This window comes from Coffea arabica, chromosome 2c (assembly GCF_036785885.1).
Source record: "Coffea arabica cultivar ET-39 chromosome 2c, Coffea Arabica ET-39 HiFi, whole genome shotgun sequence".
In the NCBI taxonomy this organism is placed as follows: Eukaryota; Viridiplantae; Streptophyta; class Magnoliopsida; order Gentianales; family Rubiaceae; genus Coffea; species Coffea arabica.
The window spans coordinates 5317687-5437432 of record NC_092312.1 but is presented as its reverse complement, the minus strand read 5'-3'; the positions used below and the strand labels follow the sequence as shown (position 1 = coordinate 5437432).

The 119746-nt window shown below is 38.1% G+C and overlaps 15 protein-coding genes and 1 long non-coding RNA gene across 29 annotated transcripts; 10 read left to right on the top strand and 6 right to left on the bottom strand.

Annotated features, from left to right (window-relative positions):
- Positions 1-8803: 8803 nt before the first annotated feature.
- On the top strand, positions 8804-15437 carry LOC113725394 (3beta,22alpha-dihydroxysteroid 3-dehydrogenase-like). Its single transcript, XM_027248538.2, has 8 exons — positions 8804-9751; positions 10465-10614; positions 10756-11010; positions 14275-14361; positions 14463-14541; positions 14767-14873; positions 14965-15104; positions 15205-15437. Exons 1-8 carry the CDS (start codon positions 9218-9220, stop codon positions 15317-15319), a joined length of 1467 nt encoding a protein of 488 aa, XP_027104339.1. The 5' UTR covers positions 8804-9217; the 3' UTR covers positions 15320-15437.
- Positions 15438-16415: 978 nt separating this feature from the next.
- LOC113725393 (nuclear pore complex protein NUP88-like) lies at positions 16416-25863 on the bottom strand. Of its 4 annotated transcripts, none has more exons than XR_003457324.2 (10): positions 25252-25862; positions 24464-24615; positions 23997-24119; positions 22819-22963; positions 22019-22080; positions 21435-21651; positions 19627-20541; positions 18230-18479; positions 17581-17992; positions 16416-16962 (listed from the first exon to the last, which is right to left on the bottom strand). XR_003457324.2 is itself a non-coding variant. In XM_072073829.1 (10 exons), the coding sequence occupies exons 3-10, from the start codon at positions 24544-24546 to the stop codon at positions 17721-17723; spliced, it is 2067 nt and encodes a 688-aa protein (XP_071929930.1). In that variant the 5' UTR covers positions 24547-24615; positions 24692-24723; positions 25252-25376; the 3' UTR covers positions 17326-17720. The 4 variants fall into 4 exon arrangements, 2 of the variants coding, with proteins under 2 accessions (XP_071929930.1, XP_027104338.2); XM_072073829.1 differs by lacking the exon at positions 16416-16962 and adding an exon at positions 24692-24723 and having other exon boundaries at positions 17326-17992; positions 25252-25376; XM_027248537.2 differs by lacking the exon at positions 16416-16962 and having other exon boundaries at positions 17326-17992.
- Positions 25864-28001: 2138 nt separating this feature from the next.
- On the top strand, positions 28002-28840 carry LOC140034940 (uncharacterized). Its single transcript, XR_011838837.1, has 2 exons — positions 28002-28162; positions 28407-28840. It is a non-coding gene; the product is annotated as an uncharacterized lncRNA (long non-coding RNA).
- LOC113725392 (uncharacterized) lies at positions 28763-31706 on the bottom strand. 2 transcript variants are annotated; one of them, XM_027248536.2, is made up of 4 exons: positions 31199-31697; positions 30802-31076; positions 29354-29493; positions 28763-29052 (listed from the first exon to the last, which is right to left on the bottom strand). In XM_027248536.2, the coding sequence occupies exons 1-3, from the start codon at positions 31473-31475 to the stop codon at positions 29422-29424; spliced, it is 624 nt and encodes a 207-aa protein (XP_027104337.1). In that variant the 5' UTR covers positions 31476-31697; the 3' UTR covers positions 28763-29052; positions 29354-29421. The 2 variants fall into 2 exon arrangements, with proteins under 2 accessions (XP_027104337.1, XP_071929928.1); XM_072073827.1 differs by lacking the exon at positions 28763-29052 and having other exon boundaries at positions 29439-31076; positions 31199-31706.
- Positions 31707-38859: 7153 nt separating this feature from the next.
- Positions 38860-47297, top strand: LOC113725391 (putative ABC1 protein At2g40090). Of its 4 annotated transcripts, XR_003457323.2 has the most exons (13): positions 38860-39154; positions 39976-40130; positions 40250-40375; positions 40524-40619; positions 40707-40807; positions 41100-41136; positions 42301-42519; positions 43064-43175; positions 44347-44438; positions 44528-44701; positions 45396-45509; positions 46723-46978; positions 47096-47297. XR_003457323.2 is itself a non-coding variant. In XM_072073826.1 (12 exons), the coding sequence occupies exons 1-12, from the start codon at positions 38971-38973 to the stop codon at positions 46655-46657; spliced, it is 1413 nt and encodes a 470-aa protein (XP_071929927.1). In that variant the 5' UTR covers positions 38860-38970; the 3' UTR covers positions 46658-46805. The 4 variants fall into 4 exon arrangements, 3 of the variants coding, with proteins under 3 accessions (XP_071929927.1, XP_071929926.1, XP_027104336.1); XM_072073826.1 differs by lacking the exon at positions 47096-47297 and having other exon boundaries at positions 46655-46805; XM_027248535.2 differs by having other exon boundaries at positions 38861-39154; positions 46723-47297.
- Positions 47298-50283: 2986 nt separating this feature from the next.
- LOC113725389 (GDSL esterase/lipase CPRD49-like) lies at positions 50284-53800 on the top strand. Its single transcript, XM_027248533.2, has 6 exons — positions 50284-50721; positions 51311-51388; positions 51793-51933; positions 52757-52833; positions 52932-53081; positions 53325-53800. Exons 1-6 carry the CDS (start codon positions 50611-50613, stop codon positions 53533-53535), a joined length of 768 nt encoding a protein of 255 aa, XP_027104334.1. The 5' UTR covers positions 50284-50610; the 3' UTR covers positions 53536-53800.
- Positions 53801-55787: 1987 nt separating this feature from the next.
- LOC113725388 (cytochrome P450 89A2) lies at positions 55788-58010 on the top strand. The gene has a single exon (XM_027248532.2). It carries the CDS (start codon positions 56034-56036, stop codon positions 57693-57695), a length of 1662 nt encoding a protein of 553 aa, XP_027104333.1. The 5' UTR covers positions 55788-56033; the 3' UTR covers positions 57696-58010.
- Positions 58011-59380: 1370 nt separating this feature from the next.
- Positions 59381-60160, top strand: LOC113721321 (protein EARLY FLOWERING 4). Its single transcript, XM_027245540.2, has one exon. The coding sequence runs from the start codon at positions 59552-59554 to the stop codon at positions 59999-60001; it is 450 nt and encodes a 149-aa protein (XP_027101341.1). The 5' UTR covers positions 59381-59551; the 3' UTR covers positions 60002-60160.
- Positions 60161-61479: 1319 nt separating this feature from the next.
- LOC113725385 (peptidyl-prolyl cis-trans isomerase CYP19-4-like) lies at positions 61480-64837 on the bottom strand. Its single transcript, XM_027248530.2, has 8 exons — positions 64686-64837; positions 64521-64592; positions 64295-64370; positions 63167-63214; positions 63040-63063; positions 62519-62701; positions 62296-62371; positions 61480-61989 (listed from the first exon to the last, which is right to left on the bottom strand). The coding sequence occupies exons 1-8, from the start codon at positions 64749-64751 to the stop codon at positions 61851-61853; spliced, it is 684 nt and encodes a 227-aa protein (XP_027104331.1). The 5' UTR covers positions 64752-64837; the 3' UTR covers positions 61480-61850.
- Positions 64838-66451: 1614 nt separating this feature from the next.
- Positions 66452-69390, top strand: LOC113730362 (protein AMEIOTIC 1). 3 transcript variants are annotated; one of them, XM_027254996.2, is made up of 6 exons: positions 66452-66736; positions 66889-67023; positions 67162-67604; positions 67744-68124; positions 68921-68977; positions 69156-69390. In XM_027254996.2, the coding sequence occupies exons 2-6, from the start codon at positions 66898-66900 to the stop codon at positions 69193-69195; spliced, it is 1047 nt and encodes a 348-aa protein (XP_027110797.2). In that variant the 5' UTR covers positions 66452-66736; positions 66889-66897; the 3' UTR covers positions 69196-69390. The 3 variants fall into 3 exon arrangements, with proteins under 3 accessions (XP_027110797.2, XP_027110799.2, XP_071929924.1); XM_027254998.2 differs by having other exon boundaries at positions 66454-66736; positions 66862-67023; XM_072073823.1 differs by having other exon boundaries at positions 66492-66736; positions 66862-67023; positions 68921-69005.
- A 4071-nt stretch (positions 69391-73461) lies between these two features.
- LOC113730361 (phosphoinositide phospholipase C 6-like) lies at positions 73462-79035 on the top strand. Its single transcript, XM_072073822.1, has 9 exons — positions 73462-74337; positions 75701-75897; positions 76378-76513; positions 76601-76825; positions 76909-77129; positions 77247-77364; positions 77813-77965; positions 78048-78134; positions 78417-79035. The coding sequence occupies exons 1-9, from the start codon at positions 74014-74016 to the stop codon at positions 78708-78710; spliced, it is 1755 nt and encodes a 584-aa protein (XP_071929923.1). The 5' UTR covers positions 73462-74013; the 3' UTR covers positions 78711-79035.
- An 895-nt stretch (positions 79036-79930) lies between these two features.
- Positions 79931-84256, top strand: LOC113730360 (phosphoinositide phospholipase C 2). Of its 3 annotated transcripts, none has more exons than XM_072073820.1 (9): positions 79935-80543; positions 80728-80846; positions 80970-81105; positions 81191-81430; positions 81535-81767; positions 82197-82314; positions 82459-82605; positions 83141-83227; positions 83652-84256. In XM_072073820.1, exons 1-9 carry the CDS (start codon positions 80226-80228, stop codon positions 83943-83945), a joined length of 1692 nt encoding a protein of 563 aa, XP_071929921.1. In that variant the 5' UTR covers positions 79935-80225; the 3' UTR covers positions 83946-84256. The 3 variants fall into 3 exon arrangements, with proteins under 3 accessions (XP_071929922.1, XP_071929921.1, XP_027110795.2); XM_027254994.2 differs by having other exon boundaries at positions 79936-80543; positions 80650-80846; XM_072073821.1 differs by lacking the exon at positions 83141-83227 and having other exon boundaries at positions 79931-80543; positions 80650-80846.
- A 257-nt stretch (positions 84257-84513) lies between these two features.
- Positions 84514-92385, top strand: LOC113730358 (NF-X1-type zinc finger protein NFXL2). Of its 3 annotated transcripts, XR_003458323.2 has the most exons (14): positions 84519-86202; positions 86289-86402; positions 86478-86533; positions 87117-87183; positions 87603-87695; positions 87898-87983; positions 88075-88237; positions 88416-88586; positions 88770-88960; positions 90322-90403; positions 90716-90922; positions 91225-91314; positions 91405-91614; positions 91843-92385. XR_003458323.2 is itself a non-coding variant. In XM_027254993.2 (13 exons), exons 1-13 carry the CDS (start codon positions 85072-85074, stop codon positions 91561-91563), a joined length of 2610 nt encoding a protein of 869 aa, XP_027110794.1. In that variant the 5' UTR covers positions 84520-85071; the 3' UTR covers positions 91564-91793. The 3 variants fall into 3 exon arrangements, 2 of the variants coding, with proteins under 2 accessions (XP_071929919.1, XP_027110794.1); XM_027254993.2 differs by lacking the exon at positions 91843-92385 and having other exon boundaries at positions 84520-86202; positions 91405-91793; XM_072073818.1 differs by lacking the exons at positions 91225-91314; positions 91405-91614; positions 91843-92385 and having other exon boundaries at positions 84514-86202; positions 90302-90403.
- A 3406-nt stretch (positions 92386-95791) lies between these two features.
- LOC113725384 (putative serine/threonine-protein kinase-like protein CCR3) lies at positions 95792-98625 on the bottom strand. Its single transcript, XM_027248529.2, has one exon. It carries the CDS (start codon positions 98447-98449, stop codon positions 96026-96028), a length of 2424 nt encoding a protein of 807 aa, XP_027104330.1. The 5' UTR covers positions 98450-98625; the 3' UTR covers positions 95792-96025.
- Positions 98626-103972: 5347 nt separating this feature from the next.
- LOC113725383 (uncharacterized) lies at positions 103973-109736 on the bottom strand. Its single transcript, XM_027248528.2, has 6 exons — positions 108971-109736; positions 107813-107941; positions 107601-107721; positions 107334-107415; positions 104515-104668; positions 103973-104420 (listed from the first exon to the last, which is right to left on the bottom strand). Exons 1-6 carry the CDS (start codon positions 109283-109285, stop codon positions 104265-104267), a joined length of 957 nt encoding a protein of 318 aa, XP_027104329.1. The 5' UTR covers positions 109286-109736; the 3' UTR covers positions 103973-104264.
- A 3527-nt stretch (positions 109737-113263) lies between these two features.
- Positions 113264-119544, bottom strand: LOC113725382 (uncharacterized). The gene is made up of 7 exons (XM_027248526.2): positions 118787-119544; positions 117044-117890; positions 116468-116747; positions 115328-115435; positions 114930-115208; positions 114603-114746; positions 113264-113830 (listed from the first exon to the last, which is right to left on the bottom strand). Exons 1-7 carry the CDS (start codon positions 119103-119105, stop codon positions 113648-113650), a joined length of 2160 nt encoding a protein of 719 aa, XP_027104327.1. The 5' UTR covers positions 119106-119544; the 3' UTR covers positions 113264-113647.
- Positions 119545-119746: the final 202 nt, after the last annotated feature.

Here is a 119746-nt window from a genome sequence, read left to right as displayed (position 1 = left end):
TAGGTTGTTCGTCCATCTTCAGTCCTAAATTTCATGAGCGCATCAGTAGTTTTCCTTTGTAACTCCAGTTTATGATTTCATACATGGATGTGAGAAGTATTATCGATCATAACCACAGTAACCACACAAACAAATTATAACTAGCAGATGAGTAAATCTGATAGTGGAAAAAGTCTAGCTCAACACAGTTGTCTTGCAGCACGTTGGTGTAGTCAACTCGAGCCCCTCCGTGCGTCTAAAACAGTAAAGAGAGATAGGTTATCAGAGTTTGTTAATAATTACAACCAATTCATTCCTGAATATATAAATTTAAGTTTTCATTGATGACCAATTGATTGAACTAATGTCGAGATTAATTCTTTGACTAGAAGTTTATTTATACTTAAATCAGTTTTATTTGATTTTGCTTTACTCTTATTCATTTGAACTACTTTAGGCTAATCACTCTCAAAACCTCCACTTTTTATTTTATTTATTGTTTTCACCAACAAAAAAAAAAAAAAAAAAGTCAACTAGCCCCCCAGTAAATAAGACCTTACTCACCACTGCACTTAAAAGTAAATTTTTGAGGTAGAGGTAGGCATTTTATTTTTGTTGGTTTCGACACCCATCATATTGACTTTTGACCAGTAAAGGATTTTGATTGAAATGTGAAGAGGTGATTTTTGGTTGGTGCCTAGACCGACCTGGATCAGTCCTCTCTGAGATGAAGTGAGGTGAACTCCTGTGTCCGAAGTGAACCTCGGTGTCCGAAGTGAGTGGCGGGGCTTCTCCCCTGGGATCACTCCGACGATTAAGTTAGTATGAGAACGAGAATAATAAGAGTATAAGCAAATGAACCGTGTATGCTTACTTGTTGGGAGTGTGAGTGAGGTATTTATAGAAGAGAGGTGGTCAAGACGGAAGGCTCATGCTAGCGGGACCCACTCTCTGGCACTACGGCTCTGTCTCCTGTCAGGAGGTCTGACTCTGACACTGTAGCCGCCTGGGAGTGATGACGGAGGATATGGTGCAGGTGCCATTAAGTGCCTCCAGTGCTTTTCAGATAAAGTGCTGGTCCTGGATGATGTCAGGTGGGTTGACATCATCAGCGTGCAGCCGAGGTGGATGTGCCGAGGTCACCTACACGGTGGACTAGGGATGAAGCCGAGCTCTGGGGTTGTGCTCAAGACAGGGATGAGCTCCGATGAGGGACGAGACTTGTGTTCACCTCGGACACCCGCGTGTCCGAGGTGAGCATCCTCAATAAGCCCCCCAAGCCTCGGGAGCTTCGGGCCAGGGAGGTACCGAGGCTTCCTTCTGCCGAAGTCGTGAAGAGTCGGTGTCCCGAGCCTGCTCCGGAAGGTGCGGGGACGTGACACGTGGGCATGTCAGTTGAAGGGACCTGGAGAGTGAGTCGGCACGTAACCGTCACGTCGTGAAGTAGTGGAACGTTTCGTGCAGAGAGTGTCAGTTACAACGAGGACTCCAAGGAGTTGTGCGACCGGATGGCTGAGGGCCTCCAAGCTGGAAGGAACCTGGCCGAGGTCCTGGTCGAGTTCAACAAATGGCTGTCCGAACTCGACGAAGTGTTCGAGGAGGTTGAAGAGGAAGAAACTGGAAGAGAGGATGCCGAGGGAGACGAAGCAGGAGGGGACGTCGGCAAAGAGCCTGGAGATGAAGTTCACCCCGGCGGAAAGGAGACCGAAGAGAAAAATGCCCAGGAGGGAGCCAAGATCGGGATTGGAGCCGATACAGGGATGTAGGCTCGTAGGCTCTAAAGGGGTGGCCGAGGTGAAGAGTGTTTAGTAGCACTCTGACCTCGGCCTTGTATTTTTTGTAACACTTCTGTTGAATGAAAGTCTATTTCTTCTCATCTCAGCTCTTTAATTTCTTGCTTTGCTTTGACTTCATCCCTTGCTTGTCCCCCTTATTTTTTGATAGCGTAATAACCCTATTGTTCTCAGGTCGTTAGCCGAGGTAGTAAAACGGGCAGATACCACCTTGATTTATAATGGGCCGAGGTGGCTCTTCGGGAGGTGCCACTGAGTAAGGCCGAGGTGGCCCTGCGGGAGGTGCCGCTGATTAAGGTCGAGGTGGCCCTTCGGGAGGTGCCACTGAGTAAGGCCGAAGTGGCCCTTCGGGAGGTGCCGCTGAGTAAGGTCGAGGTGGCCCTTCGGGAGGTGCCACTGAGTAAGGCCGAGGTGGCCCTGCGGGAGGTGCCGCTGAGTAAGGTCGAGGTGGCCCTTCGGGAGGTGCCACTGAGAAAGGCCTGCCACTGAGTAAGGCCGAAGTGGCCCTTCGGGAGGTGCCACTGAGTAAGGTCGAGGTGGCCCTTCGGGAGGTGCCGCTGAGTAAGGCCTAGGACTGTCCGGGCCAAAATGACCATCCTCACTACCCGTGCCAAGACCTCGGCACTAATGAGCTATCTCGGTAACTCAGCTTACAATACCCTTTAGGGTCAGATTCCACAACTCTGTAAGGGCCTTCCCATTTCGGGCATAATTTCCCCTGCGGCTCAGCTCGGCTGACTGAATTTTTCCTCAGAACCAAGTCTCCAGGCTGGAATTGAGCGGTGTCAGCTCAACGTCCGAGGTGGACGATCTTCCTTTCACTATTCGATCGAAAATACTCCGGCGGTCCCGGAGTTGGGTTGAAGTGCCACTTGGGCCGGGTTCACCTCGGCCGGTGTCTCTCCTCCGGGGATCTGGCCCCGTACGAGATGCTTGGGTTTCTCGCTTCATGCGGTTCACATCCTCATTTCGGATTTCCTGGTCCACTCTATCCCAGAGTTCCCGAAGTGTACGGGGGTACTCCCGATGGATTTCAGTGTTGAAGATTCCCGCCACCAATCCGTTGGTAAAGGCCGCGATAGTTACCTGCTCGTTCTGGTCAGGTATCTGCACATTCTCCTCGTTGAACCTTTGAGTATACGAGCGAAGGGACTCGCCCTGACCCTGTTGCAGGTTCAAGAGGTAAGCTGAAGTCTTGGTGATTGGTCGAGATGATACAAAGCGGTGGATGAACCGGTCTATCAGCTCGTCCAGGGAGGAAATGCTCCCTGGTTCCAGACTCCAGAACCACTTCCGGGCAGTCTCATGTAGGAAGATGGGGAAAGCTCGGCAGATCACAGCGTCGGGGACGCAGTAGAGTCGGAGTGCGGAGATGAAGGCGCGGAGGTGATTCTCGGGGTCACCTCGGCCATCGTAGGTATGCAAGTTTGGGAGCTTGAAGTTCGGGGGAACCATCTCCCCGTTGATGTCATCAGTAAAGGGCGGAGCCCTCATGTAGTCAGAAGCTAGGCCCCCGGGGCGCCGAGGTGGGTCCTCAGCTCGTTTCTCTAGCAGTCCCCGGGAAAACGCCCGGGAGATGGAGGCAAGTTTAGACGTCGCCTTGGAAGAGGCGCGCCTGGAGGTACTCCGAGAGAGACGCCCCTCATCGGAGTCCTCACCCGAGGGCACTTCGGGAGACTTCGTCGGCCTCCTCTTGGAAAACTCGGCCTTTTCTTTTCCCTGCCTCTTGAGGTACCTTCCTAGCTCCTCAAAAATGGTAGGATTGTGTGATACGAACTCGGCCATCTTGGCGATGGCCTCCTCGTTGTTAGGCTGGGTCCTCGGGGACCCTTGCTCTTCAGAAATGCGATCTTGCTGGGCTCCCGAGGTCTGTCCAGCCCCAGTTGAGGGAACTCGACCACTTCTGGAGCGCGTGGATCTCATTTTAGTAATAGTAGTCTCGTTCCCACAGACGGCGCCAATTGAAGAGGTGATTTTTGGTTGGTGCCTAGACCGACCTGGATCAGTCCTCTCTGAGATGAAGTGAGGTGAACTCCTGTGTCCGAAGTGAACCTCGGTGTCCGAAGTGAGTGGCGGGGCTTCTCCCCTGGGATCACTCCGACGATCAAGTTAGTCTGAGAACGAGAATAATAAGAGTATAAGCAAATGAACCGTGTATGCTTACTTGTTGGGAGTGTGAGTGAGGTATTTATAGAAGAGAGGTGGTCAAGACGGAAGGCTCATGCTAGCGGGACCCACTCTCTGGCATTACGGCTCTGTCTCCTGTCAGGAGGTCTGACTCTGACACTGTAGCCGCCTGGGAGTGATGACGGAGGATATGGTGCAGGTGCCATTAAGTGCCTCCAGTGCTTTTCAGATAAAGTGCTGGTCCTGGATGATGTCAGGTGGGTTGACATCATCAGCGTGCAGCCGAGGTGGATGTGCCGAGGTCACCTACACGGTGGACTAGGGATGAAGCCGAGCTCTGGGGTTGTGCTCAAGACAGGGATGAGCTCCGATGAGGGACGAGACTTGTGTTCACCTCGGACACCCGCGTGTCCGAGGTGAGCATCCTCAAAATGCATTGGCGTAAAAATGCTCCAAAACTTGACGTGAAACGTTGATGTTATTGCATGCGGCTAAAGCTTGATGTATGATTGCAAGAGTACTTGGTTGAGGCCGGAACAACATATGATCCGATTTGTAATGCACAGCTTTATGCATTTGCAAGCTTTAATTTAATTATCATCAATATATTTTGGTCCCCTTCTCATTAATATGGGATTTCTTTAGATACTGTGGTCCGCGCTTCTGATGCACGACAGGCACCATAGCCTCGTGGTCACTAGGCCGGGTAAGGTTGATGCATAACGTTAATTGTGAAAGCAGAAAGCCTCGTGGTCCTTTCAAAACTGGGTGGATCTCTTTCAATAATATTTCTTCTTCTTCTTCTTCTTCTTCTTCTTTTTTTTTGGGTAATTGAAGATGCATTCAAAGGAAATAAAGCAGTCTACAACATGAGATCAGTTTAGTACAGTCATTCTTGGTGTCGTAACACCTCTTAGATCATCCAAAAGAAACGGAAGAACAAAAACAGGACAATGATCAAAAACTGGGAATTGAATATCACTGCTTCCTCCCCATTTAGCCAGCATGTCAGCACAGTTGTTTGCTTCACGGAAATTATGGTAGAAACATGCCTTGCGGAATGTAGTCATGAAGAATAGGGGAGAGAGTTCATGAGTATCAGGTGGATTAGATTTAAGGAGGGAAACAATTAGCATAGAGTCTAGTTCAATTTCAAGATGTGCGATGCTGAGGTCTTTGGCCGGTTGAAGGCCATCTCTTTCTAGTTCAATAATAATATTTCTTCTTTCCATCCGGGTAGTTTTAGTAGTCACGCGTGGTCTTGAGCTTTAATTAGATCTTTTAGTAGCAGGCAATAGATCAATAGTGAAAAAGAGAATAAGAAACACGAACGTGACCAGAACGATTATAGGAAAGATTGGAGTTCATTTTTCGTCTTGTGTTTGTTTCGCTATAAATATTTGGAGAGGGGGTAGGACAGTAACGCGTGTTGCTTGGTTGCCTGCTTATAGATGCAAAGAAGGTAAAATTTATAAGAAAAAAAAAAAAAAAAAAAAGATACTCCTTCGTCCCACTTTAATAGTTCTGTTTTTCTTTTTCACGTGTCCCAAATTGTAGTCCACTTTTCAATTGAAAAATATAATTATCTTTTAATTTCTCTAAAATACCTTTATTCAGTGTAGATTATTATTAGTATAAACTACCTTATTTAATATAGATTGATTCTTTCTTGACCATCAAATCAAATTCTCATAAATCATCAATTCAAGTTTCTATGAATAATTAATATAAAGTTGTACTCTATTTAATGTGAGGGTATTTTAGAAAAATAACAATCTAAATTTATTTCTCCAACAAAGTTAACTACTTTTTCTTAAACTGTGCGGAAAAAAATTTAGGACTATTAAAATGGGACAGAGGGAGTAATTGAAGAATGTACTGTGGAAAAATTTATGATATGTCTTAATAATTCAAAAGATACGTCTTAAATAGCCATGCTGGCCACAACACCGATCCACCCCATAACTTGGAGAATGTTGAATGCTGTAGCAGAGAGAGTGAGCACTGCTGCTACTGTTTTCCTGCACAATGATCCAGGACGCCAAGTAGTACTTGAACTTTGGACAGACATTTCAAAATAATAATAATAATTGTATGCCTCATGTTCATGTGGGATGGGATCTACTAATTCCCCAGGTATATTATTATTTTTCTATGAGGAATGTCTGGTCAGTAGAGAACTAAATGTCCCTCGTGGGACCTCGCACCATTAACTTTCGATGGATCAAATAGTTGGGTAGTATTAGATTGGGGATCAGGCCTATGTGGTGGAATCATTATTGGTTCAACCGAGTTTGCGGTGGGATATGTTCACATTCTAGTATTATTAGCTTTGCATTGACGGCTTTAATTTAATGTTGCATCAGCACAAAAAACCAATTTAGTTTTTTTTTTAAAATTTTAAGAAATCAATGTACACACCTATAATTCACAAAACAACTTTACCGATGGAGGAGCTCAGCTCACATGCACAGTGCAGTATACATGCAAAGAAGCTTCTTATCGCCTTGTTCTTGTTAAGCATGGTTTTCTGAGGTAACGATCATTTGCCTTGATAATATGACAAAAAACGAGTTGTTACAGTTGACCTTGTGTTTTGAGTGAAAGTCAACCACAAATCAAAGAGTAAAGATTCCTAGAACAATTGTTTGTGACGATTGATATGAAAGTTCATCCCTGTTATTTTTTTATTATATAAAAAATACTCCTAGAAGAACCCTAATGGTCCGGTCCGGTCCGGTCCGGTCCACTGCGTGAAGGGATTACGCTGCTTGTAAGCGTTGTTTTGGAAAAGAACAAAATAATACTGCCGTGTGCTGTTCTTATAATATTATTGTCCTCTTTTTTTTTTTTTTTTTCCCCAGGTTGAGCAAAATCATTCATGTCTTTCTGTTCAAATTTCTGTCTTTCGACAGCGCAATAATTTTGTTACGAATTCGGCACCACTAACACAAGTTATGGACGACGGAAAGCACACACGTTATAGTGTTATACTCCCTCCCTTTTTTTATAACTGACGTTTAAGAAATTTGCTCTAATGTATTTTTATCTGTCGTTTTATTATCCCATACAGTATTAATTATTTTTTTACAATTTTACCCTTTTATCTCTCTTTTCCAATACAGGGTTCTTAATTACTACTCATAGTAATTATTGCTTTTGACTTAGTAAAACAGCACCATTTAGTACTCTAGTGAGAGAAAATATGGGTGGATTGGATAATTAATGAGGGTACAAAAGGAAAGTAGTGTACAGATTTAAGCAATGAAAATTTTTTTTTAATTGGTGTGCAAAATCTTAAACGTCAGTTATAAAAAAAAGGAGGGAGTACTACCATGCTATGCATCAAACACCGCTAAAATCGTTAATTAATTAGTAGTGTGTCGTGAAAATGAAACAGCCTAGAATCCGACCACAGGATTTAAAGTTAAAACTGCTGTTTGAAGTTTGTACGACGAACCTTTCGCTTTGGTACTACAACGGTTGATAAACAAACAACAAACAAACAAAAAAAAGCAAAGAAACAGCGTGGATTACTAGCCAATTTACGAATGTCCTTTTAATAATTTCGTGAATCAGCACATGCGGATGAACGCAGCTTTGCATAAATTGACAAAGCAACGGGTGCATTGTCTCGGATGGCTCGATTCAAAATTACTAGAAAGTATAAAAATGCATTTGTAAAGTTCAGTAATTTATTTGACTATGGAGATAGATGGTAACAAAATCTTTACGTTTGAATTGCTATTTTTTCTTCAAAAAAATTTTTTTTTTTGTGAACATAATTTTTAATTATTTTTTATTTCACGTATATTAAATTATTATAATATATATATTTTTTACAAAAATTCTAGAAAATAGTAATCCAAACGGACCCTTAATATGATTTTGACCGCCTAATTTCACTCTATCTTGGACTGTAAGTTGTCTATTGGAATGGAATGAAAGAAGTTAAAGTGAAGTTATCATTAAACTTTTGATCTGTCGTGGCATTTTATTTTTTGCTTAATGAGCCAAAAAAATAAATAAATGACTGGGTAAAATTTTTTGAAGAATGAACTAGTATAGTTTGTTATTTATTATATGTTGGTCGTTTGATGGAGTTTAACCGCAGCAGTAAAATGCTTTATGATACTTCCTCCGTCCCACTTTGATAGTCCTGTATTCCTTTTTCATCTGTCCCAGATTGTAGTCCACTTTCCAATTGAAGAATGTAGTTGTATTTTAATTTTTCTAAAATACCCTTATTCAATATAAGTAGTTGTTACTATAAACCTACCCCATTTAATGAGAGTTGATTCTTTTTTTACCATCAATTCAAGTTCCCATAAAGTTGTACCATATTTAATGTGAGGATATTTTAAGAAAATAGCAATCTAAATTTACTTTTCCAACAAAATTAACTACTTTTTCTTAAATTGTGTGAATAAAGAAACAGAACTACCAAAGTAGAACGGAGGGAGTATTTAACAATTTTTGGGTTGAAATCCAAAATTCACTTCAAAAAATTAGCATGTAATTTTTTTTAAAAAAATTATTTTCGTATGAATGATGAGAATAGCTACAATGAGTGTGTTTGGATACAAGTTTTTTTTTTTTAAAATAAATATTATTTTACAACATATCTTTTAATTACATTTTTTTATTTTTTTTATTTTATATACATTATATCATAAAAAGTACTAATTATTATAAATAAAATTTTCAAATAATCACCAATCCATGCACACCTGTTCTTAGTTCTTACTAACGAATTCGAAGTAGGATGAGAGTGTCATCATTATGGAAATTAGTGATTACAAAATGCCAACTACGGTAGTAAATATGCCGCATTAGTGAGAACAGGTGTGCCTGCCTCCCTCCATTAATCAAAACCATAAATCAAAGCTTAGATTTCCTTTCCTAGATTTCTCATAATAATTCGCTTCAAAATCAAAGCCATCCTTCCTGGATTTCCTTTCCTCTCCTTCCAGATACTCTGCTCTCTCATAAATCATAATAATTCTCTCAAAATAATTGTCCATCTCATCTGATGTAGTATTCACCCGTGTGCCTGCCTCCCTCCATTAATGTCCCCCTTCCCCTTCTCCCCCATCCCCATCTCTATATTTTCTCTCCTCTCTCTCTCTTAAATTCGCAGCTCTTTCGCTTCCAGATTTAACCCCAAAGAAACCAAACGACAGTCAGTAACCCCCAAACACTCGCTAGTCAGTTAGCAGTCACTGCTATCTCTCTGTCTCTCTTTTTATATTCACGATTCACGCTATTTAATCGAATCCCACCTATGTGAATTGAATAAGCTACCAGCTCCAATTCCCATGGCCGCCAAAATCTTCCTCTACACTCTCTTTTCCCTCCTCATCTCTTTCGGTTCCTTCTTCCTCCTCCGCACCACCACCGCCCACTTCACCCGCCGTCGGCGCCGCCTCCCGCCTGGAAACTTCGGCCTACCCTTCATCGGAGAAACCCTTCAGCTCATTTCAGCTTATAAGACTGAAAACCCGGAACCCTTTATAGATGATAGAGTGTCTAAATTCGGTTCCCTGTTCACCACCCACGTTTTCGGCGAGCCGACCGTGTTTTCGGCTGACCCGGAAATGAACCGGCTCATTCTCCAGAACGAGGGCAAGCTTTTCGAGTCGAGTTATCCGGGTTCCATATCCAACTTGCTGGGCAGGCACTCCCTGCTGCTCATGAGAGGGAGCCTCCACAAGAGAATGCATTCCTTGACTATGAGCTTCGCGAATTCTTCCATCATGAAGGATCATTTGTTGATGGACATAGACCGGTTGGTCCGGCTCAACATGGAGTCTTGGACCGGCCGCGTGCTTCTCTTGGACGAAGCCAAGAAGGTAAAGAGAATCATATACTGGTGTACTATTAAGCAAGTATACGATGCCGGAAAAAACAAAATAGAATAGAATGGAAAGAAGATTCCGAGTCAACTCGGTTGTGGAACGGCAAAGGAAGAAAAATTTATCCACCTGAATAGACCCCACGCCAGGCGCACTTTAGAAGTTGATCACTGATTAATTGAACGCTGGTTGGCGTACTTTAGCAGCAGCCACTTAGCTTCATGGGCTGAGTTCCTGAGGAGTGCTTGTTATCATTCACGCTGGTGTGGTATGGTAGGGTAAAACTTAAAGAGGAGAGAAAAGAAACGAATATGACTCAGATTTTCATGGCTCCTAAGCGTCTGTTTTACAAAATTCCACCAAAAGTTTGCAGCCAGCCGCAGAGGAATACAATACATTTTTATTAGAAAAAAAAAAAGAAACAATAAAAAAAGGAAGCTTTAGAGTTCAGGACATGAATCAGCATGTGCATGCGTATGAAGTAATTATTCTGTTTGCCTTTTGAGCATTTGTTTATTTTTTTTCTTCCTTTTTTAATGCTTCATCAGTACTCGAGTGGTTGGAAGTTTCTATTCCAGGGGGGGGATAAACAGTGAAGATTAATGAGTTTTGATATTTTTTTTTTCTATTTTTAACGTGGTACAGTATTTTATTTGTGCTCCTTTATTTACTAAACATATCAAATGGAGCTGTGTTTTGTTTATTTGCAGATCACGTTCTATCTGACGGTGAAGCAGCTGATGAGTTTCGATCCATGCGAGTGGACTCAGAACCTCATGAAAGAGTATATGCTGGTTATAGAGGGCTTCTTCTCAGTTCCTTTGCGCATTTTTTCCCCTACTTATCGCAGAGCCATTCAAGTAAACCTTTCTCTCTTATTCGAATACAATGATACTTGGTGGGGTTTACATTTTTAATATTAGCTTTGGGTGCATGGGAAATCTTTTTTTTCTTCTTTTTTTTTTTTCTTCCTGAGAATCTTTCATAATTGAAATGTGCAGGCTCGAACAAAGGTGGCCGAGGCATTGAGCCTGGTGGTGAGGGAGAGGAGGAAAGAGAGTGAGAGAGGAGAGAGAAAGAATGATATGTTGGGGGCATTGTTGGACGAAGATGGGAACGGAGGAGGATTCTCGGACGAGGAGATTGTGGATTTCTTGCTAGCTTTGCTGGTGGCCGGCTATGATACCACTTCCACCATCATGACGCTCGCCGTCAAGTTCTTAACCGAGACGCCTCTTGCTCTGTCTCAGCTCAAGGTGCGTTTTTTATTAGTTATCTATCCACTTTCTCTACTCCATTCAACTTCTCCGTCTTCTTCTTTGTTGTCCTCCTCCTCTTTTTTTTTTTTTTTTTTTTTTTTTGGAACCCCAAAAAAAAAAAAAAGTTCTTTTTCCCTTCATTACTTTTTGATATAAAAAAAATGAACCTTCGTTTCCTTTAATTTTTCCTTTCTTGTAGTATATGGTAGAATAGAATGACCCATCTCAAATAATGGGGCCAGACCCCATCACCATCCAGCATGTTGGTCTTTCCTCTCATGGATAAAATCATCAACTCACCTTATCTAAATTCTTATCCAAGCAGATCTTTGGAGGGGTTGCAACGTAGAGCTATTATACAAATTCCGTGTAATGGAGGAGATAGAAATTCTGAGTCCCTTTGGGCTGTGTACATTTTCATACAAAACAAAACAAAACAAAAAGTTTTTAGGATATTCTTTGACGACGGCACATTACTTAATTATTTTTTATTATTTTATAAACATCACATCGCTAAAATAAAAAATTTTAAAAAATTGCAATTCAAACTGGACAGGAAAAGAGTTTAATCTCCTAAAATTTTTTTTAAAAAAAAATTCAAATCATCCCTAAAAAATTATCAAGAAAATAGAAAATAAAAAAAGTGGGATTGCTGGGAAGTTTTTCATCTTCTCCGCCTGTCCTAGATTTTACAGCAGTGGTAATTGGTTTTTCACCACATCAGTCTCAAGCTATTGAACTTTCATAGTACTACGTAACCTAAAGGAAGGATTTCCCTCAGCTCATAGAGGTCTGAGAGGCAAAAGAGTAATTAATAAATAGTCGTAATTGACAAAGAGGAGGTTGGTTGAGCTTAGCCCTCACAAAACGGAGTGGCGTACTAGCGTTGATAGGTACCTCACGTTGCTGGTGATGTACTTAGGTTGGCGCTAAATTTTGTTTGCTTTGATTGTCTAATTCGATAGACAGTATTATGTCATGTGTTTAAGCGATCTTACACACATTTGGCATCTATACTTAGAGAGTGGCCGACAAATTAGATCCAAATACAAACAATAACGACTCGGAAAAGAAAAAAAGAAAAAAGAAAAAAGGAAGACAGAGAGATGAGAGAAGTTTTGACTTTTCAATGTATAGCTCTAGCCCCCATGTGTGATTTTGGAGTTTGTGGATGCAACTTCAATTTGGTATCTTTGAGCCTCCATTCTTGCTTTACATCATGGAAATATATGTGACATAAATAGAAAACAAAGCATCACTTTCCCTTATGTTGGCACTACCTCCCTATTAATGGAACTTCCACGAGACAGCATAAATTTATTTTTTAATTTATTTTTTTATCTCACATATATCACATTACAAAAAGTGCTATAGTAATTATTTTAAATAATATTTTAAGGTGTGTTTGCAGGTTGATCTTTTCTCTTCCCCCTGTATTTTTCGTAAGAAAACACTACTACTACCCAATAATACTGGCTTAGGATTCACTAAGCCGAATGAGCTTTGACAATATTCTGGGAACCCGGACTCTTGGGCATCAGACAAACAGAAACATATAATAGTAATACTACAGTCTAATTCTTGTCTTCTTATTAAGAGAATAATTCCGGGATAGAGGATTTGATGCCTTATGGGTATTGTGAGAGAAGTTTATATTCCTTCGTTCAATGAAAGAAAAGAGAGAGAGAGGGGGAAGCAAACAAGTTTATGTAGTTTTAACTTTTATCTCAGGCCTTGTTTGGCTAAAGTAAAATTTATTGTTACATTTTTTGCGAACATATTTTTTAATTATTTTTTTACGTCATATATATCAAATTATTACTTTAATTTTTTTACAAAAAAAAATTCAAAAAAATGCAATTCAATCAATCTCCAATTTCGGGACAAAAAGAAAAGTAAAAAAAATGTAGGTGTAGACAGTTTTTTTTTTGTTCTGAAAAGGTGTGGACAATTGATTAGTGTCATCATTATTGATGCGTATTACTTTTGGTAGCAATAAAGTCTAGTAGTATGACATGGTAGCAGTAATTTGGTAGTACCATACTGAGGAAGCGTGGTGCTGTGGGAATTGTTCTTTAACGAGTCCTAATAGCCACCCCTTCTACCAACAAAATCCCAGCGACTGGTAGTAATTGGTTCTTTAGGACTTTTTAACATAGTAGTAAAAGCTATTCTCTCCAAAAGTGAGTCGAATGGTAAGAGGGACAGAGTCGAATGGGCACACGGTTGGTTTCTTCGGAAAGTCAAACAATACGAATTGCTTTTTCCAGAGCAACTATAGACATTTTAGTCAGTTGCTACAGCGAGAGGAGGAGGAAGGAACTGGACAACAACAAGTTGATGTCTGGCAATCCCTCGATGTCTGAGAAAAGTCTGATCTGCACGCCCAACACTGCTCCTACTTTTTCCGCAACAGTGTATTTCTTTGTCAGACTTTTCCTAACTATTGTCCGTGAGCTGTCCCTATGGAGGGCAATATTTGTAATTTCCTTTGCTCCTCTACCTCTTTGTCTAAAAGATATGGGGATCATGCTTAGGGATGCAGCTTTTTACTAAAACAGTGGTGAGATGTGGGGAGAACCTAGGCTGGCCGCTATGTAAAGGGTTGGACTAAAGGCTCCAAGGAAGGAAGAAAATGAATCCTCGGGAAAAGTTGGTGCTGATTTCAAGAAAATACTAGTAGCAGTAGTAGGAGTACTGCTGCTGCTGTCGTAATCTGGAGGTTTACCAGTTGCCACACGCCCGTTTTTTTATTCCTAAGACTAGTGTAGCTGCCGTATGGCCGCGCAATAGTATACAACACCAACCAGCTGCCTTACATTTACGTGGTAAATATTCTACAGGACCTTTTATGGAGTAGTTTCCAATGAATTGATAATAACAGAGTAATAGTAAATGTAAAATAACCATCTGCTTTTCCGGGTGCTATTTTGTCATTTGAGAAAACAAAGGGGTCAATGACTCATCAATTGGTGATGGATGATTCTCAGATTGTGATTTTGGTTTTGATGAATGTTCCACTAGGAACGTAGACAAGTTCTGCGGCACAATATATCATCATTACCTACATGTTCATGCTGTCAAAGGATACATGGTGGTTTAGTAAAATGAATGCAGTAGTTTTTGTCCTCTTTGGAGAAGGGTAATGTGAAATTACTCAACCATGCAACGAGGCTTCAGGATGGAAATTAAAAGATGCGCTGAGATTTCGAACTGATGATTTATCTTTTGCTTTTTTTTTTTTGTTTTTGACTTTGGCAGGAGGAACAAGATGAGATCAGAGCAAGGAAAGGTGAAAAAGAGGCGTTGACGTGGGAAGATTACAAATCAATGCCTTTCACCCAGTGTGTAAGTCTGTCTAATGAGGGCGGCGGGGGGGATTTTAACAGTGCTGTGGTGACTTGCATCTTACTTTTTCTCTAAATAACGGAGTATGATGTGCTTTTCAGGTAGTAAATGAAACTCTTCGGATAGCTAACATAATCAGTGGGGTGTTTAGGCGAGCAATAACAGATGTCAATATGAAAGGTTAGAATTGGCAGCCAATTCAAGTACATAATTTGTAGTGTCCGTATAAAGCATTTGGACTGCGAATGGAGAGCTGATGAGATAATTTATATACCTGAATATATGGGATATTCACTGCTGGAATCTTGAGTCTGCATGGATCTACCTTCTTCCCTGCCCATCAACAACATTACTAGGATTAGATGTTGCATAAACACATACTTAATTCAACCTTTCCCCAAGCAGGTTACACAATTCCAAAAGGATGGAAGGTTTTCGCTTCACTGAGGGCTGTCCATCTGAATCAGGAATATTTTAAAGATGCTCGCTCTTTTAATCCATGGAGATGGCAGGTACTTGCCTGACAGCCTCTCATATATTCTCTCAGACTATTATTTTCTCACTCATTTTAATTTGTTCAGATTCTCTCTGTACTTTATTTAGATTAATAACAACACTCCTGGAGCAACAAGTCCGCTAAATGTATTTACACCGTTTGGTGGAGGCCCAAGGCGTTGTCCAGGTTATGAGCTTGCCAGGGTAGAGCTCTCAGTTTTCCTTCACCACATAGTTACCCGTTTCAGGTATCTATCTCATTCATCGACAACTAACTAGGTATTTATTGTCTAAGATTTAAGTTCACCTGAATTAACTGTTCTCGTTGATAAAAACTTTGATCAACAGTTGGCTTCCTGCTGAGCAAGACAAGTTGGTTTTTTTCCCAACAACAAGAACGCAGAAGCGCTACCCAATCATCGTCCAGACTAGAGTTGTGTCCGGGCCGTGTAAAGAAGTATAGAGGCCTAATAGGGAGAAATATATGGCTATCAGATGCTAGGAATCCAGCTTTAGTCAGCAGTATGTACTGGGACTTAATAAAATATATCATTATACAGTTTAGCGCATTCAGGATCAAATGATGCAAATAAAAAACCCATCAAAAAACTAGTACTACAATAATGACAGAAGGACCTAGATTGGGAACAAGGAGACTAATGTGCTAATTGCTGATACAAAAAATTTGGCAAGTGAGAACTCGTCATTTTTATCAATCTCAAGTCCAAAACTTAGACTTGTGAAGGTATCAAATATGCCGAGGTGTCAAAGCAGAAAGTTCATGGCAAAGACCATTTGGCCAAAAAAAAGAAACAAAAAGAAAAGAAAGGGACCATTCAGTAAGTAGGGGTGGTAATTTTCGACACGACCTGAAAACACGACACGAACCTAACACGAAATTAATGGGTTTGGGTTGAGGTTTCGGGAATTCGGGTCAGAATCGGGTTGGACCCGATGAACCTGAAAAGAAAACAGATCAATTTCGGATTAACCCGTGGTGACCTGATATGACCCGATATGACCCGTTTACGAATTAAAAATAATTTAATAAACATAAAAATAATTTTATCTAACTAAACTAAGTTATTCTTTTTTTCAAAGGCATTAATTACTTAATCCTAAATGAATTTATTTAATTTGTGTGAAGTTGAAATTATTATATTTGGACAAATAATATATTATATTATTTTTTACTTTTATGCTGTTTTAATTTATTTTATATTTTGTTTGGGATAAAACACTTTTACGGTGTTTAATTTATTTTAGATTTGGTTTGGAATTATTTATTTAAATTTTTATTACTTGATTATGTAATTAGTTTTGTGAGAAATTGATTTTATTAGAAATTATAGTGATAAATTAATAAATTAAAATTAAGTTTCGGGTCATTTCGGGTCGACCCGCCAACCCGACAACCTGAAATTTTCGGGTTCGGGTCAGCATACCTGACTCGTCACGGGTTGGCGGGTTGGATTCGGGTCAACAGATTTTCTGACGGGTTGACCTGAACCCGACCCGCCAACCTGATTTGGATCCGAATTGCCACCCCTATCAGTAAGTGCGTCAAATTACAGAATTCTTATTTCAATAGTACCATAGAATGTGCAACTTGTTACTCAGTGGTCGTGCTCTGATCATTGTGCTCCTCGAATGTTTATTTCACTCTTAAGAGGTACGAGGGAAGTAGCCGAGGCACAACTTCATTACCGATGAAACAAATACACCCAGGAAACGACATTAACTGAAAGCTCAACATTCCTGAGTTCCAAAGCGGAACATCTCTAGCAGATTGATGTTCAATGGTTGTGGCAGAGAGACACTCTGGTTTTTGCATCTTAATAAGGCATAAAGAAAACTGAAAGACCATCAGTATCCTCGGAGGAGTCCAGTAACACAAACTTTCTCATGGCAGCTGTAGAACACTCGTAAAAACGTGCGGACATATTTGACTACAATAACGTAGACCAAAAATTGCTCATCTGCCTAAAACTGGCGCAGACCACTTTCATGCAACTTCTGAAAGCAAAGTTCTCAAAATCAGGATCTCACCTTGGATCATTTTGAGGTTCACAGGATCGAACTGTCGAGTCGTAGGATCGTAAGATCCTATAAAAGAAATTCAAAAAATAGTCATATTAATAGATTTTAAGCTGGCAATTCACATATATAGTAATATATAATGCAACTCGTGTAAACCATATAATGGTAAGCTAATTAAGGAAAAAAAAGGTGCTATTCAAAGTATTGGGGGCGATATGGTATTTAAATAAAAAATTTGGACTCATATACGACATACTGGAAACATATGTTGATTGACCTATATAATTTTATTCAAATTATGAGAATTAGATTGTATGCCGCAAACATTCATTTTGACTTGAAAATGGCTCAAAAAGTACTTTTCAAAATGTTCTGCAAACCACTGTATTATCAAATAAAAACACAGCAGTAAAGCTTTTAGCAAATTGATTACTCAAAGAACCTTAAAAAGGTGCAATAAATTTTAATGGAACCACATTTGACATTAGAATATCACGAGACTGCACATACAATTCTCTAACTGAATCTTTTCTAACCTCATGTCACATACAAGTTTCAGTTAAAGAACAACTAGTCACAAAATTATTTGCGCGCCTGCCAAGCTTCAGCTTGAGTTGTAAACAGCAAGAGCAACAGGTGCGAGCAGCAGGCAACCATCAAAGAATTTGCATATCTGACACTTACAGAAGCAATGGTAGCAGTAGCAAAAAGATGGTTCTAGCTACTAAGCAAACAGCATCCCCTGAGTAGATTGCAAGCTTGAACTTGTCCAATTTGACCACCAATGAGCCAGCAAAACGATGCTAAATTGACCTGCAAATGCCTCATTGAGTGCTGTTGATTTCAAGGTTTCTCAGAGCAGACTCTATGAGTTTAACCATCTTAGTATTCTCATTATTGACAAGTGAAAGCTTTTCAATCGAGGATCTGAGCTTGGATACTTCCTCTGCTGGCATATAATTCATCCTCTTCCCTGATACTTGAGTATGTTGGTTCAATACATTGGCCTGTTGAGAATTTTCAAATCTTTTCAACCTTGCATCCAAAGCTTCAATGGATGACCGCAATGCATCTAATTCCACGCCATTATATCTGTCTGCAAAATTGTTTAATTGGTCTATAAGACAACGTATCAACAAAGAATTTGATCCATGCAACGGTAAAGGAATAATCACTTCAAAGCTGTATATCATAAATGATGACCAAATTCTACACCATAATGACAACCCAAGATGAATAGTAACAACACTTTGTTCACCTGAAAATCAGTTTTCTGGCAGGAAGTGGCAGAGCTAGGGAGGAAAAGATATTTTAAAGCATTAACTGAGGTTACCTAGTTCTGCTTTAAAATCTCGCTCTGCTTTGGAAAGCGGTTTTTTGTGTATCCCAGGCAGGTTTCTCAATTTGAGTAGGCGCTCTTCTAGGACATTGCAATGCTGAACTGCATTGGTAATGCGACTCTCTAACTTTTCCTGCTTCTCTTCAACTTCTAAAAGCTTTTGTTCTGCTTTCTGTAAACGAGAATGCTGGTTGTCAATGATCTTCTTCAGCTGAGGTGCATGGTGCTGGAGTTCAAAGTACACCTAGAAAATGTCAATGGAGGAAAACAGGAGTTAAAACCCCACAGAGACAAAAGGGAGACTAAAAAGGCAAAAGTCCCAACCCCCCATATCCTTGAGACATGATCATTATCCCCTAGAATCAACTTTGCACCATTTCTTCATTTAAAAAATAAAAAGCCAGTTAAGAATCTAGCTTATACTTGTTAATGCATTTCTGAAAATTCAGAACCTTCACCTATGTGAAAATTCTTCTGGCAGCTAGTATAAACTATCATTTTATATCAGCATAGCTGAGCAAAAATAGAAAAACTTAGCAAATTTGGAAGACTATGAATAACAACCAGTCATTTTGAAGTGAGTGGGAGTAAAGATACCATAAACCACCGTTCAGAAAATCTTCAACACAGGTTTCCAATTTTGAAGGAATCTAGAATCAAATGAATGTAGTGGGAACTTGAACATTACACCCAAGAGCCCATGGTAGAACCTAGAAAAGATCAGCATTCTCACTTGGTTGCTTTCTACACTTAGTAGGGTGCTCAAGGGAGCATTCTCACTGAATCCAACTTGGGATAAAGAGGAGAAAATTTTCACTATGTCTGCATTGTTTGCAAAAGAAGACAATGAACCACTAATAGTCTACCTTCTTAAGTTTTCCTGTGTATGGCCTATCCTTCTACTTTGTAAAGTTCACAGTGCAACACCAAATAATACCATTTTTCAATAAGCTATTGCTTTTACAGAAGAAACGGTGACATTAAAAATCTGTTATATCATTTCTTATTTAGAAAAGGAAATTTAAATGTTTGCAAGGCACAATAAACCATACAGTAAATATGATTCTTTGCTTCCTCATATAGCAGATCATCATAAATGCTCTTTTTGAAGATCATCGGTGACATAATTTGAGCAATAATATTATTGGTTTTAGATGTGAAATAAGATAACCCAACATCTAAAGCAACTCCGAAAACACAGTAGTCTTATAGGTCAATATTCCAGGCATTATCATCAGAAACATAAATATCTCTTAACGAACAAAGTCAATAAAGAACAAAGGCTTAACAACATAAACATACACCTAGGAAAATATTCCTAATCTTCCTTCCAAATTTATAGTTTCACCTAATGGGGCCATTACATGCAAAACAACATGATAAGCTGCTACCTTGTAAGCATATTCCATGTAATTTTCATGAAAGAGTTTGAAGTATTGATGAAGAGTAGATCGCCCTTCAATTGAGTCTGCAGTTACAGAACGTAGATTTGGTGATGATGGTGGCAGAAGAACCACTTTAGGGCCACTAAGGAGTTCCTTGCTAATAATAGTTGTACTATTGGTATATTGTTTTTCTTCCTCAAGAGCAGGGTTTTTCTCCTCATCAACAATTGGGGGAAGCAACAAATTCCAAGTCTCCATCTCTAACACAATACATTCTCGAGAATATGTAACTCCTACAATCCATGAATCTCCAAATGAATCTGCTAAAGCCAAGAAACCACAGAGTGAAGGTGTTGAGGAAGATTCTCCGTGGCAGGCACTGATCACAGGATTTACAGATGGACTTCTCCTTGCCCCATCCTTGCCATCTGACTGACTTGAAAAAGGCAGAAAGTGCAAGACAACAGAATCTATGCCTCCATTATGAAAGCAATATGTTCTTTCAGGCATAAGAGGATCAACAGACATTGAAATATGTGAACCACCTTTTCCTGGTAAAGCTAAGTCAACAATAGCCAATCTCAACAAAGGAGGTGGATGCCCCATCCAAACATCACGATCAAGGGTTGAATCAGGCTCCGGAAAGGAGAGATGACTTGAAACTGACTCACAAATCATAGCAATACCAAGTATGCGGTCACATGAATCAACAAAAAGACGAGGAGGACTACCAGCTTTCCAGACTGGCTGGATCTCATCAGCGAAGGCATCTATTTGTAGTTGTCCACCACTCCAAGCAATTACCAAAACCGAATCTTTGCTAACTAAGTTATAAAGGAAACTAACTGCACGCCCTTGACCTTCCGCATCCTGAACTTGAGTATCTTTCTTTTCACCATGACAAAAATTACGTAGAGGCCCCTAGAAACATGATTGTTGTCAGCTCAATTTGCTCAGCAGAACTAGCAAAATTCACAACACTTCATCATGAAAACTTCCTGGCTTGAACATCAAGATAAATGAAATGGATGGCAATCAGAAAGAATGATATCTCCAAGAAATTTTATGTCGATCATCACCTACTACTTGGCAAGCTTAGTAGTTGGTCCAGGACAAATGAGAGAGTTACATGTGGACATATTGGTTCCAATTCACATTCCACCTAGATGATTGTGGAACTAAGTGGGTCCTAACCAACATAAATTTTTCCTGATATCTCCACTCTTTATTCTATTTAGTATAGTTTATAGCAGAAACCTATAGACAGCCCTCTGGCAACAGGTAAAGGCAACAAAAACTGTCATTTTGTTAGGGTTTTTCTTTCTTTTTTTTTTTTTTGGGGGGGCGGGGGGGGGGGGGGGGGGGGGGGGGGAGGGGGGTGCAAAAATCTTAAAGCTTGATAAGGAAAGGGAAAAAGTATTTTCTTCCATTTCATCGCATTTCCTGCTTCATTTTATTGAAAGCATCTCAAACAATCGCAATTATCTTACTCAATGCAAGCTTGGAACATCAAAAGTTTAAATTCTAAATAAGAAGCAGAAAACTGGGGGAACGGACAAGAGAATTAATCGAGCAACAAAGCCAAATATTATGGTCTATTCCAAGTAAAATACAGTAAGGATAACTACACTGAATCAGAGTTGATGATTTAAAAAAAAAAAAAAAAAAAAAAAGCAATTGGGGAAAGTTCACACAGAAGATGAGCATGCAGGACATGTTAAAGCTTAGCTTTCAAAACTATGTAAATCTGATAAATAAGCAGATGAGAGGTTAATACAAGAGAAAAAAGACAGCTAGACAGGTAGAAAAGATACCTGCAATACTATGGACGAGTCAATAAAAGCATAAGGCTGAGCTTTAAGAGCAAACGAATCCCCACCTTCAGCAGATTGCTGACTTAATTCAGGAAATATTGCTTCCAACCAAGAGATTGCCATATTGATATTACTAACAGCTTTTGCGTTGGTAGAATTGAACCCAAATGTTTTGGCATCAACATAAATTTCCTGCAACGCCTCCCTCTTGTAAACACTGGGAAAAATCATTAAACTTCATCTCATCAATTTACTCAATTACATTCCAGAGAGAACTACTTAAACAATTGCAAACAATTTAGTATATTATAAAAAAAACACTAGAAGCATCCCAACGATACAGTGTGTCAAGAAATTAGTGTTTCTACAGTTAGATCATTTCGTCAAGTAACAAACATCAACTCCATGAGCAATTCAGAATCTACTACTCTTGATCTGCATAACAATAATACAAACCAAGCATGCAAGCGACGAACCTGGCTCAGATGCTAACACATCATGCAGAGTTCAGCCAAACACAGTAGAGAAGAAGTTAGTGGCTCCCTCTAAATTTACTGATATGTTGAGCATAAATGAGCAATTACCTTCCAAATGGTATAATGGGGCAAAGAACATAAACTGATCCATCGCTGAATAAAATGAAAACCTGTAGAATGGAATATAATAATCAATATGCCAACGTAACCTCTTAAAGTACATCCCATAAGGGTTGTGAAGGCTGTAACAAATGCATAAAGAAACAGAATCACTACTCTAGCAACACTTGATTGTATATGCAAGAGACAAACAAGTAATTAGTTAGATGAAACAAAGGTAATACAAAATAGTTTGAATTACTAGCCACAAGAGTACTGGAACATCACTAAAAGGGATTAGCAGGGAGAACTACAGAACATTTACTGAGACAGAGATTAGCAGGGATCATGATGTCCAAAGAGCGTCAAGAAAGCCAGAGATAGAAGCAACAATCTTGGACATCACAAAGAACTTGAGCATGAATCATAGATGGTACCAATTAGCTGGAGGATCTAAATATTTTTGTTCAAGCATAAAACAAGAATCAGGATTTTGTATATTAGAAAAAAAAAATCAAATTTGAAAATCAGAAACTGTGATAAGAATGTTAGAAACAAAGAAGAAACATTTTATGTGATGGTTGGATGCATACATATCTCGAGTATTAATTAACATGCTTGCAAAGGTGCAAACATGGTTCAACTCCAAGTATTTGTCACATCCAAGAACAAAGGTAGTGCAACAATCTTCCTGAATGGTTTTATGCTAACTTTTCTCGCTTTAGTAGACTGGTTTAGACGATTTCACTTGCTTATCCTTTGATGTAAAAAGATAAGCAATAAATAATGGAAAATTGAATTTAACTTACACTAAATCTGTCCCATAAATGATTGCCACCAAAGGAGAAATCAACAGGGCAGATTGACGAAGCTCTAGTTGAACTGCCAAACTTCACAGGCTGCAAATAGTATTCCTGTTCTGGTTGCTGAAGAGACATAGACAAATTAAAAATTCTGCAAATAAGGAAGAGAAAGATAGTCACTGTCAAAATGAGAAAGACGAGAAATACTTGGCTACAATGGATTGCACACACTTTATTCCAAGAATGACATCTTACATATAAGGAAACAGAATTTTATTTCTTCGAGTTCTCAGAAATTAACAGTTAGACGTCGGAGTTTTGTTCTACCAATCAAAGTAAAATGGTGTATTTCATCTTTTGTACATAAGAAAGATTAGTTTTCCACCAGTCAACTAAATTTAGCAATGACACTCTTCAGTGAGCCTCCAACATGTGAAAGCTATAAAAATACATACATCCAAGAGCTTTAAAGAGTCTCAAAGTGCAACATTCATGGCATAATATTTGAAGACCATCACTTGTCTAATATGAGTTTGCTTGTTGACTTACACAACAAGAAAAGGCCAAAAATATAAAAATTAATGTCATAATCTGAACTCAAGTCAATAGCATCTTTAATTCCTCAAAAAAGTGCATAGTGACTCCAGGGAAAGCCTATGCCTTTTATTGTTGAAATTTAGGAAATTGGTAAGAATTAGCTGTATCAAAACTATCCTCCTCTCATTTTCTACATCTTCAGTTAACAGGGAAAAAAAATAAATCCTAACAACAGTAATTCAGCCCCAAAGTTTTGAAAGGGAACCCAACGGAAAGACGTTTTAACATAACAAGGATCATTTTAAGATTTCATCAAGATTATAGTGCCACGGTAACAGGCATGAATCAGAATTTCACAGAGATCTCCAATACAAGCAATCACCATAAATGAGGTTCCCTGTAAAACCATTATGCCAGTTTGAAAGGGCTTACCATGCCTTAAACATATACTTCTATTAAACTACACCTAAACACTGACTACCCAAATGAGATTGAGTCCCATCAAAGTAACATTCAAACATATCATTTTCCAAAAAATATTAGATGGACTTCTTTGGCTAGGGATAGAAAATCAAAATTCTTAACCAATGCAAGTATTCTATAATAGGAACATGCAACTGAGATAATTGTCAATGAAGAAAGGTTACCTAAATACTGAATCAGAAGAAAGGATTCCCAGATGTGTATCACTGGAAGGGTGCCAATAAACTTGCAACATGCGGATTATACTCCTTCTGTGAAAGTATATTTCTGCCCCTATTGTTACAGTCCTGTGTAAAGTGAAAAATGTTATCACGTGACAGAAATTTTTACCATGCATAACTAGCTGATTGAAAAACTATATTCAAGTAACATTTTAGAGCAGCATTCAATTGAGAGCCAGATACTAATAACAAAGACGACTGGACTCTACTCGTTTCTGATTCCAGAAGCATGTATCACGCTGAATCATCAGTTACCCATTTAACTAAGTATCCATTACACCATCAAAGTCACCACAGAATCCAGGCACAGATTCAAGAATCACCCTAAATCCTAAAGTAAAAAACAACCGTCATGAAATACAACATTTCAGTGAAGAGGAATTGCTCTAAGCTCGAAGTTCATGACATACCGGCAGATAACAATGTTGTCCTTGACTGAAGTCTTTCCATATAGATACATTACGCACAGTCGATCTGAACCTGATAGGAGCATTGCAGATCCATGCCTATTGATGGAAATTTTCTGGACCTCGTAATTAAGCTGCACATCTGCTTGTAATACCTTCAGAAAGTACGTGATATATCAGAAACAGATAATCCCCAATATAATAGGAAAAAGAAAAGCATCATGAACTGACTCGACTCCTCTTCCGTCCTCGTACAGCATGAACTGGATATCGTGCGGTAACATGTCAGAAAATGCCCAAAATTTTAAAATAATTTAAAAAAAAAAAACCACAGAGGGAAAAACAATAGGCCGTGAATGCATAAGGACACAGCTGAAACAATTAAAATTAAAAAGGAACGGACGTGCTTAAGATCTCTTAGAAGAAATATAACAAGCTTCTCATAAAGCATGCTAGAGCTTTCTTAGTGAAAGGCAGCCAAACCTTTCCTAAACGTGTACAATCAGTGCCTAAGCTATTCATTAGATGATAAAAGCAATTCATCACAATTTAATTAATACAATTCCGTTCGTGTTCTGTTCTAATTTCCCCGCTCATTACGTTTTATCATCTCAATTCTTTCCACCTCGACGAACCGCTAGTAAACCCTAGCCGCCGGACCTGGACGCCCCCCCCCCGGTGCATAAAACGTATGAACGAGAAAAATAAGTAGACGCACATAAATATCAAGGCTATCAGTTCAGCTGAAAAAATTGCATGGAAAAGAAGGAGGAGAGCGGAAGGGGAGGGACCTTAGAAGGAGAAGCGGCGAGTATAGAACTAGGATCAGGCTCGCCAAGCTGAACAGAAATCCGGTGGAGACACTGTTTTTGTGAGTCCCAACAGTAGAGGCGCGAGGCTCCATCCCATGCCAAGAGATTCGTGAGCGTTTTAGAGGAGGCTGAGGAGGAGGGAGGAAGAGCGCCATCGGCAGCGGAAGTGAAAATAGGGTGGTGTTGGAGCGGAAGCCATTCAACATCTTCTTTTGGGGTTGAAGTAGAGGGAGAAGATAGGGATTCAAGGCCGTCACCACAATCGTCTAGCCCTATGAAGTTGAAATTGAATCTCATTGTGTCCCTCTCCCTCTCTGTTTGGTTCGCGGCCAATTTGGGTGTCGTCCGTCTTGCTCTATGCTCTCCGCCCACAAAACTTACAACTTCGGCTCCAGTTTCGCTGTTGCTAATTGCTCCACGACGTCGTGCTGCTTCCGCACGCTAGACAGTTCTGAACTTTTTTTCTTTTTTTTTTTTCCCCCAGAGGGAGGTCTATCCATGATACGCGCTGTTTGGATGGGGAATTTGGAAAGAAAAGAAGGGAATGGTTCAATCTTTCCTCTGTTTGGGAGCTTCTAAGTGGAAGGAAAAGAAGAGAAATGGATGGATGAGTTTGTTAAAACAATTCTCTCACCAATATGTACAGCGTGCACAAACATTCAGCACTAGACTAGCAAATTGGTGGATTATTAATTTAAGAGACAAAATACCAAACACTACTATATTTGTTTGGATATAAAAATTATTACTTGCATCATTAATATATTTTTTATTAATTTTTTTATCTTTTTACATATTTTTTTATTTTATATATGTCACGTCATAAAAAATACTATAATAAATATTCAAAATAATATCTCGTATATGCAAACTGCAGCGAATTTCTTAGAATATCGTTAAAATTGAAAATTGTCAGAAAAATGGTGTTGTTTGGTGGGTTTTACCGGAAAAAGGGATCATCGCATCTGCAACGTGAGGCTTCTAATAAAAATAATTATACTTTTCATTTATTTTTGGATCGCTTTGTTTTTTTTTTTTTTTTGGAATGGCGAGCAGCGAAGGAATTAGCTTAATTGTTTTTTTAATGCATCGCCGCTCACGAGTGATTTTTTTTTTTTTACTTTTTAATAAAACGTAACTTTTATTAAAAGGTAAACACGACGAAGTTTTTTTTTTTCTGGTAAAACATAACCTTAATTAGGTTTGAGGGTTTAACGTTTTACCTGAAATCCTAATTTTCAAACCATCACATCACAGTGCAACCCTTTAACCTAATTTTAAAATCAAAATTCTTGAATCGTATTACTAAAATTCTATTATAAAGTAGAATTGTCAAAATTTTAATATATGATATTAGAATAATATTAATTTTGTAAATTTAGATGATAATCAAGTAAGCCGTTAAATTACTAATAAAATTTGCCTAAGTCATATTTTAAAATTTTTTAAATATTAATGTTAATTTAAATAATGATAAATAATGCAGCATTGAACAATATTTATAGAATGTAATAATTAGTATATAAACTTAAATAATAATAAATTAGGCTTAATTAGGAGTTAGTGTTTAAGATTTTATCTAATATGAAACCCTAATTTCCAAACCATCACAGTGTAACGCTTAATATAAACATAAACCCTTTAACCCTAATTTTAAAATCAAATAATTATTGGAGTAGTGCTACTTTGAGGTTGTTCGTGAAGACGAGGCATGAGTTGTTATTGTCGGCAATTTAACAAATAATTGGAGTAGTGCTACTTTGACTACAAAATGTATTTTGACTAAATCATTACACTTTGATTTGTAGATCTAAAAACTTTGTGATGGATAGATGGTGGAAAAACTAATGCCGAAAATTCAAATTGCGGTGTTAGTTTTTTTATAAAAAATTAGTGCATGGGCGTATAAAGAAATAATAAGTATGGCAATCACAACCATTGATTAACGTAGATTAGGTGGGATGGATGGTGGCAAACTATAGCTGCAATCGAGGTTTGAGGTTTTACTTTAAAAAAATTGCTTTTTTAGTTAAAAATAAATAAAACTTGCCGTAATCCAAAATTGCTTTTCACATAAAAAAAATTATTTTGGCCGCAATTTGCGTTCGTTGATCAATGTGATCAACGGTGCGTAGTCGCCCAGGGGAAAAAAATTGATGCCGCAAATTTGCGCCGTTTGCAGCATCACGAAAAATATTTAAAAAAAAAACTGAATGCCGCCAAGAAATCAGAAATAAGGCTAACGAAATTTATCCATATTAGCTGTAGCTGTCATGTCCGTGTCGGTGTCGGCAGAGCATGAGCGGCAAAAGCTTGGGAGAAAAGGGGGGGGGGGGGGGGGGGGGAGAAATTATAGAAGTGTAAAGCAACCAAATTAATTGTAATTTTGTTGGTAGCCTCAAACGTTAAATGTGACAACCCCATTTTCGGCAAGCCCCACCAAACAACAACATTTTTCTGACAATTTTCAATTTTACCAATAATATTCTTAGAAATTCCCCTGCAAACTGCACCCCACTAGCACTAAACCAGAAGAGAAGCGACAGCGACGGAGGGAGTAATGACTAATGAGTATTATTACGAATCTTGCAATTATGGATCATCAATACCATACGACAAATTGTTAATTATCGTCAATCTCCGAATCCGAAAACCCCGGAGAGCTATTAACACGTCCACACTACATGCTTCCGAGCGTCCGGTGTCATGCGAAATTGCCAAACGCATAAATTCATAAACTTTTAAATCAAACTTAACAAAATACCGCTGGACTTCAAATTCAGTATTTGCAATCTGTGCAAATATGGTAGACTGGGAAAATATCAGACTCTAAGTTGGGGCGCTCGAAATTTGTACCCTTTCCATTCTTTGATTTGCGCGCGCCCCGCAGGTATGAAGCTTTTTACTTAATTTTGGTTTCAACTTTCTCAGGTTGTGTGGTTACTCTTTCTTTATTTTATTTTATTTTATTTTTTTTGGTCTACTTCTCTGAGTTATTCCACCAGAGTAAATTTTTATGTTTCATCTGATCCTTATACTAATCCTTAACGTATTGGCTGTTCCCGGTTTTCAGAATTTGTACGTTTGAATTTACTAATCCTTAACTTGTTTGGCTATTGATTTTTAAGCTATAGGTGCCAGCTGCGATGGATAGATAAGGAAGACAGAAACCTGGAGTCCGTTCGGTTGATGAAGGGCTAAATGACATCAACTGAACTCATGGAATATATGGTTCTGTCACTCTGTCCTCAAGAATCATGCCAGGCAACAATCATCGGTTTTAGAGTTGTATCCTGATGAATTGTTCATTAATTTATACTAGAAGTTGATTGGCTGCTGTGCATCCGGTTTGTGAAGAGGAATATTCTAACCAGTTCATCCCCCCTTCCGACGACGTATAATCATCAAATCCTTTCATAAAAATGTTGACACTGCAAATTGATTTGGATCTTCGTTATATATATATATATATATATATGCTTCAGCTGAAGACAGTAGTAATATGTGATTCTCTATGAACAATTCGTGGAAGATAACGCTACATGTACAACGTCAAAATTGTCTTGAATCCTGAATTTGCCTCTCTCTCTCTCTATATATATATATATATATATTTTTTTTTTTTGAGAGGTCCTTTGCCTCTATATTCAATAACCGAACGACACGAGCCATTACAGTATACAATCACACTTTTTATGCCATCAGTATATGGTACATCGGATCGGATGAATTCTTTTGCTAGTTCTTGGACCATCAGATTGCAGACATCCTTCGGATAACCTGTACAAAGTACAAAACCCCGAGTCAGAATTTCAGAGCTAGCTATGAAATCCCACGTTGAATGATAAAAGTGCAAATCAAGCCAAAAAGAATAGTGCAGATTCACATGATCAGTTAGGCCAGCAGCTATTATACAAGTGCTGTCTATCTTCCACATGATAGAACATGCAATCCTATGGAAATGGGCTATGGTCCTCCAAGAAATTTTATAAAATAGTTGCACCACCAGACAGAGTGACAGACACAGGAGTGTGTGCCTATGGACATTAATTGTTTACAAATCATGAATGTTAAGGGTTACCTGAACCTGGCTGGAAAATTTGAACTGGTCAAGAAACTAGAAACATTGAACAGAACCCAGCTTTGTCACTATTTCAATCTTTCAATTTGGAGTAACTTTTGGTAATCCATTCTTGGGAATCCATTCTTGCACGCTGAGACCTGAATGCATGGGAATAACAACATATATATATATAGTTAGACAGAATGCTAAAGCAATCCTACTATTTGTTTTTTTTTTCTTTTCTTTTCCTTCCTGATTATAATATAATATGATGAAAACCAATAATCGCCGTTCCTTTATGTATAGTTTTAGTAGGGGGAGTTTTGCAGTGAGGTGATAATGCAGGAAGCCAATGATGATTCCATTTCTCTTTTTTAGTTGTCAAACAAAGCCACGTTACAATTGGGCGTTAGAACAAAGAATCCATTAGTTGTATCGGGTTCATCTCTGACCCGTTCATGATATATGCTCGGAATATATCAACCGATTGGCTCGAATTGATTAACATTTATTTCCTAGCAAACCCCACTTGTCGACTAGAAAAAAGTCAAAAAGGAGGATTTATGTGGAGGCCTAAGTCGTAGCAATAAAGATTTCGAGGCTGTGCAGCCAGCGATGTTTCAACTACGCACAGTTTAACTATTTAAATTGTTGTTGTCTAAGACCGGCATAAGCACAATGTGCAAACCGAATCTGCCAGAATTCTCGTAAACACAAAAGGGCAAAAAAAAAAAGTCTATAACTCTCTCGAAATAAAACGAAAAGCATTTGGGATGAAACCCCTCCTCTACTCTGCCCAAAACAAGAATTTTCAATCACACTTAGACCCAATGAAAGAAAAATTTTAAATTTATTTTTTAATTATCTTTTTATCTTACACATACAAAATCGTTATAATAAATTTTTTTAAAATATAATATAAAAAGCCTCTATCAACGAAATGTTTTTTCTCGTTTTCGTACCAGACAAAATTGGACAGAGTCAAATGGCGACATGAATAATGCAATTGGCGGGCGACTTAATTCTTCTTCTAAATTGGCCATCTAGAAGACGGCTTGAATTCAATCCCTTGGACATCCCCCGACCACTAACTCAACAAAACGTTGCTTGGTCCATGTTACACCACGGTGGACCCCAGCCAAGTTGCAGATTTTTCTTGGTTTTGTCTAATGCATTTTTAGCCGAACATGACCATTATGTTCGCGCAACAGAAATGTATATGGTAACATATAAAGTGGGGTAAAAAAAAAAAAATGAGAGAAAAGATTCGATGGATATCATCTCTAAATTTATATATAAATTAATTTTTTATACACTGCCACTGTTAAATTAAATGCATGACAATTTATATGAATTCAAATTAAGATATCCATGTTTATTGACAAAATGGTTCCTAGTGATTTGCTAAATATCCGCTTGCTGCTTAGCGAAGCAGGGAGAAAGGGACGGAGGAATTGATGACTTACAGCTTCAATATCAATTTTGTAGACCATAAGCTTTCTTCGCTCTCTGCAACTCGTTCTGTAGGCCGCCACTATGTGTCCGACGGCCAGAGCCAAGGAGCACGCGAACAACGCGACTTCCATGCCCCGAACACATCCACTCCCATTCACACTTGCGTTGCCAAACACGAACGAAGCCTTGAACGACACGAAAAGCAGAGACGACACCGAAAACACGGTGGCAATACTCAAGTACGGCCCTCCTGATAGTTTCGGACCATCGCATAAACCGTAAACACCTATATGATTATTCATGAATGAAACCCAATTTAAGAAACCATTAATTAATTAACCTTTATCGCACAAAAAGAAAATAAAAGAAGAAATTGAATGGTTGCTCGGATTCATTTTTTTCACTTACATAGAATGACAGCTGACCTAATGAGGGAGATGAGGGGTATGTCGATGAGGGAATAGCGGAAGTCGTAATTGCTTAGATGAGAAGAGAGGGCTTGGAGGGAAAGAGACGATGGAGAAAGAGAAGCTGACAACAGCGCCGATGGAAGGAGGGCATCCGCGACAGCTACGAGAATTGGTGCTGAGAATACGAGAAGCGAGAGCAGCATAGTGATGAGGAAGAAAAAAGTTTTAATCCACCTTAACGCTCGCTTCGATTTCTCGTCCTTGGCAAACCCCATATCTTAATTTCTTCCAAAGAATCCTGAAAATTGCTTGTTTCCGATCTAACCTAATGTCGTCTAGTAGTAGTAGTAGTACGTACGTTTGAATTGTGAAGAGAAATGGAGAAAGATGGTCTATGTGGGGAAAAAATCAAAGAAAAGGAAAGGAATGAAATATTGAAATGGAGGGAGGCCAGACCAGAGAGGCAATATATGTCTGGTCTACTAGACGAACGATTAATATATGTGGAAGGTGCAATGGTTCGACGTTTTGACTGTGCACATATCAAGTTGGACAAGCGACTTGGGAAGCAGGAACTTTACACGCGGAAGGCATCGGTCAAAGAGGGCATGCTTTTCGTTCATATTTTTCTCTTTCTTGTTTGAATCAACGGCAATACCTAATCAACTTTCTTAACGACAATTAACTGCATCAACTTTCTAGATTTTATTATGCAGTAAATTTTTTCTTTATTATTAGGGTTAATAACAAAAAAGCCCCCGATATTATACCTAATACACAGAAAATCCTCCTGTATTATACTCTCGTGACCTTGGATCGATAGCGTGCATATTTGGATGTATCTAGACCAATAACTTCTTTGCAGAATTTTACTTTAATGTTGATTACTCTTTTTTTTCCCCCTTTGTGGGTGGCTAGTCTTAAATTAAATGAGCAAATCCGTGATCACTGAGTAAGATAATGGCACAGTTCAATGAATAGCTTTCAAGCATCCATCACGGGAAAAATCATTCTAAAATAGGATGAGTTTTAGAAATTCTGAAATGCCAAGCAAGCAGACCACCACCTAAAAGGCAAAATGCACCAGCACAAAGATGCTGAGACAGCTTGGTTTATCATCAAATTACAATATATATATATATATATATATATATATATGGATGGCTACCAGCTACAGTGCCTCCAATCGTTTTTTGTATCTTCTATGATCCAGGGATTATTTTGGATAACGGATATATTTTTGTTACAGAAGCATGCATGCAAGCAATTATGGATGGCTTAAAATATATAAAAATCAATCAATCACGCTTGTAATTAAAATTTCACATGATTAAATCAACCGACGGAAACCAGCTGATCATGTGGGCACATGTAACTGTTTGTTCTCCCTCCCGAATCTGGTGCTATTTTTTCCACTTATAGTATTAGTAAAAAAAAAATTGTATTTTTCTGATGAAGGAACTTTTTTTTTTTTTTTTTCACTTGTGTTGGTCTCCAGTGTAAGTGCTCTAGGCACTTCCAGATTCAAGAAGGAAGGGCTAAAATAAATAAATAAATGTTTTTATGGGGAGCTGTTGGAAATAATACGTAGAATGTTTGGCGGTCAGACGTCCGTCAATTGGCCTAGGGTCCTTCCCATTGCGGTAGTCAACCAAGGAAATTACTCCCTTCATTTCACTTTATAGTCCTGTTTCTTTTTTCACACAGTTTAAGAAAAAATAGTTAACTTTGTTGAAAAAATAAATTTAGATTGCTATTTTCCTAAAATACCGTCACATTAAATATGGTAAACTTTATGGGAACTTGAATTAATGGTAAAAAAAGAATCAACTCTCGTTAAATGGGGTAGGTTTATAGTAACAACTCCTTACATTGCATAAGGGTATTTTAGAAAAATTAAAATACAACTACATTCTTCAATTGGAGAGTGGACTATAATTTGGAACAGATGAAAAAGGAATACAGGACTATCAAAGTGGGACGGAGGGAGTAAAATATCATCTGGAAATGGAAATTGGATTACGGGGAAAAGAAATTTGAGAAATGCAGTGAAACTATTAGAAGACATCAAGAAGGTCCCCCCAAAAAAAAAAAAAAAATCTCTTCGAAACGAATGTGGTCCTTGAATTGTAGCAAAAAAATGAGGTGAATGATTTGTAGGAGTAACCAACAACGGATTTCAATTTGGCAACGATCTTCTATACTTGAAACAACTAAGGTCAGACCAAACATTTCTGAATTTTGCATTCCACTCTCATATCAAGGCACCCACCACTAATTGCCAACAAATTGCGCGCCACGATATTAGATGTTTCTAGAAACATTACGAGAATAACTTCCTTTGTATATAAATTCTCTCTTTTAATTTGCTCATTCCCCGCTAGTTTGGGATAATAAATCTCAATATGATATACGTACGTACTTTTAAAAGTCGTTCAGTTGGATATTCACTTCACACAATCGATTACAAGATCGAGTTCCTGCCGCGAAGTGAGAAACTTTCTCACATGAATGAAGCAGCGGTACTTGAAGATGTGAAGCCTTTGTACCCCTCTGGCCTCTCGTCTCAGAAGTTTGACCATTTTATTATCTTTCTACCCAATGAAAACAGTATAAAATTCAGCGCCCTTTTTCCCATTGCTGTTTCCAATTTATATCACGGATGACGACTGGGTTAGCGTTTAGTCTAAAATATGCTGCAATTTGGGCTTTTCATAGAGTTGAATCCGATGTCGAGTCATCGCTTCTGTCATTAATTACAAGAGTAAAATTTAAGGAAGAAAAGAAACACCACAAATTTCTGAATGATCTCAGGCAATTCTTCAAGTAGCAGCCTTTTCTCCACTATTTTTAAGTCAAAGCAGGTGATACAAATTCATAATATGGCTTTGAATTCTAGCGGACATGATATGCACATTATGAATCTTTTATTTAGACTATATTAACATGAAATGAAAGGTTGAAATCCTGAAGCCACATGTTTAGATATTTCATTGAAAGCCGCCAATGCCCCCCCCCCCCCCCCCCCCCGGGGCCTCGGCGCAGGAGGTCCAGCGAGCGAAATCATCCCTTATTACCTTCTTCTACTATTGGAGGCTTAAATCATTGGGATCAACTTCAGATAATAAAATTGATTTAAATCCATAAATATGGCCTTGCCATGATCGATCATTAGTTCGTCGAAACTTCGTAGTGGTTTTGGGCCCGAATCTTGGTACTTTCGTCAAAGAATCCTCTTCCGGTCGCCGAATTTTTCATTCAACGGGCTCCGATTAATTGGTTGACTTCAAAGTTTCGTAAGGAAAGAGAGAGAGGGAAAAAGTCAGAATAAAAATCGTTATTGTCACCTGGTTGATTTTCTTAATGGTTAAGTTGGATCTACGGCATATAATTAAAATTTTAAAAAGAGAGAATAATTTTTATGAACGAGAGATACAAAAATGCGTGGGGTGATCATATAAACAGAAAGGCTTGCCTGAATCAGTTTGGATTATTGTCGTCCTTTTTTTTTATTTTGGATTATTATTATTATCCTTCTATAAACTAAAAAAAAATTTTTGATTATAGATTTTTCCCCAGCAACCACTGAGGAAATGCAGTCTGTGATGGTAATTGGATTTTTAAGTCAATAATAGTGGACTAGTGGTAGGTAAGAAGAAACAAAACTGCAAGTCTGCAAGGAAGGGCCATATGGTTTCTGACGTCCGCCGTGGACAAATTCAATCGGAATTCATTTTTCAGCTCATAAGAAATTTCTTGAGGTTACATATATGGCGTGGAGTTGGCTTCTCCCGGAAATTGCAAAATCATTCTCCCATAGTTCCACCTATTCGAGGATATTAAATTCTGGGAAATTCAATCCCACCTTCATGCTGTTTTTCTGCTCCCTTCCCTCTAATTCTTCTTTTAGGTTCGTGATGTAAGGTGTAAATTGTCAACCATGACATGAGTATTTACTTTGCAAATACTTCACACGTTCTTGGCATGCCCCCTTTTAGGTCTCGTTTGAATTGTTTTTTTTTATTTTTTAAAAAATATATTGTAACGATTTAATATATATGAAATATAAAGATAACTGAAAAAATATATTGTAACGATTTAATATATACGAAATATAAAGATAACTGAAAAATGTGTTTACGACAGACATAAAAATTTTATCTTAAAAACTGCCATCCAAACGTGAAAATATAGTGTTGTAATGATTTGACGGAGCATTTCGAACCTTTTCACCATGACTTGCGGTTAGTAGCAAGTCTAAATCGTCAACTATAACCCGAAGCGCTCTCCATCGTTGTCTATGCTTTGTTATTGACAAAACACCAACATGTTGATTTATCCAATCAGGCAAATTAATATAAGTGGAAGGGTACGAATTTGAAACCTCTCACTTACACTACCTAATCGCTTATCTGAACCTTTCAATCCATCCCTGTCCAAGCAAATTAATATAGATTGTGATACATTTTATTATTATTATTATTATTATTGTGAGCCGAATATTTCCTGTTATTGATGAGAGCCACACAGGCAAGTGTTGAGTATATGGCGAATTCTCAAGTCTGGCAATCCCAATTGGAACCTAAATTGGCGTTCTCAAGTGCTAGCGATCAAAAAACTAGAAAAAGCAATCAATTGTGTTAGGACATCGTTGGAAGTTGTCCATTTTACACCCGCCTACGTGTATTTTTTTTTTTTTTTTTTTGTCGACACAGGGGTGTTCGGGTCAATTCTTACGGGGTCCGACTAATCTCCTGCGGTCCAGGTCCGGCGCCCCAACCCGACCCTAGCACGTTAAGTGCGCGGAGGAATCCAGCAGAGTGGAACCTCGAACTCGTGACCTCTCGGTCCTAAGAGCTGGCTTCCGCTGGACCATTCACGCGGGCGCCCACGTGCATGTGATCTCGTCACACTGCAGCATTTCTGTCCATTAGACAAGTAACCCGGGGGGGCCTCCTTCTTTGGAATTGATTGAGGTATTATTTAATCATGCATCGCATGAACATGCCACGTACCACGCTAATCAATAAATGCTCTTTACACGATTGACTATCAAATGAATTAAAAATCAAGATTACGTTTATCCCATTTCACCATCAGGATTGGAAAGGAAATGCTATTGATTTACTTATGCGATCCTTTTCTTTGCAGGCAAGGGAGGGACCTATAGCCTAGTGGCTTTTGTGGCTTGCTTCATCCACGTACACGCTTCTCCCACGGAGCAGGCCCAAAACGGATGTACCACTGCTGCTACTTTTTACGTTTTCTTGAGCTTCGAGAAATTAAAGATAAGATTCGGCCTCTTTAAATCTTATGAGTTCTTGCCCCCCCGCATCCCAGCCGACATTCGGTAACTTGGGTTCCCACACTAGATCGATAAATTTGAGATGTTCCCAGCTCATTAGACCGACCGTTAACTGTCAAAAGTGTTCCTGTCCTGCTAAATTTAGATGTGGTGAGGATTTGTCCGTGTGGATGCGATTACGACTTCAGAATCCGGTCTTTCCCATCGAGCAAGCCCCAAAATGACAATGACTGATTGAGGCAGCTAATTCTTCAGTAACCTGAAAAGCATGGCGTGGTTTTTTTTTTTTTTCGGTGTTCCCAGTAAGAAAAGTTGGGATTTAAGAAGCAGGAGAACGGAAACTTGAATCCAAATCCGCTGCACTATGGTGTCTTAATTTTAGTCACTGGATTATCATATCTACAAAATAATTGGTTACATTTGTGCTGCTATTTTCTGGAGTTTTTTTTGTAAAAAAAAATTTATTGTAACGATCTGATATGTGTGAGGTACAAAAAAATTGAGAAATGTATTTATAGAAAATGAAAAAAAATCTATTTATTTAGAGTAAAATAGCTTTCCAACCAAGGCAAAATTTTCGTTCAATGGCGAGCTATCATTACTCTAATGATAGACCAAAAAGGTGATTGATTAAGGCAGCTAATTATCCGGAAAGCATGGCTGGCTTTTTTTGAAAAAGAAAAATATACGAGAAGGTTGGAATTTAAAAAGTAAGTAGAGAGAAAGAAAATTTGAATTCAAAATCCACTAAGTTCTGATATATCGCAACTTTAATCACTAAAGAGCTATTGGTACTATAATAATGCACCAAAATCATGGTCTCTTTTCTCTCAACTAAAAAACCTTAGGAACAATCAATTGGAATTCTTAATAAATTTACATATATTTAAATTTTAAAAAAAAGGGAGGTTAGATATGTGTGTCTAGTGGAATTGAATGGGTTTGTTTGGATTGTAAGTTATTTGGGATATTTTTACTGTAGCACTTTTTGTGATGTGATGTATGTGAGATAAAAAGGTAATTGGGAAGATAAAAAGGTGTATTGGAAATTGTAATGATGATGTAAGCAGATATAATTTGACAAATAATGCTCAATCCAAACAAACATATATATCTTCTTGATCATAAGTTTTTACGTCTCGAATTACCGTATCGTTCGCCTGAATCGCAATTGTGATTTAAAAAGTTGAAGAAAACAAAGACAAAATAAAACAGATTTAGAACTGTTACTGCGGGAAAAACAAAAAAAGAGTGATTAGCACATAGGCATTATTGTCAGGATAAGCAACGGTGGCTATAATTCCAAGGGTCGTTTATGCGTCTCTCCATAGCCAATTTTTGTTATCTTTAAGATGAACCAAGATCAAGAAAAAGAAAAACATTTCCACAAGGTAAAAATGCATAAAAATTAGAGGTGGCAAAATGGGCGGGATGGGCGGGATTTGCTTGGGTTTGAGATGGAACCGAGTCATATGGGTTTGGGCCCAACATTACCCATATGTGTTTTGGGACTAACTTGGGCGGGATCAGTTTGGGATGAGTTTAGATTGATCCCGCCCAATACCCAAATCCATTTTCTACATATTTTTTTTCCTTTAATTCATTTTTTATTTTTTATATAATTTTAATATTTTTGATTTATTAAATTTCTTTTAGTTTTATTAAATAAACATGCAAGTGCTTTATACTCAAGATTCCCATAAAAAATTGGATTAACAAATAAAAGAAAAGATAGATATACAACCATATTCCAACATATATCAAGATGGCCAAGGTCCTTAGGATGTTGAATATTTATCCTCATCATTGTCCAAGGATGACAGGTCTAAACTAACTAAAATGTTGGAAATTCTTGTGGATAATGACTAGGAAGACTACTAGATTATATTCGCTGGTATGATTATAAAATTTGTTAAAAATGATTTTTGAATCTAAGACTCCGTTTGGATTGACTATTTTTTCAAAAAATAAGTTTTTCAAATACAATGTTACAGTAATATACAATAACTCAAGAAACATCCCATCCATATTAGTATATCAAATATTTCAAAAAAATTTTATAGTAAAAATTTTTCATATACACTGCTACAATAAAATATTTCAAAAACACCCCTCAAAAACAGCTAATCCAAACGGAGCCCTTGTCATTTGAGCCCAATGGGTACCCAAGTATTTCCCATCATTTCCCATTCATTAATGGGTATAGTTGGGATGTGTCCCAATTTAAACCCAATACCAAATTATAATACCCATCCCGCCCAAAGTTCCTTTGGGCATGGGTAGCCCATTGGGACTTGGGACAAATTGCCAGCTCTAATAAAAATAGCGGGGCGGTCAGAAGATATGTGGATAATAGAGGAAGTTTCGCTTCTGTCCACCCCCTTGTCTCGGAGTTCTAAATAGAAACCCGAAGCCAATCAAAAGGCCGGGACAAGGGGGAAAACATTAAAAAGGAAGGCCAAAAAATGGCGGCGAGATCGGTGTGGCGCGCCAGAGCGAAACTGTTGCTGGCGGCCACAGCCGCGGGAGGCGGAGCCGGTGCGGCTTTGATTTTGAGCTCCGATGATCCAGCGAGCGCATTCAAGCTCTCCACCGCCGTCCCCATCCGCCTATTGCGCGATTCCGTCTCCGCCGCCACTACAGCTTTTGGTATGTACCTTTCTTATATCATAAGCACCGCCTTAACTTTTTGCTCGCATTTTAAGCTTATTTCCGTGCATTCCTCCGAGTCATTGCTTTCAAATGATGAATGTCTATAGGTGAATTTGTGATTTTGTGCAGTACTAAATTTGTCTCAATTCCTAAGTCTTAACTCTGGGAACTGTTGTATGAATGAACCCCTTGATGTTAATAGTAATGCAGATGAAATATAAAATGGTTGGGATGGAGATATGGATTTGGCATTATGGAAACTAGTGGTTGGTGAAGATTTCTAGGGTTCATCTTTTTTACAAAAAGCTATTTACTCCAGGTTAGGGAGATGAATAGTCCTGGGTGGATGGCTAATTACCAATGCATTGTGATAAGGGAAAAACATGTGGAATCTTCTTTTATTTCACTGCCTCCAGGACCATGGTATAAGTAACTTTTGGTGAAACAATTCTGTTTGCGATGGAAAAGAAATCACTTGAACAAGTTAGCATGATTTTTTTGGAATTTCTTGGTTTTTTAAAGTACTTGGTTAATTTTACCTTTATATGATGATTACTTTTACCTTTATGTGGATAGATGACTCAGAATCCTGTATGGCTTGCTTCGCTTTGGACTTCATTTATAGAATCTATTTCTTTTTAAGGTGAACAAATTAGTTATTGATGCATAATGCATTGCCTTGAAGTCGTAAGCTATGTTGTCACATTTCATAAGTAATGTCCAATTTGTAGTGACTCTTAAGTTGACTACAGTGGGTTGTAAATTTGAAAAGTTTTCTATGTAATGAATGGAGTTCCATTTTGTTATCTTTGTTTTAGATTACAAATATTCGCTCTGGGGATTACCAGAGGGTAGCCCTGAATGGACAAGAGTTAAACATGAAGTTCACATCAGGGGTGCTCGTAGACTGCAAGAACTTTGTTTTAGGAATGGTGGAGTATATATCAAGCTTGGACAACATATTAGTCAATTGGTATGTCACTCTCATGAGTTCCTTTTAGGAGATTGTGGGGAATCAGTTTGTACCTTTTTATATAATTTTAGTGTCCGTTATGTTCTTTCTTCAGGACCTAAATTTTTTCCCTTATTTAGGAGTATTTAGTACCTGAAGAGTATGTTCATATAATGAGGGAGTCCATGTTAAATAAATGCCCAGTTTCTACATATGATCAAGTGTGCGAGGTTGTCAAGAAAGAGCTTGGAGGTACTCCTGAAGAAGTATGTCCTTGTCCTTTCTAGTATCTCCAACATCATAAAATTTCTAGCTTAACCTATATAAGGATGAAACAGATTATTAGTGTAAGTTAAGCTATCAAGAGCTTAATTGCCTCACCTTCAAAACTGAGTTGAAGACTCTTGTATACAGATTTTTGAGGAATTTGATCCTGTCCCTATAGCGAGTGCTTCTCTTGCACAAGTTCATATTGCTCGTACATGTGATGGACAAAAAGTTGCTGTCAAGGTCTGTGACATATGATCTTACAAAAAGTTGCTCGTACACGTTATGACTAAGCATTCCTCTCATTGACCTATTAGACATGTGATCCAGGTTCAGCATACTCACATGACAGATACTGCTGCGGCAGACACTGCAACTGTGGACTTAATAGTGAACACATTGCATCAGTTGTTTCCTTCTTTTGATTACAGGTTCAAAAAATTTCTCCAAGCTCACTTTTACCTTGGTTTCATGAGAAATGGAAAGTTAATTCTCTAACAAGTAATGATGCTTGGCATATATAAACCATGAAATGTGCATGGTTGCTTCTCTGTGTCTCTTCTCATACACATCTTACATTGGCACATATGCGTTACCATAAACATGGCAGTACGTGTTTTACATACCAACTAAATTGAAGTGAAATTTAAAGTTTTTAAAACCTTTAATAATATTTTGAAATAACACTTGTTTCTTATGAAAAATTTCTCAACTTTTATGTAGGTGGTTGGTCGACGAAATACGCGAATCTTTACCAAAGGCTAGTTGCTAACATTTTGTCAAATCTATATGCTATTATTGCTACCCTTTCCCCATTTTCTCATTCTTGTTAGTGTCTCTGCTTTGATCAGTGTTAGGCACTGTTTAAAAAGGTATTCATTAAATTGCAGATTTTAGCATACATTACAAGTGTCTCTTTTGGCCGCCAAGTACCTGCCTCTTGACTGTGGGTTGGGCCCAGTTATAGCAACTTGGTTCAACTTTTTTGTTGAAATCAATACGTTTTCAAATTACAGGTGTTATTATGGATAAAGTTGATTTCTGGTTTTTCTTTAGCAGTTCGAAAGCCTCAAGCAGTGCTAAATATGTAATCATGGAGCCCTGGTTGGTTAGGTGTATGGCTGTCTGTTGTAAAACCTTGGTGCCATCATCAATGAACCTATCTTGTTTAGAGGCTCCTTTTATCACGTTTGATGTCGAGGAAGCATGCAATAAAATCTAAAGATTCCGTTGCACATATGGTCTTTCCTGAAGCTGACCTTTTACTTAGAGGCTGAATAAAATGTTTATGTAGAGAAGAAATGCGTCAAACTTATGCTATATATTGGTTTTGTATGCCTCAAAAAAGGATGGATATTCTAATCTTTGAGTATTTCTCAGCCAGGAGTAGATTTAGTTGTGGACAATATGGTAATTAACTTATGTGTTTTTCATGGAAGACTTTAAGCTGATCTGCTTGCCATTTTCTATAAAGCAGAGATGCATTTGAGGATGCCTGGAGGTGTTAGATTTAGCATTTATTGGGTGTGATGTGCAGAACTTTTGCAAAATTAAATAGCCATTAATTCCTTTTTCCCTCATGGAAATCGTAGACAAGATTCAAGCAATCAAAATATCTGGTCATTTAGTTCAGTTCATGTGAACTTCTCCCCGAAGAAAAAGGAAAGGATCAGTGTGCCTTAATTTGGTTCTCTTGTTTGGGCTAGTGTTAAATCTTTCACCTGTCCTCTGTTGTTCTCTCGTAATCAGGGTCTGCATTTGGTTTCTGCCTCATCATTCTGCTTGACTGTTGGCCTCTTTAAATCTGATAAGAGTATAATGTTCTTCCTCATTATCAATGTCTGCAATTCATATTCTCAGTCTAATTTCTACATGAGCTTTAGATTTCTGTATCACTGTGACAAGTTATGTTGGTGGCTCTCAGGAACTGGATTTCTTGGTTGAGGCCAAAAACAGTGTAAAGTGTATGGACAACTTCAGGAAGCTATCGCCTCAAGTTGCACGCTATATCTATGCTCCTCGAGTTGATTGGAATCTCAGTACCTCAAGATTATTAACTATGGAATACATTGATGGTGCACAAGTAAATGATTTGAAGACTATTCAAAGACTTGGAATTCAGCCTAGGGATGTTGCAAAGCTAGTAAGCACTTGGTCTTCACATTTCATTTTATTTTTTGCAAAAGAAAGGCAAAGGAATATGATATTACGGAACATTCGTCTGGATTCTGTAGCATCAACAACAACTAACAGGTTGGGGTATTTAAACAACTCTATCTGCAGTCTCTGCATGTTCCTTCATGCAACCATTCATGTGCATCTCCTGCCACTTTTGGCATCTTAACACCTTCCAGTGGATGCTCAAATATGCTAGTACATCAGTTGTTAGCATCAAATGCTTATGACAATTTATGAGTTTAGCTGCCTTTTGCCTACAGTTATATGAAGTTCAGGCTCTTCTTTTTTCTTCATATTACTAGTTTTATCTAAGTATGTGCCCTAACTAATTTCATTGGTATCTTCTAAAAGTTAAAAATGACACTGTTTTGAGAAGTTAAAAAGTTGGCATCTTCTAAAAGCTAAAAATGTCACTGTTTTGAGAAGTTCTTGATATCTAATTACTTTTGAACAGAAGATGCTATTTCATTTGAGCTGTCATCACGAGACCTTTATTTCACCCTTTGCAGGTAAGTCAAGCTTTTGCTGAAATGATGTTTAAGCATGGCTTTGTACATTGTGATCCACATGCTGCCAATGTACTAGTTCGCCCTTTACGATCTGGCAATGGGAGCATATTTGGTGAGCCACTTGTGCAGGGACTTTACTTGCTTTTCTCCTTCCCGACTTATAAGTGCCTCAAATCATTTTACTTTCCGTGAGCATATTATCATTCTACTACTTTGGGAGTGTATTTGAATCTTTTACTGTTATCATGGTGGATTATCTGTGAGTTCATTTTATTTTGTAATGTAGCAGTGTAACATTGCAGGAAGCTAAGTGTGCCTTCTGAAAGCTTTTTTCAATATTACCAGAATTGCTGTTTCACATCCATGTAGAACTTTTCATTCTGACAGGTGGAGAATGAGAAATATTAGTAGTGTTTTACATCTTAGGTGATGCTGCCTTAATTTCCTAAGGACAATTGTATCTTGTTTTGCTCTATAATTTCACGACTTTTGTTATACGAGAAAGTGGAATAACTCGCTCATTATCTAAAGATGCCTGGTCTAGATATCTGATTACAATTTGGAAATTAATCATGAAGATGAGAGTAAATTTCTTTTGCTTTTGAGCTGTGCCTTTTCTCATGGATAAGAATCTCCTTTTATTTGCCTATATCATGTTAATCAGGTTGTGAAGCCATGTGAGGCAAGGATTCCATAATTAAAATTTTCTTTATTTAGGGCTATTTAGCTAAGTAGGAGTTTTGAACTTGATTCAGTGACCTACCAATCTGGCCATCTTGTTTTGCAATGGATCTTTTGAAGATGTTGGTTCATGATCGTCATGCTCACTGGAAAAATAGAACAATGGTTGTCAGATTTTATGAGATTGAGGTTGCAGTTGGGAAATTGGAGAGTCTGAGCTGCGGTTATTGCTGGATTTCATCAATCATGCTTGTGACCATGAAATGAAAGTCCTTTCTAGACATGTATGGAGGAAAAGAAGTTATTTTCGGTTAGCATGGCCAAAGACTAAGCCTTGCATTGTTATTTGAGCATTGTATCCTCAATATGTCTCATTATTATCAACAATCCTGTAAATGGGAATTGGATGCAACATTTAAAACTGTATACATTCTTTTTCACGTCTGTCTCACCGGTCAGATTGTGTGTAGAGACATTCCTATTGTGCTTTCAAGTTTTTCCGTGCTGTCAAAATTCGAATGTACTTGAGATGTATATGTAGTATATTGACTTTTGCAACTACATTAATAATCCTTCCCATCCTCCTGAATTTTCCTTTGCAGGCAGGAAAAAGCCACAGTTGGTGTTGCTGGATCATGGTCTCTACAAGGATCTTGATGATTCTATAAGAATCAATTATGCTGCTCTCTGGAAGGTTTGTTGCAGTTCCAAACTACTTTAATAGTAGTCCTGGTTGTGCTGGTTTGATTTGTCATTTACTTGAACCTGGTAATGTGATTACAGGGGTTGATTTTTTCTGATCCTAAAGCAATAAGGGAAAATAGCGTGAAATTGGGTGCTGGAGAGGACCTTTATGCATTATTTGCTGGGATACTTACAATGAGACCTTGGAACAGAGTGATCGACCCTGCAGTTGATCATCTGGTAGTACACGGCACCGACCATTCTGAACTGCAGGTGAGAATACTTGGTGATAATCGGGATTATATGCTATTTACGTAGTTTGCCAATTACGGGGTTATTTATGCATTTTTATTTTGCAACATTTAAAGTTGTTGATTTTCATGAAGTTTAATTAAATTTTTTTCTTGTGTTCTTAAATCTATATAATTTTGCCAAAGCCTGGAAGTTTGAAATACTTCAGCTGGAGTCCTGAACAACATGTCCTGTTTATAATTGTTTTTGTTCGATTCAAGATGATACCTTCTATCCTTAGTGAGGACTCAAAATTACCCAGTCGGTTATGCTTTTAAAGTTATATTTTCTTCATCTTTGAACTTGGTTTGATCCTTAGCATTCACGTTCTCCCCTCCAGCTTCTGAAAAATGGTAAGCATGGTGAATAGTTCAACTTTTATGTTTTTAACTAGCTACTTAAGATCTATATACCTCAGGTAACTAGCTGTCTCAAAGATGTAGCAGGCTCTCTTTCTCTCTCTCTCTCTCTCTTTCACACACACACGACATGTACTGTTCAAAACACATTGAGGCAAATTTTATTATGGGAATCACGGGAAAAGATTAACAGCAAGCATTTTAAAAGAGAATAAGAGTGCATTGTCTTGGGTTTATATTGGCATTCCTAATTTTTAATCCAGACAAGGATGCCATATTCTCGCTGCAGTTTATAAACATAGCTATTTCTCTTGCAGATGTATGCTTCACAATATTTCCCTCAAATCACAGAACTCCTCAGGAGGTTGCCTCGTGTTATTCTTTTGATGCTGAAAACAAACGACTGCTTACGAGCAGTTAGTAATGAGCTGGTATGAGAACTTTTAACTGTTCAAATTCAAAAGTCTCATATATTTTTAAATGAATCTCTGCTATGAACACTGCATGTTGTGATTAGTTTGAAGTTACGACTTTTAGTTTACAATATCTTTAAATTTTCTCAAGAGGAATACTTCATGATGAGCTATGCAAATCTGCTGTTAAGTTTACAGAGATTCTGTTTGAAGTCTTAAAAGTATGTGTATATTTCATCTCTAGTTTCTCACTCAGCTTATGCTGCATATACTCATATGGTTAAAATAGTGCCACTTTGGAGAACTTTAGTGATCTGGAAAAGATTTTAATAATGAAAGAAGTTTTAGCAACGGGAAAATCCAAGCCCTGTGAAGCCAAAGCCAACTATAACATGTGCAAAGAATGATAATGTCAGCTCTTATATATTTTCAATCATGTAGTGTGAGTTCTGGACTTCTTATTTCTTTATGCTTTCATTTTCCTCTTATTGGCTACTCCTTGCATTGCTTATGGACTTAATCTTGGCATTGAGTATTTATATCTTCAGGCAAAGTGTTTCTCGTTACTTCACATGTGCTGTGAATTGCAAAACAATTGTTCAAATTCGATTTATGACTGCCAATTTTCAACTTCAGAATTTACTGACATGCTAAGTGTTGACTAAATTTTTTATGTCATCTAGTTATGTCAACTTTTTATCTGTGTATCCCAATATCTGGCTTTTTTGGCTTTCACATGGCTGTTAAATGAAACTTGTCAAAGGCCTGGCCTGTATCCCTGTGGGTTTTTCACCATGGTGGATGTATAGATTAAATAATTAGCTTCAAGGAACTTGGTTATCCCACAAAAGGGAAGAGAGTGTTGGAATTTTTGTAGATTATTCAAGGGGTTTGTCAACATTCTTTCCTTTGGAAGGATGATCTATCAAGAGGTAGATATTGGCATCATTAATTACAAGGCCTTAGTTAGGAGGATTGATGAGCGGTAGCTTTGTGGTTTCCAATGTCCTTTGTTCCGCATACTTGGCCGGTTTATTGTTTTGACAATACCTCAATTTCCCCCATCTACCCAGTAAAAAAAAAAAATCCAGTTTCTCTCTATTTAGTTCTTTTCTACGTTTGGCATGAAGCACCTTTACTTCGAATTAAACTCTTTTTGACAGTGAACTCCTCTCTGACATCTATATTTGGGCCTGATTATGCTTTTCCATTCAAAATGGCTCTTGGGCAGATGCAAGGATCTTCCCTCGAATCATTTCTAATTATTGGAAGAGTTTCCTCTGAAGCAGTTATTGAATCTAAGTTGTGGCAAAAGAGGTCAATTCTGTCTCGAATTGATGTCTGGTTGGAAAGGATTCTCTTAGAAGCTCGGCTCTTCGGAATGCATGTGGCATTGTGGCTTTTGCTATTGCGGAGAGCTTTGACTTTGTGAAAGATATTAAATTGTAATATGGAATTTGGGAGAAATATCTTCAGGGCTTATCACGGTACCTCTGTTTTGACTAGTCCGCTTCATAGTTCTCTCGCTTAAATTAGAATTTTGGTCAATACCTAGATGAATTTGTTTTTGCGGTTTTTGACTCGACATAATTTTTTTTTCTTAGGTTGGCTGATTATTCCATACATCATTGTATTGGTGGGCATTCGGTTTTGTTGTAAGGTTCCTTGAAAGGGGTTGGTCGCATATTTTTTGCTCGCTGAGTCAGCAATATCAATAGTATTTTAAAACCTTATTGTTTTCAACAAAATTCAATCTCAATGTATACCGGTGCCAGCTTGTTCTTTTCCTGGTAATTTAAAATAGAATGTGGTTGTTCTTCTTGTTTTCACTTTTCTGAAGCATGATTAAAATGAAAGGCTCGATTGCATGCTGTTAATTAGCCATCTTCTTTACTCGAAAAGAAGCGAGCAACAGTTGAGAAGATGACATGAAGTTCCAATACGAAGTGTCATTGAAGGAAAGCTGCTAAGCGTCCTTTTTAATCAATGATCCAAACGCTAGTAATGTGATCATGCGTCCACGCAGTTTTGACTTTTGAGAAGGGGGAGAAAAAGATCGGTAATGAATGAAGCTATGACTTTTAAAATATAAGGACTAAAATGCTTCATTTTAAATTTGGAATTTAAAAAGAAATATTTGGATTCAAAATGTGAGGGACAGTCTGTGGGATCAATTAGGTGAGAAAGAAATGTGGTGCGGTGACCAAATCCATGCCACCTAAACTGGCCGCGTCCCTATGCCATCGTCAGGCCCCTGTCCGTGTCCTCTCAGCAGTACCTTACCTCGAGATCTGAACTGGTTAGGCATTCGAACCCGACGCTTCCTTGCCTATAAGGTCGGTTGGATCTTGAATTCACTTCTTGATTTACGAAATTTCATTTTGACGAGTCAATACTTTAAAATGGAAATAAGAAATTGTAATGGAGTAAAAGAAGAAAGGACTAAGCAAGTCCAATGAGAATAAACTAAACACTCCTAGAATAATTGGCTATTAAGAGAGTTTTAAAAACTCTATTAATATTTAAATTTTCTTAAAAATTTCATCCGTAAACGTATAGGCATCTGTCTGAATCAGTAATGACTCACGGAATTCTCCTTTAATTTCTTTAGATTCTCCTCCCTATAATGTAGTTAGATCAGCGGTGGCTAACTAAGCCCGACAACTAGCTACATCTTTTTTCTTTAAAAAAAATATGATGCCTACCGGGCCGTGTCATGTTAGCAGTCATTATTACGACAAAAAAAAAAAAAAAGAAGGTCAAGAACGGAGGGATACTCTCGTCAATCAGTGTGATGGGGCAGATTTTTGCAAAATTTGTGAGCAATTGTGCAGCAATTTGTTTTTGCAGAATTTTGTCCCTGTCGGGTTGCGTCAGCTCGGTAGTAATGCCTTTTTTGTTTTTTTTTTTTTCAATGGCATTGGAATCTAGCCATTGAGAATAACGGCTAGACCTTCACCAAGGTTTAATCCTCGCCAATATGAGTAGGCGTTCAGCAAAGGTTACTCCGCCCCTCTCCTTATTTCCTCCTTATTTCCTCCTGTCATTGTCTTGGTTCTTTTTTGTCCCTCTTCCTCCGCTTCTCAATCTCCAATTCCGTCACTTATACAAAAGCCTTTAAATTTCACCATTTTACCATTTCACGTTATCAAATTTTCCTTCTTTTCTATTTTTTGCCTCTCTATTTTTATAATGCACAATAATGTTATATTTGTCAAACTATAGATTAGATTAATAATTACCTTTCATGCATGACTAGTTACTATCATATTTATTTCTACCTCCATTCTTATAACTACCCACTATCAAATAATAAATTATTTGTACATTTTATTTATGTAAATGTCAAATTTCTATATGTTTTATAAAAATATAAAATCAAATCCCATACAAAATAATTTTAGCAAATATCTTTCAAAGATTTTTAAATATTCATTTATTGTTGCACATTAAGCACTTTTATTTGGGAATGCATCTTCTTATAAATTGAATGAGATGTGACTTTTTTTATCTAAAATTTTTTCTTAGGATTGAACATAAAATAAAAATAATTGATTTAGCAAACAGATCTAAACATTTTTCTTACACTTGAACATAAAATAAAAAATGATTTATGAAAAAGGTTGCTGGTTTACTTCGCGTTAAAAAAAAAAAAAAAAAAAAAAAGCAGGCTGTCAGGCTTACAGATCGACAGCATTCTTGAAAAGTTCCCAGCAGGCCAACATTAAAAAAATATATATTCTGTTGTCAACCTGGCAACTTTTTAGAAAAATGTTTAGTTGGCTTTCGAACTGACTGATCCCGATAGTCAAGTATTTTTTTTTTAAACAAAATGTTGACTCTTTCTAACATTTTCTTACGAAAGTAAGAATTTCGATAAATAAATCTAATTCTCCACAGTAATTCCAAATAAATCTATAACAAAATGTTGGCTCAGTAGGCATAGTTTTATACCAGAATCATATTAAAACATTATTATTCTTGCTATTTTTTTTTCAATAATGAACAAAGGAATTAGCCTAGAAGCGAAATGGGGGTAGGTAACTGTTGTGACTAACCATCATGAATGCAATATAGCCCAGAATCGTTCGAGAGTAGTCCTCTCACATTGCTAAACAAGAGGTCTAGCAACAACCACGTAGCCAAGGAATAATCAAAGCCAAAACGATCCCGTTTCAATTAGTTAGGGTAATAAAAAAAATAAAAGTGAAACTCGGGGAAAAAATACCTATCATAATATTGAAAAAAACACCATTCTCTGTCTAGCTAGAAAAAACAAAAATCAGTACAGAGATAATCTTGCGTACATTAAAGTTTTGGGAGCGAGGAGGAATGTGTTGGAAAGAGATGTGTGGGGGTAATTTGAACTGAAGAAGGAAGGTGCACTTTGCTGTTCATTTTGTGGAATGGAGTCGCGACACCTTGTAACGGAATCTGTTGAAGTAACACATTCATTTTTTTTTTTTTTTTTTTTTTTTTTGAGTCTCACTAATTGAAAATAGGTTGTTTGTTTCGTGTTTATTCCCTTGCGACCTCATATCATAAATGTGGGTAGGCAGGCACCAATGGATGTTGGCGCAACTCTTATCATTTGCATCTCTTCGAAACCTATGAAAATGAAAAAGACAACGTTGGTTCGAACTTGATTAATCGTAGAGAGATGCGGGGGGACACTGAATTGAAGGTGGTCATCATCACAGATCATAAATGTGGGTAGGGTAGGGATAACCAAAACACGGTGGACATTATTGGTTCTTACACATGATGAATGTGGCTGGGGTAGGGAGAAGCAAACACGGTGGACGTAGAATTGAAGGCCCTTAGTTATCATAAAACGTAGGTAGGTATAGCGAGGGCCCAAAACACGGTGGACATTGAATTGAATTGAAGGCCCTCTGCCTGCGTCATCACACCGTCTGCTATTACAACTCTCAAATTTATTTCATTGAATAGCATCCACTTGCTGCTGCCAGTCGTGCGTTTTTATTTAACTACTGGGTCTCCTTTTTTCTTGAGTTTCCAGCAGAGGCAGACCCCAAAGATACTCCTCTTTTTTGTTGTTTTTGGGTGGCGAAATTGTCAGGCAACACTCAATTGCTGAAAGGAAGAAGAGGAGGAGATGGTGGGACCACTGAGGCCGCAGTTTGTTCTCTTTGGATCGTCGATTGTGCAGCTCAGCTTCTCCAATGAGGGTTGGGGCGCCACTCTCACTGATATTTACCCTCGCAAAGTAATTACTACTACTATTATTATTTTTTTCCCCCCAAAGTGAAATATTATTCTTCTCCAAAGTAAAGCTCATCTAATATTAATAATTTACATAATGATAAAATGGGGTTAGGGGATCTTCAAATTGCGGAGTGTGCGCTTCACAAACACACTGCAGTTTTCATTCAATTCAACCTTGTCATGTTTTATCCGTTTTTTTTTTTTAAAAATAGTTGGGGATGCTTTTGATCCTTTGCTGATCAGGTTTTTATATTTTCAGCTTATGATTTAAGATGATAAAAGTTCGATTGACTATATGTAAATGCAAATCTGGCATGTCTAAGCGCACTATATTCCTGGTGCACTGTGCATTATTCCATTTTTGCTAATATTATATTGCGAGTTTGATTTCATCTTTTTCATTTTTTTTGGTCGCATATATTGGAAGTTACGCTATATACGGTGTAATTTTTCAACTCGATCAACTTTGTCCAAATGAACGCCCATTTCGCTGACGCATTTGGGGCTTTGATTGGAGTCATGATGCAGTATTTTGAAAATTCTGCTACAGTCTAATGCAATCTCCTCGTCTACCATGTGGTCACTTGTAGGCAGACATTATATTGCGTGGATACTACGGGTGGAACTCACGACGTGCTCTCCAGGTCCTTGATCAAGTTTTTCCAAAGGTATTCCATGTTGTGCTGGGGTTCAAAGTTTCTGAAGATTATAATGTTGAACGCAGTGCATGCTACTACTACTTTGTTCGCACTGTTTTTGTGCCTTCCGGTTGAGAATTTTGATGGGGTGAAAAACTTATTATTAAAGATGCATCTGAGACAGTATCAGAACCACTGTTTTGAAACAATATGCTAGTCACTCTAATCCCTTGGATGCTCTGGCAGAATTAGAGCTTTGTAGGATTTTCCTTTTTTCAAGTCATTGATTCAGATGTCTTCTTCAACTTCCTCTTCTGGTGCTGTGCTTAATTCTGATAGCAATTGTTAATGTTACATGGTTGGTGACTTTGTTTGTTAAGTGAATGTGATGTCTATCAGGGCTTTGACAGTTGGTTTATGTTTGGCTGTTGCAGGATGCTGCTATTCAGCCTGCTTTGGTGATTGTCTACTTTGGTGGCAATGATTCAATCGGGCCTCACCCATCTGGACTGGGTCCCCATGTGCCACTTGCAGAATACGTTGAGAATATGAGAAAAATTGCGATTCATCTCAAGGTAACTTGATTGAGCAATGCATCTTTAAGAATGAGAACAATTTAGATATGTAAAGAGTCACTAAAGATTTACGCTTTAAGTTTTGCTACTTATTGGCAAGTTTCCATGGGCTGAACCTATTAAAGGTCTATCGGGATACAAAGTATTCAGACACAGACTTAACATAAAAAATGAATCAGATACCAGTGATTTTGGCAATATTCCTTGCTTCTGTTAATGAATCAGTCCTTTTCCATGGGGATTATGGTGAGCCAGTACACTCCATTTGCTATGCCAGTGTGTGAGGAAAACAATTACTATGATTTTCTGTCAATAGATAGATGACCCTTAAAATGTTTGTATTTCGATGTTCTATGGTTCTTATGAGAAGACAAAGATTACTTAAACAGGCCTAAATTCCCATTTCTGCCATAGGAGAGCAAACTTGATGACATTGCTTCATGAAGATACCAGTGATTTTTTCCACTCTCAGAGGAACGTGAATGAACGTATAGAAGCTTAAAGTTCCTCAATTTCCTTTTGATTCTAAGGTTCTTGTTATTGTCTCCAACAACCCCTTCCCCCCCCCCCCCCCCCTCTCTCCCCAAAAAAAAAAGAAAAAAAGAAAAACTAAGAATATGAGAAAAATTCCTCACTCCTATTATGCTGTTACGATCAGATTAATAATTGGAAAAACCGCAATACAAATTTCCATCGAAGGTCTTAATGTCAGTGGGTGCAGTAGCATGATGCCTGATGTGTATTTTCTTTTTGCCATCCTTTTTGGTTAATCTGTTAAAAAATTTGTGTACATCTCATTGCTAATATGGTATCTAAACGTCAGAGCCTTTCCGACTCAACCCGCTTAATCTTCCTCAGTTGTCCACCGGTCAATGAGGCCGTACTTCAAGCAAGCCACAAGTAATTTGATGCCAATCTCTTAGGTTTTGTTCCTTGTCATTGATTTCGTTTCCAAATTTCATGACTAGTCATTTAAGCCTTTTCTTCTTTCCGAACAGTCCTATGCTCAGTGAGATAGTTCGAACAAATGAGCTGTGCCAGAAGTATTCAGAAGCCTTAATTGAGTTATGCAAAGAGATGGGCTTAAAGGTTATTGATCTTTTCAATGCTATTCAGAAACGAGATGATTGGCTTACTGCTTGCTTCACGTAAGTTTGATTTTTACCCATTCTTTACATTCTCTTTCTTGGAGACATGAACAAGTAGGTACTGCATCCGGTACAATGCAGGAATTCAGGCTAGGAATTAGGACTAGTCGATATGCAGTTTTGCAATGATAACAATCCAGGAAAAGAAGGGCAATATAATCATCCGGAAGTATAATATGCTATCGAAACGCTAGTATATTTTATTCCACAATTGTATTCAATGCACATTTTTGCCTCCCGCAGGGATGGGGTTCACTTCTCCGCAGAAGGGAGTAACATAGTGGTGGAAGAGATACTGAAGGTGTTGAGGGAAGCTGATTGGGTGCCATCTCTCCACTGGAAATCCATGCCCGCAGAGTTTTCAGAGGGCTCACCATATGACCTCGTGGCCGCTGACGGAAAATCCACGATAAATGCATCTGAGTGGAACCACTGGGAAGGTCAATGGGAGTAGATTGTGCGTTAAGCTGTCGTCCCGCTGGAGTTGCTAAGCAAGATGTATGCTTCAGTTAAGAACTCAAAGCAGGGAAACTTCTTTTGCAGTTGCGAAGTGCTATTTTGTCGCTAAAATGTTTAATTTTACTTTTGGAAATTTTGCTGGTTGTCTCAGTTCATGTTGTTGTCATTTTTTTTTTTTTTTTTTAAATGAATAAATGCACGGAACGGTGGGAAAATTTTGGGTGTGGATTATGTAAAAGGCGGGTTTTTGTTTTTTGACAGATGATTTTCTTTCTTTGATCTTTGGGGTATTCAATCTGTTTTCTTGTCCAGATATCTATACTATATAATGGTAGAGTCTCGCCTTTGGTGCAAATAACTTATATCACTTAATTTTATGGTAAAAGTATCATTTAAAAGTATTCAATTTTTCTCTACCATGACTTTTTAAGTACTGTAGTTTATATGATATCCTCTCTTTTCTTCTACCATGATTTTGAATTCAACAACTTCCTTAAAAGAAGGTAAACAAAAAGGAGCAGATATTGTATATTTCTTTTAAATAAACAGATATATGTTCTCACGTGATTTCACGTATACTAGCTTTATCGTTAAAAGAAGCAAAAAAAAAAAAAAAAAAAAAGCAAGTATACATTTTTGAAATAAGCATTGTTTTTTTTTTTTGGGGGGTTACACTAAACAAAAGCAAACTGAAAACATAAACAGCACGAATGGCCAAAATTACTGTGAAAGATGGCGTGGCATGGATCGATGCTGATGATGACATTTATATGCCTTTTGAATGTTCTTGGCAAAAATGGATGTAAAGCAAAATATAGAATATGGAGGATCTATTTGCGTGTGTAGACTATTCTTTGGGATTACCTCGAGAAGCATTTTCATACTTTGCAGCTAACTTTTCTAACCGTCGTGTTTGTGAAAAAACATATTATAACTTATATCACCCAGAGAGAGAGAGAGACTTATATAATAGTTTCCTCTTTATATGTATATATATATACATATAATGTCAAGAGCATGACAGAAATGCCATTAGTTTAATTTTTTAATAGAAAAATTGTAGAATTTAAAAATTAGGAAGAGAGAAGGAATCTCTAATTTAACATTTCGTACACAATTATAGAAATGAAAACTAAGTTTATAGTGTGACATAAGATGTCAAAATTATATATTGTTATTGTACGTACTCTTAATTTAGTGTATTTTTCAACTGTACGCAACTATCTACGCTTTGAAATCCGTAGTTTTACTCGAACATTCCGTATTCGCGTAGGGGATCAAGGGCTGGTGCGGTGTACGAAACCAATAAAACAGGTCTATGAAATAAACGTAAACACTAAACCAAACTAACAAACACATGAAAAGAAGGGTAAATTCCATTTTGTCCCCTCGAACTATACCCAAAATCTCACTTCAGTTCCTAAACTTCAAAATGGGACATTTAAATCCTTAGACTATATAATCTGTCCCACTTTACTCCAAATTTTGATGGAATGCACAAAACCTAACAGAATAGTTGCCAATTCTGTTAGTTATTATTATAATTTAATTAACCAAATCTAAGAGGATATAAATGTAATTTCATAAAATCCAAAGCTTTTGAGACACTCCAAATCTTTAAAAATCATTCACCCACCTACTTTCTCTTCCTCCCTAACTCCTCCTTCATCCCAGCCACACACCGCCCATGCCACCCATTACCACCGTTTGCTGCTAGAAGCTTTGTTCCTGTCTTGACTCGCAACCTTCCATTTGTTAATTCTTGTGACATAATCACAAAAAAAAATTAAATATCAGAAACCAAATCAAAATCAACAAAATTTTACAAGAAAGCGCCCGCGTTGCTCGTTACTGACAAGCAATTTCTGTCGACATAAGTTGGGCCAAAAAAATCTTTCAATATTCTTTACACAATACCTTGGGCATTGGCTGTGCCTTGCATAGCCCGAAATACTGAAATTTTGGCGCAGTCAATCAACGGTCGAGTTAGCACGTCGGGCGTAATTGAGTATATAACTGAAAAGAGTCACACATCACATGGATGAAGTTGCTGTTTTATATATAGTTAAAAAAAAAAATATCACTAATTATATCCTTGAGTTGAGTATCGTATCGTAACTAATTATATTATAGTTTGATTCAGCATAATAATCACGTCGTCTTTCCTATTATATCACTACTGCTTTCTCTTTCATTTTAGTATCACATATAATTAATACTAGTATATATATTATCCTCCTCGTCCTCGTCCTCCTCGTCCTCCGGAGTGTGGTATGGAGTATGGACGCTACTACAGTTATGATTTACCCGCTGGTGTCTGCTTCCATTTGTCTTGTCCTCCACTCAACCACGAGTCGACGACTAGACCACAAGACCAATAAAATAAAATAGACCTCCGGAAAGGAAAGGGAAGCTCTCCCAGTCCCAATCTTTTATTTATTTGATCTTGAAACTGGGGGGTACTGGGAAAACCGGAAAAGAAAGAAAAAAATAATGGAGACGTATTGGTTCATCATCGTCGTCTCCCTCTGCATCTCTGCAATCCTTAAATCCCTCTTTACCCTGCTCTCCTCCTCTAACAACACCCAAGACAAGCTCCCTCCGGGACCCTACACCATCCCATTCATCGGCAGCTTCTTATGGCTCCGCATGTCCTTCGCCGATATAGAACCCGTCCTTCAAAGATTGAAAGCCAAGTACGGCCCCCTCATCTCTCTCACAATCGGGTCTCGCCCCTCCATATTCGTCGCAAGCCACTCCTTGGCCCACAGAGCCCTTGTCCAGAACGGCGCTGTCTTCTCCGACCGCCCAAAATCTCTTCCCACCGCCAAAATCTTCAACAGCAACCAGCATAACATCAGCTCCGCCCGTTACGGCCCCACCTGGCGCCTTCTCCGCCGAAACCTCACTTCCGAGATTCTCCACCCGTCTCGGGTCAAGTCATACACCCGGGCCCGCCGCTGGGTCTTAGGCATCCTCTTCCAGCGATTTCTCGACCAAAATCATGCTGCTGACGAGCCCGCCAATATGGACAGGACGGTGGTCGATCATTTCCGCTACGCCATGTTCTGTCTGCTGTTGCTCATGTGCTTCGGGGACAAGCTCACAGAGAGACAAATTCAGGAGGTTGAGAGTTTGCTGCATCGGGCGCTGCTGAGTTTTGGCCGCTACAATATTCTCAATTTCTTGCCTAGATTGGGCAAGATTCTGTTTCGCAACCAATGGAAGGAGCTTCTGAAATTACGGGAAGATCAAGAAAATTTGCTGCTTCCTTTGATTAGAGCCCGAATTGAAGCAAAACGACAGCGGCGTAACGAAACTAACGATGATGATAAAGAAGAAGAGGAGGAGGAGGAAGAAGTGGTGGCATATGTGGATACCCTGGTGGGCTTGAAATTGCCGGACGAGAAAAGGGAACTTAGTGAGGGGGAGATGGTGACCCTGTGTTCCGAATTTCTGAATGCGGGCACTGATACTACGTCTACTGCGCTGCAGTGGATTATGGCCAACTTGGTGAAGTACCCTGCCGTTCAGAACAAGCTTTACAGAGAGATAGTGGAGGTTGTCGGCCCGCCACCACCTTTGTCTTTGTCATCGTCATCGTCATCGTCGTCGTCCGGGGACGGTTTGAAGGAGACGGAGGAGGTGAAGGAAGAGGACTTACAGAAAATACCTTACCTCAAAGCAGTGGTGCTGGAGGGGCTCAGGCGTCACCCTCCTGGGCACTTTGTCCTGCCCCATTCGGTCACTGAAGCTGTGGAGTTGGAGGGTTATGTAGTTCCCAAGAATGCTACTGTGAATTTCATGGTGGCTGAGATGGGCTGGGACCCGAAAGTGTGGGAAAGTCCTATGGAATTCAGGCCTGAGAGATTTTTAGAGGAAAAAATGGCCGGGGACAACAGCGAAGGTCAGCTGTTCGATGTTACTGGGAGTAAAGAGATAAAGATGATGCCATTTGGCGCTGGAAGGAGAGTATGTCCTGGCTCGAACCTGGCTCTGTTGCATTTGGAGTACTTCGTGGCTAATTTGATTTGGCATTTCGAGTGGAGAGCTGTTGACGGTGACGATGTTGATCTCTCGGAAAAGCAAGAATTTACCGTCGTCATGAAAAATCCACTGCGGGCGAACATCTCCCCCAGAGTTAAATCCACTTGATTTGTCTCTCTCCCCTTTGGGTTAGAACACACTACTACTACTACTACTACTACTACTACTACTTTGAACTAGGAGAAAAATCTACTTTGAAGATATTCCTATCCTAATTAAGAGCAGCAGCGAAAGGGGGTTGGGTTTAGCTGTGAACAAAGCTGTTAGTAAGATATCTGGACAAAGCTATGTGTTGTGTGTCTTCTTGTATGTATGCATAAAGTTCCTGCTAGTTTCTGTTTTCTTGGTAGAGTTACTGCGCGCGTTATGTTTGAGACAGATTGTAGAAGCTTTTCTTGGTACATGAACTTGCTTTTGATTTTACATGTCCATATTCCTCTACCCTAAAATGGAACAACTAAATTCAAGTTTTACACACGAGGGATTTCCGTGCTTGCACTCTGCTTCTCCTTTTGACTCTGTTTCCATTCACATTCTTTTTTTTTTTTTTTCCAAATAAACACACACATTTAATTAAACTAAGCACGAGAGATTAACGGATAAATCGACTCGATAAACAAGCAATTTAAAAGGGATCCACGGAACAACCCGTGTTTCCATTCACATTCGAATAAGAGCCTTTTCTAGCAACACGTCTAATCTTCCTCACTTGCCTGCCGGTTGCTGATTGATAGATGCTTCACTTCACACGGTTAAAGACTTTGAGACACGAAACAGCAAATATCGTGGCATGCTCTTGACTTTTAGGTTCATTTCTATGCTCCCAAGTCGGGTCTTTCTTCCTTTGTGTCCAATTTTTATTTTTTTCAAGTAGCTCAAACCATGCCCAACTTTTCCTCTTCCAAAGCAAATTAAATAAATATCTCACGAAGGCTAAAGTTCCCTCACACTCCCACTTGCTCCTATGATGTGAAAATTAATAGAAGTCGTTCGCCCTAAAAAGTCAAACTTGATAAGTAGGGGTTTTTTGTAAAAAAAAAAAAAATATATATATATATATATATATTTTTTTTAATAATTTGATATATATATAAAATAAAAAATTAATTAAAAAATATGCTCAAATATCACCTATAAAGTCACGTACATATATACAAGCCAAACTATTGATGATTTGATGTTATTGATGAAGTCAAATCACTAACACGTTACGCCATGGGTTTACTAAGTCTTACCACTTCTACATATCCGATTAGTCAAATCAACTGGGCAGCAACCTAGTTATTATTTTCTTCAACGTGGCCAGGCCCGCTCTGTTGGAGCTGTGAAATTAGTAGGGTGTAGACTCGAATAATTACAGTGATGAAAAAAAAAAAAAACTTACACATATCCGAACAGGGTCAATGTGCGATTCAATTGGATTTATTATAATTATTACATTATTTGTAGATATTCGCCCATTATATTATTGTTATATTTATAAAATTATATTATAATATAATTGTAAGTTAAAAATTTATTCGTATACAATAATTGTATTCAGTAACAACACAAAATACGATAGTTTGTTTGGATTGTAAGTTATTTGAGATATTTTTACTGTAGCACTTTTTGTGACGTGATGTATGTGAGATAAAAAAATAATTGAGAAGGTAAAAAATGTGTATTAAAAATTGTAACGATGATATAAACAAATAAAATTGGGGAAATAATACTCAATCCAAACAAACCTAATTTACTGGCCAGTGTACGACTTCAAAAACATTTTGCCCAATCCGCATCGCGTCTCGCTGTCATAACATTACGCAATAGGTAGGTTTTTTCTTGCCGTTCTGAGGAAACGAATACGCAAGTTTAGTAGAAGCATTCAGCGCCACTCATGCATCACCAGTGGCACATTATAAATTATGCATAGATATTTATAGATATTTATATGTGTAAGGTTCTATTCCGCCGAAGCCACCATGGACGACGGCTCTCACGCCGACCACCATAACAATCTCCACCGCCGCACCACTCAAACCCTAACCAGAGCTCATGCTCTCACAACTACTGACTGCAACACCACCACCACCACGGCCAATCTCGTCAACCACTCCTATATGGAAGAGAAAGAAGGCGCCGGCGACGAATCCTTCGACGGCGGCAGCTCCCAGATGTGGACCGCTTTCACTGACAGCTTCCAACAGGTGCAGTCGGTTTTGGATCGGAACCGAGTTCTGATTCAGCAAGTGAACGACAATCATCAGTCCAAAATTCACGACAATTTGATTAAAAACGTTTCTCTCATTCAGGAAATTAATGGTAATATTAATAAAGTCGTTTCCCTCTATTCTGCTCTCTCCGTTAATTTTTCGAACATGTGTCAGCAGCAGATTAGTGGCAAAGAAGAAGCCGGAAAATCTGATAGCTGAAGAATTTTTTTGGAACAAAATTGAGTCCATCAACTTTGCAAGGGAATCACACAGTTTTATTATACTGCGCAAATGTTTTATTTTTGTTCTTTGTGCTAATCGTATCATTGTCTTGTGGAGAAATTTGGAAGTAAAAAGGTGTGTGATTGTTTTTCAGAAGCTAATATTTGTATTTTTATGTTTGTAGCTTTCAATAACAGCACAGCGTACCAGTTCTTTTTCTTTTTTCAAAAAAACTTTGAATGCGTGATTGAATTCAAAGCTCAGTATTAGAAGGAGAGGTGGCAAATCAACCCACTTAACTAGATTTACCCATACTCATCCATGAATAGATGAGTATGGGTATCTTAAATTTTTATATATGAGTATAAATGGGTTACCCAATAATACCCATTTATTAAATGGATATTATTGGGTAACCTATCAAACCTAATTAACCCATTTAAAATTCTCTTCCCCCCAAGTCTCTTCTTTTCCCCTACCTTTTTTTTTCTTCAAATTTTTCATTTTGTCATGATGTTAACATTATTATTATTATTTGTTGGTTTTATCTTATTATTTTATTTTTTCTTAGTTTGTTAACTTGCTAATTTTTTAGCATTATCAATTTATGATAAATTTTAGCCTATTTTCTTATCTTTATAAAATGAAATTTTAAATTTATATATGAAAAAAATGTTAGGGGTTCAAAATTTTTAGATTAAGTTTTATAGTACTTAATTCAAATTTTTATATTCGTATTATTCAATTATTAAATAATAGGTAATTTTGTGACATAGAGTATAAATGAAAAAAATTGGTAATTAAGTTTATTGAACATTATAAGTAAATATTTAAAACTAATGATGGGTACAAAGAGTGGTATAAATTGATAACTTAGTTTGCAAAAATGAATTTAAATGAGTTTGCAAAAAGTTAAAATAAATGAGTTATAAATGGGTAATTGGATTATCCAATTCATTTTTTGACTTACCCATTTATACCCATCTAATTAAATGGGTATAAATGAGTTGACTCACTTATACCCATTACTCATTTTACCCAACCCAAACCCGTCCAAGTCACCCATTTTGACACCTCTAATTAGAAGTGATGTCCTATGCGTGATTGAATGAGTGACCCCAAAAAAAAAAGGCCGATTTAGTAACAAATTGTTGCAGTAAAAGAATTGCCATAAACCCAGGTTTAATCAATGGAGAAAAAGGATTTAGAAGCAGATTTTGCATGGTAGAAATTGAAGACTAAGCCGATTTCCATGTCGAAACCGTCAATAAAAATCAGTTTTTGGCACAATTCGCCACCCCTATTTCCACTTAGCCGATTTGACATGCTTTCGGCCCGTTTGAGATGGATTTGCTGCCGGTATCATGTGTCTTGGTAAAAGCAACTCTCATCATGTTATACGTTACACCAGTAAAAATTTCTCGCTGGCTTGCCTTTTAAATATGCTGTCAGTGATTGTGCGCTGCTAAGGGGAGGAACAAGAATTGTTTTAGTCGCTTATACAAAAGCTTAACGTTGAGTCGGCCTCGAAGCTTTTTCAGTTAGTGGTAGAAGCTAGCATCCGCATTGGAAATGTTAAAAACTACAACAAAGCATGCTTCGAGCAAGCTTCCAACGGTATCACCAAGAAGGTTCCTAATGACAAACTTCACACAGTGTCTTTGGAAATTCAAGCGCAGTAGTATTACATAGGGCGTTTGCCAGTGAAAATCTTGCACAATGCGCAGAGACTTGGTGAAGTTGGAACGGTTCTTTTGAAGATCCAATGTAAGCTTCACACGGTACAAGTGCCTAAATTCTGTGTACGATTGTCCAGCATCAAGTTTCATGCTGCTATCGCAGGTCCTCATAATGTTAGCTCGCCGCTGTCTGTGATGATCACTTTGCTCTTGGGTGTTCCGCTCTGCCTCCCTTCTGCTTCGACCTTGTAGACAACATCCATACCAGAAAGCACTTTCCCAAACACAACATGACGCCCATCCAACCTTTAAGAAGAATTGAAAAGAATACTTTGTTAAACTTCAATAGCTCCAGAACTGAAAAGCAGATTTGGGGATATTAAAGAGGATATAAAATGGCAAACCACATTCCAGGATACCACGTTATAGTTCTCCCACAAAGGTCAGATGCTATAACCATTATGTACTTTGGATATGCTTAAACATGTAGTTACATATTTTTTAAGGCAGCATTTAGTGACGTGTTAGACACAGTATAAAGATCAAATGAGTTCCGTGCAAATTTTCACTAATGCTCTACTGAGTAACTGACAATTAGCAAGAACAGTTTACCAGCTAGTTATGACTGTTGTGATGAAAAATTGTGATCCATTTGTATCTGGTCCAGCATTTGCCATGGAGAGAAGTCCTGTTCCACAACAATGATATCAAACATTAATAAGCCAGGTGCTGCCGGCCTCATTTATTTGGAGTTTGTTCCAATTCTCAATAAAATCAGCTTCTGCTTTCACACATGCCAAAGAATGTTGCCACGTAATGCACTAAGAAAGTTTACCTGGGCCAGTGTGCTTCAGTTGAAAGTTTTCATCAGCAAAGTTATCACCATAGATTGATTCTCCACCGCGCCCATCACCACGGGTAAAGTCACCACCCTGAATCATAAAGCTTGGTATGATCCTATGGAATGAGCTTCCTTTATAATGCAGAGGCTTCCCACTCCGTCCAACCCCTTTTTCACCTGCAGAAGTTATTAGTACAAAATGCTTCTGTTCCTCCAAGACGATTAACAAATGCAAGAATAAGATTAAGCATCTTCCTTTCCAACACAAATTCTCAATAATTTTTTTTCATAAAGCATTTTAGACCATTTAACTTCTTGGTTAAAGGACAGTTTACTTCCCCTTCAATTTAGCCAATTGTCTTTCACCAATACATTCATCATAGTCCTTGTTAGTAATACATACAAGCCGGGGATGGGGGGGGGGGTTATTGAAATGACAAGCAGATGCGCAGAATCAGTTAAATCCTCATCTTAAGAAATAAAAAATGAAAAAGGAACACGAGTTACTTGGCTACCAGTGCAAAGAGCCCGAAAGTTTTCTGCAGGATAAACAAATAAATAAGTGGCTGTCAGGTGAACAAAAGCAATAAAACAAACCAAAAAGGAAAGTTAAGCTATAACACTCATACAAGCAAGTACTACCTGCTGTTTTTGGAACAACTTTTCCGAAAAGACCAATGACAATACGACCTGAAAGGAAACAGTAATGAATATATTGACATAACATTTTAAATCGTCAAATTTCAAAATAAAGGTCTATGTAAGCCTGATCTCCATTTCGAATACCCAAAAAGGGGGTGCCAAATCACACATGGACAAGTTTTTAAAGCAGCTTACTTATTATAGTACAAGATGGAAGGGGAAAAACCAGACTGGTTGGTGAGTTATAACAATTTCTCATAATAAGTATACATTTGTCAATGTTCCACCATGATTAGATAAATTTAATGCTTAATCACCATGACTCTCTTACAGGGTGTATGAGTTTCGGGGCATATAGAATTTGATGATCCTATACATGAAATGGTATTGCAACAGGAGAGAGCAGAACATTAAACAACGATATGTTCTCATTCATATAACAGATAAAGATAGGCCCCATCCAAAGTGATCTTGAACAAGCTCTTTCTCCAATATCATGTATACAACTGTGATGATGTGATACTTACACATGGTGGTTGCTTATACATTCGCACACTATTCAGTTATCAAAGTTTTATGTGTCAATACAAAAGAAACGGTTGACAGTAACTTGTCCGCCTCCTAGAACAAGAGTAAGACTAATTAGCTTTCTCAACGCAACAGGCTTCAAACGTGCCTATCTCAACTGAGAATTTGATTCTTCACTGAAGTAATGCTCCTCATGTTTAGATTAGGGCTCTAAATGACTCTCTTTTCTCTTTCTCTCATTTTTTCTTTTCCTTTTTTTGGGTTCCACTAGAGCACGTTGAAGGAGACATAACTTAAAGAATGAGAAAACACTAACATATCAAGGATAACATTACAACCAGAAAAATGAATTCCAAAATAGAAAGGCAAAGATGTTTAGAAACCTTTTTAACAGTTAATTCAAGCATCGATGAGTGCTTATAAGCTTCTATAACTTATTTCAAGTTTGTATCATGACATGCTACTGTACGAATATATTCGGTACTATCCTTTCTTCCAATTTTATTAGCCATTCAAAATGATGCCGGAAATTTTGACAATAAAACAAAAAAATTTCAATAATGAAAATAAAAACTGAAAAAAGATTGTATTAGCGCATACCAGCTGGTTTTCCATTAATTTGTAACTCAAAGTAGACCTTGTGAGTCACTTCTTCTTCATCCTCTAAATTTTTCGCCTAATAAGATTTTCAATCGGGAAATCAAACATTTCAAGCTTTAGCAGAGAAATAATTCTACGTAAAAATTCAGAAGAAAGAAAAGGTCAATAATTAAAAGTGAATGCCTACGATATTCAATAACTGTGAAGTGGGCTAGAGTTAGCTGACCTTTTCGGTAATCCGACTGCTTGCAAGTTCTTCAGGATGCTCTGAAGTGGCTCCTGGGTCGCCTAATCGGTTCTTGGAGAAACGGAAAAAAAAGCCAAAAATTAAATCGCGGTTTTACTGACTAGCGTAAGGGACGACACAACAGTGTGGTGGAGGAGTACAGACCAGAATGAGAGCTAGGCTTCCCAACAGAACCAGAGCCCAGAGAAGTACAGCGGGGAGCAGCTTCATGGCCGTCTAATCGATCTTTTTCCTTCCCCTTCCTGCAATGCCAGCCGAGAGACTTTGAGCCCTGGAGATTTGGAATGCGTACAAAATTGATCAAAATCCTTTTAATGTTCAAATTTTCAATTTAGTCCTTCAACTTAGACAAACTTTTGTCCTTAAGTTCTTAAGTATCGAATTGCAAAATTACTTTAGATGGTGGAATTTGTATTAACAAAAAAAAAAAAAAAACCTTCTCCTGCCACTATAAGGCAAAACTAATTTGACCTTGCAACTTCGATTAACACCAATACCTATTGTTGGACACTTATGATTTAATTACACATCACATCTGGATCGACTCACATTCAGCAAAATTTGAACCCAAAAGTCTTGTTTAGGACATCAACCTTTTACCACTAGTGTGTTTGGATGTGAGATCATTTATAAAAAAATATTTAGGATAACAATGTAATATTTTTTGTGATGTGATGGTATACATGATATTGATGGTCATGTTTTTTTATCTTTATATATATATATATATATATATAAATAGAGTTAGATCATGTTTGATAACTTAATTCAACACTTAAATTTAATGGATTCAGATCTTAACATATTCAAACCGTTTAATAACAAATGATCGAACGTTTGAATTAATTAAGCGGTACTGAATTTCTTAGGCAAAATTTGCTCCCAAAATTATATGATAAACTATTCATTTATCACTGAATGTGATATGCACTCCAATGTATTAGATTTAATACATAGCAACTCAATACTTTAATAATGGATTTAAACTTCAGATTTCAGATTTCACACTTCAATTTTCTGACTCAAGTTGTATCAAATGCACCCTAAGCCTGTTTTTATTTGTCCAAAATTGTTGGTGAACTTTTAGTTATAAAGGTTTCCTAAAAGAAAAAAAAAAACTTTTAGTTGTAAAGGGGTTACATAAATACTTCTAAATTAGTTTGTGAAGTTAACAAGGGGCAGTAAGATTTTACCATGAACTATACGCGAATATGATGAACAAATTGAATCAAGTGTAAAAGCGAGTATCGAGTCAAAGGCTTCTCTACCTGCACATGACAGAATTAAAGTTTGATATGCTATCGCACACCTTGCTTATAATAATTAATTAATGTTTGGTCAAAAGCTTGAATCTCGCTACATATGTGTTTTGTTTTTTTGGTTTTGGCTTCCTGATGTGAACATTTGCTGTAAATTCAGGTCAATTATGATTTGGCTTTCTATATTTACACATAAATTAGCTTGAAATAAGTCTTGATCTATCTTGTCAAAGTTTTGTTAATTACCAGAAATGCTGCTCATTTAAATGTATTCTGGTTATAGTTTTTCTTCTTGGTTTAGTTAATTTGCAACCTCGACAAATGATTTCACTACCGTCCGGCAAATTTTCTTAGATGATGCTGGACTTTGTTTAAAAAAAGTTTCAATTTTTAATCAATTAATTAACTTTGCACAAGAAGAGAGAGACAATTAGAACTTCATTATTACATGACTGATGGTAGAAATCCTTTTCTTTTTTACCAAAAAATTTCCGTGGAAAATATATAAAGGTAAACGCTTAAAAACAGAACAAAACTAAACGCGGGGCCCACCGTGTTGCGGAGTCCGACCCGCATCGGTTCGGCAGTTGAGTTGGGTTGAGTTCGCCATCTCGATTTTCTCAAAACCCTCTCTCTCCTCTTTCAGTTGCGGCGGCAGCAGCAGCAGCAGCAGCAGCGGCGGCTTCCCCCCCCCCCCCCCTCTCTCTCTCTCTCACTCTCTCTCTATATCGCGGCTTATCCTGGAACACGCACAAAATCATTCCTTCCTACGTAGGACGGTCGGGTGACCTCCTTAGTTCAACAACTTGGCACTAGTAACACTAGTACTACTACATGACTTTGTTTGGTTCCCCCGACTCGGTGCTGCTTTAACTCACCTCCCAAGTCCTAAACGCCTCTATTTTCTTCCTTCTCAACACTCAACTACCCACAAAGGCAAGTTGCTACTCTTTTCTCCTGCCCCTTATTTTTCTTTTCACCATTAATTTTTGGTTTGAGGGTGAATTATGCCTTCTCCAAAGTTATATAAATAGTCTGTTATTTTGGGTTTCTTGCTGAAGGGAAATACAAATTCCGTGTCCTCACAGCCGTTTTCGATGGTTCCAACAACTAGAGGAAGAGCAACCAAACTGAATGTTGCTGTCGGGGGTTTTTACAAAATTTTACATGCTAATTTACCTCCTAGAACTCCTCCTTGGTTGAGGTCCGTTTCAATTGCCATGGTAAGACCGTTCTGTCCCCTTTCCAGTTTTAGGGTTTTTCTTTTATTTTTTTTCTTTCACCCCTTAATTCGTTTTTGGCTGATCCTAAAATTGGAGAAGATATGTTTAGTATATTAGTGATTTTTGGCATCCCATCAGGTGAGTGAGAAGAGTAAACTGAAGGTCACAATTTCGTTCCCAAGCAAGGAGTCTATCGAGAGTTGCCTCGATCAAGAGAGACCTGGCTCTAACCCCAAGCTTGATATGTGCTTTATTATGGGACTGAAGCTTGCCCAAAGGGTGCTTTTTAGGGAGGTTAAAATCCCTCACTTCGGCAATCTGGAAGAGGTCAAGGACTTCTGGTTGGTAAAGGCTCCTTTAATTCCTAAGCTTGAACTCGAAGAGGTTTCGGTGAAGTCTCCTTGCTCTTCGTCTACTACTACTATGAAGTTTGGTGGTGGGAGATTGGAAGAAAAGGTTGAGGAAGTGGAGAAGCAGGTGATTAAAGTGGAGAATGTGGTTAAAGCAGAGATTGTGAGCGAAGAAGCCACTACTGAAGATCTTCACAAAGCAAAGAAGTACAAATGGTGGTCCAATGAAAGGTGAAGGAGCAAAACTTAGTTATAAATTTTATGTTATATCCATGTGCAGTGTTCTTTTTTATGTATGCAAGCATCCATCTTTATGGTTCCTTTTTATGTATTTATTAACTCTGACACTGATTGGAGAGGATATCTGAAGCTTCGAGGCTGGAAAGAGAGTTATTTTAAACATTCTGAAGGAGAAGGAAGCTGTAGCTGAAAACCCAATATACAGAGCTGCTTTAAGGAAGGAGGCTCAGAAGGAAATTGGTAACACAGGGCTGTTGGATCACCTTCTCAAGGATATACCAGGAAAGATCGCGCCTGATGGAACTTCTCGTTTCCAACGCTGTTACAATGCTGATGGGGTGATAATGTACTGGCTGGAAAGTGCTGACCTAGTTGATGTTCGGAAGAAGGCTGGTGTTGCTGATCCGTTCTGGATCCCACCACCCGGTTGGAAGCAGGGTGCCTGCTCCGCTGGGTGTCCCTGTGCTAAAGAGGTGGAGCTACTGAGGGAAGAACTTTCTAAAGTCAAAAGGTAACAGAATTGGTGAAGTGAAATTGTTTTATGCTGTTCCGTCACTGAGATGTATCTTCTGTTTAACTTGGGTTGATGGCATACAAGGTTCTTAGCTTAAATGAACCTGACATGCAAACAATATATGTTATTGTTGGACTGATTATGCCATGGAGCATTTCATCTCTCTGTCTTTTATTTGCTTCTGGTTGTTCGTTTGATTTATGAGTTTCAGTTTCTTAGTTTGATCATTCTTGGATTAGTTTGTTCATTTACTTCTGTTGACATACTTCCTGTCTGCTTATGTGAGTGTGAAATTCTTGGATTGTCCATATCTCACCTTTGGCCTGGCACTTCCTGAATCTGAACTTAATTTTGCATTTGTACTGCCTGCCAAGGTGGATAAGCCATGTCGCTTTTGAGCACTTTGCCACACATTCACAAGCCATTTAACCAATTCCTGTTTACATTTAGTGGGACAACTTCGGGTTTCAGACTGTCAATATAGATGTTCTTTTTCTATCATTTCATGATGTTAGATTATTTATTCTTCCTCTTATCGCTGTATGCTCTAATGGACTTAGATTTCATATATGAAATTAGATGGAATTGGGCTGGAATTTTGTTTATGGTAGTACTAGTGAAACGCGGGCTTTGTTCTATGGATGAACTTTTTCTCATGTTTAAGCTGTCAATATACATTATTGGATGTATTGGAAGGCTATCATTGTTTTGCACATTGGTGTTAGAATGTGTGCTATGTCCTGATTTTTGTTGTAACTAAAGAGGTCTTTGGTTTGTTTTACTTCTTGTACAGAGATTTGGAAGAGACTCAGAAGCAACTAAATGAAGTTTGTGCTGGTGATATGAGAAGGTGAGGATGAAGAACTGTACCAAGACAGGTTTTGCCTTGGATTTCAGTTGGATAAGATGTTGTTTATTCTGCCTACATTAGCAGTATAATAAATAAATAAATAATTTCTTTTGCTGTAGTGGAATAGTATCATCATGTTATAATCGCATTGAAATTGACATCAAGTTTTACTTTGCAGGTATTGTGACTGTAACAACTGGGTAGGAGGTTTCTGGTAAGTTAGGGTTGCAATCTAATTTTCAGAAATTTCAGGTAATAGTGCGGCCCCTGGCTCTCCTTTCTCAAGAAAAGGAATATGCCGGAATTTTGTATAGAGATTTGATCTAATTTGTGTAAAGCGGCGCTTCTTATACTACTGTAAGATTGTACTGGTTATACATATAATCTATATGGCTCTCTCTGGATTTCAAGAAGCTCGATTCATCTTTTCACTCTAGTTGTTAGGAGATAGTGGCGGATTTCAAAGCTAAGTAGTGCAATTATTACTCCACTAATCACCATTCTGCATTTCTGTCATGGTTGTTTCATGTTTTAACCATAGCATTGGCAGGAACTTTGGAATATGCTAGTCAAATGTTGGTCTACGTGATACATTGGTCACAAGATAGTTGTCATGGAGCCAAACTGAAGAGAAGCTCTTCAGTGCTTTTTATCTGCTGTTGCAATGAAGTGAATTAGCACAGATTAGAGTATGTTGAGTGCAAATTATCCGAAGTTGTGGGTAAGGAAAGATGGATTTAGGAGACATTGCAGAGTAAAGATTGTCAAAATTTATAGAAGAGTGACTGATGGTGATGTTGTGCTGCTACAAAAGTAATCTTACTTGGAGTGGATGTGGCTGCCTGCTAAATGATGAACTTTGCAGAATGTTTTGTAGCACAATTGCGCTCAGGAATTTGATTTCAAACTGAGCAGAAAGTTTAAGGTTTGGAAGACAAGGGAAAAACTCGATTGAGCCGAATTCCTAGCTTCCTTGAGCTAATTACTCGTATGGGAATCATTGTGTAGAGATATATGCCAAGTGCAAGGGAAAACGATTACATTTTGATGATTGAGTTTGTCATGGGTAGCCACTAAATATTATCACCCTTGACCGTCGCTGAGTTCGTCAATCAGAGGAGGAGGGGGGGGGGGGTGCCCCAACTTTGTTGCCATACCCTTGTTTGTTGTGCCTAGACGTTTCCCAAAAAAAGTCTCAAAAACATTTAATTGCAAGAGAGAAGGGGTGTAAAGGGTAGCCTCTCAATTGCTAAATCTGCGTATTAGAATCTACAAAAGGCTCTATCCTCTCGAGTCTTGGGCAAACTTGTGACGTCTTATGCCGAAGAAGGAAGAAGACATACGGAGGTGCCTACCATCCATAACATAACATTCCGACCAAATGTTGTCAACCTTTGTAACCTCGAAGTATCAAGCATGGAGTAGCATTCTTGACAAACCATGCTGGTCGAGGATAATGTCTCGTTTCTCAACTCTCAAGTAGAGTTGTTGGATTGCTTTATTATACGTTGACCATGAATAATTCAAGCCTTCTCCCCAGTGGAAGGACATTCTCGGTGGACTGGCTAAATAAAGAATCTTCGGTCAATACCTAAAGAAAGGATCCCCCTGGATTTGTTTTTTGAAATCAATAGCAGACATCTATAAATTAATTAATGTTTGGAATTGGACGCCACTTTGATTGTGCATTTAATCAGGTGCGTATAAGCTACCGTGTTAACCACTGGGCCTTTGGCTCAGTGGCCACCACCTACTTGGTGAGATCAAAAATGCCATATTTCTGTGACTTGTCTTAAAAAAATTCAGACGGGTATAAGCTACCGTGCTAGCATGCTCCGATCGAGCACCTGAAACAAGGGCTCAGATGTGAGTAGCTAATCGTATAAAACTCCAATCAATCAGGTATCCTGAAGGCTCGAAATTGACTTTCTTAGCACTTGGATCTCTCTCATCCTGAACCTATTCGTTAATTCCCCCTTCTCAATCATCAATGTGACCCATCTTTTTGAGATTTTGTACCTTTCGACCTCCAAATGCCCTCCACCGTTACTGGATTGCCGACGCGGCGGTGGAAGCAACTTAGCGGGAATAGTGTCACGAACTAATTCCATAAAAAAGAATCAAGAATCCATACATGATTGAACTCCTAAAATAACAAGATTCGACAAAATTTCACAAGATTCTAATAACTTGAGAACGCTCAAGAACATGAATAAATTTGTTAAAATTTCAATAATAATGTCAAGAGCCAAAAAACAAAAAAAAAAAATAAATAAATCATAGGAACGCCTATTTTTAGACTACATGTGCTTTAAATTGAAAATATATATATATATATATATATATATATATATATATATATATATATATATATATATATATATATATATATACTTAAAATGCTCTGTTTGAATTAGCTGTATTTGACGGTGTTTTTACAATATTTTACTGTAATATTGTATATGAAAAATTTTTACTGAAAATATTTTTTAAAATATTTGATATATTATATGGATGAAATATTTTTAAAATTATTTTTATTAATATATTAATATAATATTGTATTTAAAAAATTTATTTTTAAAAAATAAATTAATCCAAACGAAGATAACGATGCTACGCGTCGTGGGTCCCCAGAGTGGGTCCAAAAGGCAAGTATCAACTCAATACTCATGCACGGCCAGATCCGCGGGTGTGGTGACCCGGATCCACACGCAAATCGCCTTTAGAAACACATCTTGCGTGATTTTCCCTTTTTTCTTCCTTCAATACAATTATAGTTAATAATAGGAAAACTGAATAAGAACCAAAAATGGCATTTTGGACAGTTTCATTGATGCGGACGGCAAGTTCCTGAACCTAGAATTCCACGTTCCGTGTTAATTTTAACACGGAGCCGAGTCTCGAGCTCTTGGAGACTACTTGTTCAATGGGCCGTGTCTACAAATTCCGGTGTCAGTCACCTCAACACTTGATCTCAATGACACTGAGCTGCAGGGCCCAATTCCAAAATCAATTTGTGAACCTCACTGTCCTTGATATTTCTCAAGTAATGCAGGCTGCATTTGACAAATAAGTTTTTTTTTTTTTAAATGTTTGTCTAAAATTTTATTGTAATTTATTGTAAAAATTGTAGAAAAAATTTTTGAAGTACGTAAATTTTTGGATATTTTGAAGTGTATAGTTTAAAAATTTTGAAAAGTTTTTTAAGATAGCTGTATGTAAAATTGCTAAAAAATTTGTACCAAATAAACTTGGTCAAAAACTTATTTGCCAAACAAGGCGGCAATCTCTTCAACAACCTGTTGTTTGTTCTAGAGGTAAGCAAGTTTTCCAAACTTGAACTAACTTTTTGGTAATTTCATTCTGGCAAATACAGAGTCCTGAATGTTGATGTAGTTAGCTCGACCCAACTCAACCTTGCTGAAGCCTTTTGCATCATAGTCCCTGTTTGGCAAATGAATTTATTGATGTATGTCTAAAACTTTACTGTAATTTCTTATAGAAGTTATAGAAAAACTTATTTGCCAAACAGATCCTATATAGTTCTCGTCCTCTCGTGGCTTAAGAGATTTGTCACAACAGTTGACTTGTTGAGAGGAGCCAATAGTCTCGATCTTTCTTACAACATTCTCAGGTATGCTGCAAAATTTCCAATGATAAATGGTTCAAGTGGACTGAAAATTGGTACCACCTGAATTTCTGGTTGAGTGGCGGACCAACTTCCTATTCCAAAATCTCTTTCATCTGGATCGTCGTTCTAACTTTCTACTAGGGCCGGTTCTTGCCCTGCTCGCTTCATCTGCATGCAAATTGACTTCGCCGTTGGTTCTTGTAATATCTCGAAGAATTACATCTGCAGTGTGATTCCATGGATTGTTAGATATGCTCATGGATTGTTTTTACGGGAGAATTGCAGTAAGTTTTTACGGAAGATATGGCAATCCCTGGTTGACAACTCTATTGGTTGATTATACAATGTCGCGATTAATTTGTCAAATGCTAATCCTACCCTTTATACTTCATATTTAAGTAATTGCTAGTATTAGAAAAGACTCTTTTGTTACCTTCTTTCTTCGAAATATATTATTCTTCTCTGTGGATTTACTCGGACACCTTGTCATATAAAAAAAAAATTGAATATTGAACATAAAGAAATTGCTAGTGGCTAATAAAGAAAGAAAAGAACAGAAAGAAGATAAGGGGCGGAGAAAATTTTATACCCAAACAGAACATGTACGAAACCCAACTGGAGGACAACAATAGGAGGGTAGTTTTTACTTTTTAGTTGTTATGCTACTAATTTTTTTAAGAAGAAATTCTTTTTGTTTTTCTTGAAGCGTGGTGGGGGCAAGAAAACGGCGGGAACGATCGGAAGATTAAAAATTAGGACTACTAGAAAAGATCATCCAATCGGTAAAATTAGGGAAAAAAAAATGACAAAGGGACAAATACATGCGACGACTGAACCATTCTGAAACATCAAGTCGGGTGAATCTGCAAATCATTATTGATGTTTTGTTCAGTAGTAGTTGTAGTAAGTCGTCGTCGTCGTAACTCTAAAGCCTCCTGTAAAGAACGCGTCCCGCAACGGATCCAGCTTTAAATAGTCCTCATATTTAGCCCTCTCTTCGACCAACCTCCGCGAAGTTTTTCCCTTTTTTTATTAATCTTTCTTCTTCTTTTTCCCCTTTCCTTCTCTGTCTCTCTCTCTCTCTCTCTTCCCCTTACTAATCTTTAGGAGTCCTTGGATTTATTGGGAATTTCATTGCTTTTTTCTCCTTCTTCCCTTTCATTTGTTGAGGAAACAACAATCCAATTCAGCAACATTAACTAAAGCCATCCAATAATCATTCAACTCGCACCCCATCACCGTCATCATCATCATCATCTGATCATAGACGTTTCTGCAATGTTTCCTTCAATGCTTAATTCCTATATATTTGGAAACATATGTAGATTGTAGAGTTATAAAGTCGTCCCCTCCAAAGTCCGCAACCTTTGTCGTCCAGAAAAAAAAATTTTTTTTTTTTAAAATGGGGAGTTATAATTATTACAGGATGTTTGGATGTTTTAACCGGAAGTTTAAGATCAGCGAGACGGAGCCACCCCCGGACGTGATGAGTGCCTTCCATAAGTACGCCGGGGGCGGGACCCACATGACGCCCGACCAGTTTGCCAGGTTCCTGGTGGAATACCAGGGCGAGGAAGGCTGCACTCTGGCGGATGCAGAGAGGCTGATGCACATTGTCATCCAGCGTCGTCACCATTTGACCAAGTATACTCGCCGGGGACTTGACCTTGAAGATTTCTTTTATTTCTTGTTCCAGGATGATCTTAATGGCCCCATTAAAACTCAGGTCATTTCCTGATCTTCCCAGATTTTTCTCTACACCATTGTCTTCTTCTTCCATTTTAATTTCCTTTTCTAATCTCGGGTTTTTATTATTATTATTTTTTTTGGGGGAGGGAGGAGGAGGGTGGCCGGGGGAAGGGGAATCAGTTTTCTATGAATGCATGCTTAAGCCAAATATAAAAAAAATGATGAATACTGACTATGCAATCTTAAGAACGTGTTTTGATGCATGAGACGTGCCACAAAAGCAAAAAGCTAAACTTGGATGAGGTTTACGTGTTACGACTTATGATCTTAGCATGTCAAGATTGGTGCATAATTAAGTCATTATGCTTGAGGATATAATTTAATGCGACGTACTTTTTCAGTTGTTGGATAGGGTGTGACTACTTTATGAATGCATAAATATACTAGCCAAGAAAGAGGACAAAGGAGAGTTGCTCTTGTTGAAGACCTGCATGTTCTTGGCTATTCAAGACTACTAGCTTGAGTCATCTTTGACAATTCTCCTCAAATCACTGTATAAATCTACAAAAGAATGAAAATTTCATATATGACAACTGGAACTAGGATTGGATGAGCGTTGGCTATGGTCAATGAAAAGTCTATAGTAATGGAACTCAAGTAAATGGAGTTACAGTTGCAACTCTGACTTATGCGGAATAATATTTTCTAAAAGGTAACTCTTGAAAGGAGTGTGATCAAATACGTTATATGTGTTTCAGAGGGTGTAATTAGATTGTTACAGTTCACCTCTAATGATTGCAAGTCTGACTGCTGATAGATGGCAGATGGATCTCTACGAGAAATGCTGCCATGTAACAAAACTACCTTGGAGAGAAGCATAACCCGTAAGACATAGGATCAAAGTTGGAGAGGACTCTGTTAGTTGCGATTCTCTTACCACGGGACATAACATGTCAAACTTCAGCACTGTTTTCGTAGTTGTCTGCTCCGAACCCTTGTGATGAGGGCAGGATAAGATTGAACGTTGAAAACTGTTTTCTTCTACCCATTAATATTTTATGTTTGCCATCAGTTGTGAGTATCCCGCAAAGCTAATGATGTCTCGCGGCACAACAACATTTATTCTGTTAGCGTGCCCCAAATCTTTCAAGAGGTTGATGGTTTTAAGAGGAAATAAGGAGAGGCCGATAGTATTAAAATAGCGGAACTGACATTCCAATTTAGTAGCCAAAAAGAGTAAAATGCGTTTCGGAATGCCCTGCTAGAAAAGGACGCTTGGTTCCATCTTTGCATTCTGTAGCTGGCTTATGTTATCATGGTTTATATATTGTGGAAATTCTGCAGTTTAAGCATTTTCTATGTCAACATTGCCTACAATTTTGTTTATTTTGTGATTCCAGGTACATCATGATATGACAGCTCCATTGCAACATTATTTCATATATACAGGTCACAATTCATACCTAACTGGAAACCAGTTGAGCAGCGACTGTAGTGAAATCCCAATCATAAAAGCCCTAGAAAGAGGTGTTAGGGGAATAGAACTAGATCTGTGGCCCAATTCTGCAAAAGATAATGTGCATGTTCTTCATGGAAGGTAGGGTATGATCCTCGACTCATTTTCAGTTTTTTTTTTTTTTTTTTGTCATTTCCCTTTGGATATCGTATACAAAAGACACTACACAGAAAAAGAAAATGAGTTCCTTGAAGCTCTTTCTTTTCTTTAGTTTCTTAAAGCATTGCTTCTTTTCCTTATTATCTATGTCAATGTGCTGAGCAAAATTCATTCTGCAGTGTATATGAGATGATAGCGAGGGCTATAAGAGAGGGAGCTTAGATTTCCAGTTGGTTTCTTCTTTGTAGAATCGCTTCATTTTTAATGCAAAGAGACCAGCATGGGTTTCTCTATCGTTTGCTTTGCTCTAGTTGTCCACATTTAGAAATCTGTGCCAGAAACTATTTGTCTGATATATATTCACATTTCAATTTTGCTGCGTCTATTTTTAGGGACACTTCTAAATTTTCTCTTACCGGAAATGGCAATGTAAGAAAATTTAACCTTGTTAATCATTTTCAGGACGCTGACCACTCCAGTGCCACTCATTAAATGCTTGAAGTCTATTAGGGAGCATGCTTTTGTCAAATCTCCCTACCCTGTAATAATTACTTTGGAGGATCACCTCACTCCGGACCTTCAGGCTAAAGTTGCAGAGGTTGGAGTTTCTCGCTATTTGTTCTTCCTTTTTTTTAAGACTGAGAAAACATCAACATTGCAACTGATATAACCTATCTGCTTCTAGATGGTAATTCAAATTTTTGGAGAAATGCTGTATTACCCGGAGTCGGGATGCTTAGAAGAATTTCCCTCTCCGGAAGCATTGAAGCATCGAATAATTCTTTCAACCAAACCACCAAAAGAGTACCTTGAAATAAAGAATCAGAAAGAAGGAACTTCTTCACCTGCGGAAAAGGATTCTTCTGAAGATGATTTTTTTATGAAGGATACATTGGAGGGCGACCCAAAGGTACATTTCATAGAATCTTTCTTGACATCCGTTGAATATTACTCAAAATTTCATCTGCAATGTTTATTGGTTTATGATTTCAGTACGATAGTGATCCAGATGATGAAGATGGAGACATCCAAAACCAAAAATCATCCCAACTAGCAGCACCGGAGTACAAGCGTCTCATTGCTATTCATGCTGGGAAGGCAAAACAGGGGTTGAGGCACGCATTAGTAACTGGGCTGGACAAAGTTAAGCGTCTTAGTTTGACTGAACAAGACCTTGAAAGGGCTGCATCTTTATATGGAACTGATGTTGTGAGGTATTCACTTGAAGTAAAAGTTGAAGATTGCTAGATTTCTTTTGACGTTCACAATAGCTGTCCCATCTGGTCTTCTACCAACGTTTTGTTTTAGCTGAATTCAGTTTTGAATTCTAGGTTTACACAGAAGAATATTCTGAGGGTGTTTCCAAAGGGAACAAGAGTAACATCGTCCAATTTTTACCCTTTAGTTGGCTGGACGCATGGAGCTCAAATGCTTGCATTCAATATGCAGGTCAGTTTTCAAATCTTGTGTTCCTAAACTCCTGGAATGACAATCCGGGCTTGGTCATGCACTCATTCACTGTCCTTATCTTAAACATAACACTTCCCGGCAGTTTAATTACATTAAAAGTTTTTTTGAATTAACTTCTCTGGCATTTCCAGAAATCCTTGTCTTTGTCGTAAATAGTGACATGCAAATCTGCTAATACAGCATCTACACACTGCTCCATGCTCACATGTCAGCATGGACAAGCAGTTTGTGCGAGGGATAAACCATCAATGACTTCTGTTGCATCAATGGTAACATGCATCACAGAAACAGTACACAAGCAAGCAATCGACTTTCATAATTTGATTATGATTACCGCATTTGTGTCGGCATGTATTCATCTTATTTGAGGATTCTTTTCACCACCAGATTTAGTGAAATCATTTTCTTTCTTAACCCAAACAAACAGGGGTATGGAAAATCACTTTGGTTGATGCATGGGTTGTTCAGATCTAATGGAGGTTGCGGTTACGTTAAGAAGCCTGACTTTCTCATGAAAAGGGGACCGCGGAATGAGCTATTTGACCCTAAAGTAAAATTGCCAGTAAAGAAAACTTTAAAGGTGAGCACCTTTTTGACAGTGGCTATTGCAAACTCCAACTGCCGGATGACTTAGATTACAGTTTAATCATTTTTCTCAACAGGTAAGCGTGTATTTGGGAGATGGATGGCGATTAGATTTCAGTCACACACATTTTGATTCATATTCACCGCCAGACTTCTACACAAAGGTCAGCGACTAAAATTGGTTTAAACGTGTTATCCTGATAGATGGATATGACGTGATATGATGATATTTCCTGTTTTGATGCGATGGTAACTTTTAAGACGTTCGAAAATGGAACTTCTGGCCGGCGAGCTTATACCCATGTAATGAGTGGCTGAACTGATATATTGTTGCAATCTGCTGCTTCTGTTGACGCGTTGATCTATTTCTTCTGTTTTGTTTCCTCCTTACATATTAAATCTTGTTCAACAGGTTGAGCCTAAGATAATTTCCTCATGAACTGCAGGTTCAGATGGTAGGAGTGCCTGCAGATGAGGCCAAGAAAAAGACGAGGATAATAGAGGATGACTGGGGACCAATTTGGGACGAGGATTTCACATTCCCATTGACAGTTCCTGAGTTAGCTTTGCTTCGGATTGAAATCCGTGAGCATGACATGTCGGAGAAGGATGATTTTGGGGGACAGACATGCTTGCCTGTTTCGGAGTTGAGACCGGGGATCCGAGCAGTTCCAATTTACGATAAGAAAGGAGAGAAACTTAGATCTGTAAGGCTTCTGATGCGGTTCCAGTTCATATGACACTACCGCATCCTTCAACCCCGCCCGCGACGCGCTTCTTTTCCATCCTTAATGTTGTAGTAGAGTTGGATTTGCGCGACCAGATCATTTGTACAGTGGACTGCTGCAATTGCAGTAACAAAGATACCAAAAAATAAAAAAATAAAAAAAAAAATGGTTCAAGCAAGCATTTTCTTGTAGACATCAGCGAAACACAAATAGCATCGCTCTCTGATTGGTGGCAATGCCAGGGAACCGGAGTCTCTCCGAATTTCAGTGGAGTTGTAACTTTATAACCAGTTCGCCACAAATTTATATATCATCCTGTTGAGGCACAAATTTATCCTGCTTCATATCTAATTCAAAGGGTCAAAGAATGAAAATTGTGCCTTTTTTTTTTTTTTTTTGTCTATCTATCATCTTATTGTCAGTTTAATATTTTGTTGTATTTTAAGTTAAAAAAAAAAGAGGAGAAATGAGTAGACAATTTAAACATTATAATTGAACGGCCTAAATAGTCAGACGATTTCTTCAGTGCGCAAATATCGTAGCTTGCAACAACTAATTAGGGTTAGGGACAATTCCCTGCAAGCAAAACATCTTAGAGATGAATAAGTTTCTTTTTCTAAACCTCAGAGGAGTTCAGTGAAATTGTCAAAAATATTAGGTGCGGTTTCTGAAACTATCCCAAAAAAGGCTCTTTAATGTTTAATTATTACTCCTTAGATGACAAAAGGGGTGCGTGAATGTGATATTCTTTGTAAGTAATGGAATTTAATCATGAATTAATCTTATATACATTATTATCATTAAATATATAATACATGTGCTACGTGTCATCCATTTATCCGTGTGATAGTGCACTATACTTACAGTGCATATGAAATTTATTCTTTAATTATTACTCCTTAGATGACAAAAAAATACGTGAAATGAAATGTGATTATCTTTGCAAGTAATGGGATTTAATTGGGGTTGTTTATTGGTGACACTCCTCCACTCGATAATGAGGTGGAGGGCCTTATTGCTCGATTGATTGGATTAGACACAATTTTCTTTGATCCAATGGTGGCCGGCCCAGCGGGGCAACCAGCTGTATGCAGGGAGACAAAAAGGAGAAACAACCAACAATGACCTCACAGCTCACCACCAGAGCTGGACCAATAAGAAGTAAAGCGTAAAGGTTGGGGACGTTCCAGGATTGCTGGATATTGCAACCTTACCAGAACCCGACCTTTATCCACAAACAAAGTCCAACGATTGAAAGGTTTCCCAAGCCAGAATCGTTATCTTTTTCTTTTCTTTTCTTTTTTTTCCCTGTGGGAAAAAGTTCGGTTGGTTGGATTTGGTTCCGAGTTCCGACAGTGAGCTTTGCCCTGTCCAATCTACCTTCCCATCTTCACAAGCAAAGCTATCCTCAAATCCCATCCTTAATCGAAAAAACACCTAAGATCCTCAATCCCCAACATCCATAATCAACTCTTCTCCTCTTCTCTTCTTTCACTTTTAGTTAACGTAAATCCAAAATCCTATCGCATGTCTAAACAGACCTACAGAGTGTGCTTTTGCTGCCGGCGAAGGTTCAGGCTGGCTTCTGCAGAGGCCCCGGCTGAAATCAAGTCCTTATTCGACAGCTACTCCGAAAACGGGACCATAAGCGTTGATAACCTCCATCGTTTCTTGGTTGAAGTTCAAAAGCAAGAGAATGCCACGGTGGAGGATGCTGAAGCCATCCTAAATAGCCTTCATGAGCCTAAACACCTCAACATTTTCCATCGCAGCGGTCTTAATCTTGAGCAATTTTTCAAGTATCTTTTTGGAGATATTAATCCTCCTATTGATCCTCGTCGCAGGGTATTTCCATTTCTTCTCCATTATATCAATTTCTAATCATCAGAGTTGAATTTTTTTTTAAAAAAAAAATGATTATGAGGTGGGTTTTTTGTTTCAAACAAAACAGGTTCATCATGATATGCATGATCCATTGTCTCATTACTATATATATACCGGGCATAATTCTTATTTGACTGGGAATCAGCTAAGTAGTGACTGCAGCGATGTCCCTATAATAAAAGCACTCCAGAATGGTGTGAGAGTAATCGAATTGGATATATGGCCTAATTCCACAAAAGATGATGTTGATGTCCTGCATGGAAGGTACTGATCTTCATCGAAGAAATTAACTTATTTTGTGTATGGATTCTTTTTGAGTCGGACTTTAATTGGTTCCAAGTTGGAAATGAAGTTGTAATTAGCCAAGATATCTACTTTCTTATACAGGACGCTGACAACTCCTGTGCAACTCATCAAATGCTTGAGGTCTATTAAAGAGCATGCATTCTCTGCATCCGAGTATCCTGTTGTTATCACACTTGAAGACCATCTTCCTCAGCATCTTCAAGCTAAAGTAGCTGAGGTGTGTAAAATTGCACTTTGGACAGAGAGTAACTAGTACTTTCATTGCTCTACTGCTAACATTTGCAATGTCTAAAAAATCTTAGATGATTAATGAAACATTTGGAGATACGCTGTTCGTACCTGGATCAGACGGTCTAAAAGAGTTTCCCTCGCCAGAAGCCTTGAAAAGAAAGGTTATGATATCAACTAAACCACCTAAGGAGTACTTAGAGGCAAAAGACCTTAGTGGAGAACAGAATGAAGTGAAGGAAGGAAAACAATCCGCTGAAGCAGGACCTTGGGGAAGAGAAATCTCAATTAATAAATCTAGGACCAATGATGAGGTCTGACTGAACATTCCAATTACTTAACTGATAATCACAATTTGAGTTACAGCTTCGTGCGTTGTTTTCAATTTAAACTTTTCTACATAAGCTGTTTGTTGCAGGATGATCTCAATGAAGAGGAAGCTCATGAGGACGATGACGATGATGAAGTAGATCGCAAGTCTCAGCAAATTGCAGTCCCAGAATATAAACGTTTGATTGCAATCCATGCTGGAAAGGGAAAGGGTGGACTGGATGATTGGCTGAGGCTCGATCCTAACAAAGTGAGACGCCTTAGTTTAAGTGAGCTAGAACTTGAGAAGGCTGCTGTAACTCATGCAAAAGAAATTATAAGGTACTATGTTGATCATGTTACTTTGTCTACAACATACAACCAGTGCATACTTCGTGCAGTAGCTTTTGCTTGACTTCTCTAGGGGTTTCCCTGCATTGTAAATGGTATAAAAGTAATCCTGAGAGATGTCATCCTGATTACTATAGATCGTCATAGTTAGAACAATTGTTCTTGCTGGATACTCAGATACACATGTATTCAGCTTATTTTGCCTTCATTAATGGGGTTTTATAGTCATGGTATGTAGTTCGATCATCTAGGCCCTGTAAAATGTACTGTTTCATCCTTGAATCTTGCTGCATTGATGCTCCAATCGACAACATAATCCATAATACCTCTCTTTAGGCTTCAATTCTTGACCTTGCGCTTGAATTAAGTAATCATTTCCAATTAATAAGCTGTCCAGGCTTTTCTATATTCCTCTTTCAGTTTTACTCAGAGGAACTTGTTGAGAGTATACCCAAAGGGAATACGTTTTGACTCATCTAATTACAATCCCCTCATTGGATGGATGCATGGGGCACAGATGGTCGCACTAAACATGCAGGTTATCATTTTATCTTGATTGTCATATTGTTCTTCGATGTTGGCATATTACAATGTAAATTTATTGGCACCTTTCATTTTAATTTATAGTAATTAGGCCAAAGTCTATTTCAAGGAAATTTTCAGTGACAATTTTCTTCAACAGGGTTATGGAAGATCACTCTGGGTGATGCGTGGAATGTTCAGGGCCAATGGTGGCTGTGGATATGTTAGAAAACCAGATATCTTATTGAAGACTGGTAATGAGATTTTTGACCCTAAAGCCAAATTACCAGTTAAAACTACACTGAAGGTGAGATGAGTTTTACATCAGTATAAGCTGTCTGACAAATTTTCAAGAAAAATAAAATAAATTTTCTAATCTGTAATGTAATTGCATAAATAGGCAAATATCTTCTCGTGTTCCCAAAATATACTCCCTCCCTTTTTTTATAACTGACGTTTAAGGTTTTGCACACCAATTAAGAAAAGTTTTTCATTGCTTAAATCTGTACACTACTTTCCTTTTGTACCCTCATTAATTGTCCAATTACTAGGGTTGTTACAAAGAGAGAAGCAATAATTACTAGGAGTAGTAATTAAGAACCCTGTATTGAAAAAGAGAGATAAAAGGGTAAAATTGTGAAAAAATAATTAATATTGTATGGGGATAATAAAACGATAGATAAAAGTACACTAGAGCAAATTTCTTAAACGTCAATTATAAAAAAAGAAAGGGAGTCGTAATGTTCCTATCAGAGTGTTCTTGTGCATGAATTCCCATTGAAACTGTAACCTGACTAAACTTATTGATTCGCATTCAACCCTGATCCCTTGCTATTGGGCAGGTGACAGTATTCATGGGTGAGGGATGGTATTATGATTTCCGTCATACACACTTTGACACTTACTCCCCTCCTGATTTCTACGCAAGGGTAAGTAAGGACTGAGTATATATCTCCATGTTCTGGTAAACTTAGTTCATTGCCAACTTTTAACTGTTTCAACAACTGTTGTTTGATTAAAAAGGCATTTAGGTTTCAGCTCTCAGCTGAACAGTTGTGTTGTAGCAATAGCCTTCTTCTTTGTAGTCTTTTTTTTAGTAGTAGTAGCTATTGATTAGTTAATTTCTTCACTAGATTTTTAATGCAAAAGATATTTATATTGCCATATTTCTTGAGCACAAGGCCTAAGAGTATAGTAGATTGTTCAAAGAGAAGAAAAATGGTAAAGGTGCTCAAGAGCATACGAGAATAATGAGAACTATTTGCTTTATTTGTGAACAACCTTCTGTTACATATTTACTCTTGTGGATTGCGTTATTGATGTCTGAGTAGGTTGAAATATATCTCCATGCAGGTAGGGATTGCTGGAGTTCCTGCTGATACTCTGATGAAGAAAACAAGGACGCTGGAGGACAATTGGATACCTAATTGGAATGAACACTTTGAATTCCCACTAACAGTTCCTGAATTGGCTCTGCTTCGGATTGAAGTTCATGAGTATGATATGTCTGATAAGGATGACTTTGGAGGACAAACATGCTTGCCTGCTTCAGAACTAAGAGAAGGCATCCGAGCTGTTCCTCTTCATAATCAAAAAGGGGAGCCATACAGGTCGGTAAAGCTTCTGATGCGATTTCAGTTCATCTGATGCAATGGCAAGTCTCTGGCTTTTGCTCCTCAGTCCTCGCCTCCTTGGTATATACCCATCTGTGTAAATTATAAGATCTTTTCCCTATTCCATTGGTTTTGTGCAATGCAATAAAAGATTGTGTAAACAATGCCTGGTTATGTGTATCTGTATATTGTCAAAGCCCAGAACCAAAGCCAACAATATATAGCAGTCTTGCTCGTTCCATCATTTCTTCTACGCTCTTCCTATGGTGCAGATGTCAAATTGTAAATAGTACGCAGACTTTGCTTAAATTGATCAGTTGATAATGCAAAACAGTTTTATGTGTTGCCTTGCTTCGCCCTACAGCTTTTATGGATTCTTATTTACTTTTTCTGTTGTCAAATGAATTAAAATCCATCATAAATCGGTTGGGATATTTACTCATTCTGGAGAAGAAACACTTTAAAAACTCATGCTTTAGTGGTTTTCTACTTTGGATTTACAAAAGCTTGTAGAACAGGCTTTCTAAGAAGGTCCTTGAAGCTGTAACGTAACACTGCAAGGCCACTAAGTCGATCATGGTTCTGAACAGCAAAATCCTTTCTGGGATTCGCTTTATCACCAGGTTCCTAACCTTTATCGCCTGGTATCTTACCAGGTCTGTCTAGCGTCTAGCCGTCTGGTCTTAAAGAGGAAAAGCAAGATGGGAGAAAAGAAATATGCCAACCAACGAACCAAGTGTTCGCTATATAATGCACTAAAACTACTTGTACCATAACCTGACGGGAATTCATCAAAGTGGAGGAGGGGTCTGTTTCCTCGTTTTCTAATGGACAGTTTCAGTTATATTTAAGCTTTCCATTTATCACCCAAAAGCAACATTGAAGGGATTTTGTCGAGACCAAAATAAAATAAAAAAGAAGAAGAAGGAGAAGAAGAAGAAGAGCCAAGTTACAGTATAGAAATTGCCCCGCTATAATATGCAGAAGAAGTTAGCACCAGGAAAAGAGGGAACGAAATGCAGGGTGACGCGCGTCACAAATTGGCCATTGCAGGGAAATGTGCCGCGCGGAAGTGACGGTTAGAAAACTCCGCGCCCCAATTTCAACAAGCAAACAGGCAAATTTCATCCCAAACCCTCATTTCCGCAGGAAGTCCCGTAATGGCGACCTCCAACACCACCCTCCTACCGCCACTTTCTCCACCGTCCTCCGACTCAGATTCCGACTCCGGCACCAGTTCCCGCCAGCACCAACACACTGACCTCTCCTCCACCATCTTCAAATCCTACCTCGAACTCACCGGTCACCAATCCTCCCCTCAACATCAAGACCTGATAAAGATCCAATCGTTCCTTACTTCCTCTCGCTCTGGGGCTCTCTCATGCCTCATATGCCTTGAACGGATCAAACCCACCGATCCCACCTGGTCCTGCTCCTCCCGCTGCTTCGCAGTCTTCCACCTCCTCTGTATCCAATCCTGGGCCCACCAATCCTCAAATCTTGCAGCTGCACGGGCTGCCTCACGCGCCGCCACTCTTAACGATGACACCCTCCGCTGGCATTGCCCCAAATGCCGGATCGAGTATCCCAAATCGCAGACCCCCAAGTATTACTATTGTTTTTGTGGAAAACTCGAAAACCCACCTCATGATCCCTGGATTTTACCTCATTCTTGTGGAGAAATCTGTGGTAGGCCGTTGACATACAATTGTGGGCACGAATGCTTGTTGTTGTGTCACCCAGGGCCCTGCCCCTCGTGCCCGAAATTGGTTAAAACCAAGTGTTATTGTGGGGCTACAGAGGACGTGAGACGTTGCGGGTTTAAGGATTTTTCTTGTAAAGGCGTTTGTAGAAAGACATTAGCTTGTGGAAGCCATAGGTGTGGTGAAATTTGCCATGATGGTGACTGTCCGATGTGTCGCAAAAAAGGGGTTTATAAGTGCCAATGCGGGAAGGTGGAGCTGGAAAGAGAGTGTTGTGAGAGGATTTTTAGGTGTGAAAATCCATGCCAGAAGTTGCTTGGCTGTGGGAGGCATGTTTGTGAGAGAGGGTGTCATAAAGGTAATTGTGGTGAGTGTCCACTCCAGGGGAAGAGGACTTGTCCTTGTGGAAAGAGAGTGTATGAAGGGATGGCTTGTGATGTTGCTGTGCCTCTCTGTGGAGCAACTTGTGATAAGCTGTTGAGCTGTGGATTCCATAGGTGCCCAGAAAGATGTCATCGCGGGCCTTGCATTGAGACTTGCAGGACAGTTGTAACCAAGTCCTGCAGGTGTGGAAGCGCAAGGAAACAGGTAATTCTTAAAGTGATTGGTAAAATGAGATAAATTCTTTTATCAACGAAGTTGGGATTGAGATTGGTAAATTGATTTTAGAGCAGATTCCTTGTTATCAAGATTTAACATGTGAAAGGAAGTGCCAGAAAGTGCGGGATTGTGGGCGTCATGCTTGCAAGCGTCGCTGTTGTGATGGGGACTGCCCACCTTGTTCTGAGGTTTGTGTAAAGTTTCTGTATTAGTCTGTCTCTTGAAGTTAATTGTCAGCAAATGTGTGACCAGTGGTGTAGCAGATTTGTGACAGGAGGCTTCGATGTAGGAATCACAAATGCCCTGCTCCGTGCCATAGGTATCTTGTGATCCTTTAGATTGTAGTCGTTGCTTGAAATCTCACTTCTTGGTGAATTGTGTGATGTGAAACTTACCATAACTCTGTACTTCGTTTGCTTCCATGTAGAATCCTACTTACATCTGCTGACTGGTTTTTCATTTTATCAAAGATTAAGGAGACATAATATATTTTTTAGCAATTACACATTTTAATTTCTTGTAACATTTAGTATAAAGACTTGTTCACTTGTATATTTTGAGGAATCATTAAAATTGCTTTCTCAAGAGAAGATTGTCCTTTTCTCTTAAAAAGGTTAGGATGTTTGAAGGACCATCATATTATGCAACATTTGGTTGCAAATGATAATTTTGTACTCAACTGAAACAGTTTAATTTGGCTTAGCCTGGAAACGAATATTGAGTACAGTATATTGCACAAAATGCCTTTAAAAGAATTAACGAGTTGTGGATGTTAAGCCTGTAGTTGTGCCACATAATTACTTGTGAATTCCAGAATTATGAAGCTAATCAAATAAATTAGGTCTTCTGTTGGCCCAGACTAATGTTACAAATTATCAATGATTTTTATTTTGCTTCTTTAGAGGTGCCTGTTCTCCTTGTCCACTGATGGTGATGATTTCATGTTCATGTGGGGAAACACATTTTGAGGTGAGCACTTTTTCCCCTCTGCAATTAATATGAAACTTTACAAGCAATGTTTATTGCCGAAAATGTCACAACATATAACAAAGCAGTGCAATCTCTTTTTTGCCTATACGATGTACATTATGTTTCATGTTTGTGGATTGGGAGCGTTCCGGATGTGGTGCTTGCTAAGGCACAAAAATGGGAGAAAAGTTAAAACTTTTTCTTTCTCAAGTAGTAATACTATAATTTTTTGGTTGGGAAACATTTTGAAAGTACAGTATATTGTTGTGAAGCAAGTAGATTTGAATATGAACGTCTTTTACTTGTAACATCTCATTTTGATTAACTTCTGCAATTGATGCAGAATTATGAGCATTACTTGTACTGTTAAATCTGTTGCTTTACATTGATTAACAACTTTCTTTGAATTTCATACTTAGGTTCCATGTGGCACAGAGACCGAGCAAAAGCCTCCTAAATGTCCCAAACGATGTCGTGTAGCTCCATTGTGCACCCACAGGTTAATTTGCAAGGTTTGTAATTATTCACTGTACTGATATTTGATATGGAACCATTGTAGAAACTTCCTTTCCATTTATCTTGTGTATTTTGTTCATTTCTTCTGAAGTCAAAGCTTTTGTACTACTTTTGTGAAATTGTTGAGTGTGTGTGTGTGTTACTAGGTTATTATCTTCGGCCTAGTTTTGATTTCTAATCCTTTCGACATTTATTCAGCCACACAAGTGTCATTATGGAGCTTGCCCTCCTTGTCGTCTGATCTGTGATGAAGAATACTCATGTGGGCACAAGTGCAAATTAAGGTTTCAATTCTACTGAAGTTTGTTATACCTCTTTTTCTAGTCACACTTTTCTCAAACTACAATGCATTATTGATGGTAGTGCTTTTTAAAGGTGCCATGGCCCTAGACCTCCTGCCCTTCCAGAGTTTACATTGAAACCAAAGAAAAAGAAGTCAAGTCATGAGGCTGAACATATTCCTGGTACATTGTGCCCTCCTTGTCCTGAACTGGTGTGGAGATCATGTGTTGGCAATCACATAGGAGCAGAGAGGATGGTTCGCACAGAACTTATATATACTTGAATTTTTTATTTTCTATCTCCTTCAAGTGTGTGTGTGCGCGTGTTTGTGGATGGGAAGGAGAAGTGGGGCATTCCTTGTTCTTACCTCTTTGTTGTGTCACGTGTCTGCTTTTCTTGAAAAGTCTTGACCATCTTTGTCTTCCACCTTTTAGATGATCTGCTCAAATCCAGCAGAGTTTTCATGCGACAACTTATGTGGCACTCTTCTTTCCTGTGGCAACCATTACTGTACAAAGATATGCCATGCCTTGAAGAGCGATTCGAAATCATATAGTTCTGTACTGGCTGAATCATGTGAAGAGTGTAATCTTCCTTGCCAAAAGGTAAGACTTTCAATCGTTGCTCTCAGCTTTTTGATCACCACCAAAACTTAACTAGTTGCTATTGCAACTAACTTTCTACAAGATCCCTCACATTTTGAATATTGCATTTACAGATTCATAATTCAGTATTTTCAAATAATTTTAGTATCAAGTATGTCTATCTTTTACTTGTGAACCGTTCAGGAGAGAAGCCCTCCTTGTCCACATCCTTGCCCTTTGGTGTGTCATCCTGGAGAATGCCCTCCGTGTCATTCACTAATAAAGCGTGCATGCCACTGCGGTGCCATGGTTCATGCTCTTAAGTGCATATATTACAATAGTTTGGACGAAAGGGAGCAAGTGGCTGTTCGTTCATGCGGAGGACCATGTCATAGGTAATATATCTTCCTTTCCTTTATTTTTTCCTCAGGGCATACAGCAGACTGTATCTTCTTTTTTCATATGCTAATAAATGAGTATTGGAGCAGAAAGAACCATGGGTACAGATCCAAGCGCCTTTTTTCTTCTTTTCTGTGTTTCTTTAAGTATATGTAAGTAGGGACATCGGAAAGTTCCAAAAGAACTGGAAAAAAACTGTATAAAGGGCTATATTGACAAGTGATTAATACACTTAATCCATTTAGAAGTGATTGTCCCCTTTAACTTTCTTTTTAACGTACGAACTCTTTGTCCTGATAACTATGCATTGCTATCCAAAATCCCATAAATATGGAAATAATGTAACATTAACACCTAATATTGCTTTGAGAAATTTGGTAGCTTGACCCAAAAGTAATTGACATTTTGAAGAGACCTTATCGAAGTTTAACTTTTACCAGCAGGAACATTATCTTTCATTGTTGTTCATCTTTGTTTCTGGGTTTTTATACTTTATTACCCTTCCCTGCATGAGTTTTTTTTTTTTTTTGTGTTAAAAGAAATTATTTGCCAAAAATGTACAAGTATTTCCTAGGTGAAATTTCTTTAAGGCCTAGTTATAAGAAACAAATGGATAGACTGGTTTAGATAAAGCTTTAGAAGACTATAGTACAATCTTCTGATAGATTGTCCCTAAAAAGAAGAATAACAATTGCATGTAATCTGTAGAAAACAGCAGTAAATCATCGGGGATTGGCTCACATAAGCCAGTTTAGGCGACAAGTAGTAGTTGGTTCCTTCATAGAAATGACTATTTTTCTTCCTACAATTGAGCTTGCTATTCATTAGTGGAGTTATGATGAACTCTTTGAGCATAAAAGATCTGGGGGCAAGAAAAGGAGATGTGAAATAGAAAGTACAGCCTGTAACATAGGCTTTAATTTTATCTCTATTTATAATAGCTCAGTGTGAAAAAAGCATGCCTTTATTTGATTAGTAGATTTAGTACTGTTGTGTTGTGTGAAAATAAAAGGTGAATATATTTTGGACTGAAGGTTTCTTATCTTTGGAAAAACCCTAGTATTATGCTACAATGCAGTCATGTAGTGAGAATTGTTGCTACCACAGTACCACCTGGGATGGTTGTTATGATTTTAGATTTCAATTACTGCTAGTTTTCCAACATTTTAAGTCTCTGTTCTTAGAATGTGTTTGCTTTTAATGTTTAAGGGTGTGGAATATTCTTTAGGCATTATATGCAATTCAATCCTTCTTTAATATCAAATCCTTTTGTTGAGATTTGGGAGAGGTATGCAAATGAAACCTCAAGTTTATGAACTAATTTAGTGATGTTAAAGTTTTGATTTTGGCGCAACAGAAAGCTACCAAACTGTACGCATCTATGTCCAGAGATCTGTCATCGTGGTCAATGTCCATCACCTGACAAGTGCTCCAAAAAGGTAATTTTATGTTACGTGGATGAACAATCATTTTCTCCTACTTTTGGAAATTTCTCCTCATATGTAGCTATGTGTTTTGGATTCTCGTTCTGTAAAATCAAAACAATCTGCAAAATTCAGATTATGATCCTGAAGTTAAATTTGTTTATAGTTGTCTAGTACAGTTTTGTAGTTTAATTTTGCAGCGCACTACTTCATCATTCTACTTTCCATGTGCTTGTGTCCTTACTGCCTTGTGATTTTCCGAATATTTTCACTTTGAGACTCTTTTACCAGTAGTTTGAATTTCACTATTTATCTTCCTTGCATAAGGTTATTGTTCGGTGCGGATGCCAGACCTTGAAGAAGGAGTGGTCGTGCAAAGACGTGCAAGAAGCCTACAGGAATGCTGGGTCTGATCCCAAAGATGTGCCTAAAACTCAATTTGGACTTGGACTTCTCCCTTGTGATCCGGATTGCAGGAGTAAAATGAAGATCACTGATTCTGAGTTACAACTTCGTAAATCTGTAGTGACACAGGCAATTCCTGACTTCCTGTTAAATATGTTGATTTATGTGATAATGTCACATTTGCTATTCTTTTGGCATCAACAAATATGCCAGTCTTTTGGGACTGCTATGTGAAATTCAAGAAGATTAAATTTTTAGAGAAGAATGGGAGATCCTAAAGTTTGATTATGTTATTCTTGTTGACAAGTTGTTCTTTGATGGAGTTTAGACACCTTGTATTGTGTATAGGTTGTTGCCATGATGGAAATGTTGTGATGCATGTGCCTGATGCTTGATATTTAAGTTCTAGTTCTTTTCTTCTGCTTCCACAGAAAAAGGAACCAGATGGTGAGAAACCCGTAGCAAAACGAAGAAGGCGAAGGGAGCGGGTTCAGGAAGACAAGAAAGCTTCCAGACTGCAGGTTTGTCACATCGTGAGAGAAGTAATGAGACATTTTGTGTTTGTTGTTGCTGTAGGTTTACTAAGGGTGATTTCTGTTATTGCTGGGCAGGTTATTAGTGGTGCTACGAGAAAGGTGCTTTTGATTGTCATCATTTTGGTAACGCTGATTGCAGTAGCATACTGTGGATACAATGGCCTTTTGTGGCTGTCAGATTGGATGAATGAAGCTGAACTACAACGGCAAAGAAGAATATACCCTCGAATCTGATTAGCACGTAGTAGTAATACTACTATCAGTTGTCAAGGAGTGTGGTTTTAGGTAAGTATAGAGTGAGAGTGGGTTCAGTCATCAAAGAATTCATTTTTCTGTTTAATGATTTTAATAAAGCTGCACCGTGTAGGACTTACCGAGCATATATTACTAGGCTAGAGGATGTTTCAGAATCTTGGATTTTATCCATTTGTTATTTAGTCACATGAAGAACTTTGTTAACCCCATTGATCGCGTATTGAGTTTGCCAGTTAACAGGAAGATTGATTGTTGTAGGCATGGAAGTAATAGAATACGGCCCCTAGCGGAATGTTACTTGTAAAAGAAGATTGTTGAAAGGTTCTTGGTGGATGTTGAACAAGTCTGGATAACAATAAATAGGGGCGGCAGAAGGGGCGATCAGGAGCAGGAACAGGAACAGGTGTGTGCATATCTTCCGAATAGAGAGAGAGGCGGAGGCGCGCACACACGGCGGTGGCTGGAGTAAAAGCTCTAGCCCCGCGTGGTCTCCACAAAGTAGCCCTGTATAACCCCATGCCCGACCGACATCTCTCATCTTCATCTTCCCCTCCCGAATATATGGAGAGTTTGGCTTAGCGGGGCGTGCATCATTTAATGATTCAATTCTAGTGGACGCACCCCACAGGAACTTACAATCAAAGCGTGTACCACCAACACCAACTAGGCCTCATCCTCCCATGATTCTCCTTATCTTCATCCATTTGTCTGGGTTGCTGCTATAAGGGATGAACGACGAGGCTTGGACGTGCTTCTAGCTTCTGTGGGGGGGGGGGGGGGGGGGGTGGGGGGGGGGGGGGGGGGGGGGGGGGGGGGGGGGGGGGGGGGGGGGGGGTCGATGTTGTTAATTGCCTTCCCTTTTCGTCTTTGCTCTTTCTCGGCTTTGGCAAATCTTAAAAAAGAAATTTGGTTGGGATAAACAGAAATTGGACCGCTTCAGAAATGCAAACGCACAATTTGCTCGGGATAAGCAAGCCAGCCTCACTTTTTTTTTTTTCTTCAACGGCAACAATTTATCCTATTCGTACAAAAGAACTGGTATATACTAATCTGCACTATGAAAAAAAGGGACTCGTATGGAGATTGGGTGTTGCAATCTCTAAATTTTTTAAGAACAAAGAAAATATATGCTTCCTTGTGATGCTGTCCATTTACGTGAGCATGTCCATTTCGCTCGCTCGATCGTATTAGGTGGTACAAACGAGCAATTTGCCTGGGATGAGCAAAGCTAACCCCACCCTGTTCTGTTGGTTACCCCGACCTGTCAATTGTCATACTTCAGTCAATATTCAATACTCTATTTTTGGTATCAATATGAGCGTGCTTTGAAAAAAACAAAAAATTCACCAAGTCAAACAAAAAGTGGACGGGATCATCAGATGACCAAAAATTTTGACCGCGAAGAAAGAGCAGGAGTCGTCGTGTACAGTGTACACGTTACACTGTAGTAATCATTGGTTGGTTGGGGATCTCTGCAGCGCAACAACTTCCCTTTGGCTTCATGCAGCTATTTTAAACGACAATGAAAATGGAAAAATGTTCAATTCAATTACTTGGACAGACCTTTTTTTTAAAAAAATAAATAAATAAAACAAAATTTTAAAAAAAAGGGGTACACTACCAGTGCATTCCTGATTTCAACATTTCAATCCCCCAATCCCTATCATATGGGCGAATTTGGAACCCCAAATCAAATGATGCATTGCCCGAGTTCCAAAATTATTACTACTCACTCAATAAGGCCATCTAGAGGTTCTCTCTCTTTCATGTAACGGTAAGCTTTGACCCAAAGGTGTCTTAGAAGGGAAATTGAGAGGTAGGACTTCTGGGCTTGAGAATGGAGAAATTTTCTTGCCTTCCCTCCTTAATCCTTCCTTATCTGGGTCAAAAAAGTGAACGCACAAATCACTCATCTCAAAAGTTGTCAACCGTAGTAGAGCTTTTACCAGACAGAGGATTGAAGCTTTGAAGATTTCTGTGCAGAAAAAACACAATTATTTTTATCTACAACTTAAAAATCTGGATGACTTTTTTATCTTATGCTAAATCCCAGGTTCTTGCTGCCAAAATATTGCTGTGACGAGGTGAGAGGGTTCGAACTCGGAGTAGACGACTGACTCAGGATTCAGGAAGATGAGTTAGACCAAGTTCTTGGACCAATTGACTCAGAAGCCACGTCACAAGTAAAGAAAAGTCAAAAAAGTTGTTTAATTAATAATTATGGGGTGTTCACGAATTCAAGACACGGGCAGGGCAAATGAAGATGTTCAGTCTTTCTTTGACAAAATCCACAATCGTATTCATATCACGAGCTCCAATTTTACATTGGGAATGTGGTACGACGTTCTATCTTGTGTCTGGCGTGAAAATGATAGTAGCTATCACTGCAGATAATTTATCAGCAGTGTAGATTCTTACGTTGGATTTGTAACACAAATTTCTCTCGCTTCTTCGGATCCTCCCATAAAGAACCTCGGCGCACTCCACCGTAACTGTGAAGATTGATTGTTCTTCCCCTTCTCACGACTCACTAGCACGGGTTCAATAGAATCACATCCTCCTCACGTGCATCGTTGAGATCTACGCCCCGCAATAAAAATGAAGGATTTCTTCTTCTTCTTCTTCTTTTAAAAAAAAAAAAAAAAAAATGTTTGTAAAGAGCTGCAAGCAAATTGGAAGCAAGGAATTAGTGCATGGGGAGGCCTGGTCTGCGGCCGCCCATTTACAAATCCACCTCTCAACCGCCAACCATTCATTGTCCCGACTTTTAATACCAAGAATGTTTGCACCGGAGTAATTTGGTGAACGTTAGTTACTTCTATCATTTTCAAGAATTGGTTTTGCTATGAATTACTCCCTCCGTCCCGTTTTGTTAGTGTTGATTTTTTTTTTGCACACAGATTAAGAAAGTGTAATTAATTTAGTTGGAAACATAAATTTAGATTAATAATTTCCTAAAATACCCTTATGCTAATCACGAAGAGTGCCAATTAATATCAGTTACAGCTAATGGGTTAGTATTAGAAAAGCTCAATGTATTCAATGTAGTGGGTTAGTATTTAATAACAATGTATTAATAACAAGATATTTAATAAGGGTATTTTAGACAATTTGAAAGATTACTACATTTCTTAATGGGAAAGTGGACTACAATTTAGGACAGACGAAAAAGGAAAACAAGACTATCAAAGTGGGACGGAGGGAGTAACTTTTAGATGTATGTATGCGACGTCGTGTATAATTTAAATTTTCAATTTGAATTATGTCATGTAACCTGATTTAAATTTATCAATATTAAAAAATTATACACTAACGATTTATAAAAAAAAAAATTATCCATAACAAATTGCTAAATGAATGACAAACGTGCTAATACGGACATCATGTACTAGCTATTAGTGTAAACTAACAATTCATAAAAAGAAAGGTATCCAATAAATTACCAAATGAACATTAGACAGTACTAATACAGACGTCATGTACTAGTTATTTTCATGTCCGACTTTTTTTTATTATTATTTAAATGAAAAGCTTTGAATTCGAAATGTCTCATTTATAATCTCTTTTTATCGTATCACTTAATCCATCCCTCCGTGCACTGCACTGGTTATCTTGAAATCTTGGTGCATATAAAAATTAAAATTAAAATATCTCGAACATTTGGAAGTTCTACTAAAAAACTTAGGAGGACCGAGTAAACATGTTTTGCAGGCGGCGGCGCCAGAGCAGCAACACAGCCAGCAAGAGTTCACATTTCCTGGGAGACAGTCGATAGAAACTCAACGTGCAGTGCAGGAGGAAGAGGAGGACAAAACAACTCAGGGTGGGTCCGCCTTGGGAGGAGGATACAGGAGAGCCCGCCCTACAGGTGTCATCATCTGGAGCGACTACTTGATTTTAATTGACCGCTTTTAATGGAATTTTCAAAGTCAATTCTCAGTAGGAAGTAAATTAGCCCAACGTGCAAGTTTTAAATGCCCCGCTGGACCACTTTTGTTACGGTTTTAGACTTCTTTTGTTTTATATATATATATACATATCATCCCATGTTCTAATATACTAATATTTATTTAAGGACATTTGTGAAACCATAAAAACCTTGGATAAAAAGCCCCCTCTAAGGCTGACCAAGTCCAAATTACCCAAAAAAAAAAAAAAAAAAGCCCATACATGAGCATTTAGCTAGACAGAAAAGAAATTGAGGATATACAGTAGTGTAGCTGTTCCATGAAAATAAATTATAAATCATGGTGCTGTTTCTATTTGCTCGTCAGCGTTCATAAAATTCTAGGCTACGTCCCATGTTAGAACAAATATCCTACTCTTTACACTCCAAAACAAAGAATCCCCACATCAATTGCTTACTAATGACCGGGGGGAAAAAAAGAAAAGAATAAATAGAAAAAACTGAAAATTTTGCGACCTGGAGTTGTTTTTGAGTTCAATCTGAAACAATGGATATTGGACCACTTGATATGCTGCCATGACTATCGTCGCACAGAGCCAATGCTCGTTCCAAATTAGCAACGATATCGGTCATGGTCGGCCTATCTTTGCCTTCCAAATTCACACAATGCATTGCGGTGTACGCCACCAGCTCCACCGCCTCCGCTTCGTTGAGCTCCGGTGGCCCGACCCTCGGGTCCACAATCTTGGTCAATTCCCCGGCCATAATTGCCGGTACTGCATAATCCACCACGCTCATTGGTGCACCATCGTTTTCGCCTGCTTTAAAAATAGCCCTCTTCCCCGTCAAGAGTTCTAATAATACCACCCCAAGACCATACACATCACTCTTTGCTGTCAATACATTTAGACCGAAGTACTCTGGATCAATGTAGCCTACTGTGCCAGCTGCCTTGGTCGGCCTAAAATGTTGCTCCGACTCTGGACCCATTAGTGATAATCCGAAATCAGAGACTCTGGCGGTCCAATTTGCATCGATCAATATGTTGGATGACTTGATATCTCTGTGAATTATGGGTGGAACTGCGTAGTTGTGAAGGTACTCGATGCCCCGAGCAGCGTCCAGTGAAATCTTTATCCTCATTTTCCAAGAATTCACCACGCTGCTGCTCTTCTCCACATTGTCCCTGTCGTGCAAATGATCATAAAGCGCGCCATTTTTCATGTACTCGTAAACCAAAAGCCTTTCATCCCTCTCCTCGCAAAACCCCACGAGCCTAACCAAATGCTTGTGATGAAGCCGCGACAGGAATGCTAATTCTGATTCAAATGCGCTCTCTTTCTCTTGGAATTTCTTCGTTCTTGGACCTGTCTCGCTCCGTTTAATCGCAACCTCGCGCCCATCCAGTAATTTGCCTTTGTAAACAACCCCAAAGCTCCCAGCACCAATCTTGTTCTCCATGGAGAAATTGTTGGTGGCCGCAGCAAGGTCTTGAAACAAAAACTCCTCTGCCCTGTCCGCATGTTTTGACGATGTTCCGCTCCTCTGTCGCCTCATCAGGCGTGATCCTTGCCGCCTAAGAGTGGATGATCTTGAGGGTGGACTACTGTTTGATTGCTGCGGAGCACCAGCAGCACTAATAGTAGGTTGCACTGAATTATGAATTTTCTTTTTCCCAAAACAAACACCAGTCCACCAGCAATAAACTACGGTACAAATCCCAGCAAAACACCCAACTGATCCAACGATGGCAAAGGCCAATAAACCCCTCCTCAGCGCTTTAGAGGGCGAGGACGGTGACGGACCAATTGAAGGCGGAGGCGGCGATGGTGATGGACCTAACGGTTGTGGCTGTGGCGCTAAATTTTTAATATCACAAGGCCCACAAATATTACCATTACCAGAGCAGAGTGTTTGAGATTGAGGATATATACCACATCTACAAATGCTACGAACACATGGCCCCGGAAGAGTCCTCTGCAATGGAAGCCCGACGCCTGCAGGATTCAAGTTATTAGGCCATCCGGGCCCCCAACAAATCACTGAAAAATTACTCGTAACTAATCCACAAGTAAAATCCAACCCCGCTACAATTGACTCAAATGAGGTATCTTCCGTAACACTGCTAGAAAATTCTCCACCTCCTCCCCAACAAACAACTGTGTGGTTTAGTGACCTAATAGCACAGGTATGATTTGCACCAAGAGCTAAGGCATTGTACTCGTACCCGAAATTAGCGGGCACATTTAACTGACCACTGTCGTTATTCCCTCTGCAAATAACCACTCCACCTGTATTCATCCCGCAAGCATGCTGTCCACCTGCAAATATGTTCTTCATCGACATATTTGCAAACTGTGTTTCTATCTTTGAAGCTAGAATAGCCGTGTTTGTATTACTACCCCAACAAGCAACCCTACTATTATTCCCCACAACTCCACAAGAAAAGCCCAGCCCAGATGAAATTGAACGGAAACTCGACGTCCCATTTGGCGAACTTGCTGAATAAGACTCCCCGCGCCAACAACTGACGTTAGTAGTACCGTTTGTTAAGGCGCAAATTTGAGTATCCCCAATTGTAACGCTTGTTAACAAGGTTGAAGACCCGAGGTAGAGTCTTTTGGGGGTGAAGTTAGGAACATTCCAGCACAGGAGGCTGTATCCGCCGGAGCGGACAGCGCAGACGGTGTCAAGACCGCCAGCGATGGAGTCGAAAGAAACGGTGGGGGCGTAGATGGATAGGAAAACCTGGCCGTCCCTCCAGCATTGAATTTGCTGGGTGGGTTGGTCGGCGAGTAAGGTACAGATGGTGGTGGCCGAGCCATAGCTGACGGCCACCGTGGTGGCGGAGCCTCCGAGTGCATAGGCTGAGGGAGGTGGGTTGGTGACGGTGAATATAAGGCTGGTAGTTATGATGATGGCGGTGGCGATGGTGGCGGCGGAAGGTGGGGGACTCATCTAAAGGGTGGTTAAGGCCCTCCAGTCCCACCTCATTTTTTTTTTTTTTGGCAGAGAGAGAGAGAGAGAGAGGGGATGGGACTTGGTGGGAGGCCTAGAGAGAGAGGCCGGAATTGCAAAAGCTTAGACAATTGTTGCTACACTACTCTGTTTTTTAGACTGGAAGGGGCTCTTTGTTCAACTGCATAAAATTCTGAGGGGGAAAATGTTAAGCTGTGTTTCATGTTGTACGAGAACTGCATTGTTATTCGGACACGTGTGCATGTGGGTCCACATTGCTGAAACTCATGTGCGATACGAGAGACAAGTTAGGGGCTTCCACGTAGGCATGTGCGTTCTTCGCAACGGTTTTAGTAAATGGATTTGAGGTAATTATGATTGGTATTAGATGTTATTGGTGTGGTATATTTGACGTGCGTTTACAAAAGTATTTGTATTTATGTAGTATGAAGTTAATGTACACAAAAAAAAAATTTTTAGAAAAATAATCTTGTATGAAACTTGTAAAAAAAAAAGTATTTATTAGTGTTGCAAAAAAATGACTTATAAGAAACTTGTATGAAGCTGGAAAATGAACTTATGTTATTCATTCATCAACTTACTATCTATAGTGATTACATCAAATAAATTAACAAAACATCTAACTAATAATTATCCTATAAAATCTCAACAAAACATAATTTTCTACTAGCAAATCTTAACTAAAATATTTTGTTAGAAAACCAATATGATCTTTGAAAAACATATATCCTGATAACAAGATGTATTCTTCTACTAACTAAATTATTCTAATATCAAAAACAATCTAAAAAAATTTGTAGAGAAATTGGCATATCTCAACACGTATGATGTAAAAAAATACAATAGCCTTGCAGTCATACGAAATTCCCAAGTGTAAAAAATACAATCAAAAAAAATATTTCCAATTGTAACTACCTTGTAAATACTATTCCGGCTTAGGTGGCGGTCACTGGTCAGTGTTACAGGCCCGCGTTGTTTATCTTTTCACTTTATGGTGTGTTGCATTGTAACTTCGCAGAAATCAAAGTAAAATATTGACCAATTTTAGGGTGTGTCGTTAATTGGGGGGTTTTCAATGATTTAATACGGGCTTAAGTTAGAACATAAATGATGGGCTGTTATACTTACTAAAGTTGAAATTCAAATGTAAGGAACTAAGCGGTCAAATTCAAATAACACGAGTTTCTTTGCATGGTCTCAGCCCTGATGTAACATGAGCTTCATGCCTAAAAATTAAAAGTGAATATAGATAGCCTCAGCTTTGTGGCTGCTAAAAGAAACAAGCTTAAATTTGGTGCATCTTTTACAAAATATATCTTTGACTGTTGAATGTAATCCGAATTTGAATTTGAAACTCAAATGTTACATATATGTCGTATATCCAATCGTGATAGTATATATATTGTTAGTGTATACGAGATTTACTCAAAATGGGTCAATCTTCTATACACTGACAGTGTACACATTTTCACCGTTAGATGTATGATAGATAATTCGAATTTGAATTCGAAACTTAAAATTTACGTATGTGTCATATATCCAACTATAATAGTGTATACATAGTCAGTGTATATAAGATTTACTCAAAATGGATAAATCTTCTATACACTGACAGTGTATACACTTTTACCGTTAAATGCATAATACACAATCTGAATTTGAATTTAAAACTCAAATTTTGCATATGTGTCGTATATCCAACCGTGATAGTGTATACACCGTTAGTATATATAAGATTTACTCAAATAAAATCCTAATATTTATTACGTGATTAAATGTTGATTAAGTAATTGTGTATAGACTCTAAATGAATGTAAATGGTCTTCCGGCAAATCGAAAGAATGTTGCTTTTAAAAAGGGGTGGGAGAACTGCTAAGTTTTGGCTTAGCGGTTATCAAACAGGGATTAAATCCCTCTTTGTGTAGTAGATCAGGAATCTCATCTACTGTGAATTTTTTTTTTAAAAAAAGTATCAAAATACCTCTTTAATCTAGCCGAATCTATATAACGGTTCTTTAGACACCCCTCCCTGTTAAATATGATAAATTAAGTAATAAAAAAGTTATCCCTGCAACAATAAAAAAAAGGGGTGGGAGTGGGGGGAGGGGAGAGAGGGGCAAAAAGTTTGAGAGGGACAGCTGAAAGATAACAGGAAGAAAAGGTGCACTGGATTTTCTAGGAAACTCCAGCAAGCCAGTGGATTACATTTCATCTCCTTTGATCGGGTCATTGGCAAATGGAAACAGCCGATGAAGAGGAATTTCTTGGAACGTTTCTCCGGGGAAAATGAGAAAGATGGCTAACGAATTGAAATTGAATTGCATGACTCAAGACTTGAGAAATCAACACGAACGTCCGAAAGAAGGCTGCGTATTACTCCTACTGAGAAACCAATTCAACAAATCAACATGGAATTACAAGTAAATATATTTCTTCTTCAAGCTTTTTTCGCAGTTTCCTTTTGGTGTTTGTATTCTTCCACTCGTCGAAAATTCAGGTTAAATTCCAAAAAAAAAGTGAAAATCATTTATTGTCATTCCAAAATAAGTGCTCTCCACTTTAATAAGGAACCAGGTTCTTTTTTTTTTTTTTTTTTTTTTATCATTCGTTATTTATTTATTCTCTACTTCTATTTTAATCTAATTTAAAGAAGGGTCCAACTGAATCAACGAGAGAATCGACGAGAATTGAGTCACAATCGAAATCGAACTAGACGGTGCACTACGCATCCGTATAGATTTGAGCTGATGAAATCACATATATTGTGGCAAGTGACACCCACCAGGACTTAAATTCTTTGGTAGGAGCCAAGTTCATGTTCCAAGTGGAGTATGGTGTTTAGGGGAAGAGAAGGAGTACCGGCTACCCACCACTGCTCCTAGCGTGCCCGATTGAGTACAACAGTTAGTGTTAAAATCAGCAAATGGCCCGTTCCACCCAATTGCCTGAAAAACAATAACAATTAGCACATATATGGGGGATGGAGCAACTACAAAGGGGGCTCAAATTCAATTGCCTCTAGCTTTATTTGCGATGCCATGGAACCAATCATTTTGCTGTCCATTTGCCATCTATGGTCTTTGCCGTGTATGAAGTCTGAGACCACATCTATGATTGTTTTCTTTGGCTTTTAGACTACATGCATTAAGGTAATCGACAGTGTTATCCTTTCTCAAAATAATAATAATTGTCTTAATTTGAATTTTTGTTTATGTAAGAAAATATATAGATTATAGCTTCACATATTTGTAGGTTGAAAGTAAAAATTTTGTGAGGATAATTAATGCTACCCTTTCAATTTCAATTATAAGGATAAAAGAGAATAAAATAAGTCAAAGATAGAAATACTGGAGTGAATTCTTTCACTATCAAGAACCTGAACAGCAAATAGTTCAATGTATACTCTAATCTTCGCTAATATTCAACTAGGGGAGCAAATTTGACCCTTAGGGATCCAATCAATCGTCGTCAAAGAAAAAGGTAATTCTTAATCCAGAACTCTTGAGGATCCATACAACTGCTCCTGTCCTTTGCTTTTGAATTTCATGACTGAAATTTGCTAGACCTCCCAAGCACAAAAAGCCTTCCTCCTCATTCCTGTGGGTTGTTCTTTTTTTCAATGCCACCCGACCCGGGCTTCTGGGGAAAATAAAAGAAGGCTAACTTCCTAAATAAAAGCAGGGCTTCAAACAAATGGAGTGTTAATTGGTAGTACGTGCCATGCAGCAATTTCAGGGAAATAATTTAATTAGATCTGGCACACCATAGAAAATCAAAGAGACGGAAGAAAAAAGGATCACAACAAAGAACATTCGTGGTGGCTATATGCTCCTTGGAGGCTTTCTTGGAACAGCAGTGTTAAAATGCAAATGGGGTCAAATTATGTATGCTTTCTTGCTGGAATACAACTCTGAGAAGTATGCAACTTCGAGTTGTTGGAGCAGTTGGTTATGACCCTTGCTCTTTTATGTCTTCTAACCTTTCTGCTTTTCGGTTTCTTAAAATATGCATTGAATCAGAAAATAATTGAGTTCCTGATCTGAAAAGCAAATGATGTACATTGGACGTTTCTTTTTTCATCATTTTATCTTCCGTGTTGACCATTGGAATACTAAAACATGAATCAAGCTTTCTTTTTTCTTTTTTTTCCGATGCTCATTCTTCATCAACTAGTCACCAATTCCAATTAGCATAGGACAGACTTGCCTTTTATGGCAATCATCCCTGCTCGATTAGTCATATTTGCTTCTTTTAACAACTCAATTGGGCTTCTATTATATACAAACCATGAGACTAACCACCATAACCATAATTATTTGATGCCTTCGTAGTTCATGTGAGAGAGAAACTTCTTCAAGAACAACATTGACAGGTTATTGCAGCTGTACCATGATTTTTAGATGACAATGCATAAAGCTATTTCATTTTTCAACTTAAAAAATTGTGTCGATAAAAAACTATCTGCCTGGGATTCTGTTCTTACCTCGCGATGATCTGGGATGTTTCAAAAATCAAAGAAACTTCCCTTCTTGAACAGATTAGATTTTTTTTTGAGGGTGACAGATTAGATTGTTCAGACGTGCTTACGAAACAGATTATGATCTTGAATTAAAGAAATATGGAATGTTCTGTTAATTTGCCGACTTTAATAACAGGCCAGCGCTCTGTTGGGGTCCACCTAAACATGATTAGTAAAACAAAAGCGTGTTAGAAGTTCTTGAACAATGTATTGGTCCATGCTTTCGATTCTGGCTGAACATGAAGGGCTTTTAGGAAGGAACATGGGGCTGTTGTAGAAAGGTTAATCAACCATTTTGTGATAGTCTGGGTTTGAGACACAATCATGATGTCGGACTCTTTGGCAAATCCTTATCCTCAGTTATTGTTGATCACGAGCCTATTGCCCAATAGCCTAGCTATCTGTACCGGGGATCACCAGGTCACGTTGGGCTGTTTTCTTGCTGCATACCACTTCTTCATTTGCTCGGTATTTAGCTGGCAACCCTCAACTCCAGGCAGAAATCCATCAGTTTACGTTTCTTCAAGAAATGATGTACTTTTCTGGGACGGAAAACTGAAGATGTATGGTGATTATCGAAACATGGAAGCCGGGCGACTAATGACACCAGTTTCTCGTCTGAAACTTTCTTTAAATCGATTTGATATCATCATTTCACAATTTGCCGATGTCCAGAAAATCTATCCTTATTCCTCTTGACTTGGTGAAAAAGTTTTTAATCATGCAGCAAACATGGCATTCTTCAATGTCTACCTGACCTTTCCCATAAAGCGAACAGACGAGTTAGGCATACCAAAATGCATTGGATGCATCCTTCTATTACTAATCGAGTTGGCAAGCAGACAGATGATGAATTACATCTCTGCAAGACTAAGTGAGGATGCAACAATAATCTGGTTTCAACGGCACAAGCTAACTTGTACTAAATAAACAACTCTTGACAACTAAAAGTAGCATCCAATGATAGGTTCTGTACAGAAGAATACTGCTAACATGCAAATAATTATTGCCTAGAATACAGTGTACAACATCTGACGAGTACATTAGATGCCACATGAATTGAAAGCTATGACCAGAGTTACACAAGAATCTTAGTTTCCAGAATCGCAGTATGTGCATCATCCGTTGGAGACACCTCTGTGAAGCGGCTGTGAAAAATTCGAAGCTGCTGCTCTGCACAAAATGCTGCTATACAAAACTTCACTCTTCGTGGGAAGAGATGTTGCCCTTCTAAAAGAGTTACTTTCCAGGTGCATCCAGGAATAATAAACTATCTCAATTTTTAACAATGCCTTCATAGTTTGCCCACCAAGATGCAGGAATCCCATGTCTTTGAAACCATTCAGGCATATGAAACCTTTCATACAGCACTGGCCTTACATCCTTCTGCTGAGAAAGGTGCTTGAGAAGTGGAAGGATAACTTCCAAAAGCTGATGAGCATGTGCATGTTTAAATTAGCGTGCGTCTCACCCAGTGGACATAGTTTGACAAAAGTTTTTATCCAACTACTGTAATCAATGGTACCTGTTCATCCTGCGGTTGCCCTGCTGAAAATGGTATGCATGGAATACCATTTAGTGGTTGCAACAAGAAACTGAATGGATTGTTATCAACGATAACCATTCGACACAAATCCTTTGATACACATGACAAATCCTTCACATGCTCTCTATATTCCCTGCAACATATCCAGCATCCAAAACATGAAAACACGATCAATCTTCAACATCAGCAAAAAAGCATGAATACACTATGGATCCTCAACAAGAAGATCCAAACTTTTAACCAACCAATATCCCGAATGTACTAGTAGCAATTCCCCCCATGTAAAGCATTTTCTTGTTGATAGAATACTTGCACCAAATAATAAATGAAATCAGAAAGCTACTAATATTCTTTTAATTCCTTAATAAAAGAGCGTCTGAAGTCGTTTGAGCATCAAGCAGAACATGAACGAGGACTCTCAAACTGGTCAACTTAGTCCAATACATTGTTCATACAATAATGGTGGCACAGTAAGATAGATACCATCGAAATTTGCTTCAAGAACTTTTTCGAATAGTTGTGTTACCATGCCAAAAAATCTTAGCTAGAGAAAAATAATGACTGCCCCCAAAAACCATGCTCTATTTCTTGTCAACTATCGGCTTAGTGAACTTCGCTTAAGAATGTTGACCTGCAAAGAATAGTAACTTTCACCATCAGGCTTGCTCCATATCAAGATAGATCTTCCATATCTATCGACAAATCACTGACCTCTCAGTGCTCTGTGGATTCTCATTGGAGGAGACAATTACTACCCGAAAAACTAGAACTCTCTAACACCCAAACACAAGTGCTAAAATAATATAAAATCAAAGAAGATAAAATAAAATTGACATAGCTTAATGTTACCTGATGTCATCCCTACATACAGCAGACTAATGAACTGTGAGCTAACTAAGATCCATACAAACTCACAACATCATGTCTCTAGTATGTATTAACACACGTGACATGCGAGTGCCCACACAAGGATTTTAGCTCAAAATTCTTTAAATGGAAGGGGAGGGAGAAGTAACTGCAAATGCAAAATGTTTAATTGCTTTTACACAAAATGCTTGAATATCCATTCCCCACACTTCAGAAATCAGGGAAATCTGAAATTTATAGCTCCAAGGAAACTCAGTCGACCCCCTCAAGTAGATGTGTATATGCATCAGAGCAGTGACAGTTTCTGAGCCACCATTATTACCATTTTTCTTTAGTTCAATATATAATCACCAAAATCTGCTCAATTCATAAAAAATTTGGGCTGACTTACAATATATCTTGACAACATGTTCTGGAAATAGCTCAGCTGCTTTGTCCTTGAATATTCCAGTTCCATCAAATTTTAAGAATGTAATATAAATCTCTAAATGATGATCAAAATTAACCTCACCAATACTAGAAAGTAATTATGCAATTAAACAGAAAACAAGAAATCTAAATAACAATAATCACGAAAACTATGGGGTCTGGTAATTGCAAAAACAGCTCGAAGCACAGAAACCATTCTTCCTACATGACCATTTTCCTGTAATTGTTCATCTCTTACAATGTCCACCAGACATTTTTATATCAATAAGGTCAAAGGACTTCAAAACAGAAAGAATACCGTTATCCCAACAATATACTAACTCCCAACAATTCACCAGTTAAACAAGCTCCAAAACAGAGAGAATACCTTATCCCAATTTGAGTGTTCTTTACCCTATATTTAACCACTGATCAATGAGCACATTATCCTGGTCACAGACCTATGGTTTACATGACGTCTCTTACAGAGAAAATCTGGTGCCAATATCAAACCGTAGACGCGTACTTTGATTCAAAATGTAAAGCTATTTTATCTTGGGCCGTCATCCACATTTGATGTGACTTTCCGAAGGAAAAGAAATAGTGCTAGGTCATCTTTGACCATGATATGTTAGCCCAATTAGGTCTTCTGTTAAATGGTTAACTTTCAATGTAACTCAACCTTATTATGACCTATGAATCACAACAGCTACATCAAGCACCCATATGGAATTCATCCAAAAGCTCAAAGTGGAAGAGGACCTCTCTCCCAAAGAGTTAACAGTCAAGAACAGAAAACTTAATAACTAGTGGTCGAGGATTATAACCACAGCATTGATTCCACTAGTTTGAGAAGAAAACCAAGAGGAGTTCACCAAAGAGGTCCAAGATACACTGTTTCATGTTACATTAACAAGCTTGATGTCTAAAGGTGAAACCTCCAGGGCAATTTTAAAAGAAGCTTCATGGTATGGCATTGTAATAGCCCAAATATCATGCATCAAGTAACAATTAAACCATGAATCATGAGTTTTATCAATCAGAAAGAATTCAATGTTTTCAAGATAAAAACCAAAACACATCTATTTTTGAGTGATAGAACATCTGCAGTGACTGATATAAGAGTACTCGTTTTGTACTAAGCCTGGATGGATATCCCACAATATATAGCCAGATTTTTTTTTGGTCTCTTTTTTCTTTGCCAGCTAGATATGTGTTCTTAGCTTTAGTAATTTCTTTCTTCTTCATTTTCTTTTCCTCCAGTAAGTTTTTAACTCTTTCTTCCCAGAAGAGTAAAAGTCTCTTATATTACTTTTTTGATACTTCCAAACATATATACAGAAGTCAACTTGTTTTGATACTTCCAAACATATGTGCAGACATCAACTTGACTCTCAAGTATAACTAGTAGATTTAAGAACAATCAAAAGTTCTTCCCATATAAATTAATGTAACTTTAACCCAAGATAATATAATAAACATATTACCCAAGACACGTCGAATGAGATCACTACTACACTTACGTGCTAATGGTTGACGGTCGATAAAGTCTGAGACTAAACCTATTTTCAGCATCTATTCTGTCTACAAGAGGCCTAGCATACCCTGCAAGGTGCAAGCACAAAGCACTGTTAATTTAAGCAACTATATATATAAATGCAATCAACTACAACAATAATAACCCCCCCCCCCCCAAAAAAAAAAATCCCCAAAACAGTAAAAAAAGGATTTAACTGGAAAAGGAGAGTAAAGCATAGAAAATCAAAGAAATTGCCCTGTATTGAACAAACCTTCAAGGCCAGCAGTAAATAATACAAGGTTGGCAAATTCACTGAGTTGTTTGAGAAATTCATGCAATCCAGGACGCTCAAACACCGTCACATAGTTAATCTTAGGCTTGCCTTCAATTTCCTTGAAATCAAAGCATAACCAAAATGAGATACATTCACCTCAGATATTTTGCTCTGAATTATTTTAGTGTGAATTGAACATGCACGATCACCTTATCGGAAGATACGCATTCCAGTTCAAACCAGTTTAACCCAGCCTCAGTGGCTTGACTACGTATCATAGAAGGCAGACTAGATGTCTCATATGCACAAACTAGAGTTTCATCCAAGTCCAGAACCACCTGCAACCAGAAGTTCATAGCTTGAGCCACCTAAGGTCCTCCGAAAGCAAGAAAAATCTAGGTAATTCACACAACCATTCAACTGGAATAATCTTTGACTCAGTTTTTCCTCGAACATCTATTCTTATTCAAATACAAGTCTCAAGAAGTCACAAATAGTGTGCATAATTATTCAGACCAAGCTCAAAGTTCAATTCTCCTATCTTGGTTTCCAGCAACAAGAACAACTCATACATCCTCCCTTTTCTCGATATGTATATTCCCATAGCAACCATCTTAACATGGCGATTGAAATTTCTCAAAATAAGTACAGAAAACATATAGTAATACAGCATTTACCACGTCTCCCTATTGCACTTACTGAAAACAGCATCCATCACAACTGCACAGAAACTCTTACTGAAAGGCAAAGACTGTAAAGAAATATCTGCTAAGAAAGTCAACAACTCTACAGCAGACAACAGCAGGAAAATATAAGGAGTATAATTATTTATACCCTTTCAGGTTCCAGATTAGGGAAAATTTTACTTAAAAAAAAAAATCTCAGGGCTGCTTTTTTCCAGTCCACAAAATCCAATCTTTGGTTTTACTTAGAAACAGCTCTCAAGAATAACTCTACTTTCACCCCATTTACGCAAGTGTTTCTACAAACTCCAAGCTCAAACACAAAGGCATCTCTTTCTGAATTCATGCATGTTGTGCCTCATCAGGATTGTAAAAAGAGGTCAGCCGAAACAAATGATAGATTTAAAAGATCCAGTAAGAACTCTGCAAAGTGTTAACTATTTCATCCCCAACACAATAAAAATATCATGCTCCAGACCAACCAACAGTAATAACTAACTTCGCTCACACAAGAATTAGGCAAAATTACCATAAATCCCCAGAGAAAGATCACACTAAAAATTCCTAAAACACCTATATATATATATATATATATATATATATATATATATATATATATATATATCTTCCATATTAAATGCATTGAAGTTCTCAAGTCACAAAATGGAACTAGTATGAATCTACCGTGAGCTTATCGAGAAGTCCACCATCAGAGGTGGCGCCGGATGTAATTTGAACGGCGGAAGAAAGGGGAGGAGGAGGATGCTCAGGCTCCTGTAACTCGACGACAGGTAAAGGCTTGAACTGAGGCGATGAAGAAGAGAGAAGAGAGGAGTGGCGCAGGCCAACGTAAGACAGGACCTGAGTCAGCGACGGCGTGCCTCTGATGATCTGAACGAAGATCTGGAAGAAGAAAGCCAGCCAGTTTAATAGTGCTCTCCAAACTTGTATAGTCTTCGGCGCGTAGACGTCGGCGGATTGAGCCAGCTCCGCCATCATACAAGGCTTTTGAGTTTTGACTCACTGATTTTTGTTCTTTGATATTTAGTATCTTATTTTTCCAGTTAAGTAGGAGTTTATATATGGGTCTTATAAGAAGTGTGGTGAGGAGTTTTGGGAATTCAGTCCATAATTTTCAGTGGTGGCGCAGGTGCCGACGGAGTTGTGGTCAAGGTGGTGCCTCGACGAAGTGGTTGTGGTGTTGATTGAGAGAGAGAAAAGGAAAAAAAGAAAGGGAAAATGGGAGAGTTAATGGCACGCGTTTGGGGAGGGTGTCTTGGGGGGATGAAAAAGGACAAGGAGCTTGGATGTTTCAGTTCTATGCCAGTAGTAGTCGATTCGTTTTAGCACTCCTTGATTCTTTTAAAATTTTCTTTCTTTTCCGTTCTTCAACTGCAATCCAGCAGTTGGTTAGTTTTGAATCCTTAAACATCCTCAAAATTGTGTTCGTGTTTTGCATCATTAAATTTGAGTTCTTGTCCGATCAAATTTATGTTTTAATAGGATGACTTTTGCAGGATTTATATTTAATTATTTGAATGAATTTAATTCTCATGAATTACACTAGTCAAATTTGAGGACTTGAATTACGAATAATTTCTTCGACCCTGTTTCACATTTATGCTATTAATTTGCACTACTATTTCTCGTTTTCATTAATTTAAAATTGCCCGCTTTGTTTAGTCACACGTGCAAGTGAAGAGTTTTCATCGCTGGTTTCTTCTTAAATTAGCACTCAAGTAATACTTTGCTTCTTACTGGACAGATTGTTTGGTTGTTGACAAGGACCAAGCATATGGACTTTTAATAGAAGTTGGAAAAGTATAGCATATGGAATTATGATCTTGTTTTGTCCCTTTCTCCTAGGGCTGCAAACGAATCGAGTCGCTCACAAGTCGCTCGAGTCAAGCTCAAGTCGAGCTCCAGTTTGACTCGAGCTCAGAATATTAAGCTCGTTAGGCTCGCGAGCTTGAGTATATATATATATATATATATATATATATATTTTTTTTATATTTTTTTATTTAATAATAAAATTACGTATATTATTTTTTTATTTTTTATTTTCATAGTAAAATTACGTATATATCCTTAATATTTTATTATTTATTAAGAAAAAAATATTATTTTATTTATTTTTTTAAAATAAAATAATTATTTTTTATTTTTTTCGAGCTCGAGCTCGAGTTCGGCTCAACTTGATTCGAGTCGAGTTCGAGCTTGAAAATTGCCGGTTCGTCTCGATTCGTTTGCAGCCCTACTTTTTCCATTGAAAAGAGTGTTTTTTTTAAATTTTGGGTCCGATAAACAATCGAAAAGGGATCATCTAAATGTTAAGTAAATTACTTTGAGTCAAGGAAGTAAAAACGAAAATACAAGTAATTGTAGCCCCCTACCTTTCAATTGGAACTAATTTAAAAAGAAAAGGACAAAATATTTTCAGAATCAGGAAAAAATCATTTGAGCTCACGCGCTTGACGATAAAAAAGAGGCGTCTGAGAAAAAGTTAAAAAAAAGGCGGAGTCAGGGACTGCATCCGCCAATAAGAGGAGAAGAGAAGGGACAATCTTTCCATCGTTGGAGGGTTTTGTTTTGTCCCTGCCTCCTCCCATAACCGAGGCTATTTCAGAATTTTAAAGATCCCCAGCCCCCAAAAAACAGGCACTACTATCGTTTACTTGCCTCAGGATGCAACGAATCGCGCGTGAGCGCACCTGCACCCGGTAAAACAGAACTCTATCATTTCAGCATTCACTACTAGCATTTACTGCATCTGATATATGCACCCTTTTTTCTCTGACAATTCGCTTCGTTTTCTGTTCTTCTTTTACGGCAAACTTGTTTGATGGGGCATCCCGGAAGAAGAAGAAGTAGTACTAGCACTAGCAGTCGTTGTTACAATTGTAGGTCAAAAAAGAAGACTGTCTGCTTACTAGCAGCACAAATACTTTCCTCTAATTACAAGTCCATTTATCCGGCTTACTTGCAATTGTCGAGGATCTGTCCAATGAATGTTTGTCCATTGGATATTCAGTTGAGGTGCTGAATTTTTAGAGAAGGGAAGTTAATTAAAAAAAGTATGTATAGATATAATGAGTGGTAATAATTAATAAAGTAATGTGCATTTACTTGGTAGGTTGAGTATAATTTAGGTGTGTTAGAGAATACTGATTGAGCATTCGTTAGAAAAACTCAATTGTTGTATGAGCAGCAATTGTACTTTGTAGCTTGAAGAAGAAATAAAACTTATTTTCATTTCTAGAAACTGTGAAATTTGTAATATTTAAGTTCTCAGCACTACTGTGCGTTAATGCAAAAATGTGGTCAAACAATGCAAGTCATTATGCACGTAGTCAACACTTCAATGTGCACCAATTCTAAAAACAGTCACGTTAAAGCGTGCCCATCATTGTATTCTTGCACCAATTACTTCTTGTTTGTCTTTAATTACTTTTAACTCCTCTATCACCCAATATTTTTTTTCCCTTAAGCAGAAAAAAGTGAGATTTAGGAAGTGAGGAGAAAGAATGGGGGATTAACTCTATTTAGAATTGAAAGATGAACAAAACTACTAAATACTCGAATTGAACTCGATTGGATAAGAGTTCATTTAAACTTGATCCGCCAACTAGTCAAAGATAAATTTGAACATAATTTTATATTCTATCAACTTTCAAGCTCGATTCCAGCTTAGTTTGATTAGTATTAAATTGGATATTATATTGTAAAAATTTCAATCAACTAGAACTTAAATTCAAGTTTGACTCGATAAAAATTCGTTCGAGCTAGATTCAATAAATAAAGAAACCAAGCTTAAACAGAGTTTCATATTCATTAAAATAATCAAACAAATTTAAACACTAAAATGTTTAACTTAATTAGACCAGTTTACATCCCTAACTCTATTACACAATCTTAACTGATCAGCTATTCGTTGTCTATGGTACGGGAGAGGGAGTATAAGCAAGAGGTCTCGGGTCTGAATCCTTCCGCTTACACTAAAAAAAAAGGGGGAGGGGAAGAGTTGGGTTGGATGGTACGGGGGGAGGGAATGTAAGCAAGAGATCTCGAGTTCGAGTCCTTCCACTTACACAAAAAATAAATAAATAAAGTCTGTGGTAAAATAACTGAAACAGTTTTGGATAGTAACACTACAGGCGTCATATGATTACATTTGTCAATTAGAAGCCTATTCTAATTTTGTAATACTGGCATGTTTACTTTTTATCCAATTTAATTGGTTGGGATAATAATTGCGTGATTAGGAGAACCTTGACCCTCAAGTGGCCCCTATTTTCTTTTAAAGTTTGAAGCCGACTCCAAAAAAAAAAAAAAAAAAAAAGAGGCAACGTTGACTTTTACCAAACTTAGAATATGTAATCATGAATAGGAATGTTTCAATTCAAATTTCAAAGAAAGGTTCCGAAAATCATTGGAGATATGAATAATAATTCTACGTCCTTGGTACGGCTGCCTGGTACTGCAAACTTCAGATTCAATCGCCGCCCCAACTTCCAAACAGTAAACTACAGAAACGTGTTGTTAAAATGTCGGGCACACAGCCTTACTTCAACAAATTGTTCTCCAAATAATGGGTTTTTGGGCATTCCTCAAATCAAATTGTCTTCGTGCTTGGGATCTCGATCTACAACGTTCTTTTGAAACAGATACCCCCGTTGGTTCTTTAATTATTTGCGTCTTCGAAAAGTCATAAGCCGTCCCAAAAATAGTTATACCACTGTGAAAACATCACATGTATATATATATATATAAAACAGCATTCGTAAAATCTTGGCAAGAGATTTGTTCTGCTATTTGTTTATTGCAGCTTCAGTTCTTCATAATTAATGCAGAACCAACTTAGATACAGCCATTCTGATTTTTAACCACAAGTGCCTCCAGCAGTAGCTTGACTTTTACTTTCAAGTTCACTCCACAAACAATAAGGTCACAACTAATCCAACAAAAAAGTGGGAATTCAGTTGCCAATGCCATTCAATCCAGCGCACTCTTATTTGCTGAAGATATAGTATACAAATCTAACAAGCTGTGGATGAATACATTATGAACATCAAAATCCTTTGTAGCTTTGACAGTATGATCTATGCATGAGAAACTACAGGATCTAAAAAAGAATATCAACACCTTGCCGTTCCCCAAAAGCAATTCCCTGCAGCCTTTTTAAGCAAAGACTCCCAAGGAACCAAGCAAAACCACTAATGCCCAACACCCGCTATACAAATTGGAAATGCAACCACATATTTACGGACCCAATCAGAGTAAGTGAAGTGAGCCTTTTGTGCTGAGTAAAGATACAAGCAAGAGATAAATGACCAACTATTTCAGGACTCGGGACAGGGACTAGGATGACAGGTCTTGAGACAGCCAGGGGTGGCCCAATGCTTCCCTTGCTGTTGGCCTCCTCTCAGGATTAATCTCAAGCAATTTGCTTATGAAATTTAAAAATAGAGGGTCAGAAATTTGCAGATGATGCTCCAATGACGATGACTCCTCAGCAATTATGTATTCCAATTGATTAGTCTCCTACGACCACGTCAATATGCAAAGTCAGAACAAGTTTTAGAAGAAAGTTAGGGGAAAAATGAATAATCAATGTTTCAAGCAATCCTATCTGTCAATGACGGATAATAGAAGTCTTTGACCACATATCGTTCATCAAAGACTTCTATGGTCAAAGACTTGTATGATCCACCATTGACCAACTGATAGGACTGAAAACATGCTTAGAACCATACTTTTAATTTGTTGTCTCCACATTGAGTGACCGCCCTTACTTGTGTTAACTGGGTTCCTAAGATGGGAGAAGATGGAATAAAATCTATGTTCTTGTAGGGCAATACCTAAACTACTTTACTGCACCACAAACTATATGCAGCTTTGTTTCTTTTCCGTGTAACTGTTATGTTGTCCTGTACAAGTCACAAGTTTGACATGGAACTTGACCTCATCATACCTAGGCTTCTCTATACCTGAAAAGTATAAAGCCCTTTTTTTTCAAAAAAAAAAAAAAAAGAACCACTTTTCTAATAGGTACAAAGATTTGCATCTCAAAGACTTCTTGGATCGCAATCTAGCGCAAACAGAAGATGATGTTTCATAAAGTTCCTCTGAAACTGAAAGAATGAGGATGTATTATCTGTTCTAAGGTCTCTTCCTCCACCCCTAGATTAAGGGGCACTAGTCTAACAGGCCTAATCTAGAAATCTGGACAAAGTTCAGTGAGACTATAAACTTCAATAATTTGCAAGGGTAACACATGACAATGTAGATGGAGATAGCATTGCAAATAACAAACCTCGTTTATATAGTAAAGGTCATATTCTTTCGTAAAATATTTGTGTGTCTCCTGTCCCCGCTGTAACATGTCGATGTCAATAGGACCAAGCACTGTTATAATACGTGCAAGCAACAATGCTAATGCTTCATTCGGGAAAAGCACCTGGGAAAACAGTTATGCTGTGAGGAACAAGTGCACAAAACTCAATCCAATTCTCAGTCAGAAGGAAAAGAATTCGAAAGTTTCAGAATAAAGTAAAAGAAATTTCCTTGCTGACCCACTCTGAGCATACCACATAACGTACAAAATGCAGCCAAACAGATAAAATAAGAATCAAACAAATACCTCCCCAGAATATAACTCGGCCAGTATGCAACCAAGTGACCAAAGATCAATCTTCTGGTCATATGATAGCCCCAGGATGACTTCAGGAGCCCTATAAGAACGAGACTGAACATATAGGGACAAGTTATCCGTCTGAAAGCAACTGCTTCCAAGATCAATGACTTTTATCTCACATCTTCGATAACTTTTAATAAGAATATTTTCAGGCTTCAGATCACAGTGGATTACTCCCAAGCCATGCAAATACTCTAATGCCACCAAACATTGCCGAGCAATGCCCTGTAAAAATTGGAAAATATTCATTTTGGGATTTCTCCAACTCAGCTTAAAAAATATCCTCTGAAAAGAAGTTCACTGATAGTTGAATCAGTTCAAATTATAGCTCTAATAAAACAAACCTGCAGTCTGCTCAATGTAAAATATGGCTCTCCACCAGATTCTCGGTTAAATTTCTGGAACTCGTACAAGTTTGCTCGTAGAAGTTCACATACAATGAATAGATGTTCCTGTAGGTAATCACAAAGAGGATAATAAGAACCAAAAAGAACCATTGAGATAGCTTCATTTAAAATGAATGATAGATGTATTTTCAAATTTTAGCTAAATGCATGACTGACAGTGTGTGGTAGGAAAAAAAGACCGGTAAAGACGTGTTTTGGGCGTTGAAAGAGCTTAACTAAACTAGCCAAAAGGAAGTACTATCTGAGCTCTTGATTATGATTTAATAACAAAAGCTGAACAGCTTATCGGAAAACCCCATTCTTTAGGTAACTTATTGTCTGTTTTTGCACTAAATTAATAGTTGACATCTAACCCCTTGAGAGACTTTTCAGGAGACAAGTTCTTAAATGTGATAGCCCTTTGGTAGTATGATGGAGCATAAACTGCTTCCATAAGGTCAGAACATAAAAAATCTCAACTTTTAAAGAAAAGATCCAACTATGAAAATCAAGGTTGCCAACTGCGATGTTACCAGATGATTAATTATCAGAAGTCTTTTATTTATGACCTCAAAAAATCCAAATAGGTTTTGAGCATATAATGCGGGAGGAAGTCTACCTATTTAAGAAAGACAAACAGATAAGGTGAAGCAGATCAACTGGACAAAGATGTTAAATCATGTCTGTAAGCACTACACAAATATAGACCATGAATTCAATGGTTATGGACCATGTAAATATCAAAGCTGGCGCATGGAGGATCAACTAAACATCATTTTGTTTATCTCTGGAGGTAGGAAAAAAGTGAACAACTCATAACACTTGTGTTTAGCGATTTTGAAATATAAATGTTGAACTGTAAGGGAAAACTTCTTTATTTGACCACATAAAAGGCAAAATACATGCCGAAAATCCCTCTTATGAGTATCTAAGAATAGATGAAAACTCATACTGATTTATCACTACAGAGATGAGTAAAGGAAAGGGAGAGACATTTTTGTTAATCTGCCATGCCTTATCAGAGAAAAACTGCTAGTAAATAAATCTAACAAGATTCTAAGAAAGTAAGAATACTGAGAAACTGTCTTTGATGCACACCTGATGGTAGAAGTAATCATAAAGGCGCAATATATGGTGCTCATCACCAGGATCGTGCTTGTTTACAAACTTCAGAAGTTTAATTTCATCTAAGCTCTGATCAAAGAAGTCCTTATCATTTTTTATGATCTTCAAGCAAACATCCATTCCAGTATGAAGATCATGTGCCTGAGCAACCTTACTGAAAGCGGCTGAACCAAGGTACTCAGTGATATAATATCTACCAGCTACAATACTATTTAGAACAATGGGAAAGTCCTTGTTTTCTTCGAATCCAGTCCTGTGGATGGCATAACAAATGAGTACTACTGTTTGCTACAATTCAACCCTGCACAAGACAAACTATAACAACCATTACAGGACCGGGAAACTAAAATTAGAAAAATCGATTCAATTAAGGACTAATACAGAATGCAAGTGCTTTTTGTACTAGCTGAATAAGTCTACATTATGTCATTTCTCACATTGGATTAGCACTTCATCATCAAAGTGAGAAACACAGAGTATGCAAGCTCAGCATCAATATCCGGGGACAAAGACAAAATCTAGAAAAAAAAAAATGAAGGACTTACAAACCTGTTTTTCCTGTGTATGATTCTCAGACTGAATACTTCATAATCATCTTCCTTAGTCTCATACATCAGAAGCTCATCAGAAGGGGCGCCAATCTCTTCATCAGCCGAGGGATCAGGGTCACAGATTTTTCCATCCATTTCATGATTCCTAGATTCGATTTCACCCAGGTGGTAATCTTCCTCAATGATGTGAGTTTGAAAGTCATCACTACTTTTCAGTTCTCCAACCCAGCCATTCATAGAGCTACTCTTCACAGAATAGTTTGTGTTATTCTTGACAGAACAGTTTGCATCACATCCAATAGATGCCTCTTGACTAGGACTAAGATTAAGAATTCCAAAATCTGCAGGATCCTCAATATGATTTGCCCCTGCTCCACCACAGCAAGCACAAAGCGTGCCTGAACATTGATAACCCATGCAACCTTCCTCTCCCTTCTTAAAATTTTCTTCAAGTTGTATATTTCTTTCCAAATCATAATAATCTTTAATAACCTCATTTTCCCCACTCTCCTTTGAGTTTATTGGCCATTGTCTATCATAGTAATGACTGCTACTTTCAGATTGAAACCCTTCAGATATATGGTTCAGACGAAGCTCATTCTCCCTGTGCTTCCCTGTCTCTACAGTCATGACAAACTTATCCTCGCTTGGGTCAGCATCAAAGTCTGAGATCCCAAAGAGGGGAGGCATAGCATAGTCTTCATCTTTCTCTTTGTACCAGTATAAGTCATTTTGCATATCAAACTCATGATAATCTCGTGCAGTACCAAATTGAGACATCCCATCAGATGAAGCTTGAGAACTTGGCCTTGTGGTAGTATGAATCCCGTATGGATTTGTGAAGTCTGCAAAAGGAAAAAAGCATGCATCAGATACGATCTCCAAATATTCACCATTTCTACCTTCACATCCACACCCCTTCCCAGAAGAAAAAGGAACCACCATTTCTTAGGAAAGAATAGCAATAGTCACAGGTTTTTGGTGTTCAGGGCTCATGAGACCTCTGACTTGCATGATAATATAAAGCTCGGGTCAACATACAAATGCCAGGGAACAAAATGCTGATTTAGAAAAGAAAAAAATAGACACCAGCTACATAATGCTGCATTAATTGCACTGGATAGCCAAGCAGAACTGGAGAAAAATTTTTAAACTTAAAAGGAGGAGTTCAGTGGATGTTGCGAAGTTATAAGAGGAAACACAAGCAAGAAAATACTCCCTCTCATGTAGCAATGAAAAATCAAATTGGGAATTTACCTAAAGTCCTTGATTAGACTGCAGAAACGCATGATTTCATTGCCTAATTTGGTATGCTTTTGCTTTAATGACTACAGTACATAATTGACGGAGCAAGACATAAATTTTTCCACATACTTAGTTCAGCGAGAGAGGAGGAAAGGGAATGAAGAAAAACTCCAAAATGCAGAGGGAACAACGCAAGGAGCAATCTAGCTGTCAACTACTGAACAAAAATTATTCTTCAATCAATTAATGGAGAAAACAAGAACGAGACTATTAAAAGCTAATAATCGATTTAAAAGCTAACTAAATTACACAAAAAAAAAAAAAGACAAAATTCTCCCAAAGATCCCGGTTCCCAAATAAAACAGACAACACATATCAAGATAAAAAGAGAAACAATAAAATTATACATGGCAAAATTAACAAGAACTTTATAATAAGTCAGAGAAAGGAAAATCCACAAGATCACTGGCAGCAGTTAAAAAATTAGAATCACTACCTGAAGAACACAATTCAGTAGTAGAAGAAGCCAAGCTGACAAACTCCTCGTCATCATCATCAGAAGAAGGAGAACTCAGCTGATGACCACCACCATCATCAGCATCGCCTCCACCAGGGACCAGAGGCAACCACCTAGCTGCGGGGGCCGGAATTTTAACCGGGGGAAGTGGAGGCACCATTGGGAACAAAAATCTCTGAAAATCCGAGGATCCCAGTTGGGATTTGTCACAAATATCCTCCATAAGAGCTGATTCAGACTCTGAAAATCCATTTTTCCTCAAGAATTCAACCACAGCTTCAATGTCAGAAACTGCCATACCAGTAGAACTAAAATTTAAACAAAAGGGAATAAAAAAGGGACAAAACTAAAAAAAAAAAAAATTATACTGCTGCTAATAGTAATCCGAGGTGACATAGTAGCTTTTCCGTTGGCAGTGGGAAAGCAAATGAGAATGCATGGGAACTGCGTGAAGGAGTGAGGAGTAAAGACTCAAAAGCTGGAGGCGGTCGGAATTCATCTGTTTGGGTTTGATTCTGCTGTAAATGGCTTTAAACTGGAGCAGAAGAGTTGAGTTAGAGTGGAAAGCCAGAAAAGGAGGATTTGTGATTTATCAATCTAATAATGTCCTGGACCTGGTACCAACTTTGAAAAGTAAAGTAAGATGATGGAGATTTCGGTCCTGTCCTGTGGGTCCCGGGTGCAGTGAAACAGGAAGAACTTGTGTTTGACATTTGGAATTTTGATCTATTCTAGGTTGTCTTTTCCTCTTATTTTTCGTTTGTTGATTTCTTATGTAGTACTACCATACTAGTTTTTTCTTCTTTTTTTTTAATTTATTTGTTCTTTTTCAAGAAAGAAAAAGAAAAAAGCGGGAAACGAATGAAATATAAAAGGAAAAACGTACTACTACTACTACTTCTACGGATAAAAGAATGAAGAAGAAAAATTTTTTAGGAT

Bases quoted from the DNA above. Each gene is read 5' to 3' on its own strand.
- LOC113725394 (XM_027248538.2), top strand. From the start codon at position 9,218: ATGGCCGCCAAAATCTTCCTCTACACTCTCTTTTCCCTCCTCATCTCT. The intron at 14,874-14,964 runs GTACTTGCCTGA...TACTTTATTTAG, and splicing joins TTAATCCATGGAGATGGCAG to ATTAATAACAACACTCCTGG. The intron at 15,105-15,204 runs GTATCTATCTCA...TTTGATCAACAG, and splicing joins CACATAGTTACCCGTTTCAG to TTGGCTTCCTGCTGAGCAAG.
- LOC113725393 (XM_027248537.2), bottom strand. From the start codon at position 25,569: ATGAGATTCAATTTCAACTTCATAGGGCTAGACGATTGTGGTGACGGC. The intron at 21,652-22,018 runs GTAATTGCTCAT...GATTTTTCCCAG, and splicing joins CCCATTATACCATTTGGAAG to TGTTTACAAGAGGGAGGCGT. The intron at 17,993-18,229 runs GTAACCTCAGTT...ACAATTTTGCAG, and splicing joins AGATTTTAAAGCAGAACTAG to ACAGATATAATGGCGTGGAA.
- LOC113725392 (XM_072073827.1), bottom strand. From the start codon at position 31,475: ATGGGGTTTGCCAAGGACGAGAAATCGAAGCGAGCGTTAAGGTGGATT. The intron at 31,077-31,198 runs GTAAGTGAAAAA...ATAATCATATAG, and splicing joins TAGGTCAGCTGTCATTCTAT to GTGTTTACGGTTTATGCGAT.
- LOC113725391 (XM_027248535.2), top strand. From the start codon at position 38,971: ATGGCGGCGAGATCGGTGTGGCGCGCCAGAGCGAAACTGTTGCTGGCG. The intron at 44,439-44,527 runs GTTTGTTGCAGT...ATGTGATTACAG, and splicing joins ATTATGCTGCTCTCTGGAAG to GGGTTGATTTTTTCTGATCC. The intron at 45,510-46,722 runs GTATGAGAACTT...GCTCTTGGGCAG, and splicing joins GAGCAGTTAGTAATGAGCTG to ATGCAAGGATCTTCCCTCGA.
- LOC113725389 (XM_027248533.2), top strand. From the start codon at position 50,611: ATGGTGGGACCACTGAGGCCGCAGTTTGTTCTCTTTGGATCGTCGATT. The intron at 50,722-51,310 runs GTAATTACTACT...GGTCACTTGTAG, and splicing joins CTGATATTTACCCTCGCAAA to GCAGACATTATATTGCGTGG. The intron at 51,934-52,756 runs GTAACTTGATTG...TCTAAACGTCAG, and splicing joins AAATTGCGATTCATCTCAAG to AGCCTTTCCGACTCAACCCG.
- LOC113725388 (XM_027248532.2), top strand. From the start codon at position 56,034: ATGGAGACGTATTGGTTCATCATCGTCGTCTCCCTCTGCATCTCTGCA.
- LOC113721321 (XM_027245540.2), top strand. From the start codon at position 59,552: ATGGACGACGGCTCTCACGCCGACCACCATAACAATCTCCACCGCCGC.
- LOC113725385 (XM_027248530.2), bottom strand. From the start codon at position 64,751: ATGAAGCTGCTCCCCGCTGTACTTCTCTGGGCTCTGGTTCTGTTGGGA. The intron at 64,593-64,685 runs GTCTGTACTCCT...CGTTTCTCCAAG, and splicing joins GAAGCCTAGCTCTCATTCTG to AACCGATTAGGCGACCCAGG. The intron at 61,990-62,295 runs GTAAACTGTTCT...TTCTTCTTAAAG, and splicing joins ACAACAGTCATAACTAGCTG to GTTGGATGGGCGTCATGTTG.
- LOC113730362 (XM_027254996.2), top strand. From the start codon at position 66,898: ATGGTTCCAACAACTAGAGGAAGAGCAACCAAACTGAATGTTGCTGTC. The intron at 67,024-67,161 runs GTAAGACCGTTC...GCATCCCATCAG, and splicing joins GGTCCGTTTCAATTGCCATG to GTGAGTGAGAAGAGTAAACT. The intron at 68,125-68,920 runs GTAACAGAATTG...CTTCTTGTACAG, and splicing joins GAACTTTCTAAAGTCAAAAG to AGATTTGGAAGAGACTCAGA.
- LOC113730361 (XM_072073822.1), top strand. From the start codon at position 74,014: ATGGGGAGTTATAATTATTACAGGATGTTTGGATGTTTTAACCGGAAG. The intron at 76,826-76,908 runs GTACATTTCATA...TTATGATTTCAG, and splicing joins CATTGGAGGGCGACCCAAAG to TACGATAGTGATCCAGATGA. The intron at 77,966-78,047 runs GTGAGCACCTTT...TTTTCTCAACAG, and splicing joins CAGTAAAGAAAACTTTAAAG to GTAAGCGTGTATTTGGGAGA.
- LOC113730360 (XM_027254994.2), top strand. From the start codon at position 80,226: ATGTCTAAACAGACCTACAGAGTGTGCTTTTGCTGCCGGCGAAGGTTC. The intron at 80,544-80,649 runs GTATTTCCATTT...CAAACAAAACAG, and splicing joins CTATTGATCCTCGTCGCAGG to GTTCATCATGATATGCATGA. The intron at 81,106-81,190 runs GTGTGTAAAATT...AAAAAATCTTAG, and splicing joins TTCAAGCTAAAGTAGCTGAG to ATGATTAATGAAACATTTGG.
- LOC113730358 (XM_027254993.2), top strand. From the start codon at position 85,072: ATGGCGACCTCCAACACCACCCTCCTACCGCCACTTTCTCCACCGTCC. The intron at 87,184-87,602 runs GTGAGCACTTTT...TTTCATACTTAG, and splicing joins GTGGGGAAACACATTTTGAG to GTTCCATGTGGCACAGAGAC. The intron at 88,238-88,415 runs GTTCGCACAGAA...TCCACCTTTTAG, and splicing joins ACATAGGAGCAGAGAGGATG to ATGATCTGCTCAAATCCAGC.
- LOC113725384 (XM_027248529.2), bottom strand. From the start codon at position 98,449: ATGAGTCCCCCACCTTCCGCCGCCACCATCGCCACCGCCATCATCATA.
- LOC113725383 (XM_027248528.2), bottom strand. From the start codon at position 109,285: ATGATGGCGGAGCTGGCTCAATCCGCCGACGTCTACGCGCCGAAGACT. The intron at 107,722-107,812 runs GTGATCGTGCAT...TTTGATTTCAAG, and splicing joins AATGCGTATCTTCCGATAAG to GAAATTGAAGGCAAGCCTAA. The intron at 107,416-107,600 runs GTTTGTTCAATA...TGCACCTTGCAG, and splicing joins ATTTACTGCTGGCCTTGAAG to GGTATGCTAGGCCTCTTGTA.
- LOC113725382 (XM_027248526.2), bottom strand. From the start codon at position 119,105: ATGGCAGTTTCTGACATTGAAGCTGTGGTTGAATTCTTGAGGAAAAAT. The intron at 115,436-116,467 runs GTGTGCATCAAA...GATTACCTACAG, and splicing joins ATGATTACTTCTACCATCAG to GAACATCTATTCATTGTATG. The intron at 113,831-114,602 runs GTTTGTTATTTG...ACGTGGTCGTAG, and splicing joins ACCTTTACTATATAAACGAG to GAGACTAATCAATTGGAATA.